Source organism: Equus caballus, chromosome 15, assembly GCF_041296265.1.
Source record: "Equus caballus isolate H_3958 breed thoroughbred chromosome 15, TB-T2T, whole genome shotgun sequence".
NCBI lineage: Eukaryota > Metazoa > Chordata > Mammalia > Perissodactyla > Equidae > Equus > Equus caballus.
Window position 1 is genome coordinate 81,616,510 of NC_091698.1, and position 120,988 is coordinate 81,737,497.

The 120,988-nt window shown below is 46.5% G+C and overlaps 1 protein-coding gene across 1 annotated transcript; it reads left to right on the forward strand.

Annotated features, from left to right (window-relative positions):
- Positions 1-5,970: 5,970 nt before the first annotated feature.
- CAPN13 (calpain 13) lies at positions 5,971-89,369 on the forward strand. Its single transcript, XM_014731228.3, has 23 exons — positions 5,971-6,142; positions 22,949-23,181; positions 30,760-30,838; positions 32,400-32,515; positions 43,786-43,919; positions 49,105-49,279; positions 50,197-50,271; positions 54,964-55,049; positions 58,832-58,909; positions 59,950-60,095; positions 61,857-61,999; positions 65,809-65,820; positions 68,629-68,831; positions 69,845-69,881; positions 70,233-70,289; positions 73,239-73,296; positions 73,391-73,449; positions 75,060-75,128; positions 76,025-76,100; positions 78,277-78,405; positions 79,440-79,495; positions 80,059-80,115; positions 88,928-89,369. The coding sequence occupies exons 2-22, from the start codon at positions 22,984-22,986 to the stop codon at positions 80,083-80,085; spliced, it is 2,013 nt and encodes a 670-aa protein (XP_014586714.1). The 5' UTR covers positions 5,971-6,142; positions 22,949-22,983; the 3' UTR covers positions 80,086-80,115; positions 88,928-89,369.
- The last annotated feature ends 31,619 nt before the right edge of the window (positions 89,370-120,988 follow it).

The following is a 120,988-nucleotide window of genomic DNA, read 5'->3' on the forward strand; positions in this document are numbered from 1 at the left end:
CTGCCTTTCTAAGTAGTGGACCAGCTGCAAACCAGGGTGGTAAACAGGAATTCATTCTCAAAGCACTATCTCCTGGGATGCTTGCTAACCTGTGGATTCTCGAGCCCCACCCCAAACCTAGTACATCCGAATCTCTGGGATGAAGCCCGGGAATCCACAATTTTTACAACCCCTCACCCCCACTCAATTAATCTGCTGCACCTAAGTTTGAGAACTGCTACTGAGAGCTCATTTCCAGGGAGCTTTCTCTTATGCACAGTTCGCTGAATGAAAGCTTTGCTCCCTGTGCATCAAAGGAGCCCTCGCCTGCTCCTAGTTTTCTGATGCACACTAGAGTAGGAGTCTCTTCAAGTTTCTAGATGACCGGATCAGCTTGCCAGTGAGGAGCTGAGCAGAGCATGAGAATCCTCTCCAGCAAATTCTTTCTAGTTCATTTTTCCTTTTAGCAGCAATGGTAAATACTGCTTGTGAATTGTCCCAAATATTATTTTTTGCAGTGTGCAACTGAATTGATAGTTTTACATAATAAAAGGTTAACGTGATGAGCAAACAGGAAATGAATAAAGCTTGATTGTTCAGACACAGAATTTGCAACTGAGAACACTGTACTTATCTTCACGCTCAGTCCATTGTCTAATGATTGTTCTCTCAAGATGAAAGTATGCTTATAAAATGGATAAAAATAGATATTAATAGACTTGCATGCACCTCCCCAGTAGAATCTTCTTATCCAAGGAAGCACACCATTTCTTTGACCACCCATCTTGGTTTTTGTAATCATAACTGGCATCTCTGAGCTTGACTGAAGTCTGGTCTTTATGAGGCATCTTGGTGTATTCCTCATACACAGCAGTACTTGGCGGTTTTAACTTCCTCAGTAACTTTGTAATGGTGCCAGCATCCATATTAATGAAATTATTTTGATTATTCTTTGTAGATAGTGTGTCAGTGGCAGTTAGCAACCCGGTAAAGAGCCCCACACGGATCCTCTGCTAGTCCAGGCCCCAAGGCTTCCCCTTTCTTCCTTCTCTAAGGCCACCACCTACTCTTTTCTTTTCTTCTGGGGAATCATTTATCTGCTCTGTTGTAGTTACTTTTGTCACCCCAAAGACTGGCTTAGATGGAGACAGTCTTTTCAGGACATTCCTTTCTTTCTGTCCCCTCAAATAAACAAAGGCATCCTTTTTAATTAGTTTTCTTTTTTATTACATTGGGGGACAGATGGAGAAGCCCAGAAATCCACAGGGAGAAGCAGCACTGGCTTAACCAGGCTCTCCAAGATCATTTTCTTAGGGGGTCCCTGGAGGTCTCTCCCATTGGGACTGAGAGCCTCTTTTCAGGTGTCTGATTCACAACTAAACCATCTCACCAGAGCCCCGTGTGAACTTGGGTTGGTGCTGCCACCAGGTCCAGAGGATTCCCAGTCCCTGCAAGAACCTGCGTGCCAAGCCTTTGTCCTGGGCACACTGCCTTTTCCTCCCTGAGGTCTGCTCACCCCCAAGGTTGGTCACTGAGTTTTCTGAGCAAGTGAAACATTTCCCCACCCGTTTACCAAACACCCTTGCTCTGTCTTCAAGCCATTCTGCACCAACTTTGAGCATTTCTTATCTGTACTTCTCCCTACCCCACCCTATTTGTCACCTTTCAGGAAGAAGGAAGAGTTTCCCACAAGAACTGCGGGTCAGCTGAAGAATGAAAGCAGAGAGTACGGCTTACACCAACCCTCCCCAACCCACACACTTGCATTGGCTGACCTAAGTTTTCTTGCCTCAAATTCCTAAGAACTTGTTTATCGGAGATACACCAAAGAAGGAAATAGCAATGCAGTCCCATATCCTGTTTTGTCATCCATTAGTAGTCCCAGGATAAACTATGGTCCTAGTCCATGGGTCTAGGCTGCAATGACAGTGATCACCCTTGACTGTGCTTTCATGGACCTGGGTGTCCACCAAAGAAGCTTACCCTGAGGGATGCTGGAACATGGAATGGGGCAGAGCAAGTACCTGGTAACCTTGCCCTGACACAGACACATCTCTTGGAGGGTTGCCTTCCTGCTCCCTTGGCGCATGCCAGACTTGAGTTTCTCTAGTCCCCTCCCACCACAGCCACCACGTCAGAAGGCAGGGAAGGGGTTCATTTCCTTCCACCCACCCATTACTAAGTTTTCCGCATTAGTAGCAGAGCTCATTTCTCCTTGGCCAAATGCTTCTGTCTTTCTCAGTTCAGCACATGTGGCAACACCAGCAACAAATATATCAAGCCAGTCTCTGGTGGTTTCTTCAGGCAATTTTTACAGTATGTAAACTTACTTATTGAAACAGAACTTTAAGAAACAAATGAAAATGAGTTCCTTTTCCTCCTCCAGGCTTTCTCTTGGTCAGTGTCAGGCTCTACTTCCCTCCCCTGGGTTATCACCTTTATCCTTCCCATAAGAGTCCACAGCTTCCACCTTAGAAGTCCCAGCCTCTCTCCTGACCTGGTTCTCCTAAACTTCCACTGGCCAGGCACTATGTCTGGTTGTACTAAATAATAGCCACCATTTATTAAATAGTTACTATCTACCAGACTTAGTATCAAGAAACTAACCTGCCTTTGCTTTTTTCATTCTCTTGACACCTGATGAGTCAGATTCTATTATTATCACCATTTTGAAGTTGAGGAAACAGGCTTAGAGTTAAGTAGCTGGTCCAAAATTCCACAATAAGGAAGTGGTAGGGCCAGGACACTTTGATTTGGAAACTTGAGTGTTTACGTGGCTTCTCTTGAAGGTAGTGTTGATTCGTCACCTCTTGCTGTAAGTCTAAGGACATGACTCAGGTGGTTCATAATCCATCCAGAACACAATCCACATCACAGAAAACTCAAGCTGGGCAAGCTTCCAGTCTCTTCTTACTTTTTGGCAGTCATGAAAATCACAGAACTTTGTTGACTTTGCTTTTCTACCCACTGGAGAATGTAAAAATACATAAAATCTGTTAGATGATCCATTTATTACATGGCAAACACTCTGAATACTGGTTTGCCCCACCACAATAGTCCCCTTTGTCATATTTTGCAGGGACATTTGGTTTAATCCCCTAAATCAACACTGGATTTGCTTTCTTATAAAGGAAGAAGAAGATGGAGCTTATCAAAATGAACAGGATGGGGGATAGTTTGCCTTGGGGGGCACCTTGAGGGGAAGGGGTTGAAAGGGAGCTTTGGGGTACCTATAATGTTCTGTGTCTTACTTGGGGTGCTGGGAACTTGGGTTTCACTTGTTGAAAATTCGTCAAGCCGTCCACTTGGGATTTGTGCTTTCTCAGCACTCTCACCTCTGCCTGGCCCACCTCCACTACCCTCTTCTCTTTCTGGGCTCCCCCTATCTGTCACTCCTCATTGGTGCCTCCCATGACTCCTCAGTCCAGCTGAAGTTTCCCTGTTTTAGGCTCTCATAGACCTGTAAATCACCTCCCCAGCACTGACTACAAGTGAAATGATCCAGCTGTTTTTTTGGTCGTTGGCTTCGTGTGTGTCTTTCTCACAAACCTCTAAGCAACCAGGGCTTGCTGTGTCTACTGGGTCTGTGGCTGAGTCTCCCAGGCCCAGCACAGTGCCTGGAATAGGTGGCCACCGTGAAACAATTTGTAAAGGAATGATGGAAGGGAGAGAGAGGGAAGCAGGCAGAGAGAAAGGATAGAGGAGTAGAAGGAAGAAAGTGAGAAAAAGAAGGGAGGGAGGGAGCGAGGAAGAGTTGTGTCTCCAGGATCTGGTGTTTTGAGGCATTGCTAGAGGTTGGCACGGGAGGAGCACTCAGGAATATATTAAGTGAGTGAGTAGAGTCTCCTGAGAAAGAAATCATCCCAAGGGAAGCTAGACTCACTGTGGCCAAGACTGGTTCAAGGACTGTAGCCTAGGTTCATAAGGGAGGGCGGGGACCCTGAGCCCAGTCTGTCTCCGATTTTCTTCTGGTTCAGAGGAGGTTGCAAAAGAGTGATTTCTCTGTCGTTTCTGTAGGACCCTGAGAGAATGAAGTGTCAACCTCTGGGTGCAGGTGGCAGCCTCAGGGGATGGCCATGACACTGGCACAAGAAGGGCGGGGTGACGCAGCACTGTGGTGATGACTGCATTTTCTACATCCAGTGGGCACTTGAGGCACAGCCCTGGTGGCCCAGGCTTGAGTGACCACAGCAGGGTCTATGCACGTGACAGTGATAGTGGAGGCCTTGGTGGCCTTGTGACAGAGTGGCTATTGTAGGCATGAAGGCAATCAAGCCTCAGTGAAACAGAGACTGGATCCCATGTGGGGACCAACAGGCTGCATTTCAGAGCAGATGCGAACTGCCCAGCGTGGGAAGGATTTGAGGGGCACACCTCACTCCCTTCAGACCTGGAGGAAGTCCAGCCAGAAAATTATGGCTAGAGGTTACTCAGTTTATAGTCTCAGGCTAGAATTCTCTGGAAAACACAAAGCAGCAAGAGTTGGCATCTAAAGAGCACATATGAATGAGGAGGGAGAACATCAAAGAGCCAATGAAGCCCAGAAAGAAAATAGCCCGTTGGGTTTGTGAACAGCTCTTCGTCCCAGGGTCCCTCACGTAAGCCGATCTTACGGCACAACTGTCACCCAAAGCCTCTTGTCTCTTGGCACTAGGAACACATTCCGGGGAGCAACTTCCCTTCTTAACTCAACACTCCCCAAATCTGCTCTGGGGCAACACTCCTGCTCTGAGGGAAAAAAGTATTTTATGAAATGGGAGGAGTCAAAATCAGCATCAGTAAATAGGAAAACTCCCAATTATTTTTCTTTAGGCACTATCTCAAGATAGACTTACGTGGGTAGGGCTTTCTAAAGTATTTTCACACCATTATTTTCTGAAACTATGGCTTTCAAACATTTTTGATTGTGTATCCTATCAGTAAAATCATTTTGGGCACACACCACAAATATACGTATATTTTTAATAAATTACATTTATACAATAGTATGCTTATTGTTTACTGTATTTATTCTCTCAGATCATGTTCCTTAGGGTTCAGGCATTCCAGTAAATACATATGAGGGAGATGAAGCAAGCGTCACAATCCTTACTTTACAGATTAGTCATTTAAGACCCAGAAGGGAAGAGATTTGTCCAAGTCAGAGAGCCAAAAACTGTACGGCTGGGATTAAAACCCACTTCCAGTCACTGAGCGATCCATCCTCACCACCATCCTACCTCCCAGGAGTGTGGTCTGAGCCACACTTAGCAAGGGCTCTTATTTCTTCCTTCCATGTTCCAAACCCCATCTTTTGCCAACCATTACAATTTGGGGATGGATCCAGTCACACGACTTCCTTGTGATTTCCACATTTTTTCTTGCTTTACCTACTTTATCATTCTCTCATAACATAGGGTGAGCCACACCATCAGGGTTCTGGAGTCAGGAAGCATCTGCTTTACAGGCCTCATCTCTTTCTCCCCGATCCATTAAGCAAGGATGATGCGGAGACTCTCCCCAGGTCTCATCATGCCCAGGGATTAATATGTTCTGCAATATATTTGTGGAAAGAAGATGCTCTCTCCAGCAGAAAGACCATGTGATGTGATTTACTTTGAGTGGCCGCTCTTGGTGTGCAACACATGGCAATTGCACTGCCCGGCTTGAGAACGAGGTTGGAGGAAGGTTGCTTTTCTCAGCACTTCCTCTGCGCTCTGAGAGGGGTTTTGTAGAAACACCAATTCCCCGAAGTAGACTAAAGAAACTGAAGTACCTGGAAACAATGAAAAAAAGCCACAACCCAGGCAGCCAAGAAATAGGCAACTCGGACTCCAGGAAGTGAAGTGGGATCAGGTGGAGATAGGCTTGGGGGGCGGGGGGTAATGGGAAGATCTTGCAGTTAAATCCAGTATTCTCTCTCCAGGAGGCACCAAGGCACATGCTGGAGTTATTGTTTAACTAAGGCGGGGCAATACCTGGGGTGCCCGTATAAGGAAGAGCCTAAGGAGAGAAAGCAAGCAGATGCCAGCGCTGCCAGCACGCCAGCCTGCCGCTTCTCCAAAGAGACTGCCACCCTCCTCCACCAGGCTCCATCCCACGAAGCTGCTGCTGCCGAGCCTGTGGGACCTGCCCAGTCCTAACTCGGGGAACGCGCCATTCCATGTACCTGACTAGGAAACAGGTAGGGTGTGAGTGGTGACCTCCCAGGACTTGGGGCCAAGATAGTGCCCCAAACTTTAGCCAGCATAGGAATTTCCCCAGAGTGTCATCATTGTGTAGATTCTGAGTCTCCACTCCCAGAGATATGTATTCAGTAGCTCTGAAAACTGGGTATTTCTGATATGAGTTGTCTGAGGGTAGACTTTAAGAAAGGCGAGGGTAAAGTTTGTTCCATGGGAGGTTAACTCTCCAGAACCGTCTGGCCCCTTTGGCAGCACTGGGAAATCCAGTTCCTATTCCTTGAGGCTAGGCACCTCATCTGAGTCCAGAAGTAGTCAAAAAAGCTACTTCTTTGTCTGTGGCCACAAAGGGCTAAGAGTTACAGAGACAGGCAACACCAAGAGAACCTGAGACAGTACATAAGATTTGTCTGATACAAATCAAATTATCGTTATTAATATTTGCTGGACACTATGCAAGGCACTAATGTTCCCTGATCTTAAGGAGTCACCTCTTTCTCCCAAAAGACAACCATGATGAGGTCCTCAGGGAGACGGCTCCAGCCCCTCTCTCCTCAATGTTTATAAAAGGTCAGACTGAGTGCATCCTTCCTCTCTCAAACCTTTTACGGCAGAGTATGCCATTGACAGATGGTAAGAAAGCCCGAAGCCATGCAAAAGACTAGAGCAGAATCGAGAGAAGAAGGCTGATTTTCTACCACCCTTGGGACTCTGTCTCTTGAACAAGTGTTTCCTAAAGCACGGTGCATAGAACACTAGTGCTGGGAGGGGTGGGAGCTCCTTGATGTAAAATGTCTATGATCAAACACTTGGGTAAATGTTTCCTCCTCCCTACCCTCCTTAGAGAGTCATGATTCAGATTTGCATATAAAGGGTCCGAGAAGGCCAAGACAAAGAAACTAATGCAACTAACTGTGCCAGCACTTCTCATACTGAATACTCGTTGGGGCCAGTGCTCTGGACTCTGGCGAGCCTGGGTTCCATCTCTCTTTCTGTCTTGGTCCCTGAATTCTCAGGGGACTCTTTTCTACCATGCACTACTTTTTGCTTTGTATAACCTTTTTAAATAAAAAATTCTGCAATATAGGGTGCCGGCCTGGTGGTGCAGCAGTTAAGTGTGCATGTTCCGCTTCTTGGCGGCCCGGGGTACCCCAGTCCGGATCCCAGGCGCAGACGTGGCACCGCTTACCAAAAGCCATGCTGTGGTAGGTGTCCCACGTATAAAGTAGAGGTAGATGGGCATGCATGTTAGCTCAGGGCCAGTCTTCCTCAGCAAAAAGAGGAGGATTAGCAGTAGTTAGCTCAGGGCTAATCTTCCTCCAAAAAAAAAAAGAAGGACATAAGCAGAAAAACTGATGAAATTTCAATAAAGTTTACAGTTTAAGTTAATAGTATTAAAAAAAAAATTCTATAATATAATGTGAAGCCAGGCGTGCTTCCCCATCTGCAAAGCCGGTTCTTTCAATAGACAACCAGGAAAGCTCAGCCAAATGTTTCCTCATCTTAATAATTAAGATATTTGAACAAGGTGATCCCTAAGAGGTCTTCCAGCCCTTTGTAATCTATGATGCTCATGTTGAAAGTCAGCTGACGGTCTTCTCTTCCAGCTCCTGCATAACCTCAGAGATGATCTGGTTAGCTAATAAACACATATAAATTTTTAAGAGATGGCATAGGGTTGTGGAAGTGAAGGCTTGCCCCATGGCCGCTGCCTCTGGTAGAATTGTACGAAAGTTGAGACATATCGTGTCCTAATGTAAAGCCCCAGCAATGGGCTACCTCTGAGTCCCTGGTCTGGAAGACAGCCAGGGCTCCCGGGTTAACACTCTTATTCTGCCAAATCAGCCACAAGGGACCTTTAAAACTGAGAGTGGCCAGAACCTCTGATTTCTCTCTGAAAGGATGGTCCCTCAGGCAGTACTCTGCCTCTGATCACCTGCAGGGTCAGCCCAGCCAGGCCCATCTCTCAGGCCTGTGGATCAGGCATGACCAGGACCTCCCATGCAGCTCAGAGACCTGAGCCAGACCCCACCGCAGCCTGTGCACCAGAGACCCTGAGGTGCTTGTGTCCATCAGAACTGACCACACTCCTTCCTTCAGGAGATGCAGCCAGTGACCACCATCTGGATCCAACTGGTTTTCAAGCAGCTGAGGTAGGAGAGGTCCTTTCCCTGGTTCTCTTAGCCCAACATTCTGTCCTCTCCCCAGTCTAATCCTTAACCAGAAGTGGCTGCCAACCAGCTGAGCGACAGCATTTAGCTCCCTCTCCAAAATCTCCAGCTTCCTTTCAGGAACTAAAGAAACTGTCAGATGACGTTGCCTGGGGGAGAAGTTCAGGGCAGAGGCATTCAAGATGGGCTGGTGCCTACTTCTCTGGCCTGCGGGCCACCTCAGGCACATTCCATCAACTCAGAGGCTGTCCTGATCCAGCGCCCGTGTCTTCCTCTGACACTGTTCGCGAACCCTGTCTTCTCCCTTCAACCGGGTCACTGTCTCAAGAGAGGCACAGGACTCCCCCATGGCCCCTGCCGGCCTCACCTGTCCTGGCATGTGGCCCAGGCAGCAGGTGGGAGCTAGAGGTCTCCACCACATCTCAGGCTAAGGCTCTGCAGGCACGGTCGTTCTCCCCACTGGCCTGTCCCTCCCACCGCTTGCCTCATGCCCCCTCACAAGCAGGTTCTAGGCCATTTCTGTTCCTCTCTCGACTGTCTCTCCTTCTTACCCCAGCCTCCACCTTCAAATGCTCTGGTCTTCTTGGATTTTTTAGAAGTGGGGATGGGAAACAATGAAGGAAGGATAGCGGGAGCCCTCAGAGACTTAAAGCCCCCCTCGGCTGCTTTTCTCTGCATCACCCACCCACTCAAACACACATTTACACACACACACACACACACACACACACACTTGTGTTCTAAGTTCGTTCTCTTTCATGATGCTTTTTGACATTTAATATAGAAAGCTCTTGTTTTCAAAAGACTTTTCCCCTCTGCTGGCCCACCCTACAAGCGGGACCCCATCCCCCTGGATTAAGATTACTTTCAGAAAAGTCTCAGAGCGAGTAGCTTGGCCTGGGCTTTCTGTACCACTGTCATGGGGACCCGAGCTAGTGGGAGAAGGAGTCTTCTTGAGCCAGAGTGCTTGGCTGGTGGTGCTACTGGACCTCTCTCCCCACCCCTGTCACCTCCACACCAGGGTGGGGAGGTTCCAAGTCCAGGGCTCTGCCCACTCACCTCTGTGGCTGCCACAGGCCTGAGATGCCTGGAAATAGCTGTGCGCAGACTGGGACACCCAAGGTAACAGGGCTAGAGGTCCAAATGCTGCCTTCCCTCTCCTTTTCTCTCCACTGTGTGTGGCCAGAGGCAGAGCCCTGGATCTCACCATATGATCTGGCTTAGAAGGAGGGACCTCATCAGGGAGTGGCAGCCACTGCACGTCTGTGTTCCAGGTGGACCGTGAGTGCTCACATCTGAGGGAGAGGAAAGCACGGTGACATTTGGACACTAGTTCTGCATTGTGGGATGCTGGAACGGTGTGAGGATGCTTTCTTTAGTGGATTTTTCCCTCCCCTCCATCTTGGGCCTCTCATTCCTCCCACTGACTTCCTCCAGATCTCCATCTCCACTAACCAGCTGTCTCTGTCTCTCTGCTTCACTCTGTCTGAGTCTCTCTGTCACTCTGTCATTGTCTCATTCACTTTCTCTTTGTCTCACTTCATTGAAAGCCTAAGATAGGCCAAGTGGAAATCCTTTAACAATGAATCAATTATCTAAATGTGGTATCCACTTCCAAAGAACACAAGGCTCTAAACCCAATACAAAATACGCTCAGGGTTTGGCTGAGCCCCTCTGGTTCAGGCCTCTGGGCAGTGAGCAGTCTGGAGCCTGGGCCTGCTGAGGAGCGTGGGTCTGAAATGGGAGCTCTTAGACCCAGATTGTAATTTGGCACTTGACAGCCCAACTTCCTAAATCCTCCTAATTTGCCTAAGAGGGGCCTTGAGCTAGCTAAGTAGGAAGTACATTCTCTCTTCAAGGATGAAAAAAGAAATCCATGCCCAGAAATCCGAGATCATATCAAATATTACACAGCATTTCCGGGACATGTACAGTTACAGAATCCAGAAAGAATGTCCCACCTTGTCCTCAGAATACACTGACAGTCGACTCAGGAACTTTCTAGCCCTCTTTCATAATTGAATGATATATATCAAAGAATTTTTGGAATGGGAAGGAGGATCCTTTCATGCAAAGACATGTTTCTTTTTTCTGTTTGCATATGACAAACCTAAACTTAACTGAAACGAATGATATATTCGGTGGGTCCCTGTTTCATTGTCTGCCCAACAGTGTCATTTAGGGTACCTAAGAACCTGCATTCTCAGTTCCAGAAACACAGAATGGTACAGTTGGAAATCACTTGAAAGAGTAAGTCCAACCTTCTTGGGGTTCCAAATGGGGAAACTGAGGCAAGAGGAGTGGACCGGCTTGCCCACAGCTCACAGTCTTAGTGGAGCTGCACAGACTCCTGTCCATCGGGCACTTGTTCTGTCTGTTACCCTGCAGGGCCTCCTGAGAAGGACTGACCCATCAGCTGAGGCCTCTGAGCTCCCTTAGGCTGTGAGTTCCCGAAAAGGCTGGGTCCACATGGCAAGGTGACTGGGGAGAGAGGAGGATGGGGTTGTCCTGTCTATGGGCCACGGAAAGTAGCTTCTGCCTCCTGCCTCTCTCCTGCCAGGCTGTTCATCTCCTTGGCAGTCAGCCTCGATCCTGAACCCAGAGTCACTGGCAGGCAACAGATAGTTCTATTCTCAGCACTTCCCTCTCTGGCACCTGTTCCAGATCTGGGGAGCTTTGTAGCTTTCTAAATCTGAAGCCATGGCGAGAGGCTTCTTTCGTTTCTCCCTCTCCCATGGTCCTTGATGGATATGAGATTTTCTCCGACCCCTCTCAGCCCTAATTAAACAAACAGTAAGGTGCCCCCTTCCAGGGGCAGTGAGATGCTTTCCTTGCAGGTCGGATCTTCAGCCTTGAAGCTGGGCACTGGAGAGGAGTCTACTCCAAGCACTGTCCAATTTCTCCTATTTGATCTTAAGCCTCAGTTTCCCCTTCTGCAAAGTAAGCCCTGCATAGGCTTCCTCCAAGGCCTGCCTTTCTAGGGATCCCAAACCCCACTCATGGTTTTCAGGCCACAAAGACATGGAAACACGCTGGAATGACCCTGAAGTGGGGGAGTAGCTCAGGGAAAGCACTGGCCCAGGGGTTAAGTTTCATTTAAAAATCCAAAATTTGGGGCCCAGCCTGGTGGCGTTGTGGTTAAGTTCACGTACTCCACTTTGGTGGCCCAGGGTTCACCAGTTTGTATCCAGCATATGGACATATGTACTGCTTGTCAAGCCATGCTGTGGTAGGCATCCCACATATAAAGTAGAGAAAGATGGGCATGGATGTTAGCTCAGGGCCAGTCTTCCTCAGCAAAAAGAGGAAGATTGGTGGTGGGTGTTAGCTCAGGGCTAATCTTCCTGGAAAAAAAAAATCTAAAATTTGGGGTTGGCCCCATGGTATAGTGGTTAAGTTCCCTGCACTCTGCTTTGGTGACCTAGATTCACAGGTTCAGATCCCAGGCTCACACCTACTCCACTCATCAGCCATGCTGTGGTGGCAACCCACATACAAAATACAGGAAGATTGGCACAGATGTTAGCTCAGTGATAATCTTCCTCAGCAAAAAAAATAAAAATAGAAATCCAAAATTTATCTTCATTCTCACCCTTCCACCACCTCATACAAGCCCTCCTTGAGAAATAGTCACTGACTGTTTCTATGAGTCAGGGGAGACAGTTCTCCTGACTCACAGTAGATTTGTATGTGCACAAAATACCGTTTTTCTTTCTTTCTCCCTCCCTCCCTATCCCTTCTCTCTTTTTTTCTCTCTCCCTCCTTTCTCCTCTCTGTGCTTGCCTGCATCTCTCCCTCGCTCTCCTTCCCTCTCTCTCTCTCTCCTTCCCCTGCTCTTGCTCTGTCTCTCTCTCCTTCCTCCCCCCTCTCTCTCTATTCTCTCATTCTCTGTCTCCATCCCACCCTGTCTCTCCCTTGCGCTGTCTCTCCTTTCTCTCTCCCCACCCTTCTCCTTCTCTTTTCCCTCCTCTCTTCAAAGCCCTGAGGTGTGCTGATGTGGCATATAGCTGAAAGCAGGTTTGCATGGGGCTTTTTTCCACCCGAGAGCAGTTAAGTGCCTTATTTTCTCCACTTGGGTGGCTAAATTATTCTTGATGTGTTAAACAGTGTAATTAAACACATACACATGCGAGTGCGAGGGCCCCTTCCCCCACCTTTCCCTGCTCCTTGTCAGCAGAGAGTGCCTCAGCCCCAGCCTTCAAGCTCTGTTAGTTTTAATTTGAGTTGTGGAATTAGTAATGGGTTTTGCTGGAACACTGTTGTGGGAAATGGATCGCTCCTCGTACAGGGTTTGGGCACCATTTCAAATGAGTATTTGTTAAAGGGAAAACCGTCCCTTGTCGTGTTCTGCTACATTACATCAGATTTATTTCCATTGTTCTGAAAAACACCAGCCAGGAGAGAGCTGTGCGCATCATTCCTGGGCAGGGAACAATTGAATGGTGCTTCCTGTTTCTTAGCTGATTGAAAACAAATGCAAACAGAATCATCCTCTGTTGCTAAGCTCATCTTGGAGGCCTGGACACCAGGGCAAGCCCTGCACCCGTCGCTGTGAGGCCCAAGGGGAGAAGCCATCCCTGGTTGGGTTGTATGATATCACCGGCAGAAAGGGATTGGGTGGTTTAGTGAAGAAAAAATACAATGTAGAAGAAAAGCAATCGAGTGGTGAGAACCCCAGCAGGTCAAAGTTGAAAGGATCTGCCCAATTCAAGAATTCTTCTGCATCCCCCTTTTATAATCATCCAACCTCAGCTTGACTATCTCCGTTGAAGAGAACGCCTGCCCTCCTGGGTTTGGTCGTCCATGCCATCAGCGGCTCTTTTCTTTGGTGCTGTCCAAGAAGGCAGCCATTGGATATTTGTGGTAGTCATGTAGATATTTAAATTTAAATGTAAATTAATTAAAATTAAATAAAATTTAAAATTCACTTCCTTAGTCACACTTGGCACATTTCAAGTGCTCAATAGCCACATGTGGCTAGTGGCTACGATATTGGACACAGCTCTGGGGTCTAGAGAGACCTGCTCTTGGAAGTCTGGGAGGTGACTGGCCAATGCCTAGGGTGCCCACCACCTGTTACAGGGCCCTGGCCCCTGGGCTCAAGTTCAGGGCCAGGGCAGTGGCACCTGGGGAGATCCTGACAGGGTGATGTTCACAAGACCTACCACATGATTTTTACTATGCCCTATGCCAAGCCATTCACAAGAATCTTCTCATTTAATACCCACCTAGTGCTATGAGGCTGGTTTTATTATCATCGCCTCCAACCCATTTTATGTGTAAGGAAGGAGGCTCCGAGATATTAAGGGCCTTACTCAAGGCCGTTCAGTCACCAAGCAACGTCTGGATTCACACCAAGCAACCAACTTCCACATGTTCTTGACCACCATTCCATGACGTTTTTTTTATTTTTAAGGGACAAGGCCAAGCCCAGTTTTCCAAATGAGAGCATAACCTTGGGGATCAGAGAGTAGCAAGGGGGAGCCCAGTTGTGGGACCAGTGGTGGTTACATCTCTGCTCTCACGGACAGGGTTTTTCTGGAGGGCTGGGGACCAGGACTGCAGGGCTGGGTCTGACGGTCGCTGTAAGTTCTTCAGTCTTTCTCCCAGTAAGCATTTCTAGATCTCCAGCTTCCCAGGAAGTGATTCTAGGTTCCTGTGTGTTTAGCTGATGGGATGTTTGTGGCAATGTCACCACCTTTTCCAGGTGGGTGTAACTCCATGCCAGGAAACCCTGCTTGCAAGCAGACAGCTTCCTCCCTGGCCAGGTTCTCTACGTTACTCTCACACCTTCCTTTGGATACCACTGAGAGTGTTGATGTTCCTCCTGAAATGCAGCCCCCAGAACTGAACATAGCGGACTACATGTCCATGTGGGGTCAAGAGCAGCTTTACAGGGGCCTAGAGCTGTCCCTTCGGGAGCAATGCCTTACTTCTGTCACAGCAGTTCAGATTGCGTCAAATCTTTTACCGCATTGCCTCATTTAAAACAGGAATTCGAGTAAGCCATACAAAATATTTTCGAACTGAAATTGAGCCAAGGCAGGTCCCACTCACTATTTACTTGCACAGTTAACTTTTAAATGTGAAGACATATTTGCAGTTTCCTTCGTTAAATTCCATCATCTTGGTTTTGAGGTCTCTTAGAATTTCGATTCTGCCATCTGCTTGGTTGGTTGTTCTTTCTTTCTTTCCATCATTAAAAAGGATGAAAGAGTTGAAAAGTGTCTTCATTTTCATTTCAACATCTTCATCCAGGACCAAGATAAACACGCTAAACGGGACACGACGAGGAACAGAGTTCTGTGACTGTTACAGTGCAATGATTCCAAGATTATACAGAATCATTCATCCACAATCTCTGGTTCAAAGGGAATTCTATTTACAATCCTCCACTGTGTGATGCTGCACTATTCCTCTGTGCTGTGCATACTGTAGGATACAACTTACCTCGTCTAGCAGCCTGGTCTGGTTTCACCATCTTGTAGAAGGCGACTAAAGGGAGATTTTACCAAATACTTTTAAAAATCAAGATAGCGTGTATATTTATATATATATATAGTGCAACACATATGACCATATATATATATATATATATATATATATATATGTATATATATATATACATGGCAGTCTCCTGTTCCTTCAACGTAGGAACTCTATTTTTGGAAAACAAAAAAAAAAAGAGAGAGAGAAAAAGTTAGGTAATTCGTTTTGGTAAGGCTCTATTTGCTTCCAGAAACACGAGCATTATTTCCTAAGTACTCAAAGTGTTTCTTTGCAAGTTTATTTCTGAATTTTGCTATGAATATCATGCATCTTAAAAATATTATTGTGAAGCTATAAAAAATTTTAAAAATCAGTGCTTTGGGGAAATGAATGTGTTAATTGCAAATAAAGTTCCAGTTTTAAAAAGAGAATCTCTCACAAAGTTTCTTACATTAAGTTCCCATAAGAATTAATAACATTTGGCTCAATTTATAAAAAATAAACTTGTAAGCAAATATTCATAACACATTTGTATTTGTATAAAGTAAAGAATATCTGTGTTCTTCAAAAGACACTGTAAAGGAAGAAAAAGATAAGCCACCAACTGGGAGAAGATGTTTGCAACAACAGATTTGACCAACAAAAGATGAATATCCAGCGTAAGTAAAGAATTCCTACAAATCAATAAGACAAAGACGACGCAATAGACAAATGGACATATGAATATTCATTTCACACCAGAGGGAATATAAATGAAGACTAAACATGCTGAAAGATGCTCAGTCTTACCAGTCAGTGATCAGGGCAACATAAATTAAGACTTCAAAGTGTTACCATCTTACTCCCACCAGATGGGCACAAATAAGAAGCCTGCAAATATGAAGCATTAGTGAGGAGATAGAGCAATGGGAGCTCTTTCACATTGCTGATGGGATTACAAATTGGTACACCCTAGGAAAATAATTTGGCATATTTAATGAAGCTGAATATATTCATATTCTAAACCCAGAAATTCCACTAAGTAGTCATACCATTTCACATGTTCGTCAATAGTCTATGAAAGTTCCAGGTCTTCCATCTCCTCACCAGCACTTAGTTTGCTCAGTTTTTTTTTTAATTTTAGCCTTTTTAATGGGTGTGTGGTGGTATCTCATTGTGGTATTAATTTGCATTTCACTGACAACAAGATGGGGAAAATTTTTTCATGTTGGTTATTGCCTTTTGTTTTTTTTTGGTAAAGTAGCCATTCAAATCTTTTGACCATTTTTTAATGCGTTATCTTTCTCTTATTGATTTATAAGAGTTCTTTATATACTTTGGATACAAGTCTTTTGCCTGATATGTATGTTACTAATATTTTCTCCCGGTCTGTGGTTTGCATTTTTGTTTTCTTAATGATGTCGTTCAAGCTTTTAATGTTTAATTTATCCTTTTGTTTTTTCTTGTAAGGCTCCTATTTTTTGTGTTCTATCAAAGACACATTTACTTACCCCAAGTTTACAAATATTTCCTCCAATGTTTTCTTCTGTAAGTGTTATAATTTTAAGTTTTACCTTTAGGTTTGTGATCTTTTTAACTTGATTTTTAAGTATGGTATGAAGTAAGGTTCATGTTTGTTTGTTTGTTTCCATATGGATATCCTGTTGATCCAGCATCATTTTTTGAAAGACGCTTCTATCCCCATTGAATTGCCTTGGAACCTTTGTCAAAAATTGACCATATATGTTTTGATCTATTTCTGGGTTCTCTACTCTTCTCCATTGATCTATTTGTCTATCTTTTTTGCTAATACTATAACTTTACAAGAAGTATTGAAGTCAGGTTAAGTCATCCAACTTTATCTTTTTAAAAAAATTCTTTGGTTATTCTAGATCCTTTGCATTTAGATGTAAATTTTAGAATCAGCTTATCAATTTCTAAAAAAAAAAAAGCATGCTAGAATTTTGGTTGGGATTGTATTGACTCTATATATAAATTTGGGGAGAATTGCCATCTTGGCAATACTGAACTTTCTAATCAATGAACCTGATATATCTGTCTATTTATTTGGGTCTTCTTTAATTTCTTTCATCAGTGTTTTCTAGTTTTTGATGTAGAGATCTTGGATGTCTTTAACAAGATTTTTTTCCCAAGTATTCTTTTTTTTTTTTGGTGCTATAATTTTCCTATTTTTTTTGCTGCTAATATATAATAATACAATTTATTATTTATACTAATCTTGTGATCTTGCTAAACTCAATTATTAGTTCTAGGAGTTCTTTTGTAGATTTCCTAGCATTTTCTATAATTAAAATATCAGATAAGGACCATTTTTCTTATTCTTTATGATCTTTTGGTCTTTTATTTTCTTACTGAACTGGCTAAGACCTCCAGTACAATGTTAAATAAAAGTATTGACAGTGGGCATCCTTGCTTTAATTTTGATCATAAAGGGAAAAAATACACTCTTCCATTGTTAAGTACAATGTTAGCTGTAGATTTTTCATAGATACCTTTCATCAGTTTGGGGAGATTACCTACTTTTTCTGGTTCCCTGAGAATTTTTATCATAAATATATGTTGAATTTTATCAAATAATTTTAACTCAATTATTGGTTTCCTTTTTTTGTTTGTTTTTGATGAAGATTAGCCCTGAGCTAACATCCATTGCCAATCCTCCTCTTTTTGCTGAGGAAGATCAGCCCTGAGCTAACATCTGTGCCCATCTTCCTCTACTTTATATGTGGGACGCCTGTCACAGTATTGCTTGATAAGTCGTGCATAGGTCCATGCCCGGGATCCGAATTGGTAAACCCAAAGCAGCTGAAGTGGAGCACATGAACTGGCCCCTATTGGTTTTATTTTTAGCCTTTTAATATGGTTAACTACACTATTTGATTTTTCAGTTTTAAACCAACCCTACATTCCTGAAATAAACCCAACTTGATCTTGATGTGTTATCCTTTTTCTTTTCTTTTTTATGTTGTTGGAGTTGATTTGTAAAATTTTGTTAAGGATCTCTGCTCATGAGGGATACTGATCTGAAGTTTTATTTTCCAGGGGACGGATTTCTTTATGAGGCTTTGTTGTTAGTGTTATGCTGACCTGATAAAATAAGTTCAGCAGTGTTTCCCTTTTCCTCTATTTTCTAAAGAAGTTTGTGTAAGATTAGAATTAGTTTGTCCTTGAAGGTATAGTAGAATTCACCAGTGAAACTATCTGGGTCTGTGGGTTTCTTTCTGGGAAAGGTTTTTACAGTAAATTCAATTTATTTATTAGATATAGGGTTACTCCGATTTTCTGTTTCTTCTTGTGTCAACTTTGGTAAGGTGTATTTTTCAATAAATTTATCCATTTCATATAACATCGAAGTTTTGGGTCTTGGTTTGCTCGTAGTAGTCTCTTATTAGCCCTCTAATGTCTATAGGATGTGTGATGATGATTCCTTTATCGATGATGGTATTGGTGATTTGCGTTCTCACTCTTTTGTCCTTGACTAGACTCCAAGGTTGTCAATTTTGTTGATCCTTTGAAAGAAGCAGTTTTTGCTTTGTTAATTTCCTTTACTGTTTTCTTCTTTATTAATTTCTGCTCTTGTCTAGATTATTTACTTCCTTCTACATATTTTGGGTTTTCTTATTTCCCTTATGATGTCATCTTTGACTCATGAATTATCTATAAGTTTTAAATTCCAGATATTTGGGGTTTTCCTAAACATCTTATTGTTATTGATTCTAAATATAATTCTGTTGTTGTTAGAGAATACTGTGTGTGATTCAATCCATGGAAATATATTGTTTTATGACTCAGCATTTATCTATTTTGGTGAATGTATCTCATACACTTGAAAAGAATGTACATTCTGCAGTTAGATGGAATGCAGTATATTTGTCAATTATATCAAGGTGATAGTGTTATTCAGATCTATGTTTTCACTGATTTTTTTTTTTTGTCTGGTTGGTCTATAATTACTGAAATACGGGTGCTAAAACCTCCTACTATGATTGTGGAATTGTTTCTTTCTCCGTTTAATTCTGTTAAGTTTTGCTTCGTGCATTTTTAGATTCTGTTATTAGGTGCCTATGCATTTATGATTTTTATTTCTTCCTAATGAATTTTTACCAATCTTAAATACCCCACTTTATCCCTGGTAATACTCTTTATTATGAAGTCTATTTGATCAATCTATTAATATTCATCCCAGCTTTCTTATGTTCATATGCTATATCTCTTTTCATCCATTTATTTTCAGCTTTTTTATACCTTTGTGTTTAAAGAGTGTTTCTTATAGGCAGTATATAGTTGAGTCTTGCTTTTTTATCTACTTTCTCAGTTGCTACCTTCTAACTGGAGTTAAATTAACATTTAATTATTGATATAGCTGAATTTAGGTCTATTTCTTTGTTTGTTTATCCACTATTTCCCCTTTATTGACTTCTTTTGATTATTAATATGTCTTAGTATTCCATTTTGACTTAGCTATTGACTTTTTGGCTATATCTCTTTTTATTATTTTGTTAGTGGTTGTCTAGGGATTATAATACACTTATCTAACATTTCACATTCTATTGCACCACTTCATGTATGATACAGAAAACTTGCTGCCATGTAGCTCCCTTTAACTCCCTACAGTTATCATATGAATACATGTTCATATGTTACAGTTGTCATATGAATTATTCTGTACACATTGAAGCCTCTCCAGACAATGTTATAATTTTTGCTTTAAACACATATATGTATTTTTAAAAATTTAAGAGGAAAAAATAGTCTTATGTATTTTCTCAGATATTTACTATATACCATTCCTGAAAATTCAATTTTGTGTGTCATGATTGCCCTGCAAATTGAAGAACTTCCTTTATCATTTCTTCTGAAGCACGTCTTTGGACGATGAATCCTATTAGTTTCCCTTTATATGAAATGTCTTTATTTCACTTTTATTCCTGAAATATATTTTCACTGGATATGGAATATCTGATAATTTCTACATCTAGGTCATTGCCAAGTTGGCACCTGTTGATTGTTTTCTCTTGAGAATGGGTCACATTCTCCTAGTTCTTTTTATTTTGAGTAGTTTGGGATTATATCCTGGACAAAGCGAATGTTATGTTGTATAGACTTTGTGTTCTGTGAGAATCCTCTGGAAATTTTTTTTTTTTTTAAGCAGGCAATCAACCCGATTAAGTCCAGTCTATGCGTTCTGGCTCACCTCCTCTGGGAAGTGATTCAAGTCTCAGCTCATTTCTTTAAGCCTTTGCTCTGCTGGTTTAGAACTGTCCCCCACATCCAGAGTACAGATGGTGTAGGCTAAGACTTGTGCAAGTTTATGCACAGAATTAGAGGATCCCATTCTCGGGCTCCTCCCCCTAGAACCTCCCCACAAGTCTGTAGGAACTCCTTTGTGGGAAGATGGGAGAGTTTCCATCAGAGCTTCAGTCATCTGCACCAGGCCACTTCACGACTGGGGCCCAACCTCATGGCAGAGATGGGAGACAGAAAAAACAAAAATCTGGAAATTCACCCTCATGCTTGATCTTCTCAAGTTTTGACTCCCCATGCAATTTTCCTGCTTTTGTTTTTATTTCAGGGACCTCAAGGAATTGTTTTATTTTTTTCCCCCAGAGGTTATAGTTATAGTCAGCAGGAGAGACGCCTATATAGGGGGCTCCTTACATTGCCATAAAGGAACTAGAACTCCTACATAATTTTTAAAACCTGTAAAGCGGGCAAGATTAAAACAATGCAATGTGGAGATACATAAATATGTGATAAAGCTACTTTTCAGTAAAAGCAAGAGAATGATAAGCATGACATTCAGGTGGTGGCCTCCTCTGGCGGGGGGCAGGTGAGGGAGTGGCAGAGAGGAGGGCACAGGTAGCTTCAGCAGTGTTGGTAAATTCATAAGCTGGGGGGTGGGTTCGTGGGAGTTCGTGTGATTATGATGCTTCATAACCTAAATAGTTTACATATTCTCTTCTATGTATCAAAGTGAACTAATTTAAAAATAAAGAATTTTAATAGTTTGTATAGTTTAAAGTCTTTGGCTACCTATTGTTCAACCGTCCTCGGGAAGGTTTCTACCAACTGTGAGGCTCATTGGGGAAAAAAATCTTTCTTTCTTAAATATGTTTAAAGCTCACTTATCTCGAAAGAATAATAACAACTCTTCAACAACAACAACAAAAAGACAAGAAAATTTCTTAGTATATATTAAAGTTATTCCTAAGAGCATCTGTACACACACCTACACATATTGATTTTCTCCATTTCCAAAGATAATCCAGACAGGGAATTTCCATGTGGAAGACCAACACATGTGGGTGGTCTTATCTGTGGGATGAATGCCCTTACCCTGTGTCCAGGCAGAAGGAGGTTAGGTAATCCACCCATGTATTCTTATAACTATCCTTTTCTGAGTGGGAGAAATGCAAGAAACATTAGGACAAGATTTTTAGAGTCAGAGAAATAAACAATTCAGATCTTTCTATAAGGTTTTATGATGTAAATCTCTTCCCACATATTTTCTCATTTTATTTTTCAACAAAGTATCATTGTGCCCATTTCACAGAAGAGAAAGCTGAGATGCCGAGTGCTTAGAAAACTTCCTCGGGATCGTATAGCTAATGAAGGCCTGAATGACGACTTGACTCAGGATATTCTGAAGTCATTTAACTTTTATGCATCTTTTCCATATAGTAATAAGAGTTTTCCAATAAAAAGACTTGCTGGTTATATATGTGTAAACTTAAATAACTTTCCTTATTGAAGGACTTCTTGGAGTCTTTTGCGAATCTCCATAAGGACCGTTGATATGAAATATTTCCAAAAAAATTTGACCTCATAATCTGTTATTTATGGAGCATTTCATGAGGCTTCTGTTCCACAGAAATACTTGAGAAGAGCTGATATGTGACGTTCATTCCACCAACACTCACAAGAATTCTATGGAATACCTACTGTCTGCCAGGTCTGGTATGAGGTGCTGGCAGACCAAAGATGCTACTGTCTAAGTATCTCAGATCTTTCAGCCATGAAGGGGCCCTCCTCGTCTTTCGATTCATTTGAATAATGTTTACATGCTTGGGACCGTTAGGTGCTGCCTGTCATTTTCCCTCTTGTTCACTAAAATGCTCCACCATTCTCTGAGGTCCTTGTTGATATGCCCCCAATTCCGCTTTGATCTGTGCTCCTTAAACTCATTTATAGAAACCCTAGCCCGCGATGTGACTGTGTCTGGAAAAAGGGCCTTTAAAGAAGTAATTAAGGTTAAATGAGGTCATAAGGGTGGGACTCTAATCCAATAGGACTGTGGCCTTCTAAGAAAGAGATCTCTATCTTTCTTTCTCTCTCTGCCATGTGAGGACACAGTGAGAAGATGGCCATCTGTAAGCCAGGAAAAGAGTCCTCACCAGAACCCGACCATGCTGGCCTCCAACTTACTCCACAGTCCTTTACACAGATCTGATCACGACCCACCTTTTCAATGGCCCTGCAGGGCTTGCAAGGTGTAAAACACTTCACAGTCTAGCTTTCCAGCCGAACTTCCTGGCCATTTCTGCAATACTCCCTGTGCCCAGCCCCCACCAGTTCTCCACCTGGCAAATTCTTCTTCCTTCAAGGCCCAGTTCAAATGTCACCTCCTGTAGGAGAATCATCCCAGACTCTCCTCAGCAGTTCTCATAGCTCCTCTTCTTTATATCCAATGGACTTTGTACGTACACGTTTTTAATTAGATAGTTTCTGTTGAATGATAGCTGGTCGTTAGAATAGCTAATCTATCTTTCACACTTGATAACGAGCTCCTAGGGGGTAAAGATCATGTCGTACTTGTCTTTGGATTGCCGGCATTCAGAAAAGTGCCTGGCACAAGGTCAGTCCTCAATAAATGTTCATTAATGTACAAATACCCCCACGGCCTCTCGTGCACATAAGAGCATACTAAGGAGCTGTTCAGTGCAAGGATGGAAAACTGAGCTGGGAGGAGGGATGCTTGAATTCTAGTCTGGCTTGCCCACCCATTGGCTGTGTCACCAGGGGTGGCACTGATCTGCATCTCAATCCCCTCATTTGCAAAGGGGGGACATCTAAACGCCCTTCCAGGGCTCACATCCAATGATGCAAAGGACTTGATAGCTTGTCTCTAAAAATCTCTATTTTTCTTCCCAGAAAGAAAAGACCTTAGACGTTTTCCAGGGAGAGTCATGGCACACAGCCAGGAGCCTCTAGCCAGGACCCCCGTTGTCAAGTTCAAGGGCCAGGACTTTAACTCCTTGCGGGATCATTGCCTCAGCAGAGGCCTGCTGTTTGAGGATGAGACCTTCCCTGCCAAGACTTCTTCCATAGGTCTGCAGCTGCTCCAGGGACGAAACCTCTTCAGCCTGAAGTGGAAGCGGCCAAAGGTGAGTGAGCCCCCTAGGAGCACACCCCGCTCCTGGGCCCTCTGAGCTGCCTGCCGTGGTGCCTCCCACTGAAAGAAGGATGGGCCTGAGACCTGGTTTTCAGAGATAGCCCAAACCAAACTGGAAGGAGAATGAAATTCATCTGGTCCCTCACAGCTACCATCTTGTATCCTCAATGGGATTGAAAGACCCTGTACCAGGAAACAGGACCCCTGGGTTCTAACCCAGTTCTAACAGTACATCACTAGATTACATGACTCAGTATTCTCATCTGAAAAACGGGAAACCTTGGGCATGAAGATTGTAGCAGATGGTCTCTAGGGTCTCCTCCATCTCCATAATTGAACCCTTCTATCAGTCTTTGTCACTCTTTATTCTCCTCAGGTATCAGTCTTTATCTTCTTTTCTCTTTCCCTGTTAGAATTTACTCAAACAGAAGATATCATTTCAGTCACTTATACAATAGGATGAATTTAAATAATTGCTTCATTTCTCTCATGTTTGGATTTTCAATCTTGTAAAGGCTTGATTCCTAGAGAAGAATTTCAGACATCAGCTGTAAAATTAAGGCAATATCACAGGGCAACATTCACACCCCCCTGACACCCCCACCCCAGGAGATCGCCACTCACTCCACCTGCAGCAAGGTGAGCCCTGTTGGTTTCTCCAGAACTACCTCAGTGTCAGAACATGAAGCTCCAAGGGAGATTTCTCAGCACACTCAGCATCCTATAATCTCGTCAGGGCTTCTGTTGACGCAAAGGACCCCGATAAGCACCGCTTTGAGGGCCCTGATGCCCAAATCTCCTGTTCCTGCTTCCAAAAGCAGCCAGCAGAACCCAGAACAGGAAAAAATTATATAATGTCTAGTAAGTTCATGATGACAGTATTGTCAAGTGTCGCTGAGCACAGACTAAATGCCAAGCATCTACTGAGCACTTTCAATAAAGCCAGGTCAGGTTACGCAGAAAAGGTATTTTCTGATGACATAGGACAATACATAGAACTCTGGAGGGGCCAACTCTTGCCCTGGCTTGTGACAGATTTGTAGCCTTGGGGAAAGGGAGGGTTATTGGAGATCAGATGGGGCTTGGGGTGCTATTTGAAGAAAGATGAGCATGCCTCAGCCTTCTAGGGTCCATCTCACCAGCCAGAGACAAGTCCCCAACGATGACCCTCTTCTTCTGGCCTCCACCTCCTAAGGGCGGCTGAACAAGAGAACTCTATTTAAAGTTTGGAAAAGAGTTATATTTTTTTTGCCTTTGTTATTTTGAGAAGCTGAGATCCTTTTAGAAAGTGTTTTTTTTTCTCCCCACAAGGTGGTAAGCAATAGATGTGAGACCGTATTTATAGTGTTGAAGAATTTATAACATTTCTACTTAGAAAGAGTTGAGAGTTTCTTATCTTAATTCCAGCAACATCTCAACTTGTGATGTCTTTTGGGGTCAAGGAGAAACTAAGGCAAACAGAAGTGAACTGACTTACATAGAATCATGCCAGGAACCTGAAGTGGAAACAGCCAGAGGCCAAATAAGTTTTACTCTCATTCCTCTTCTCATCCAGAAGCTTCTCATCCCACACTCTACCAGGGGTCACTTTTCATTCCAGCACTTCTTTTAAAATGAATATGTAGATATGTCATGTTTCTTTGTGTCCCTTATCACTATTGGTAGCACTTACATTTGCTTCTCTCTCTTCTCTCTCTCTCTCTCCCTCTCCCCCACCCCTTCTTTTCCCTACCCCATTCTTCTTCTCCTCCTTTCTTCTAACAGTTCACCTAGTCCATTTGCTGCTGAAACTTTGTTTTCAGTAGAAGCTCCTTCTACTATTTCATTCAGCTTTTCTTGGTTTAAAGAATTTCCACCCGACCCCACACACCCCAGACTCCGCCCATCAGCAGGCAATCAGGCTCTGCAACAGCCTGTGACTGTGCAGTGGAGCAAATGGCCCTAATGCGACCCAACTCCTCATCAGCCTCAATGCTTCCTACACCCCCAGTCTCAGCAAGAGGCAAGGCTGAGAATTACACTGATACATGGAGTATCTATGTGACATTTCCCTGAACTAAATTTGGTACTTAGAGTGACTTTCCTTTAGAATTTTTATTTCATGGTTAATAATAATAAATTGTATCTATCAAGTGTATACACGTGCTAGGTATTAATCTAAGCACTTTACATGCAGCATTTCATTTACTTACCATAACGCTCCTGTGAGGTAGATAATAGGATTATCCTCATTCAATAGATCAGCACTGTCCAATAGAACTTTCTGTGATGATGGAAAGGTTCTTCCTGCACTGTTCAGTACAGCAGCCACTAGTCACATGTGGCTACTGAGCACTTGGAATGTGGCAAGTGTGACTGAGGGATTGAAATTTTAATTTTATTTAACTTAAATTTAAGTAGCCAGCATGGCTTGTGGCTACCATATTGGAGAGCACAGAATTGTAGATGTATGTCTTCATAGCACAGTCACCAATGTGTCACATTGAAGGACTGAAATTTCATCTTTGTCCCCATTCTTTAGTGAGAAACATTTCACTGCTCAACTGAAGAATGGCCTGTGGGCCTAAAATATGTTGTCTGATGGGTGTTTAATGCTCGGCCCCCAGCCCCACTGTGGATTCTGGCCTGTGGCCATCCCAGAATGAAGCATTGCCTATTCAGACAACAACTTTATCTTCCAAGTAGCCAGAACAGAGTTTCTGGAAGGATGATTCACTAGACATGATTTGCCTTGGGACCAAAAGGAGTTCTTCAGAAAAGGGAAGGCTTAACTAAGTGGAGATATGAGTGTAGGTGGTGAAGGCAAGAGATGAGAAGATAACAGAGAGTAAACATGCCACAACCAATTGCCATTGAGCTAAAGAACTTTGATGCCAATAAAGCAAACTTCTCTAGCAAAAATAGAAAAAGGAAGTGACACTGCCTCCTCGCCCAGCCTGAACTCTGGCCACCCTCTGAAAGCGCCTGTGTCTGAATACTAAGATGCTAAAGCTGGTGCTCCTCATCCAAGAACAGCACGCCATCTGGGGAAGTGCATGAGCAGCCTTTGAAAAGAATGCAGGAATCGCTGCTGAAAATATACAAAGTGATGTCACATTGGAAGAGACACCTCCAGATACAATTACAAGAGAGTCCCGGGTTTGCTACCACTTCAGAAAGAGTAGTTTCTAAGATTCCAGGAGCTTTTGCATTACATGAGCTTCTGGCATACCTAATATGACAGAGATTGCTCCAAACTCCATTGAGGAAGGGCTCCACAATCCCAAACTAATTTACTAAGATTACTTAGTTTGACTATGGCTGATGGCTTCTGTGTTAGTCAGGGTTCTCTAGAGAAACAGAGCCAGTAGGATATATATCTATATCCTAAGGATATGTTTATGATAAGGAATTGGCTCACATGATTATGGAGGCTGAGAAGTCCTCAGTCTCAGGTGTGCAAGCTGGAGACCCAGGAAAGCTAGTGGTTTAGTTCAGTCAAAGTGGGAAGGCCTGAGAACCACGCGTGGAGTGCTGGTGGTATAATTCCCAGTGCAAAGGCAGGAGACTGATGTCCCAGCTCAGCAGTCAGGCAGAGAAGGGGGAATTCTCCCTTTCTCTATTATTTTTTCTATCTGGGCCCTCAATGGATTGATAATGCTGATCCACATTGGGGAGGGCACTCCACTTTACTGAGCCTACCAATTCAAATGCTGATCTCATCTGGAGACACTCTTACGAACACACCTAGAAAGAATGTTCAGCCAAATACCTGGACTCCCCATGATCTGGTCAAGTTGACACATAAAATTAACCATCACAACGTCCTTCTGTACAAATGGATGATTCAGAGCCCTCCAAGGGCCAGTCCGTCTCACAGAATCAGAAAACATTGAGGTCGAGAAGACCCTGCCTGCTGGTATGGTCCATGGAGAAGAGCTAAGCACCACGGAGCCTGACTGTCTGATTCATAGTCTGCTTCCTGTGGGACCTGGAACAAATCACTCAACTGCTCTGAACCTGTACCCCTGCCCTTGCTGGGCCTCAGCATCATCTGAGGAGCTCTGAAAATCCTGAGCTCTATGCCTGGCTGACATACTAAAACCAAGTTGTGGGAGGTAGGACCCAGCAGTCTCCATGTCTGGGGAGCTCCCGGGTGGTTCTGAGTCACACTCAGGGCGGTGACTGCTCGCTGCCAGTCTTATCACACTTACTTCATTGCTCCTGGTGTGCCTGGCCCACCTGGTGTCAGGACCTGCCCAGATCTAGAGTGTTTCCATCTTCCCAGCCATCTTTACCTATTTCTTCTCTGTGCCTTGTCTCAGGAAGTCAGCCTAGCCGACTAAAATGCTTCTGGCTATAATCTCTGTCTCTTCCTACCTTTGCTTTTTTTAGATCATCCAACACCCCTCTAAAGCCCAGGGTGGGGAGATAACAGGCAGCGTAGAGAACAGAGACATAGATGCTGGTTTTGTGCCCAATTTTGAAGCAAACAATAGCAGTGTTTGCCCACAAAATTATTGTTATTGATTTTTTATTTGAAATGATTGCCATTTAATTTGCGTAACAATCAAATATCTTTTTGTTCCTGAATTAGCTAAAATTTTTGTTTTTTAATTTTATTTTAGTAAACCAGAGAAAGTTGTATATTTGTCAAATGCTTTCATAGCATTTATTGGAAGGATATAAATTGTTTCTCCTTTAGAACATGTAAATGTTATTTTATGTTATTAAACGTCCTGACGTGAAACCGTTCTGGCATCCTGCTTGTTGATGGCAAACCTTACTTGATAGCGGGTTAGTCTAATAATTTATTATTGATTCATTTGCTGAGTGGATATAAAAATATTTAGGTGTATTTCCATAAGTGAAATCAGTGTGTAGTGTGTGTAAGTGTATTTGTGTGTTTTTTCTCTCAGGTTGGGCATCCACGCTATGCTAGGTTCTCAAAATAAATGGTAGCAGGATTCTTCTTTTTTTTTTTTCTTTTTTTTAAACTCCAAAACTGTAAGTTACACCAGAATTGTCTATGCCCTGAAAGTTTGAGGAAACACAGGGGGAAAATCATGTGTACTTAGAAGCCTTTACAGAAATATTAGAGAGATATTCTTTGATCACTTTAAAATAGTGTTCCAAGGTTATTGATCTTTTGGGGTTATTTACTAATTTGAATCATTTTGGGCCATGTTAATTTTTATCAGAAAATCATCAGTGTTTTTTTAAGTGATTAGTATGGAATTTTACATCATGTTTTTATATTGCTAAAACCTCATTTCTATTTCTAATTTTATTTGGGTTTCTCTACCGTACTTGCCAAAGCTTGGGTCTATCTATAACTTCTCCCCTAAATAGAATTTTATTGATTTTGCTGTTTTTTCTATTTTATGATTCACTAATTGTTCTCTCTATTGCTTCCTTCCACGTATGTTTGCAAGGCTCTTTTTGTCTTTTTCTTTCTAACGTCTGTGAGTTGATTGCCCAATTCATGTTTTTATTCTATCTTGTTTAAATAATGAATGCATTGAGGCTCTGGGTTTGTCTATGATATGGCCTTTTTAATTTTGCAATTACTATAGAAGAAAGGAATCAATATTTATTGAACATGTACCCTGCCCAATGCTGCACTAAGTATTTCATATCCTTCCTCATTTGTAAAATGGAGAGACTCCTGCTTTGCGAGGCTGTTGGGAGACGCCCGTGGAGAAGGCGCCTGGCCCTCAGCGAGGGCTTGGTAAGGGCAGCCAGCGCTTCCAAGGCTTTTACATCTGATTCTCCCAACTGCCCTCCAATTTGTATTAATGCTCCCATTTTACACAGGAGGAAACCGAGGCTCAGCAAAGGACAGGAAGTTGCTCCAGGTCACCCAGGGGGAAATGTGGGGCAGGACTCCACAGCATGTCTGTCTGAACCACCCTGGAGCACACCCACCCCTCCTCTGTGGATCACTGGAGCGAAGCCAGGAGAAAACAGCAAGGAAGAGCTGAGGCTGTGGGCAGGTCAGAAAGCTGAGCGCAGTCGTCTTCCTTCCAGTCCAAAGGCCAGGCAGACTCCAGCCTCTTTAATTCCTGCTAGAGGAGGATGGTAGGCATCCGTCCACTGACAGTAGGCCTCCTTTGAGACGTTTACTTCCTTTTGCCATTGGAAGGAAAGGGACAGTTAGAGCCATTGAAATGCCCCACGTTGTTTTGAAATGGAGAGAGTTGCTCCCTCCAGGGCCCTGCTCTCCACAGCGTGCCCCTCAGAGGGTGCTGCCCTGCTTGCTTGTGTCGAGAGACCTCCAAGTTCTGCCCAGCCATGGGTATGGCAGAGAGTCAGGTTGGGGCCGCCCCAGGGTCCCCCTCACCCCGGGAGGACCTGGGCCTGAGGGCACTTCTCCTGGCCATCTGAGAGGGCCAACTGTTTGCAGAGCAGGCGGTAGGAGGAGGCTCAGGGGGTGAGGAATATAGCACACATGCAAGCTGGGCCCTCAGTGTGATGGGGACCCTCACATGAATGCACGTGAGCTGGGCCCACACCTTTGTTTGCTTCTTAGTGGCTCCATCAGGAAACTGGCTGTCTACGAAGGGCCGGCAGGTCGCACAAGGCACAGGGCTCTGTATATTCACGGCTGCTGAGCAAATGAATGCATTCTCACTTTGCAGCCCTGCTCTCTGGGAACTTAATTATCAATGTGAAAAGAAACAAAATAGGAACAATGACCAAATTATGCAAACACATACAACGGAAAGCCAGGAAGAGCTGCACAGAGAGGATGCTGGGGATAATCCTGTGGGCTCTGAGGAGGGGGCAAACCTAGAGGACTGGTGCGGCTGGGGCAGGAGCCAGGCCCTTGGCCCAATGTTCCCCTAAAGAGCCTGGGGAGCCCCCCCAGGAACTCTCACAATCCCCAGGTCTGCTGAGAGTTTCCACCATTCTCCCCAGACATTGCCGCCCTGCCGTATCCTCTAGCGAGCCCCTCTCTGTGGCTAGCAGGCATTACGCGTTTTAGAGGCTGGGGAAGGACTAGGTACAGAGTTACAGCATCTGAGACAAGGGGCCTGGGGTCTTCCAGAGTCAGTGTGTAAGTTAGCCAGGGTGTGGGCAAAGATCTGAGTCATACTCATCCTGTATCGTGTACAGCATGTGGCTGGACTTGAACCCAGAGCCCGGAATGTCTACGCTGACTTCTGAGAGATGACAATTCACAGAGAAAGCTCTATTATGTTTATAAAAGCTTCCTCCTAATAAATCTATCCTATTCATTTTTTTTTTTTTTTGGTTGTTCATAACCTCTTGAAACACTGCTCATTGGGACCAGGAGGGCTGACTCTGTGATGTAAGGATCCTGAGCCTTTATTTATATTCTCTCTGCATGCAGTTTGCTTATGCCTTTATTGCCTCTCTTGTCAGTTACATATACACCCAAGTGACATCTGCCTTCCTGATAGCAATAAAACCTGAGGAATGAGGAGAACTTTCCTAACTCAGATTTTAAGCACCTGTTTAAGAATTAACCTTTACCCCTCAAAGATAAAGTTAGTGATGTCTTGGGTACCACAGTGGGACATAGAGGAATGAAAGATGCTCATAGCTTTTCTCCATCTTTCTTAAGGATTTATCAAAGGGGATATCAGAGCCTCACTTCATCCTGGAAGGTGCAAGCAGATTTGACATCCAACAAGGACAGGCAGGTAAGAATTCACCCCTCCTGGCCCTGGATCAGGGCAGCCTCCAAGCAGGGAATGTGGAAGGTGGTGTCCACCCAGACCCACAGAGTTCTGTCCCAGCTGAGGAGGCAAGGCCAGCACCCTCAGTGCTGCTGTGGACGGACTGCCCACGCCCTGTCCCACAGCCTGCAAGTCGGCTCAGAAATGGATGTGCAGAGCCATTTGGCATAAGGAATTATTGAAGAAAGGGAGAAAATGGACACAGGGTTTAGTCTGAGCTCTGAGCAGAGAGACGCATCAGCTGCTGGAAGATGGGAAGGAAAGAGAGACCGAGAAAAGGGAAGCAAACATTTATTGAGCTTCTGCAATGGCTGTGCCAGATACTTTGCGTGTGCTGTTATTTCACGTATGTCTTGAAACATCCCCATTCTGTGAAAATGAAGGGAAATGAAGGGTCCAAGAGATGAAATAATTTCCTTAACTTCACATAAGCAGTAAGTGACAGAGTTGGGTTTGAATCCAGGGCTGTTAGACTCCTTCCCACCTGCCAGCCAGCCACGGGACAGAGTTGTTGCTAAGAGCTGAGCAGTGTGGGCAGGGAAGTGGACACCTGCCTTGAAGGAGGCCCCTGGGCAGTATCAGGTATGGCCAAGTGAAACCCCTGAACAAGAGATGGGTGGGACTGGCTGGGAGGGGAAAGTGGACAGGCAGTTGAGAGACACAGCCAAGTAAGACAGCAACTCTTCTGAGAACAGAAAAGCCCCCACCAGCCAATAATCCTCCTATTAGGGTTCCAGCTAACTGGAGGAAGAAACTCTCTGTGAGTGTCTTTGTGGCTTCTGCACCCAGCACAGCGTCTGACACGAGGTGGCATTCAAATAATTGATAGTGTTGAAGGTGAAGCAGGGAAGACTCAAGAGAAGGGGGTGAGAATGCTCAAAAGGGCTCACAACGATGTCCAAGGAGAAACCTAAGGCCACATGTCCCTCAAAGGGGAAGAGGAGAGAACCCCTGTGTGGGCTGGAGAGGCCCTGACTTGGGTAGGGGCTGAGCAAATATTAGCAAAGAGAAACATAGTCAGTTTTCCCCAGTTGTAGAGAGTGCCAGTGCCCCTGATGCTGGCAGCAAAATTCACTGTAACTTTAGCTCTGGGACCCCCCCCCCCCCCCCCCCGGCAAAATGAGAATCAGAAGGCAAGTTGGCTCACCAGCTCTGCCCAGGCCCAGCTGGGGCTCTCTGACCTCCCTCACCACCATCACCTCTCTCGTTACCACCCTCATCACCCCATCTTCACCACCAGCCCCACCCTCACCCCTATCGTCACCACTACCCCTCATCAACCCCCCACTTTCATCACCACCCCCACCATCCACACCACCCCCGTCACTATCACCCTCACCATGACCACCAGCTCCTTCTCTGTCTTGCCTGGAACTGATCTCAGTGAATCCTGTGCCCAAACAGAAAAATAAGGTGTTATTCAGAAGAAGGTGTGCAGACTTTGGTGAGAAAGACCTGTGAAAAGCATGGAATGGGGCTTCCAAGTGTGTCCAATAGACCTCTCATGGCTTATGTCCTCTCACAGGAGATTGCTGGTTCCTGGCAGCACTGGGCTCCTTGACACAGAACCCACAGCATCTACAGAGGATCCTGATGGACCAAAGCTTTTCACACCCGTATGCAGGAATTTTCCGTTTTCGGGTACGTGTACCACTAGGCCGCTCCTTACCTGGGGTTCTCTGTGAGCACAGGGACGCAAGTGTCTTGAATATTCTTGTGCCCTGGCAGCCTGAGATGGAAGAGTCAGTTATCTGCTAGTTACTCTGCATACCTCCAAAAACGGATTTGAGCTCACGATCCGACAACGTATAGGAAAGATGAGAGTTAAAATGTTTTTGTGTAAATAAAAAGAAGTGGCAGAAACAATTGGCAAAAAAAAAGTCATTGATCAAGAACCCTACACATCACTGAGCTTTTGTCGATGTCTGTTGCTGTGCCATATCTTGCTATTTTGATTACAGTAACTTTAGAGTAAGTTGCAACAGCTGGTAGGATAAGTTCTCCTTCATTATTCATTATTCTTTCCTCAAAAATATCTCGGTAATTCTCGCACATTTATTCTTCAATGAGAATTTTAAAATCATTGTGTCAATTAAAAAGAAAAGCCACTGTGATGAGGAGCGGAGCAGCATTAAATTTATGTATTAATTTGGAAAAAATACATTTTTATTATTTAAATTATTGCTTTTCAGAAACAGTATATCTTTCCACTTATTCAGAACTAATTTTATTCAGAACAATAAAATGCTGCAGTTATGCTTTCAGATTGGTGTTATGCCCTCAAATATTTTACAGTTTTGTAGCTGGTGTGAGTGAGATTTTTCCCTCATTTCTAAGTAGGTGTGGTTAACCTGCCTCCTTAGCACAGTAGGTCGAAAGTCAGTCTCCAAATCTCAGTAGATGTTGCTGAAAAGAGGAAAACTACTCCTTACTATATATTAAATTGTATCTAGCCACCTGACCAAATTCCTTTACTAGTTCTAATTTTTTTCATTAGGAGAGTTTGGATTTTTTTTAGTTATCTAATATTATCTACAAATAAAGATAGTTTTATCTCTTCTTTGTTTTCTGGTGAGCAAGATTGGCCCTGAGCTAACATCTGTTGTCAGTCTTCCTCTTTTCACTTGAAGAAGATTTGCCTTGAGCTAACAACTGCGCGAATCTTCCTCTGTTTTTTGTATATGGGATGCTGCCACAGCATGGCTTGATCAGTGGTGTGTAGGTCTGTGCCCAGGATCCAAACCCACAAACCCTGGTCCACCAAAGCGGGCTGCAGAGCCGTCGCCTATGGATTTTTTAACTGGGTTGTTAGTTTCTTTGTTGTTGAGACATATGTGTTCTTTGTATATTTTGGATATTAACCCCTTATCTGATACATGGTTTGCAAATATCTTCTCCCACTTGTTAGGTTGTCTTTTCGTTTTGTTGATGGTTTCCTTTGTTGTTCAGGAGCTTTTTAGTTTGAATGTAGTCCCATTTGTTTATTTTTTCTATTGGTTCCCTTGCCTGGTCAGACATAGTACTTGAAAATACGCTGCTAAGACCAATGTCAAAGAGCAGACTGCCTGTTTTCTTCTAGAGGTTTCATGGTTTCAGGTCTTATGCTCAAGTCTTTAACCCATTTTGAGTTAATTTTTGTGTATGGTGTCAGATAATGGTCTACTTTCATTCTTGTGCAGGTGGCTGTCTAGTTTTCCCAGCACCATTTATTGAAGAGACTCTCCTTTCTCCATTGTATGGTCTTGGCATGAAAATTAGCTGTCCATGAATGTGTGGGTTTACTTCTGAGCTCTTGATTCTGTTCCATTGATCTGTGTGTCTGTTTTTGTGCCAGTACCATGCTGTTTGGTTACTATAGCTTTGTAGTATATTTTGAAATCAGAGGTGTGATACCTCCAGCTTTGTTCTTTTTTCTCAGAATTCCTTTGGCTATTCGGAGTCTTTAGTTATTCCACTTAAATTTTAGGGTTCTTTGTTCTATTTCTGTGAAAAATGTTGTTGGAATGTTCTAAAGGATTGCACTGAATCTGGAGGTTGCTTTAGGAAGTATGGACATTTTGACTATGTTAATTCTTCCAATCCAAGAGCAGAGTATCTTTCCATTGCTTTGTGTCTTCAATTTCTTTCAACAATGTTTTATAGTTTTCAGTGTACAGATCTTTCACCACTTTGGTTAAGTTTATTCCTAGATATTTTATTCTTTTTTGTTGCAATTGTAAATGGGATTGTATTCTCAGTTTCTCTTTCTGCTGCTTGGTTCTTAGTGTACAGAAACACAAATGACTTGTGTATGTTGATTTTGTATCCTGCAACTTGACCATATTCATTTATTATTTCTAAAAGTTTTTTATTTTTTTATTATTTTTTATTGTTTATTACTTCTAAAAGTTTTTTGGTGGATTCTTTAGGGTTTTCTATCTATGAAATCATGTCATCTGCAAATAGTGACAGTTTCACTTCTTCCTTTCCAAATTGGATCCCTTTTATTTCTTTTCCTTGCCTGATTGCTCTGGCTAGGACTTCCAATACTATGTTAAATGAGTGGTGACAGTGGGTATCCTTGTCTGGTTCTTGTTCTTAGAGGGATAGCTTTCAGTTTTTCTCCACTGAGAATGATATTAGCTGTGGGTTTGCCATATATGGCCTTTGTTATGTTGAGGTACTTTCCTTATATACCCATTTTATTCAGAGTTTTTATATTAAATGGATGCTGTATCTTGTCAAATGCTTTCTCTGCATCTATTGAGATGATCATGTGATTTTTATTCTTCATTTTGTTAATGTGTTGTATCATGTTGATTGATTTGTGGATGTTAAACCATTCCTACATCCCTGGAATAAATCCTGCTTCATCATGTTGTATGATCTTTTTAATATATTGCTGTATTCAATTTGCTGGTATTTTGTTGAGGATTTTTGGATCCACGTTCATCAGTGATATGGGCCTTCAATTTTCTTTTTTTGTGTTGTCTTTGTCTGGTTTTCATATCAGGGTAATGTTGGCTTCATAGAATGAGTTCAGAAGCTTCTCCTCCTCTTCAATTTTTTGTAATAGTTTGAGGAGGATAGGTATTAAATCTTCTTTGAATGTTTGGTAGAATTCACCAAGGAAACAGTCTGGTCCTGGACTTTTATTTTTGGGGAGGTCTTTGATTACTGTTTCAATCTCCTTACTGGTGATTGATCTATTCAAATTCTTTATTTTTTCTTGATTCAGTTTTAGAAGGTTGTATGATTCTAAGTATTTATTCATTTCCTCTAGATTATCCAATATGTTGGCATATAGCTTTTTGTAGTATTCTCTTATAATCTTTTGTATTTCTGAGGTGTCCATTGTAATTTGTCCTCTTTCACTTCTGGTTTTATTTATTTGACCCTCTCTCTTTTTTTCATGGTCAGTCCAGCTAAGGGTTTGCCAATTTTGTTTATCTTTTCAAAGAACTAGCTCTTGGTTTCATTGATTTTTTTTCTATTGTTCTTTTAGTTTCTATTTCATTTATTTCTGCTCTGATTTTTATTATTTCCTTCCTTCTACTAATTTTGGGCTTTTTTTGTTCTTCTTTTTCCATTTCCTTTAGGTGCACTGTTAGATTTTTTATTTGAGATTTTTCTTGCTTGTCAAGGTAGGCCTGTATTGCTATAAACTTCCCTCTTAGAACCACTTTTGCTGTATCCCATAAATTTCAGCATGTTGTATTTTCATTTTCATTTGTCTCCAGGTATATTTTTATTTCTCCTTTCATTTCTTTATTGCCCCAATCGTTGTTCAGTAGCATTTTGTTTAATCTACAAGTATTTGTGGCTTTTCTGATTTTCTTCTATAGTTGATTTCTAGTTTGATACCATTGTGGTCAGAAAAGATGCTTGGTATTATTTCAGTCTTATTAAATTTATTGAGACTTGTTTTGTGCCCTAATATGTGTCAATCCTGGAGAATGTTCCATGTGAATTTGAAAAAAATGTATATTCTGCAGTTTTTGGATGGAATGTTCTGTGTATTTCTACTAAGTCCATCTGGTCTATTGCATCATTTAAGGCCAATGTTTCCTTATTGATCTTCTGTTTGGATGAGCTATCCATATGTGTAAGTGGAGTGTTAAAGTCCCCTACTATTATTGTGTTACTGTCTATTTCTCCTTTTATGTCTGTTAATAATGCTTTCTTTATTTAGGTGCTCCTATGTGGGGTGCATAGATATTTACAAGTGTTATATCATCTTGTCAAATTGTTCCCTTTATCATTATGTGAGCTTGTCTTTGTCTCTTGTTACAAACTTTGTTTTAAAGTCTATTTTGTCTGAGATAAGTATTGCTACCCCAGCTTTCTTTTCTTTGCCATTTGCATGGAGTATCTTTTTCCATCCCTTCACTTTCAGTTTGTGAGTGTCTTTAGGTCTGAAGTGTCTCTTCTATGCAGCGTATATATGGGTCTTGTTTTTTTAATCCAATCAGCTGCCCTATGCCTTTTGATTGGAGCATTTAGTCCATTGACATTTAAAGTAGCTATTGATAAGTATGTACTTATTGCCATTTTGTTATTTTTTTCTGGGTGTTTTAGTAGTTCTTCTCTGTTCCTTTCTTCTTCTCTTGCTCCCTGCCCTTGTGGTTTAATGGCTTTCTTTAGTATTATGTGTAAGTTCCTTTCTCTTAATTTTTTCTGTATTATTATAGGTTTCTGGTTTGTGAGTACCATGAGGTTCATATATAATAAGCTACATATATAGCAATCTATATTAAGTTGATGGTCTCTTTAGTTTGACCTCTCTCTAAAAGCTCTACTGCTTTGCTCCCTTCCTCCCATATTTTATATTTTTGATATCATATCTAAACTCTTTGTGTGTGTGTGTGTGTGTGTGTATCCATTACCCTCTTATCACAGAAATAAGTAATTTTTAGTACTTTTGTCTTTGACCTTCATATTATCTTCAGAGGTGGTTGATCTGCTACCTTTACTGTATTTTTGCCTTACCAGTGATTTTTATTACATTTTTTGGTAGTTTTCTTATTACTATTTGTGGTCTTCTCTTTCCAACTTAAATAAATCCCTTTAGCATTTCTTGTAAGACTGGTTCTTGTTAATAAACTCCTTTAATTTTTGCTTGTTTGGGAAACTCTGTATCTCTCCTTCCATTCTGAAGGATAACCTAGCTGGGTAGAGTATTCTTGGCTATAGACTTTTTCTTTTCAGCACTTTAAATATATCATGCCACTCCCTTCTAGCCTTAAGGTTTCTACTGAGAAGTCAGCTGATAGCCTTATGGAATTTCCTTTGTATGTAACTTGTTCCCTTTCTCTTGCAGCTTTTAATATTCTCTCTTTATCTTTAATTCTTGACATTTTAATTATAACGTGTCTTGGTGTGGGTCTCTTTGGGTTTATCTTGTTTGGTGCTCTCTGTGCTTCCCGTACATAGATGTCTCTTTCTTTTCTTAGGTTAGGGAAGTTTTCAGCTATTATTTCTTCAAATAGGATTCTCTGCCCCTTTGTCTCTCTTTTCTCCTTCTGGAACAGCTATAAAACAAATGTTAGTGTGCTTGAGGTTGTCCCAGAGGTCCCTTAGACTGTCCTCATTCTTTCTAATTCTTTTTTCTTTTATCTGTTCAGCTTGGGTGATTTCCTCTAGTCTTTCGTCCAGCTCAGTGATCCATTCTTCTATATCATCTACTCTGCTATTGAGTCCCTCTAGTGAATCTTTCATTTCCAGTATGAATTCTTCATTTCTGATTGGTTCTTTTTTTATATTTTCCAGTTCTTTGTTGATGTTCTCACTGAGTTCATCCATTCTTCTCCCAAAATCAGTGAGGATCTATATGGCTTTTTGTTTGAACTCTTTGTCAGGTAGATTATTTCTGTTTCATGTAGTTCGTTTTCTGGGGTTTTGTCCTGTTCCCTTCTTGGAATGTATTCCTTTGTCTCCTCATTTTGCCTTTTTCTCTGTGCTCATGTCTGTGTATTAGGTGGGTATCTATGTCTCCTGATCTTGGAGAGGTGGCCTTATTTACGTGATGCCTTATGAGGCCCAGCAGTGTATTTCCCTCTTGTCACCAGTTCCAAACACTCCACAAGTGTTGCCTGTGTGGGCTACATGTGTCCTACTGTTGTGGCAGGGTTTCTCTTACTGCAGTGGCACATGAAGACTAGACTGTCTCCCTGGCTGGCTGGTTGTAATGTTCAGCTGTGTGTGGTTGCTATGGGCCTTTCAGTCACTTTATCAGGTATGGAGAGCCCCAGAACAGTTGGCTAGAGGGTCTAATATCACATTCCTATTGCAGTTTTTCTGTTAAGTGAGTAGGCCCCCAGCATGGCTGGTTGTTAGGTTCACAGGCTTATAATTGCTGTAGGCCTCTGGCCTGCAAGGGTCTTGTCCGCTCTCTCAGGATTGCAGCTGAGTGGGACTGGCCCCAGGCACAGGAGCACCCAATTGTTTCAGGCTTTGGAAAGTGAGGCCAATCCCCTATGTGGCTGTTTGAGAAGCACAAATCTTCTGAAGCTGACAAGCCCCACTGCCCACAGGGCCACACACACTGTCAACACAGTCCTGCAACATGCATGCACTCCAACCCCTTGAGAGGACCCAGTCACCCCTCTGGAGAGGCCCCACACACTCCACCAACTCCTCATGCATGCCCTGCCCCTCAGAGGCAGACCCACAAGGCCAAATGCAGAGGCTACAGGCACCCAGCCTATACATGCCCACAAGTTGCCCAAGGGCTTGCTGTTGGGTGGAGCCAGTCCCTAGGGCAGACTGCCTGCCCTAGCTGAGCTGGATTAAATTGGTGCTATAATGGGTGGGACAGACTCTGGGCTAACAGGCCAGGAGAAGAACTCCAACAGTGTTCACCAGTGTCTGTGTCAGCCTGTACTAGGCCACAATAATGGCTGCCACCAATGTCTCAGTACCCACAGAGGTCTTACCTCTCACTGAGATGCTCCCAGAGCCTATCAGGTGAGTCTCTTTTCACCAAAGGATGGTGCACCTTTTTTTCTGATGATTTTAGGTTGTTTTCTGACACAGATGAATTTGTGCTTGGGCCCTTTAAGAGCTGGGTTTTTCCCCTTATGTCCAATAGCTTTTCTGGAGGTATTCCCCATTGTAGTTAGTAGCCAGCAAAGCCAGATATTATGACACTCATCTCAGTTGTGCTGAGTCCAAAAGATGTTTATAGCACTAATGCTCCTCTGCTTAGATCCTCTTCTCCTCCAGGGAATGCTGTGTGCCTTAGGATCACTCCCAGCCAGCCACAAAGCACCGTGGCTTGCAAAGGTAGCTTTTTTTCTCTCCAGAAAGGGCATTCTGCCACTTCCACCTCAGTCAGGTCTGTCCTTTGTTGCAGAGGTTCTTTTTATCCAGTTTTCAGTTCTCTCTCAGTGGTAATTGCTCCAAGAGTAGTTGTGAATTTGTTGTGTCCATGGGAGGAAGTGAGTTCAGAGTCCACCTGTGCCACCATCTTGACCTCAAGTCTGGAATTAATTCTTGAAATTCATATTTTTTCTAGGAAAACCAATTGTTTCTTCTATAGTTCCAAATTTATTGCCCAAAAGTTGCTTATATGGTTTTCTGAAAATTCATTTAATTTCTTCTAATCTGTGGTTAAATCTCCTTTATCAATTCCTGTGCCACGTATTCATTTTTCCTTTTTTTCCCCTTATTCCAGCCAATATGTTGTATTGGTTGTTGAACAAATAAACTTTTAATTTTCATTGTTCTTTCTCTTCTTATTCTTTTGGGGCTTTGTTTTCTGCATAATCTATTTCAGTTTATTTTTATTAATTTCCATTTACTTTCTCTTGGTTAATTTGTTTTGTTTTCTGAACATGTACATTTAATATTCTTAGTCTTTTTTTAATGATTAAAGCTTTTTAAGACTAAATTTTCCTCTGAGATCTTATCTGTATCTATAGATTTTGATATAAAATGTCTTACTTTTATTAATTTTACAATAATATTCTTTTAGTTTTGATTAAGTTTTATATGGGGTAATCTTTTGTTTGTAGAGGTTTAGATTTATTAAATTAGGGTCAGAGACTATAATTCATAAAATCTCTACATTTGGGGAAATTATTAAAGTTTTACTTATGGCCAACACAATAGTTTTTGTAGATGCTTCATGGACATATGAGAAAAATATATATTATCCAATGGTCATGAGTTTTATATATGGAATCATGCATCTGATTTATAGATTGTATTATCTGCCGTTATCTCTTTCATCTTGGCTTATTTTTTGTCTGCTTGATTTGTCAAATTCTAAAAAAGATAAATTGAAGTTCTTCCCCAAAGTTATAGTCTAGAGGTTCCTCTTATGTTTTCAGATGTTCTCACTTTACATTTTTCCTGCTATAGTCTTTGGTGCCCAAATTTTTATGTTCTTGCTGTCTGATTGTTGGAATAAAGCTTGTATAACAGCTCTCTTTGTTATATTTAACACTTTGGCCTTAACTTCCTCTTTATCTGATATTTCTATTGCCACTCCAGCCTCCTATGATTTATGTTTCCCTGTTACATCTTTGCTCATCCCTTCATTATCAATTTCTTTTTCACTATGTTATAAGTATGTTTCTTGTACAAAGCATATTTAAAACTCATTTCTTACCATTGTTTCTCTCACCCATCATTTCCACTTAAGATTTTTGTTCTAATTTCATCCTCATTAGGTAAGAGTAGTTCCTTAAATAATTTTCTCAGATTACATGAGTGTTTTTCATTTGCTCTTATTTAAGAACAGTATTTTGGTTGGATTTAGGACTCTTGGATCACATTCTCTTTCCTCAAGAACCTGTAAACATTACCCCATTGTCTTAAAGTTTCTGATGTTGCAGAAGAAAAACCCAATACTAATTTGTGCTCTTGACTTTGTATGCAACATATTCTTTCAAACTGCAAGTTTATAAAGAGCTCACTCTCTCCTCAGTGTTCAGGAATTTCTCTGGAATATGTTTCGAAGTGTGCCTTTTAAAAATTAATCTTGCCTGGAATTCAGGGAGCAGTTTCAGTCTGAAGACCTGCCTCCTCTTTCTGCTCAGCTAACTGTCCCTCCATTGTTTCTGAATGTTCTCCTTTATCCTGTTCTCTCTTCCTGAAGTCCAATTATTTGCATATGAGGTCTTCTAACAAGCACTCAGGTGATGCTGACGTTGCTGGCCCAAGGATCACACTGAGGAGTAAGCTAGAGGGTGCAGGGTTCAGCTGTATCTGGGCTCGTGTCAGGGCTGCAAGTGTTTTTAGAGTGACAGAATGTTAGAACAACCCAAGGCTGAGGCAGGACATGCTCTGCCCTTCTGGGTGGTAAAGGAAGTCCCATAGTTCCCCCAGAAACAGCTGCACTGCTGACCTCTGTACATCTCTTCTCATCACTCTGAGCTTCGTCCCTGCTCTCTGGAAGGGGCCCAGTACCAGGGCAACTCGGATGCTTTGCCCAAAACGCTTCTTGTTTCCCTCATACTCATGGGTGTTGGCAAAATGGCACCAGCATGCTTCTTGGAGGGTGCAGATATTATCCAGATGCCAGACCTCCTCACCCTGTTACATCTTTGCTCCTGGGGAGAACCAGGAAATGCAGGTTAGTGGCCTCATTCTTGACCACCAGTCAGGCCATTTGTATCCTCTCTGGGAACGATGATGTTATCTAATGTTCCCTTTGCATAGGGAGAGCAAGTTTGATCAGCATTACTGGTGTAGAAAGATGGGAGTGAGGGTGACTTCTAAGGGGAAACCAACCAGAGGAGCTCATTCAAGCCAGGACTCATTCATGATGGCTGCTGTGCGCCAGGCACTATCCTAGGTGCTGAACAAAAAGTCTACTGAAAAACAGTTTCTCCTTACCAAACTATGATCTCACGTTCACAATCTCATCTGATCCCTATCGTAGCCCCATGAGGCAGTTCTTACTCTTACCACCACTTGACAGATGAGGAAACTGAGTCACAGAGAATTAAGCGTCTTACCCAGTGTCTGTTGCTCAGGTAACTAAAGGCAAAACCAGGAATCAAGCACAGTTCCACTGACTGGACACTGTCTACTACACTTTGCTATCCAATTAAACCCAAAATCCAGAGAGAGCTGTCCCGCCAGTACCCCTCTTCTGGGAGCTGGGATTAGCTTTCCTTGGTGCTTCAGACACATTTCATTATCTCTCTCTAATAACATCCCTGTTAGCTCTCGACTTAACCACCTATACATCTTACTGCAATAGGAACACACATCCACATCTCTTCTCATCACTCTGAGCTTGGTCCCTGCTCTCTGGAAGGGGCCCAGTATAGGGGAAACTTGGATGCTTTGCCCAAAACACTTCTGTGACTAACCAGCTGCAGTGCACTGGTTTGTTAATGACCATGGAAACATCTTCTTTGCTTTGTCTCCACTGACATCTCTGTCTTAGTCTCCATCCCAGCTTTGAAAGTGCCTCCTCAGCTGAATGCAACAGCCCAACATCTGGAATATCCAGCTGTGGAAAAGGCTATGTGGATAGCTTCCTGTCACTGCTGAGAAGATGATAGATCGCATCCACTCAGCTTTACTCTGAGCCCACCTGTCAGAGACTTGCCTTCATCAAGGCTCAGGCCTGAAGCCTGAAGCCCTGCTGCTTATCCATCACAGGGGAGACCAGGGAAGAAACTCCAAAAGCCTGGCTTTGTTATGAATTTTCCTCATTTGGCGATGTCCCTGGGTGAACCATTAAGAGTTGAATGTGGAAGATTAAAGCAGTCTGTTTTAGAGAGGAACATCTGGTTCATTTGTGCTCTTAGCAGTAGCAGCGCCAGCCAGTTTCACTTCTGCTGCTTGGATGGCAGGGCCAGCTTGATGTGAGGAGAGGAGGGCCAGAGGGAGGCCATAACTGCTCAGCCCTCCTGAGCAATCCTTATCATTTGGCCTCCAGGCCTTTGCCCAGGCTGTCCCTGCCATCTGGGATGCCTTCCCCCATCTCTTCTCCACCTGCTTAAACCCTGCCTCCTCCCTCATGCCTTCGGCTCCCAGTAGGCTCTCCTTCCCCAATTGGTAGATACAACACTCTGTATCTACCATTCTCCTTAGTTTTTCAGCATCTACTACCCCTACTGCCATTTTGTGCACAAGATGTACCTTGAGAGTCTCATATTTGGAGCTCACAAAGGACTTACCAAAGTGAGGACAGAGTTGGGAGCAAAGCTGAACTAAAATCCAAGTCTCCTTCCTCTCTGCTTTTATTTTCCTTGTCTAACAAAGTCTGTGACTCATTTTCTCCATCTCAGTGGAGATGACATGCTCGTCCCCTGTTCATCAACATGGGCTGAGATTTTGGTCTGGATAGAGTTCATTTTTGCACTGTGGAGGTCATATGGTGATGGCGGCTGGTTTTTGGTATCAGTCGGGGTTCCAAGAGCTCCTTCCTGCCTCAACTCTGCTAAGGCGTATATTTACCTCTCTTCCAGTTCTGGCAATGTGGCCAATGGGTGGAAGTAGTGATTGATGATCGCCTGCCAGTCCTGAATAAGGATTACCTCTTTGTGCATCCTCGCAAAAACCAAGAGTTTTGGCCCTGCCTGCTGGAGAAAGCCTACGCCAAGTAAGGATGGGCCCACCACTCAGCCCAGGGCTTCAGTGCTGGCCCTGCCCACCTGGCTACTTGCCCTGACAGATGCTCCCCACCAGCCAACCCTGGGACTTTCAGAAGCTCTGCTGAACACAAGCAATGCCTCTGGGAGCATCAGAGCCTTTGCCACCCAGCTGGGCATCCTCCCTAAACAATCACTGTTTTCAAGGCTGTGTTGGGGCCATGGGGAGAGCCCCAGAGGCACATAGTGAGGGGTGGGCAGGACAGAGCTGGACAGAGATATACACTGACAAGGATATTATTGCAAGGGCTGATATAAGGGCCCAAATGAGATATGATATCATGGTCAAAATCTGATGAGAAGGCAGAGAATAGAGGAAACAATCTCGACTTTCTGACTCACAGAGAGTCAGGCTGAGGCTGTCCAGGGGAGTTGGCACTGAGCAAGGCCTTGAAGGATGGGTAGAATTTCAACAATGTGAATGATTCAAGCAAAGACGTAGGGATGGGATGATGCAAAGTGAGGTAGGAGCAGTTGGGGACCTGGTGTGGCTGCTGTGAGATTGCACTAATGTGTAGGGGCAGGGCAGGAGTTACTTGATATTATGTGGTCCAAATGCCATGATTCAGGGCCTACCTTCTGGTGTTGACAAGCTCAAGGACTTATAAACACCCCAACTCATATGTGTTGCTTAGATTCTTGAGTTGCTTTCATTCAACAGATGTTTATTGAGCATTTAACCAGAGGCCAGGCACTATGCTTGGCACTGGGATAGAGACTCTCAGACTGGCTCAGGTGGGTGTGTACAAGAGGATGTGTGTGTGAGAGAGGTCACTGTCATAAAGAGCCACATAGGCGGGGGGATGCATCAGAGCCAAAAGTCAATTCTAGGTGATAAAAGGATGGAGGACCACATTTTCAGGAGAAAACGTGTAGCAGAGAGTATCACCAAATCAGATTCTTCAAAGATCGTCCTAACCAACCATCATTTTATAAATAGGGAAGCCAAGGCCCCAAATAGTGATGTGGCAGGTGGAAGCAGGCAGCGTGAATCTGCTAAAGTCTTCAGTCATTTGACCAGGGGACATCTTTAGCAAGGCTGAAGACTGTGCCCAGTCCAGTCCCAGGCTGTTAGGAGCGGTAACAACCCTCAATCTACCCCTGTCCCTGTCCTTCTTGAGGTCACAATCTGAACAGTGAGACATTTCAAGACCTCTTTTTTGCATTCTATCTTTTGAGCCAACTTGTGAAAAACTAAAGCTATTGCTCATTTCCAGTGTCAGGAAGAACTGCTCATTAGCATTTGAGAATGAAGCTCAGATAACAGCCAAGGTTGTTGAGCCAATCCATATGTTTGGGGAGGTTAATTCACTTCTAAGCTACTTACACAAACACTGTCATTATCTTTCCAGTATGGATTCTGCCCTCAACACTTCAGGGCGTCGTTTTTTTCCTTACGAAAAGGGAGTAAAGGGGGGAACATGGCAGTTCACTTGGAGAATTAGAAAGCTTGTGGGCTGAAATGATGACTTTGACCCCATTTTGTTAACAACTGACCTAAGGCAATCATTCAGCTTGAAAAGAAATAGGAAAGTGGACCCGGAATCCACATTCCACCGCCTAAAGAAATCTAGCAGAGGATAAAATGTTTCAAACTATTAAGCTATTTAAAAGCTTTTGCCGCCATCCAAAGAAGGAAGTTAGAGAATGCAGGAAGGAATCAAATAGAATTATAGCATATCAGAGCTGGAAGGGACCTCTGTCAGCATCAAACTCTACCTTCTTCTTTGAAAAATAAGGAAACTTAGGCTCAGAGAGGTGAAATGACGTGCCCAGGGTCACACAATGTTTGGGGCCAAGGTGGGATGAGAACTAGTCTCCCTAGTCGTGTGTATTTCCATCATTCTTGAAACTGTCAGCCCTACACAGAAGGATTTGTCTTTTTACTTCTTTGGAACTCAGTGTCAGGTACACAGGGACCACAGCAGAAACATGGAGAACCCATCCGTCCAGGTGGAGATGGCTCTCTTTCCCTCCAAAAGTGTAGGCAATACCGAGTGAGCATGTGGACTCCAAACTTTCAACTCTCCTTGTGGCTGGAGAGTCTGGAAATGAATTGGTCAAGGCAGTCAGAAGTGGGGAGAAATCTCTGTCTGCAGATGTTTTCCCCCAGAGGTCATATGACAGAGAGGAGACTGGGGGACAAGTTCTGGTAGGCTGCATATCACCCTCTATAGAATCTCTACAGTTAGAAATCGCAGCATTTCAGCATTCTTTCTGGCTCTCATTTAGACATCTGAATTATCCCTTCTTTCATATCATTGCCAGGAGATAGACATTTCCCCAAAATAAGGCTGAAGCAGAGAGACGCAAACAAGGCTCTCTCAGAATTCCTGGGTTCAGGTGACAAGGCGTAGTGACAGGTGTGGGGAACAGTTCTCTCTATCTTTCCTTCCCTTTCTATCTCCTGTCAGCAAAGGGGGCTAAGAATAGTTGCCATGTTCCTGAAGCATCAGTGGGATTCATGAGCTCATGTTTGTAAAGCAGAGAGATAGCTCTTGTCAAAACACCCAGCTGCTGCTGGGACGAGCTTTGTGGGCATTGTGGAGAGACAGTGAGAGAAGATGCAGAGAGAGAGGGCTGCTGGCCGCCAGTCCTTTCCCTTCTATTGGGTGTATCTGTGGTGACTGCAGATGGTGTGGGTGTAAGACATCAGACAAGGCCCATAGATCCTGAGGCTGTGGGCCTGAAGTGATGGGACAGGGCCCCATGGCTGCTTTTTCGCGGTGGCTCTGGCGCAGCCCTATTGAAGCCAGGGAGGGCCCCTGAGTGAATCACCTGGAAGGGGCTGACACAGTGCAGATGTGGGCTCTGGAAAGGGTTCTAGGACCCCAGTCTTTGTGAACTTCCCGTACTCTTAGCAAAGCTCTCTTAATTTAGGACTAGGAGCCAGAATAATACACGTGGGTAATCAAGAGAGTCAGGCACTCGACCCAAGCAGGCATAATCCTGATAAAAGGCAGCCTTTGCAGTTGACTAAGCAAACACGCCAGAGATAAGAGTCTAGTACCAGGCCTCACCCTGGGTCAGAGAGAGGCAGAGATAGATAAGATTCAGAACCAGTTTTAGATCCAGTTGAGATCAATCTGTCATGTGATAGTTTCTGCAGAATTTCCCTTTTGTCTGTGTATCCTTAGCTTCCTTCAATAAAAGACTTTCTACGCCATTCAAGGCATTCATACCTGGGACAGTGTCCTGCTTAGAGTGGCTGCTCGATATGTATTTGCTAAAGTGAATTTACATGAATTCTGGGTGATCCCTAGAAGGAGAGAATGACAGGGGTGGGAATATGGTGAGAAAGGAGAGTCTGAGGGGGCCCAGAGCTGACCCAGTCAGCCTCACTGTTTCCAGGTCTCAGGCTGAGGACCAGAAGGAGAAGGGTTTTGTCCAAGGTCTCAGGTCCCATTAGAGGCAGCAGTACAGACGCAGTCAGGCCCCTGACCCTTGCATGGTTTTGCATTACCAGAAAGAAAGCCATGGAGGAGCTTCCCCGATGCCACCAGCCTCTGAAGGGCTTGGCCTCCACTTGCCCATCAGGGACAGGGGTGCTCAAGTCCCTGGTGAGAAACCTGAAGGACAGGCGTAGTCCCATGGGCAACTTTGACCCAGGAAGCAGCCCCAGGGTCTCCTGCCTGGCCTGGCCTCAGCTCCATAGCCTTTGCCCTGCCTGTATTTTGGGATTCCACGGGAACCTTTCCAGCTCACCCCACTGACTGGAACTTGAGTTCTCAAAACAGATCTGACCTCCCCTGGTCCCTGCTTCAGTGGTTCTCCTTGTGACTGATCAATCCACCCACTCTCCCAGGAGCACCAGTCAGCCCACGATGGGCACCCCTCCACCATGCTCTTCCAGCTCCAGAAGCCTCCCCGATTTGATTCTTTCTCCCTAGAATGCTCGTCCCACTTGTCCTGACCTGGGTAAAACTGAACTCAGAGGTGTACCCCTCCCAGAAGCCTTCTCTAGACCCCCAGGCTGGGCTCAGGCACTTCTTCTCTGTTCCGAGGTGACCCATTTGCTCTCAGAGCAAATAGACACACAAGGAAGGCAAAGAAACTTGACGTGTCATTCTAAGGAGAGAGTGTCCTGGTGGCCAAGGGGGACCAGGACACTTGGTGTGGCAGAGGGGGAGACAAGTTTGAAGGTGGAAGCAGGAGAGCTCAGATTTGCTGTGCCTGATGATGATGGCAGCAAGCACACCCTCTGTGAGCCAGACACTTTTCCATGTGCTCTACACGCATTAACTGGCAGAACCCTCACCACACCCACTGAGGCAGGTACTGTCACATGCCCATCCCCCAGACGAACAAAAGGAGCCTTAGAAAAGCTCAGCCTCCTGCTGAGAGCTCATGAGACGGGGAGCCAGGAGTTGGACCTGGGAGGGAGGGCAGAGGCGCTCTGAAGAACAGCTGGGAGAGTTTCAAGTGGTTTGCTTTGGAATGTTAGGTAAGACTTGTCCTCCTCTACATTACCTTCAGTAAAGTCAACTTATCGCCCTCATGATTCTGGGGCGAGTGGGTTAGTGCTGAGAATAGGAATGGGAATTCTGGACCAAGGATTGCACGGAGAGAGAACAGAGGCTGCTTGTGGCCACAGTGGGTGTCAGGGTCGTTGACTGTGAACTCTCTGAGGGCAGGAATGGGGTCTCACCCATCTTTAAACATTCAGTGCCCTGAATGGTACCCCAAACACAGTAAATACTTAACACTATTGTTAAACTGAACGGGAAACAGTGGATTCTCATCATAAGAATATCCAGTATTCATTAAGGGCTTGCCGTATGCCAGGCACTATGTAAGCCTAGCCCCATGAGGTTTAAGTAACTTGTCCAAGGCCAAACAGCTAAATATGTAGTGAGCTTGGGATTCAACCCCTGGCATGTGGCTCCAGCACCTGCACTCCAGACCTCTACACAATACTGCTGCTCGTGGGGCTGCCCAGGCCCCAGAGACCAGGGGAAGGAAGGTGGTGAGGGTGGCACATCTCTAGAATCTCCATCCAGGCGAATACAGGTGGGTGGCCATGGTCTAGGGGTGGATCAGGCAGTCCTTCACCTGGGAAATATGCAGGGGTCAGGTGTGCAAACTCCATCCCCAGAGTTCTCACCCCAGGCATTGAGCTGACTGTCTCCCTCCCAGGTTTCGAGGGTCCTATCTCCACCTGCACTATGGCCACCTCCCTGATGCCATGGTGGACCTCACAGGAGGGGTGATCACCACTGTCAACCTGCACTCCTCCCCTTCCGACCTGGTGATGATGGTAAAGATGGCAGCCAAGGCGGGCTCCCTGATGACCTGCGCCACCCCAGCAGGAGTGAGTAGACCAGGAATCCCTTTGCACTGGTGCCAGCCTTTCCTCCCCCGGGAGTGTTCATCCACTGGCCCATTCAGCTGGTGAGAGGAATGGCCAAGCAGCCGTCACAGAGCACTGACGCTGTGCTTTACCAGGGTCGCCTCATTTAATCCTCACAGCAGCCCTCCTCCGAGATATGGATTGCAGAGTTAAATGATCTCAGAGAAGCTAAGTAAAATGCTCATCACCACACAGCCAGTAAGTGGCTGAGCAGGGGTTCAAATGTTGCTGTCTAACTTCAAAGCCTTTACCTAGTGCTTGCCGGTGACCAGGAGCAATGGGTCCAGAGTGACCAGGGAGCCCTCTGATTCTCACTGAATCTAGAGGCAGCACCCCAAGGGCAGTGTGTCCCATTTTAAAAAGCTTGGATAACTCTCCAAATGTATTTGAGTCTGTTCTGAGACAGCTAGTGCCCCATCCACGAGGACGCTTCCTTCACTCTTAAAACATGTGGACTTTGAGTTACACATCCCTAATCTGAAATGCCACCCAAAAACTAAGATGCACTTTGAACTCCAATTACTCCCAGCACAGGGGTGGTGGGTATTCCCAACTCCTACAAAATGCTCAGCAGACACGTTTTGTGCTGTGTCTCACTGGTGATGAGTGATTGGAGGAGCAAGCAGCCCATGTCCTCAGGACTCTGTGGGGTCCTATCAGTATGGGGTGTTCTCCCGATGTCTCGAATACCTGGACCCTCAACCATCCAGCAGCCTTTAGACCCTGCCTCTCTAGAAAAGAGTTCCAGGAACATATGCCATTCCAACGTGAGTCAGTAGGACGCTTTCATCAAGCCACATCTCAGCTGCTGATTGAATTGTGCTTTTCTACTTTGAAGAGGCTGTGAATGTTTAATGCTTCTGCTTTTCTCCTTTAAGCCAACAGGTGAGGCCACGAGAATGCCAAATGGCCTGGTGAGTCAGCATGCCTATACAGTGACAAGCGCTGAGCGGGTAAGTCACCCATGGGCCATGCCCCAGTGTTCTGGTTCCTGGGAAGAGGACTCAGAATCACATGCCTTCAGCAAGCCCAGCAATGCCGAAATGAGTATCTATCATTCTCACCCCCATGGTGGCGCCCATCATGGACAGCCTCAGTTTCTTCTATTCATACAGAAATTTTGGTGTCCCATGTCCTCATCCCCCAGGGACCCACCAGAGATCTTGCTATCCTTGAACTTATCTCAGATAGGCTGAGTGTCTAGACTAGGGGATTTGCCCAAAAAGAAAGCAGAATGAACTACACAATTGACTCTGGGGGAAGTTTTGCCCTGAAATGGTTTTATTTGTTAGGTACCAACTAAACTGCTATGACAAAGACACTCCAAAATACAGGGGTCCAACAAGATAAAATTCCTTTCTCCCCCAAGTGAGCAGGTGATCCCAGAGCTGGTAGGTGGCTCTGCCGTCCACAGCATGGGGCTTCTACCTGGGAGCCCAGGGCAGCTGCTCCAGCTCTCCTCATCTCCCAGCCAAAGGAAGAGCAAGAGGCCAGGGGACTCTTTGGTACATCCAGACAGAAGGCGTACATCGGAAAAAACACACAGCATTTTCCTTCAGATCCCATTAGTCTGAAGCTAATCAAGTGCCATACTGAGGCCCAAGGGAGTCTGGGAATCATACCACCTACCTGGGCTGCCATATGCCCAGCTAAAATGTTATTCCCATGGGAGAGGGGAGGATGGCTATTGGAAGGCAGTCTTTCCCCTTGATGTAAGAACTGACTTTGTGTGGACAAAAATGTATGTAATTACTGTGTGCAGTACCATTTGGTCTGGAAAACACTGCCAAAGTCCAGCCTCCAGCATTCATAAATGAGGAAGCTGAGACCTCAGAGGCAAAGGTCTTTCACAAGGTCACACAGCTACTTGAAATGGCTGGGCTTAGATACCACGCCACCTCGGTTCCTATCTAGCATATGCCTAGCACTTCCTGGCCTTGTGATGACTTAATACAAATGTTCCCCCATGTCTGTATTTCTTATAACTCTTGAGGTGTAATAATGTCTTTCTAGGCCCTAAGAGACAGTGTTCCAAACTCCAAGATACATTTTTCACTGGTATTTATGGGCCAAGGAATGCAGAATGTCAGGTTCTATTTCTGGCATGCTTTCTCATATTTGCCTTCCCTCTCTCTGTATCAACATCTCTCCTGTCCATTGACCTAAGGCCACCTGCTCCATTGTTTCGTGTGTTGGTGGACGTTCCAATCCACAAAACAGGGGCAATATCTTCTGTCTCCCTCAGGAAATCAGTAACAAATGCTTCCGCTGCACAGTGTCTGGGAGACAGCGGGCACCTAATAAATGCTTCTTGGATCAATGGATGAGTGTGTTTGCATCACTGAATGAATACATTTGTTCTTGGCCTATGAAGCTGGCATCACTGACCCTCCATCATAGAACATACATGAAGAGCTCAAAAGACATTTGCCACAAGCAGGGAAGAGGTCGTCCTGATAGACCCAGGCCAGAAGAGATCCCAGTCGCAGCGGCTCCAGACTCCCTTCTTCTGGATTCTCCCACGCCCTTCTCTGAGTTCTCAATGGGAACAGCCAGTGCCATCATCACACCTGGCCACATGCGGACACTCTGCTCCCCGCAGCTCCCCTGTCCCAGATGTGGACAAGTCCAGGCTAGGGATAACAAATCAGTTTTCTTGTGTGTCAACATTGATCAGTTAGCAAAGCTACCTGGATTACTATGTTGACGAGACTCTGGCACCGCTTCCAGATTTGAGGAAAGAGAGCTGTGATCAATTAATGACATCTGTGCCGGGCATGGAATGAAGAAGCAGTGGTACTTGCGTGATGTACCTGCCATTCCTGGACAAGGCCCTTTTTATGCATTGAGATAGCCTTTGTATCTCCTCAGGTCACAGGGAGGAGGGGCTTGTGTATCCACAGGTCCAGATGGCCATGGAATATGAGTCTCCACAAAGACATGGCCAGGGGATGGCAGTGACTGCCATGTTATCAAGCAGTCATGTCAACATCTAGGGTCGAGGTGATAGAGATGAACTTGGGAGTTGGGCTGTGGGCTCAGCTTGGGTTTGGGTTCCTCATGATTCTGCTCACAGCCTGAATGTCTGCTCCCCCAGAGCACACTTTCAATTGTTCTTATAATACACTGAGCAGTCTGAACAAAGGACACCTCCCCTGTAACAGTAGGTGATCAAGACTACGTGTCCTCTATGGTCAATTCCTGCCATTCTGTGGCTGCTGACACTTTCCAGCATATGCCCTAAGAAGCACCAGCCTGGAGAGATCGTCTGTGAAAGCAGTTTTCCAAATGTTTGGAAAATGTTGCTTGCCATGTCCTCTGCTTGGAAATTCACAGTGGACATTAGCATTTTAAAGGCTCTGAGAAGGCCTGTGTTAATGCTACAAGTATAGCTTGGTTTTAATTTAAGAAACCATTTTTTCTAGGAATAGTTATCAACAGCCTGTGGAACTAGCTAGAATTCAAGAGAATACATTTGAGGAAATACTATCCTAAGATAGATAACCTGGATTATCTCTTGCTCAGTGGCACCTTTTCTGAGAGAGTTGACCAGGGTCAGGGGTACAGTCAGTAGCCAGGAGAATGAGGCAAGGAAGCCAGCCCATTCTCAGATGTAGCTGTGACCTTGGCCTTGAATGGACTCAAGCCACCTGGCCAAGGCCCATGTGATCACCACTAGGGTACTGTCAAAAAGGAGTGACATCATTGGACAAGGGCCCAAGAACTGGACTTGGTTAAATGTTCCTCCTCCAGAAAGAGGAGGTTATAACTCTAACCATGAGTGCTAAGATTAAACAAGCCCATAAGTGCAGTGTGCTCTTTAATCTGCTCATCCTCCCTCTGGGCGGGACACAGACAGGAAGATAAATGAAATTGGCATTTTTTATTATGTACCTAGCGCAGTCGGTGACTCCCCTGGGCAAGGGGGTAGTGTTTATCTGCATGCCTCATTTAGCCCTCTTTCAGCCCCTTCCCGTCACCGGCCACTCTTCTCCCCCCTGCCTAGCTGAGCCCCGGACTGTCTGTTAGGCACTGAGTGTGGATCATTAAGCTCTTTGGGCCACCAGGCAACCATTTTTCATGTCCCTACTCCACGGGCTCCATCAGGGGCTGGTGGTTAATAATACACCGTGTGCAAGGCGGGGAGTGCCTGGAGGTGGGGCAAGGAGGGTCAGGATGCTGGGTTTATGCCAAGAGCCCCCCATCTCAGGTAGGATTAAAAGCCAGAGCACCTTTCATGGCAGTGCAGTGATAGAAGCAGATGGAGAGGAGCCTTACCCAAGCCGAACTCCTGGGCCCTTGACTGACGGCACTGCTCCTTCATGGCAATCACCTACTTGTGATCACATGGACCTTGGCCAGGTGGCTCAGGGGTCATACTGAGGCCAAGGTCACGGCCACATCCAAGAATGGCCTGGGCCCCAGAGCAGCTATATCTTTTATCTACTCCCAATTCCAAGACTAGGAGCCTGGGCTTTGGACACTGACAGTGGCTGGGATCAGAACTCTGCCTCTGCCACTTACTCTGAGGCCTTAGGAAAGTTGCTTAACATCTCCGATGCTCGGTTTCCTCCTCTGCAAGAACAGGATTTTGTGAACATCTACGTCAGAGGACTGAAGGATGTAACACACAGCAAGCACCAGCCAGCCCCGGCTCCGAGCCCTGCCTCCACACGCGAGTTTCTCTTCCATCTGGGGATATTCCACTCAGGGCTTTCTCAGCCTCCTCTGACCTGGAATCGCTGAACCAGTTCGCCCCTTCCCTCACCCCTCCAGGCCTCTGTCTCCTCAGACAACATCAGCACAGATCAGTATCACAGCTACAACTCAGTCATCCTTTAATTCCTCTCACAGGCTGAGGGCTACTGGATCCGGGAATGTAAGTTCCAAGGACTATGGTTGTTTTGCTGTAACTTTTCTGGCTACAGTGGTCTGAAGGAGCAAGTGTGCCAACCTCCGTATCTGGGAATGAGTGAGGATGGGGTCCCAGAGGAAGGAAAGTTCAGGCCATCAAGGTGCCCTGCTCACCAACAGAAGCAGGATGATGGGGACCTGGTGCAGGGCCAGGACTGCAGGCTAAGGAGGGCTAGCCTTGGATATCTCCACTCCCAGGCCATCCTGGTCTTGCTCAAATCAGCCTTCTCTACTGTCCTTGCTCAGGACAGCACTGTGTAGCCCTTGGTACAACTCCCAATGGGCCACTGGCATGGAAGCAGCTTTGTCCATGGAATAGAGACACCAGCTCTATTGGAGGATGCCAGAGACCCATAAAAATCTCTCCTCTGCAGCCCGTGGCAACATCTCATGCTATTTATCTGCTATTAAATCTCAGCTCGCCCAAGTTCTAGGATGCAGTCATATGGAATGATGAAGTTGCACCTGCCCTGCAAGATGCTGAGCAGGAAGCGGGGCTGTTTTCTCCTCTATCTCATTCCAACTCCACGCAGGCAGCAGAGAGACATTGATTTTTTTTCCTTGCAATTTTTTTTTTTTTCCTGGCTGCAGCCAAATGAGGTCAGAAGTTAAATTAGTCCTTGGAGGTGAAAAACAGCTGCATTCATATCCCTTCTCTCTGCTGACTTTTGCTGGATTTTTGCTGGACTTTTGCTGGACTTTTGCTGGACTTTTTCTGTTCTTCTTTACAGATTTGGTACAGGAATGGCTGGGAAGATCTTATCCACCTGTGGAACCCCTGGGGCAACACCGAATGGAGAGGGCGCTGGAGCGATGGGTATGGCATCTGAAAACCTCTCTCTGTCCTTCAGGAGACCCAGCTTTCAGAAAGTATCTTGCCCCCCAAGGGCGGCATCTATCTGTCCTGCTGTGGATCTCACTGCAGGCCTGTCCAGTTCACCCCTGTGTGTGGCTGTCAGTCCATCTCACACTCCCATGATGCCATTTGCCAAGCATCTATGAGACACCTACTGCATACTGTCTATACTAAGTACATTGTGTTAGGTGGGTACTGGAATATATACAGATGACAAGACCCAGTGTCTGATCTCCAGAAGGTTACAGTCCAGAGCCGTGAACCCACATACCCAGAATTAGTTTTTAAAGGGACTGGGGGAGGCAGGGCAGAGCCAAGTTGGCAGAGAAAGATGGAGAGAAGGAGCTTTAGCCCATGGATTCTAATCCTGATGATGCTATGTCATCAAGATGGACAAGGCTTCATTTTGGGTGATTGGGGGAGCTGAGGCAAAGATCTAGATGATCTTTTTATTGAATCCACCTGGGTCGCCCATCCTGCCCTGCGGATCTGGACTTTCGCATGTAACCCACGCCTTGCTCACAACAGGAGTGAATGGAGCTCTGTGGGTCTCAGAGGCCCCTGTTAGCCATGTCCCAGCAGCTGCTCTCTGACCTGTGGGACCCAGCTGTGTGGTCAGTGGTTCCCAGGGAGCTGGGCTGGCATTTCCCAGCTTCCAGGAGGACTGACCCCTGGTCCCTTTCCGTTTGCTGACTGAGAATGAGAGCAGTCCTGAGAAGGATCGAGGGCCAGCCACGGGTTACTTGCTCCTCTGGGCAGCCTCCGAGGGCCTGTGCGTGCCCATGAAAAGCGTGAGGCAGCGGCAGCCACAGCACATCGCTGGGGTTGAGGGGGAGGAGGGGGAGGAGGTAAGGAGAACATGACCTGAAAGGAAATGCGAAGCCTTCAGACAAACAGAACAGGACCCAACAAGCAGTGAAAATCAATACAGTGAGAGGTGAGCTCTGGAAGGCAAATGCAGAGCTGGCCAGCGTCCCAGCCCCAGATCTGGGCCACCAGAGCCCCGCCCGCCACCTAGGCTAGGCCATGGTGGGGATGGCTCTGATGCTCCGTGAGCGCCCACCGCTGATGTGCGCCTGCGCAAGCCGGTGCTGGGCAAATGTGAGCAAACGTCCTTGCGCTGGGGCGGAGGGTAGGGAAGCGAGGGAGTGAGGGAGGAAACAAGCCACATGTATTCATAGAATAAACCTGGATGTGCCTCAGATGTCCCCTGGAGAACAGGGCAGCCGATCCCTTCCGCAGAAGGGGAGTGACCGTGTGAAACCATGAACTGCTGGGCGGTGTTCGTATTTGCTGTCGCCCTTCTTCCCTTATCTCACCTCTAGTCTCCCTTCCCTCCCAAGATTATCTCTTGCCCTTTCCAATGTAAATCTTAATAACCTCTGGCCTTTTCCAGATCTTCCCAGTCATTACCCCGAGCTACCAGATATGGCCCAGGGAATGATACAATCGGCCAGGATCCCGGATCTGGGGTTGGCTGTTGGGGTGGGACTGGAGGAAGTGCCATGTCAGTGACACCTTCCCCTTGGGTAGGAGAACAGCCAATCAATTCACATGCGTTGATAGTTTGCCCATGTCTCCCAAATATCAAATGACCGGTGACCACAACCGAGGACATCAGAGATCAGGGAAAAGAAACTTCCCTCCAGCTGCTGTGTTCAGGGAAAGCTTCATGGATGGGACTGAACTTGAGTTCAACCTCAAAAAAAAAAGGTCTGACTCACTTCAAAAGAAATCGCTGGGTAGGCGGGGATGGGTAGGTCACTGTGCTGAGCCCAGAACATTTGTAGTGTGTTCAGGGCCAACAAGCTGGCCTGAGGCAGGGGAACCTGAGACAGAAGTGTTGGGAACTGGGCTGGAGCCCAAATGCCAGCTTAGAAGTTTGGGTTTACACCCTCCAGGCCTGGGATTCATGAAGGCCCTTGACCAGGAAGAGAGGTGTGCAGAGCAGGAATTAGCGGAGGGACCGTGCACGCTCTCCATGGGGTCATGTACTTCCAGCGCTAAGGTTCACCGTTTCCCACCAGAAACCAGGCTGGAAGGAAGCGGCAGGGGCTGCATAATCACTGTCTCCACACAGGTGGTCGATCTCCTCCCTGCTTTTTAAGGAGTGGAGATGGATGGAGAGAGCCACATGGTCTAATCTCAGCCGTAATTGAAATTTCAGTCGCACACACTTAAAGGCAAACTTGCATGAATCGATAGTGTATTGATTTACACTACATTTATTTTCCCTTACACACTGCAGAAAATGTAATTATTGCTTAATTATAAAATTGCCATTTTACAATAACACATCTGACTGGCTCAGCCTGCAGCCAGAAGCCTGGGTGGTGGTCCCTGCCTCACTCTCCCAGCACAGAGGTGACCCAGGCCCTCCATGCAAGCCACTTCCAGAGAAAGATCTCATGACACTTCTGTGCCCTTGGGGCCTGTTGCCCATGAGCCTGCTTCCACTTTGAGGAGTGGACTGAATAAGGGACAACAGCTCCCTTCTGCCTGTAAGGGTGTCGTCCTTCACCACAGACCCTAGGACTAGCTTCTGGAACACGTTATCTCAATGAAGTGGACAGCTTTAATTATTAATTAAGCAAGCAAAAGATTATTGCATGCCTACTATGTGCCAAGCATTGTGTTAAACCCCTGTGACGATATAATGGTGAGCAAGCCTCACAATATCATGGTGCCTGGAGTGTAGTGAGGGATAGCAAGAAATCAGTGAGCACTAGTGACACAGGGAACTAAGTGCTGAGACAGGAGTGGTACAGGGTGCCATGGGGCCTCAAAGATGGGGTACCAATCCCAGAGGTGGGGCAGGGGCACCATAGGGAGACATGCAAGGTTTCTCAGCAGAAGTGCCTTTTAGGAGGAGAGAAGAGTACAAGTTCTTGGTTACAGGACTGAAAGCAGGAGGGGGGTTCCAGGAGAGGGAACAGCATGGTGAAGGCCAAGAGGTTGTTGGGGGTGGGGTGGCATGGACAGATGGACACGGGACAACACAGGTATTTCTAAGGAAATGAAGACAGTCATTGCTTCTGGAGCATAGAATTCAAGCAAGGGCAGAGAGAGAGCTGCTCAGGTAAAGCTGGAGAGGGAGGCAGAAGCCAAGGTTCTGTTTCAGGAGTGTGAACTTCATCCTGAGAGTAAAAGGGAACTACCGATATGTCTTCAACAGGGAGAGGCCATAATCAGACTCTGCTTTAGAAAGATTTGATGTCCGAGTGGAGAGCGGATAGGAAAGCAAGCAGGACTGAGTTGGGGAACTCTGAGATGGAGATGGTTCCTAAAGCAGGGAAGCAGCAGTAGGGATGGCAATCAGTGGATGGCTTTGAGAGGGGTTAGGAGATAGAATCAATAAATCATTAATTTTTGGTGATTGTTTGGATGTGGGAGTGCGAGAGGGAATGACTCCTTATGTTTTCATTCAGGCAACAGGAGGAGGCAGAGGATAAAGTATCGTGTGGGACGCGTTGATTCCAAGGTCACTGTGGGGCTCAGGTGGAGACGTGGGATGGACCATAGCCTGTATCCATATAGAGCTCAGGAAAGAGGCTCAGGCTGTTACAGTTTGGAAGCCCTCAGCATACAGAGAATGCTGAGTCTGTCACTAGGTAGAATGCCAGTCTCCACGTGCACCCCAGGAACTAATGGAGGCCTGTGCAAGGGGCCTCTGTTGGGCCATGTGTGGTTGAGATGAAACGCTCTGGGAGATCTCACCCTATGGTCTGTCTGTCGATCCTCAGGTCTCTGGAGTGGCAGGAAATCCATAACCAACAGAAAAGCCAGCTGTTTGAGGAGGATAAAAACGATGGCGAGTTTTGGTATTTACTCTTCTTTTAAAATTATATTTTAAATCTTTAACTATTGCTCAAACCCTCCATCCCTACCCCTTTCCCTAAACTTTTGAAGAATAGAGATGAGCTTTGCAGAGACCTATGTAGAAAGAGCCTGTTTTTTCCACCAAGACAGAAAAGCTTTGGATGGGAAATTATTTGGGTGCTCCCTCTGTGTGAAAGGCATTTCAGCTCTGAAATATTGGAACTTCCATGAAATTTTCATGGTGAAAGGAAATATTGACACCAAAGCTTTGAAATCAACAGTTTCCTGGAAACTTGGAAACACTGTTATTATGCCTGTATCTTCTCTGCCATCTTTTGGGGTCCCTGGAGCTCCACAGTCTCCTCTGGCATGAACTGTGACCTCCCAGGCCTGAAGCTAGGGTTCTGAGTGAGACATCAGTGTCATCACCCTGCAGCTACTTAGGACTAGATGTTTTAAAAAAACATTCTCAGCCATATGCTCGCATCTTAAAGGATAAGATGGACATTTCTCTGAGAGGTTATCTGGTTTGCTTAGTGACATCTTTAAATGAAATCTAGCATGTGTGAAAAGGAGCCTGGGTCTAAGTAATTAAGAATCAGAGGGACAAATGTAAATTAGAAGGAAAACTATTTGTAGTATCTCTACTTTAATCAAAGTACCAGGTGGGATTTTAGGTGTTGAATCCATTGTATTCTGATCCAGTCCTCAACAATAAATTTGGCAAAGTGTCCCAGCAGAAGGTGATTTTCCTAGCAGTGTGTAGGACCCATGGCAGAGAGAGACTGGCAGTCATCCTGCTGGCCATGAGAGGGACATGCAGAACCAGAATTTGACTCTGTCCTTGCCCTCCCAACTACTGGTGGGAGTAAAAGTGTCCTTGACAGTGGATGGGCCAGAATGAGGCTCTGATCTTTGGCTAGGACAGTGGTAAGTCAATGGGTACTTTAGCTGACAGGCAAAGGTAGAGCAAAGTAATAGGAACCCCCATCCTAAGGACAAAACTAGTGGTCATTGAGTGATGTGTATCTATTTTTAACAGGATGTCATGTCGAGATTTCCAAGAGAACTTCTCCTGCTTGTTTATATGTAACCAATTTCCAATCCTCCTGGACCATGGAAACATGCCCCATGAAAGATGGTCCCAAAACACGTTTAACGACCGTGCAATTCCAGGCAACACTACAGGTAGTTATGACATTGGTAATTATTCTGCCAGACGGGAAGCTGCCAGCCCTAACCCTGTCCTGGCTTCAGGTCTCAATGGCCCTTGATTCTGGACCATCAGCCTGAAGTTGAAAGGAGAGGAACTTGTCAGCGTAAAGGGATAGCCATATTTTCCCAAGGGAAATGACTGCTTGTGGGGGTGGGCAGGAGAATCTCAAATGTGCCTCCCCTGCACTTTCGTGTTCTCCCACTGTCCTTCTACTAACCTCCACCCACCTACCAGAGTAGGACAGGCTCACTGCTCTTCGGTAATTGTCCAGGACAGTGCAAGGGGCTTTGGAAAAAACACACTAGACAGAAGTCAGGGCCTGAGTTAAACCATTGCCTTGCCATATACTGGCTTTGTGACCCTGAGAATATAGCTGGTCTCTCTGTCCTCAGCTTCCCCAACTGTAAGCAGTGGAATTAGTAACCCATGTTTGCCCCTTGAAACCAGAGTACCATCCAGACACAAGGGAGAATGTTCCTGCCTGTTTGGGTTGATGTATCCTGCAGCAGGATGCTGAGATCCCAGAGGTAGGCACCTCAGAACCTGCCTTTGGGCTCCCCTGGGATAAATCTTGTTGATTGTGACCTTGGGAGAGTCATATATTCTCACTGCACTTCCTGCTCCCCATTTGTGACACCAATGCATAAAATAGCTCCCTGCGAAGACGAACTTGAGTATGCTTACACATCCTTGATTGAAGAGGCTGTACAAACAACATATTTGTATGTGTGTGTGCCTCTAGACATGTGCGTTCCCTTTCCAATGCCTGTGGAGAATCTTTTTCTTGAATGACCCGCTACCCCAGGGTTTCCCTCTTTTCAACCTCCAGCTCTTCACTCTGCTGGTCAGAGAACCTAGTCACCTGAAGGCCATGGTCACTCTAAGGAACTGCTGAGTCACTCTTGGGCAGAAAATTTACTGATTCATCTTCCTGACCTGCACCTGTCTGACTGTGGGGTCAAAGTCCTCTTCCCTGGTTACAGTGCATATTAATGAACTAATCAATATTATACATTGAGGCCATTTTAAGCAATTCCTTACAAGGGAGAGAGGGAAGGGAGCCAGCCAGCACCTGCTATGTGCTGCTAAGTGCACTGTAATGTATCATCTTGTTCAGCTCTCACAAAAAGCCTATGACTGTGATGGCCCTCGATGTCTCCCCATTCCTGTTTCAGAGCTTCCCAGTTGTGACCCAAACCTTCTGATGTGTATTAATTCATCTCCATCTTGACTTGTCTTCATTCTTTCATGCGTTTGAACCATGGTTTTCACATTAGTTCTCTCCCTTGCTCTGGCTTTGAAGAGCACGCTCGGGTAGTAGAGTACTATAAATTGCCATCTCTCTGCCTATTTTCCTCTGTCTCCGTTGGTGCTTGGGAGATTGACATCATTTCAAGGCCCTGATGGGTATCACCAATGCATAAGTTCATGCATACCTGAGGACTCTGGAATTCCACTTATTATTACCAAAAGAGCCCTCAACTTTGCAGTTTAAGAAACATTCTCACCAAGTGGGGAATATTCTTCCCCTCCTTGTTTTTGAGAGGAGAAGACTGAGGCTCAAAAAATAAAGGTTGTGCCACAATAGTAACTGTCGGGGCTGAGACCCAGGCCTTGGGTCTCCAAACCCAGAGTTTCTTGTCCAACCCGCAATGGCTGTCTAAATGGACATGGCCCCACCTGGGAGTACCAGGAGCCGAGTTAAGCTCCTATAACAGCTCTTTCTGCTGCAGAAGGACTTCAGAGGGAGACACAATCCATCTTCTCTGTGCTCGAGAGCATGGAAGGATACAATGTCGTCATGTCCTTCAACGTCAAGCCACAAAATTTAAAGGCAGAAGACGAGAAATTTCCACTCAGCTTCCATGTGTTCAAGGTAAGGCAGCCAACTTCAGGGCTTCCCCTTTCAGGACATTTGAGAGAGCAGCTGGCCAGGCTGGGAGAGTTCACTGAACCACAGCCTTGGAGATAAAACCCAAAGGGCTATGGAGTTCATCTGGTCCAACTCTAAATTTGCAGGAAAACCTGAGACAGAGAGGAAATTAGACTTGATGAAGTTTTCGGTGAGACACATCTCTTGCCCATGTCACTTGTCAGCATTTCCTGGCATGCTGCAGGCTCTAATGCTTGTTTCTCAAAGAGTAGTCTGACCCAAGATCAATTGTTATAATAAGGCAGATTCCTGGGACCATCCCAAACCTTCTGAATCCGAATCACCACGGACAGAACCTGAAAATCTGCATTGTCACGAGCTCCCCAGATGCTGTTTATGCACATGAAAGTTGGAGAATCATTGGTTAAACTTTGGAGGAGTTTAAGGAAAAACACAATCCTGGTATAAAGCCAGGAGGTATGTTTTTCTCTTATATTTAGACCAAAGTCCAGTCAGCTCGGCGGTTGGTTTGCAAGCATCTGCTTGGCCACTAATCCAGCACCAGGTTTCCCTCTCCACCCAGCCTCCCCTCTCCTCTCATGGCACTCTCAACCAGCTTTTCAGCTCCTGAGGGGCCATCCCCTACCACCACACCTGTACCTACCCCAATTGAGAGTAGGTAATCCGGGGATTCATTTTTTTTTTAAACTACCACTTAAAAGAGTTATGAAAGAAAATCTGATACCTCTGCTCCTTCCTCCTCCCAAATAATTTGACACATCCCAAAGATAAAGCGAATGGTTCTCAAATCATATACCCCACAGCCTCTCTGCACCGATGTGGTGAACTAAGATCATGCAACCATCACATGCTGGGGTCCCCTCTCCTCATGTTAGAGTTGAGGAAACTGAGGCCCAGCAAGGTGAAGTGACACGGTTAGAGTTAATGGCAGAGCTGGGGACTGGGCACCAGGTGTCCCCTAAGCCTTCAGTTAAATATACCCTCTCTGGTGGAGCTCTGATCATAGCATCTCCAGGAATGATCTCAGTTTCTGTTCACTGAGACTAAGGCAACATTCGCAACCATGATTCTTAGCCCATATGGACAGGTGGGGCTCCTAGGTACACCAGTCGTGGCAGGGCAGTCCTGGACGCTGGCTGTGGTTCACTCTAATAAGAAGGCCTCACTGATATAGTCTTTCAGAGTTCCAAGCACCTTCACATTCATTGTCTCAAAAACCCTAGTATCCCCATTTTTATAGATGTGGAAGCCAAAGCTCAGAGATCAAGAATGGCCTGTCCAAGTTGCAGCTAGGAGGTGACAGGGCATTGCTTGATACCAGAACTCATGGCCCCAGGTCCAGGGCTTTCAGCTGGGCTCACACACTTGCGTTTCTGGTGATGCTCACAGCTCAAGGAAAAACAGTGACTATGGCTCTAGAAGGAGAAGAATCTTCTGGGTTCTGCTCTCTGAGCACATTTCCACTTCCTAGTTACATGAACTCAATGGAAGAGAAATTTTTGGGATTTAGCACAATACTTTTGAGGTACCTCGAACCTGCTTAGATTATCAAAGAACATCTAAGGATGCAGTAGTGGACAATCGTCATTTTTATCACCACCAGGCACCTGAACACTCTTCCACTTGGTGGAAGGCAGGGCCTAGTCTCCCACTGCAGCAGCCAAAGAGGCCAAATATTCCCTCTCCCCAGCCCTTGGAGGCAAAGGGGTAGATTGGTGTCCCAGTCTTGTCCAATTAGATGCTCCCCTCAGCCCACCCCACCACACACAGTCTCGGTCACTCTGGGCTTTGACTCTTGAGGAAGTAACTATAAGGTAGGACCAGCCAAGGGATTATTTGCAGCAAATCTTTGGGCCCAGCAGCAGTAATACAGGCAGAGCCCGTGGTGGTGTCCAGCTGTGTTGCCACATCTTCTGGTTCCTACACATTTTCCAAGCTGCATTCTCTAGACTTCTCATTGACCCTGTAAGCTATCCTTCCCATAAATTATGTTCTGCTCACCCCACCCTTGGTTGGTTTCCATTGCTCTCAGCCAAGAATCCCAACTGATTCAAGTGCCTTCTAAGAAGCCCCTCATCCTCAGAGTCCCCCAACTCTCACCTCTGAAAAGAATTGGAGGAAAGGAGTTAGGAAGGGCTGGAAAAGAATTGAGGCATCTGGTCTACCGAGCCAGATTTACACAGTTCAGGGCACCAGAGAGGACAAGACCAGACAATGTCTCAGCCAACTCTTCCCTTTCCTAATGAGAGACAGAAGCACAGAGAAGGTATGAGGGCTGCTCCAGTACGCAACTCCTGGGGGTGCTGTTCACATTGTCATCTATGAGCCTGGTGCCCCAGAGCTGGGCAACGAAGCAGCTTTGTGTTAAATAATTTGCCCAAAGTCTTTATAGTTCAGAAGCCCTGGAAAGATTGTAATCACATGTTTTTTAAGTGCTGCAAGGCCCATTTCTCTACTTTTCAGTCAAAGATGCATTATTTCTCAGCTGCCCACTTTTCTTAGGGGCACTCAGATCCGAGATCTCCTCAGGGTCCTTGGAGATCCCACTGGGTCTTGCAGGATCCTGATCAAGTAAAATGCCAAAGAAGAGTGCAGATCTTGAAAACTGAAGAGATGCTTCCGTTCATTTCACAGTTCAGCTGAGAAACAGGCTATGGTGTGAGGCCAGCCCGCAGACTCTCGGAAGTCTCCAGGGCTCTGGTGGTGTTAGTGGGTGCAGTGCTGTCCAGATGACAGCTGCGTTTAGTGCTCTGGGCCTCTGTGGGCCTGTGACTCCCCAACTGCTATGGGAACACTGCTTTGCCTTGCAACAAACCAAACATAGGTGGTGTACAAATAGGCAGGGAGAAGACAGGACAGAGAAAAAGGGCAAGGGTGGACGAGCCATTTCATCCTCACCCCAAAGCTCCTCCCCAAGGCTGGGACTTTCCACCTCCCTCCTAGTTCACCCCTGGTCTGCAGAGAAGTCTACCTAGGCAAATCGAGTGGTCCTGGTGGGGACCAGGATCAGCAATGAAAAGAACTAAAAGCCACCCCAATGGTGGAAGACAGTGCCTGTAATTACAAAGGAAGCAACACAGCTTGCTGTGTTCTCACCTCTGCTGCTTGGACTGCTGAGCCTCAGTTTCCACATCCATAAAATATAGAGCCTAGCGTCTGCTTGCAGGATTACCGTGACAATCCAACGCATTTCACAGAAGCACTTTGCAAACTGTGGAATGGCTTAAAAATGGGACTGCATCCTCGGTGCTTCCTTCTGCCACGCGGAAAGACTGGGACATAGGTATTTCCCCATTCAGACACGCACATACAGTCCTTTCAAACCCTGGGGGGCCTAGAACAAATTCCTATCGTATTTTGCAGTGGTCTAATGGACTAAGGAAGTTTTCTTCTTATCAGAGCTCCTGATATTGGGGAATTTCCATTGGTCCAGGTTTTGCTTTACATCCAGGCCCCATCAGTATCTGACTTCTCCCAATTTTATCATCATTGCTGTAAAGAGTACCCACAGCTGGCTGAGCTGATGAAGGGACAGTCTCCTTCTCCCAGACACCCTCTTCCCCTCCCTGATTTCCTTCCCCTCCGTGCTCCCTACCATGGGTTAGGTTTCCTTTTTCAGAGCTCCACACAGGGAATGAGTAACCATCCCCGTTCACCCCAGGGGGTGCAAGGGAACAGGCTGAATGTTCAAGAAGAAGGAAGGCAGGGCCCTGAGCCAGGCTGCCCGGATCCGCTCACTTTCGTGTTTTGGTTTGGGTTCCTGAACGTGTTTTTTTTCTTCTTCTCCACAGATTGACCCTCAGGTATGGCTCACGGCAGCCCTCACTGGGCTTCTCACACCTCTCTTGTCATCCGTCCTCTTCCAGCACCCGTGGCCTTGATGCATCTCTCGCTGTTTGGTGGCTGCAAATTCGGTCTGCTATGTGCTGTAACAGATACCAGCTTAGACTATCCAAATAGGTCAATGGTGCGGGACACATTTTAGCCGTCCTGGTCTAAAGACTGACCCCCAAGGGCTGCTCCCTAGTTTGACATTCCAAGAGGGGCTGCAGCCGTGAAACCATCTTCAAGCATTTGGCCTCTAATAGATAACACTATGCAGCCAGTTCCTTTTTTAAAAAAGTTATGTTATTGAAGTCATATTGGTTATGACATTGTGTAAATTTCAGGTGTACATTATTTTATATCAGTTTCTGTTTAGACTGCATCATGCTCACCACCAATAATCTAGTTTTTATCTGTCACCTCATGTGCCTCTTTAGCTCTTTTGCCCTTCCCCACCCCCTTCCCATCTGACAACCATTAACCTGTTCTCCTTATCCATGTGTTTGTTTATCTTCCACATATGAGTGAAATCATACATGATTCTTATTTCTCTTAACATAATACCCTCAAGGTCCATCCATGTTGTTGCAAATGGCATAATTTTGTCTTTTTATTGCTAAGTAGTATTCCAGTGTGCCTGTGTGTGTGTATGTGTGTATATGTATACCACATCTTCTTTATCCATTCATCTGTCGATGGACCCTTGGGTTACTTCTACATCTTGGTTGTTGTAAATGATGCTGCCATAAACATAGGGATACATAAATCTTTTTGAATTATCGATTTCATGTTCTTTAGATAAATACCCAGTAGTGAAATAGCTGGATCTTATGGTATTTCTATTTTTAATTTTTTGAGGAATTTCTATACTGTTTTCCATAGTGGTTGAAAGAGATTCAGGGCTAATCAAGGTCCCTTGGTAGGATCTTTAACCTCTCATATTCTTTGTCAGCTCCCAAATACCCCACAGCCTGGATGCACACTGTGCAAATGCAATTTCAAGGCACATCCTTTAGCTTCTTTTACAACCAAACTGCCACCCATCATAAGTAGATATTCTGGCTTGGCACTGGTGATATGTGAGTAAGGATGGAGAAGGACAGGTAGAGTTTGAGAAGCTTGACCTCACAGGCACTCAGACTCCTTTAGTGGAGGTGGGCTCTGTTGGGCTGTCGTTGCCAAGTGGAGGCATGTGTGTGGGGACCAAGGATGGAACAGAGGGAGCGGGATGTAGCCACAGCCAACAGGTGGTGACTGTAGCATGCTAGTGGGTCCGGGGAAGCTCCTCCAGGCCTTCCAGGGTGCCCTAGCAGGTAGACAGAGGCCAGACGGGTATCTCTGAGCAGGAGATACTCAGAAGCCTGGGCAAGAAGCAGACAGCAAGGAGGCCTCTCTGTCACAGCAGAGGCCCAACCACAGAGCTGGGTTTATGATCTGACTCTTGTGCCTGGCACCCCAGTCATGGAAGTGGAACTTCCAGAAGGGTTTCAAGGGAAGCACTCAGGTGCAAGGAACAAGTTGGTGTTGTAGTTCCCAGAGCTGGAGAATGAGGTAGAGACTTGATCCAGAAGAGGCACAAGCCCCATCCCTAGACCTACAGGGTCGGGTCTGTGGACGACTAGCTTTATGTCAGTTTGTCACTGGGTCTTCTGAGCCCTGAACCAAGAAGCTCTTGTCATGCCCCTATACTCACACTTCTTGATGCCAGTGAGTAAGTCTGTTCTGAAGGATCAGGAGCGTGGACAGGGCCACGAGGGTCCAATGGAGGGCAGGAGAGCAGGGAAATCCTTATCTTCTAGATTGTAGGAGGCACGATGCCCACACACCTTGTCACACGCACTGTCTACCCATGTGCAGGTGTGCATGCACACACACATGCACCCAGAGCCACGGGACAGTGCTGACTCTCTGGAGAAGGACCAATCTCATCATTGCTTTTGCCAGAAGTGCCCAAGCAAGCCAGGCTCCAGACAGACCAGTGCTGCAGAATCACCTCAAAGGTTGCCCATGGCCCCCTGCTACATATCTGGGACAGTGGCCTCTCTCCTGTCTCCCCTTGTACCCAGCCCTGTCCCCAACCCCTGAAAAGAAACTCTTCCCTTCTCCCTATTTTTCCCCAAGGCAGAGCTCACAAAGAATCATTTCACACTGCGTAATCATTCTAAATGGAACCACCATCTCGATGATATTGGGGAAAATTTATTTAGTAAGGGGGTTTTATTATGTAATATATATGTGACATTCGGTAATAGGAACTGCATTATATTTATTGTTTTATCTCTAAGAAAATATTGAAATAAAAGGAAAGTGATCAGGGCCTATTATTCTCCGATGAGAAGGAATTTCAGGGCTCTGCTGGAAAGATGGAATGGAGGAAGTGGAGAGTGCAACTCCGCAGCGCTGCAGCATCCAGAGAGTGCTTTTGCAAAAGGGTCAGGAGAGAAGGGGCTTTAGAGGCTCCCAAAGTAATTCCGTGTTGCAACAATCTCACTAGTTTTCATGGAAGTCTTCTTTATATACAAGCGGAGAGATAAACCCAAAAACCCAGGATGCTGTTAGATTTAATGAGGTAAAACCGTGTCATATTTCTTTGCATTCATTGTAGTGTTAGCATCTAGAGTAAATAACAGTCTAAACTCTGTTGCATCTTGAGAGTTCAGGTAAGCACTGTCTCCCTTTCTAGGGCCTGTAATGCTGTTTTGGTGAACGGGGAGGGGTCTGGAAGGTGGTGGGTGGCTGGGGCACATGCACACCGGGGCTTTCTCACCATCCTCTGTTTCTTTTAGTTCCAGCACTTCAAGAAGTTGCCGCCCACATTTTTTTCCCGGTTCAGAAATGCTGACATTTCTGTCAAAGTTTCTGAAACTATGTGCAACCTCACGAAGTGCTTCAGTCTGAACCCTGGGACCTATGTAGTGGCTGCCACTGCACACACAGAAGCAGTTGATTTCCTGCTCCGAATCTTCCTGAAAATGCCAGATAGTGACAGGTATAGAACCTCTGGGATTGTAAATGTTTTTACTGAATTTTATAAAAGCACATTGCATCATTCTGGGCAGCACATACTGTCTGAGGGGTATGCAGCACCGGCCCCTCTTTCGGGAAGCTCACCACAAAGGGAGGTGAGAAAGTTCGTGCGCCAGTAACTAGACCACAAACAGGATGCAGCCATTGCTATATGGAAATGCAGAGTCGCATGGGAGGACAGAGTAGAGGGACACACCTATGGCAAGAGGGACCGAGGGAGGCTTCTTGGAGGAAAAGACCTTTGAGCTAATCCTTGATGGAAAACATAATTTATCATCTCAAAGAGGAAGGCAATGCAGCTGGAAGAAAAAAGCTTGAACAGAAGCAGGGAAGTGGGTGAGCACAGGGCTTGTTGAAGAATAAGTGATATCGGCTATATGCACAGGAAGGTGGTACACGCCATGCACAGCAACTGTCTGAAATGTGGCCAGAACTTAGAGTGCATCAGGGAGACAGTGAAAGATGGGCCTGAGTGATACAGTCTGATCATGGAGGGTCTTTGGTGCCAAGACAATGGTCAAGACTGAGATCAGCAAGTATATACCCTGCTGGGTACTTCATCCCCTTTTGGAATTGAGGCAGACATCACCATAATCATGGCAGTCTTTACAGTTGAGCATGGATGAGAGCTTATTAGTCCAGCATGCCAGACAGCCACTGTGCCACCAATCAGAGTTGGAACATAGGACAGAGCTTATCTGCCATCCTGGCAATGGGAGTCACTGGTTGTGAAAGGAACAATTTACTAAATGGTTTGAAGACTAGATGATGTCTACCCAAAAAGACTGGACTTGTGGTCGTGATGCTTGTATGCTGACTACTGTGGCTGCCCACTTCACATCCTGCTGTGCTGAGGGCTCTCTGCTCAGGTCCTTGGCATAAATGTCCAATGCCACCTAGGTTGCCTTCCATATGTAAGCCTCCTTTGAATAGTAAGCTGGTCATCTTTGTCACACTGTCTTCCTGATTTTCTAGGCACTTGGGCAGCAATTTCCATCTCAGACCATTGAAGGTAGGTGTTTGGCAAGGTTTGGTTGGCACGCTTCATTGGCCACATCCCATCCCTAAGAGCTTCTGTCCTTCCCTCTTGCCTCCCCACTGACCAATGAAAGCAGAGACACAACCAGTCGATGATGGCTCAAAGATACAGGGTGGAGGGGAGACCAGGCCTCCAAGACCAGGCTGGATCCAACCATCTTCCTTCCACGAACTTCCATTTTCCCATTCCCCTAAAAGTTTTATCTGATTACTGGATGAACCTTTTGTCTCAGATCCAGGTGGGGGGTTCTTGTGCCCTCATTATACCTTACAGGTGGCCTCCTTCCCCAGAAATTTGATGTTGGCTATTTTCTCTTTGATCCAGCCAAGTCTTCCAGAAAATGGCTTCCAACAAAGAATTTTCTACAAATATGCTCATCAGGTACAGTACTTAGCAGGGGACAGGTGAGGAGGGACCAGAGGGAAGGAAACCTCTCCCAAGCCCTTATCAGGATACAGAGAGGAAAGGTGACTTGATGGGTCATTTTATCAGCCTCTCTCCCTGGATGTCTCCAGAACTGATCTGGCTACAAAACTCTGGAGAGAAGTGGTGCCCCACTTGGGTGACATCTGGGATGGAATGTAGAGCTTGGAAAGGGAGGAGCTAATTATGGGGTGTGAGAGAGAGACAGACAGACAGAGAGCTTTTTAAATCTTTAAACAGGCAATTGGCAATACCCCTTGAAATTTTTCCTTCTCCCACTCTGCTGCCTTGCACCAACCTTGGCATCATCCCTCCCGGGAGCTGGCCAGCTTCAGAAAGCACCAACAGTCTTCTTCCTGCCAAGCCACCTATGTGCACAGGGGATTTTCTTAATGGTTTAATAAACCATTATAAAGAAATCCTTGACTTGTCAGTATAAAAACAGCTGCCAAGGGCTCTGCACAATGGACCTTTTACCATTGATACAGACAGTTGTGTGTACCATGCCAGCCTTGGGCCAGCAGAGGCCAAGGACAGGAAGGACACCAGGGCTTCAGAGGACTAATGGGGCAGTCATAACCAGGAGGCAGCCCAAAGGGAAATTATTCAGGCAGCCTTGGCCCAGAGGACAAAATAGAGAAAAATGAAGAATGTGGCTGGCATGAGGGGTACATATTGCGAGGAGCAGCTCAGTATGGACCTCCTTGAAATCATTATTGGCCCAAGATTCAGGTCCACATCTGGGCTGATACAGAAGGCCCTTTACTTGATGCAGGACAAGGTCTGCCAAGATGATTGTCCCCAAGATGATGTTGTATGCATCCCTTGTCCCCAGTACCTATCACTACCCTTGGCACAGAAAAGGTACTCAATCAATTTGCATTGAATTAAGACAGGTTAGCTTCCCCGGAGCAAATGCCCAAGCTAAGGTTACTGAGCTGAGGTGATCAGCAGGACCTGATTAGGATACCTGAGACCCAGCTTCCTTCAGGGGCAGGTAGTAAAGTGCTCAACAAGGTCCATGCCCCTGCACATCTGAAATAAAAAATATAATTTTTATATCCTCCTAGACGGCAACTGTAAGCCCATATGGGGCTTTTGTAGGAATTAGGATGAGACACAGATGCAGCTTTGTGCCAGGGTGCATGGCTGGGAAGTGGAACATGGACTGAACTCAACACCCTTTTTAGCCCTCGGCCAGGAACCCTTGAGCAGGGCCAACCTAGCATCATTTTGCACAACCTGAAAACTGTTGTCAGAGGTTGTGTCCTTGAAGGAAATGTGAAAGCAGAATATTCGTGCATGCGCTCCCTGTGTCCCCTCTCCTCATCTCTTGTGCCATTTAACTAGCCTTAAGTGAACACAAAGACTGCTTCCCGCTGCTACCAGGATCATGAGCTACCTTCATGTTTGTAGTGGTGGTGATGGTTCCATAACCCAGGGTCTGCCTGTGGGGAAGGAAGGACTCATTCAACCTCCAGGACAGGCCAAGTCTATCCTGCATCATTTCTTCAATTGGCAAACACGTACCAGATACCTAGGTCATTGCAAGTACCATGCTGAGCTTTGGGAATGCAAACATCAATCCTTGGGGATCTTACATTGAGCTGGTAGAGGCAAACGTGAAATTCTTTGGGAATTTGTTTATCTTCATTCCTATCCTCTTCTCCTCAAATATTTTCTTGGTTACCAGGTTCAGGGTCCAGGTCAGGGGCTGTCCTAGGGTGGGGGACGCGCAGAAGGAAGGAGACATGGTCCATGCCCAAAGATGCGTATATTCTAGTTGCTGACTCCATGTAAGTTAGTTCCTCACCAACATGTCAACTGCTCTTCAAATTGAGGTGCTGTGATTCTTTCAAGAAAAAAAATCAGTGAGGTGGGCACACAGCACCAACTTCCCTGACATAACCAACCAGTGAGACCTGAGGGCCAGTTTTAGACACTGGCGGGATGTGGTTCTCAAAGGGCATCCTGAGGGGTCGTCCTAGTTGAAGGACTCATCTAAAGACAGGCCGTAAGGCCACTTTTGCTTTCAGTTCTATGTGGGGAGGCCAACCCTGTGGACAGAGTGGCTGCTGGGAGACCTCACGCCAGCTCCTTCCACCATATAAAAGCTTTCCCAGGGTGATGATGTCGCGTCATCCCCTCAGCTTTTACCAGGCTCGATGTAAGAACAAGCAGCATATAGAAACAGCTCTCTTCTCTGTCAAGTTGTCATAGAAGATGCTGTCCATGAAGCTGCTCAGTGTCCCCAGGAGAAAATTGGATGCAGTTAACACCTCCAGAAGCTCAGACTAGCAAGAGTTTTTCTCCTCTCAACTTCAATTGCTTCTTTTTTGTAATCCCAGGAAGACCATGATGTCTCCCTTTTTGTTTCAGTGGCTGAGAAGACTAATGCTAAGTATGTGCTCAATTAGAGCAGCTTCTCTTAGCCTAGGTTCCTGGCATTTTTATCACCTGTCACCACACACACACACACACACACACACACACACACACATACACATACATATACACACACATTCTCAGTAGGCATATTTTCTCTTAGTCTCTTTCTGGAAGCAGATGGGGAAACATACCTTCAGGGCTGAATTGATTCATTCAACAATATTTCTCTGAAGTGCCAGGTACGAGGCCAGTGAGGGGGAACAAACGCTACTTTCAGTCCAATAACAAATGAAGAGATAATGCCACGTGGCCACACAGGATCTCCAGTGTCAGGAGTGATCAGCACTACAGACGTCCAGGGGAGGGAGTTGTCACCCTGGCCTGGAGCAATCAGGAAGGGCTTCTTGGCAGTGGTGAGGGGCCACAGTGGGCACAAGTGCTCTTACAAAGGCAGGCAGGTGCGCCCCTCAGCTCCTGGGGGCTGATGCGATCCCTGCATTCCTCCTTCGTTTGGATCAGGGACTGGACATTGATGCCACCCAGCTTCAGGGCCTTCTCAACCAGGAATTCCTGAAAGGTAAGGACCTGCTGGCCCCAGCCTCATCTTCACTGCCAAGCCAGTCCAATGTCGCCCTCCTGACATTTCTGTCCTTCCTATTCTCCCCCCTCAGGACCTCCAGGGGACACTTTCTCCTTGGATGAGTGCCGGAGCATCGTAGCCCTGATGGATGTATCCTTTGCCATCATCCCCCCTGCCCCTTCCCCAGCCCTGAGGGCCCATCTGCTCAGTGGGCTTCCCCAGGGGTCTAATTAGGACGTTAGAGAATCCTGTTCTCACTCTCAAGGTTTCTCTTTTGCCTTGGTTCCAAGGCCTCACCATAGAGCCTGGGTTTCTGTGGGTTCTATACTGACTCACTAACTCTCCAGGACAACCACAGCAAAAACGACAGTAGTGACCATCTATCAAGCGTCTACTGTGTGCCAAGAACTGTACTGGTATATATATTTTTTTTCTTTGTAATTTTCACAACAACCCCTGTGATAAGTATTATCCAATCATACAATTAAACAATCAGGGTTCAAAGAGGTTAGGTAATTTGCCCAGATCATGCAGCTAGTCAGAATTTGCTCCTGGATTTGAAGTTGGAATTTTCAGCCTTCAAAGTCTATGTTCAACATTATCCTACACTGCCTCCTAGTAGCACCACTGGGAATTATTCTCCTTCCACCCGTCCCCTTGCCCCTGGTGGAGTCTTCGCTATTTAAATTCCTTGTTCAACAAGCCCCCAATTCAATAAAGACAACAACCACCGAAACTTGTAGAAAACTCCTCGGTCTACACAGTAGTTGCACCTCATTATTACTAGTTTGCTGCATTTGCAGGTGAGCAGACTGGGGTTGGAACAGTCCAGTGACTTGTCCAAGTTCCATGGCCACAAGTGGCAGGGCTCCTAACTGCCATCCTGACTTCCTCTCTCCCATGAGCCACTTCTTCCCCCACCTGCCACGTCTCCTGATGGGCAGGCAGGAGAGACTAGCCCCATGTGTGCATAACCCCAGCTGCCACCTTCTAGCTCTTCACTCGGGTGTGTGCTGTCTCCTGGGAGCAAGACAGATCCCCCGGCTCTTCACACTTAACAAGACTCCATTGGAAATGTGAAGCCAGCCATTGTAGAACAAGAGGGCTTCTTGAGGAAATCATGAATCAGGTGCTGTCTCTGCTGGCAGTGGTTTGGGATCACTCAGAGACACTGCCCTTCCTTGCCAGATGAAACAAAATAGCCTGTGGCAGGTGACCCTCGGGGAGGTCAGGCCTGCCAGACCCCTGCAGAGCGGACAGGCCTTTTCTACCTCTAGTTCCTTAGAGACTGATTCTTTTCCTTTCATTAGTTCTCATTAAACCCATGACACAGAGTGACCAAGGCTGGCTTCATACACAGAACACATTCCATCCACTCGCCTGCATTCACTTCTCGTGCTGCCTCCAGAGGTGCAATGACCCCCTCAAGCTTCTCCCCACTCTCCCTGCCAGCAGCCCCACTCCAACTGGTGAAGGCTGAGTTTTGGTCTCTCTCTCTTCCTCTGGATGCAAGTGATGTTGGCCCTCCTTTCTCAGGGCTTCTGTCTCCTTCCAATTGTTCATTTTTCCTTGTAAAATAAATCTAAGGCAGGTCCTTTCAGACACAGTGGGAGCCAGCTGGCTTGGGGCCACATCCAGGTGACGTTGGACCAACTGTTACTAGTTGATGGATGGAGCTGCTCCTGCTTGCTGGGCTGGCAGGACCTGCAGCCCCTCTACTCACTGCACACTGGACTGGTTAACTCTTAACTCCCCAGCAGCTGAAAGTGAATGGGAGGCTTGACCAAGATGAGTTTTCAAGGCTGTGGAGGCGTCTTGTCCACTACCAGGTACTGGCATGTTCTCTTTTGACTAGCACCCTCATCTGTCCAATTTAGCAAATAGTCACTGGGTGCGCAACACTGCACTAGGGTTGAGGGGTAGGAAAGAAGAGAAAACTCACCCCTACCCTCAAGGAGAGCTCCCATTTTGTTTGCGGAAACGTATATGCCCAACTAGGAGCACCAGGCAATGCCCGATCAAGTGGCGGGATGAGGAGCACTCCAGGAGGCTGAAGCAGAGAGGGGTCACCGTGACCTATAGCTAAAACTGCCAGCAAGCACTGCCCTTCTCCTTCCTACCCCTCTCCTTCCTCGCCCCACCACCGCAACATCCCCCTAACCACTGGTTCATCTCATTCCCTTCCCATCCATCTGCCAGAACATGCTGCAAAACCACAGATGTGGTCTGTGGCCTCCCCGTTGTTCTCAGGACAAAGTCCAAACTCACCAGAGCTGTGCACAAGATCCTCTGAGCTGGGACCCTACTGTGGGGTCCAGGAGAAACCCCTTCACTCATCCCACTCATTCCTTCAGACCCCAACTATGAGACTCCTCACTGTCCCCTCCCTGTACTCCGAGCCTGGCCAGGGCCCACCCACCCTGAGAGTCTGGCCTCAGATGCACCTTCCCTGTGGGGCCTCCCTTCAGCCCTTGCCTACCCCCAAGGCCCAGTTAGTTCGTCCTTCAGCTCCTAACAACAACCCACAATAAAAAAATAAAGTGTTCCTGTGTGGCTCTACCAGCGTGTGTCACCTAATCCCTGACTTGGGATCATTTGGCTTCTGACACGGTACTGCAATGGCTGACATGTCCCCCCCCCATTAGATTGCAGGGTCCTCCAGGACATCCTCTTCAAGGTGGGCACTGGGACTCACATGGGCTTCTTGCTTCTTTTCCTATTTCAGAGTGTTTTCCAGAACACCCAGGAGAACTCTGGAGTTTTCCTGAGCCAGGATTTGTGGAAGACCATAAAAGCTACAGGTAAAGCAGGGGACCTTTTGAGCCATGCTGATTGGAGGCTGCGGGTTGTGTGTGTATGTGATGCCCACTCCCCTGGCATGCTGTAGGCAAGGCTGGTGCAGTGATGCTGGGCAGTCTGGAGAAAGCAGAGCTGCAGCTTCTGCATCCTCTGGTTACAGGGGCCTTTGCGGGCCTCCAGGCTCCGGACTCAGACTCCATCCTCCTCCGCCTGAGTTCTCATGTGTCAGTCAATTTTCCCAATTTCCTTTTCTCCCCAGCACAGCTCTAATTGTGAGAAAATAACCCTGCCTGATTGATAGCCTAACAGAAATCGCACTTGCCTTCGAGACACTTCCATCTCAGCATCTGGGCCATCAGGGTTAAATACCCTTGGGCGGGCTGATGTGCTCTCTTCACAGAGGGTTTTGGGCTAAATGAAATCAAATGGCATCTGTCGGCTTCGAGTAGGCAAAAGCTTTCAGTCCTGGAATAATGATCATAATACCATAGGGTGCAAAAGTGCTTCCTAGTTGAGCAAGAACTTGTTCCCACATCATCTCACTTGAATGTCTCGGCTCCTCTGCAAACCTGGAAGGGCAGGAATCATTATCTCACTGTACCATGGGGAGAAATGGATTACAAAAAGTTAAGTGAGGAAATTGCCACCTTCCTTAATAAAATCTAAAATCAGGGGCCAGCCTGGTGGCATAGTGGTTAGGTGTGCACGCTCTGCTTTGGCCTCCGCAGGTTCGCAGGTTCACAGGTTCCGATCCTGGGCATGGACTTAGTGCTGCTCATCAAGCCACACTGTGGCAGCATTCCCCATAAAATAGAGGAAGATTGTCACAGATGTTAGCTCAGCAACAATCTTCCTCAAGCAAAAAGAAGAAGATTGGCAACAGCTGTTAGCTCGGGGCCAATCTTCCTCACACACACAAAAAAAATCTAAAATCAGATTCCCCCAGGTTACCACAAGAATAATTCTCCCTCTTGTGGCTCCAGCGGGTGGAAACATGGCCTGCTGCTCCCCACTTTAGCATATTTCCTGCCCTTAATTCTTCATAGCAGAGGGCTGGGGTTCTCAAACTCGAGCGTGCATCAGAACTCCCTGGAGGCTTGTTAAAGCACAGACTGATGAGCCTCACCATCCACCCAAAGTCTCCGATCCAGGAGGGTTGGGGGAGGGCTGGGGTGGGGTTCAAGAATTTGCATTTCTAAGTTCCCATGCTCCTGGTCTGAGGACCACACTGAGAACCACTGAATAGCCAGTGAATGATGAAATCTTTAAAGGAGATCTCACTAATGACTCCAGCATAATGAAAGGCAGAAAGATAGAGAATAGTTGGAGTTCAACTCAAAAGCCTTCAGGCACCAGGCAGGTAACCGAAAGGGGTAATGGAGCTAACCCAAGAAAAGAGGGTTATTTGGGAATGTGGCAAGCTGGGGAGTCGTGCCCTGTCGAAAGGCATTCAATTCACATGTTATTAACTCTGCTGGAGAAACCAAGCATTCCCCTGGCTGCATCCCCTGGATGGGTGGTTTGACCTGGAAGGTTCCGCTGGCCTCCCAGAGCTTACAGGCCCGACTGTGCCAGCCTGCTGTTGTCTACTAGGTGGTGGATGCCTCCCTAAAGCTTATGACTAGACGTGCAAGACGACAGGGTCCAAAGAGGGAAAGCCACCTCTGGCCTGCCCCCTGGAGGCCATCTGCTGAGTTGTGGTCTCCCCTCGGAGGACTGACCTCTTCACTGGATGACTGACTTAGGACTGAATCCCCCTTTTCCAGGAACCACACTTGCCCACACAGGCAGCATCCACACCTAAGACCCACAGACAGTCATGGGGTTGGGGAAGAAGGTTGTTTTACAAGGTCACCAGTAGAGGGAGGCCTGAGAGAAGCGGGGCTGGGACAAGCCCCAGGTGTCCTGGCAGCTCCCACCCACAGGGAAATTATCAGATGATGATGAAGGCTGATGTGTCCCCAGAACAGTGTTGTTGGGGCCCAGCAGCCAACAAGAAAGAGGCAGCTGGAGAATCAACATCACTGCAGAGGAGCGGATTGGCCCCCGCACCAGGCTGAGGAGGAAATGGTGGTGGGAGGCCCCTAGGCCCTCTGAACCGGTTTCTCAGACCTTGGAAGGCAGAGGCGCACACCACCCCGGCCTCCTCCCTGCTCACTGGCTCACTCTGTGGTCCAGACTTTCTTGCAGAGGTCTCCATCAGCGATGAGCTGCTGGACCTCATGGCTCTCCGGTACAGTGACGGTGCTGGCAGGATCAGCTTCCCCAGCCTGGTCTGCTTCCTGATGCGGCTTGAAGTCATGGCAAGTAAGTGTCACCTGCAAGACATCCTGAGACCTTCACAGTCACCAAAGAAAGCTCCAGGAAAGGACCAGGAATGCACTCCTGCCCCAGGCCTGGGCAAGGGTAGTAGGCTGGACTGGAGTCCTGTGCGAGGAGCCCCTGCCCCAAGAGACAGGGCCAACGTGAGCCCACGTAATGGTGTAGTTGACGTGTGTCCCCGGCATCCCTTATGCACCCTTCTCTCCCCAGGACGTTCCCCTGTCCAGCCTCCCATCTGCTCCTCCATCTTCAATGCCTCTTTCAGGAACAGGGTTAAATCACTGTGTCCCCTGTCCAGATGGTGTTCAGGGTTTACACCTGCTCTTCAGTCACAGTGAATGGTTTGGGTCTCTGCTGAAGGGATTGCATGCCAGAGCGAAGAGGTGGGGGCTGGAGGTCTTTCCCAAGGCTTCAGAAATCCAACTCTGTAGGCCAGAAGTTTTGACATGTTTTAGCATCATACTCCTTTGTTTTAAATGAAAGTTTATGTAATGGAGCTGCTGTGGTTGAGGTAGAAGTGGGATCTGGCCTCCACTCTAATCCTCGCCCCGTCCCTGGCATGAGGCACCTCTGTAAACCCGGCAGCTCTGGGCTGGCAATCAACAAAGATTGAAAGAACGGAGCCCTAGGAAGGTAAAAGAGGAGCCTGAGGCATCAACCTTGTTCCAGAGAGTTCTCAGCTGGACAAAGGACGTTCCTCAAACTGTTCCCCTGAGATACTTCCTAAGACAAGCCCACACATCCCCACATCAAGTGTAGAGGGATGCACAGTGCAAGGAAAGGGAAGAGAGAGAGGGATGTGAGGGCCAGAGCCGTCAACAGGAGCTCTTTGGAAGAGGCGAGCCCTGAGATGTCCCTGTAGGGTTTGGCTGCAAGGAGACAAGGAGGGGAGGCAGGTACGCTCTGTGGAGAGTGAGAAAGTGGTTTACACAACATCCCCACCTTTGCTTGGATCTTCACATCGGCCCAGGCCTGCCTCCCATGGCTTGGCCTGATTCTTTTCTTCCTCTCTACCCTAGAGGCTTTCCAGAAGCTATCCACAGATGGAGAAGGACTCTACCTGACAAAAAGGGAGGTGAGCTACCTTCCCTTCCTAGAGATAGGGCACAGCCCCAGGCTACCTCTCCTCATCTGATTCCAGGGGGCATTTTTCTCCCTGAGGATATTGAACAGGCTGTCAAAGGCCAGCCAAGCTGCTGGCCCCCCTGCCTCCAATTATTGCCTTTATATATTGCTCTCTGCCAAGGCTGCTTTAGGATCTTGGCAGACAGATTTTATTTTTTTCCAATAGCTTAATAAAGCAGAGGATTATGTGGGAGTAATAAATCCAAGCGGGAACTGAAGAACACCCGCTTAGCTCGCTGTACGTTAAACTTACTCCTATTGAGTTTTAGAAAGAGCTTCCTGGCCCAGCCAGCTGGTCGACCTCAGCTACCCCTCTCACTGCCTGGCTATTCAGGGGGTAGCAGAAGATAGGCTGTGACGGCGGCTGAGACCTTTTGCTTGTGTTGGAATTATCTGGAAAGGGTTGATGAGAATAGAGTGAGATCTTTCAAGGGAGGAAGGTACCATTTGCCCTGCTGTGTATTAAGCTAACAAATTTAAAAATGGGTTGTAATGACGATGCTTATTTCTCAGTGGATGAACCTGGTCATGTACAACTGAGCAAGGGGAAGAGCAGACTCCAGAGTCCAGGTAAGATATGGCGGCTTTAGAATCATTTTCTTATGGGGGTAAAATTTCCTTTCTCCTCCAGGAACTGCCCATAAGACTGTCTCTGGGAACAGCCTCCCCAGAGATTACAGAGCCCCTATCTGTGTGAGCCAAGGTTCAGCTGCTCTGGGCCCCTGAGTTTCAAGGCCAATGCTGCAGATTTCAGCCAGACCATGCAGACCAGCGGGCATTCATAAGAGTGTGGCCTGAAAGTCATGAGTGAGGGATTTAGAATTCATTTTTTTAATTAATTAATTTTTAATTGAGATATAATTGACATTTAAGATTGTGTTAGTTTTAGCTATACAATATAATGATTTAATATATGCATATATTGTGAAATAATTACCACAATAAGTTTAGTTAACATTCATCACCATACAGAAATTTTTTTCTTGTGATGAGAACTTTTACGATTTACCATCTTAACAACTTTCAAATATACCATATAATATTACTGATTCCAGTCACCATGCTGTACATTACATCTGAGGGACTTATTTATCTTATAACTAGAAGTTTGTACCTTTTGACCACCTTCACCCCCAGCCTCTGGCAACCACAATGTATTCTCTGTATTTATGAGTTCAGTTTTGTTTTGTTTTTTAGATTGCACATATAAGTGAGAGCATACAGTATTTATCTCTCTGACTTATTTCACTTAGCATAGTGCCCTCAAAGTCCATCCACATTGTCATAAATAGCATGATTTCCTTCTTTTTTATGGATGAATAATATTCCATTGCATTATGTATACCACATCTTCTTTATCCATTCATCCACTGATGGACACTTGGGTTGTTTCCATGTCGTGGCTATTCTCAATAATGCTGCAGTGAACCTGGAGGTGCATATATATTTTCAAGTTAGTGGGTTTTTTCCTTTGGATAAATACCCAGAAGTAGAATTGCTGGATCATATGGTAGTTCTATTTTTAGTTTTTTAAGGAACTTCCATGCTGTTTTCCATAGTGGCTGCACCAACTTACATTCCCACCAACAATGCACAAGGGTTCCCTTTTCTACATCCTCACCAACCCTTGTTATTATTTGTCTTTTTTTGATGATGGCCATCCTAAAAGATATGAGATGATATCTCATTGTGTTTTTAATTTGCATTTCCCTGGTGTTTAGTGATATTGAGCTCCTTTTCATGTACCCATTGGCCATCTGATATCTTCTTTGGAAAAATGTCTGTTTGGATCCTCTGCCCATTTTTAATAGGATTGTTTTTTTTTTTCATTGAGTTGTATGAGTTTTTTATGTATTTTGGATGTTAACCCCTCATCAGATATATGATTTGCAAATATTTTCTCCCATTTGCTAGATTACCTTTTCATTTTATTAATGATTTTTTTTGCCTGTGCAGAAGCTTTTTAGTTTGATGTAGTCCCACTTGTTTATTTTTGTTTTTGTTTTGGATGTCTTTGCTTTTGATGTCAAATCCAAAAAATCATTGCTAACACCAGTGTCAAGGAGATTACCCCCCTATGTTTTTTTCTAGGAGTTTTGTGGTTTCAGGTATTACATTCCATTCTTTAATACATTTTGAGTTGAATTTTTGTGTATGGTGGTCCGGTTTCATTCTAGAATTCTTAATCAAAGTTCCAAAGAGGAAAGCCAGTCACTCATCACAGGAAAGGCTAATGAGCAGAGCAATAGAAATGAGCAGACCTTGGGGAGAGGAGAGTTGGGTCCAGCCCCAGATCTACCATTGCCTCATTATGCAGCTGTGGACAGATCACAGTCGTCTGTAGGCACCAACGTCTATACCTCCATCATGAATGTGCTGAAGAATTAATGCCCATGTCACTTGTCTTCTACATGTTTGTTTTCAGGGAACAGACCCTAGAGTTACATAGTCCATACTCCATGCTACTGTAGCAGAAGCCCTGACAGAGTCAGCTATAATCTTCCAGGCCTGGGGAGCTCAATATTTTGTACTCCCCATTGTTGGAAATCTCCAGGTGTTAGGTATTCTTTATCTAGAGACAACAATCTACTTCCCTGGAACTTTCTACCCATGCTTCTAGCTCTATTCTCTGGACCACTGTAGAAACAAGTCTGGACATGCCAGAGCTTCCAGTACTTGAGGATAGCTTTGCTGCCTAGCCCAAAGCCTCTCTTCTTTAGTCATCCCTTTGGTTCTCATCCAGGACCTATTGGTGACCATTCTCTATATGCCAGTGTCCCTTTGAGATATCCGGTTCCCCTATGCAGCGGTCCCAGGATCAACACATTCTGGAACCCTATTATTTTTGTAAACAGCATTTATTTAATCTGCCAATCATGTACCTTGAGCCAAGAGACAGACACTCTCTCCATAAAGAAATAATATTGTAGCATAAATATTTCCTGATAAACACTTGGTGCTTCTTAATGGATACAAGTTAACAAATGTTCCAGAGATCAAACTTAATTAGATTCAACTATATTTTCTTGAATTCCCCTTTCACTCCTTTTTAAAAATAGAACAGTTGATCATTTGCAATTTCCAATCTGGCTGATTCCTATTCCAATCTTCATGATTTCTAATATCAGGAATGGTTTTTCAATTGTATCTTGAAGCTAATTCAGTACACAGGACCTAAAGCTTGAACTTTTGAAATAACTGGATTCTCTCTCATTATCCTTTCTCCTATATAGGGTCCCAATTCCCTCTTAACTAATTTTTCCACACTTCCTTTTCTGAAGACTATGTAAGAAGGAAGTAAAATATAAAATGAGTGGTTATGTGTGGTTTAGTCTCTTTCATTAATGCCTATCATCATCCCTAAGAATGCTCCCTTGCCTTCCTCATCAACCAGCGCCCTCTGACATCACATTATTAAAGCATATCCACTCATTCTTGGCTTGTGGGTTGCTTTGCAAAATTGGAGGCAGGAGGTTGAAGAACTTCGGCCTTCAAATCTACAAACCCACTTTCCTTTGTAATCATCTCCCACCTTCATCTTGTTATGCTAGAGATCGGATTCATATCCCTCTGAGGATGTCCTGGATCTCGTTACCTTCCATCTTTGCAAGGGCCTGATTGAATGAATTCTCGCCTCCATCTTCTGAATGCTAAACTTCTCTCCATCTCTCTTCTGGAGTCTTCCAATTCCCACTGAAACATGCTTAACTTTTAAATTTCTTCCATCTCATATTCTCTTCTAGCTACAACTCCCTCTTTCCCTTTACAGCCAAACTGATACAAGAGCTAATTGTGTCCATGTTTTCACCTCCCACTTTCCCCTCAGACTACTTCAGTTCAGATTTCTCAGGTGTCATCTCTCTCCCAGACTTTTGCATTGGCTACCTGTCTGATTTTACTGTATCTACCCCTAGCCCTCAAATCAATTTCCTGCAGTCTAAGTACACTTTCAAAAACTCAAATCCAGTCATTGCACTCCCGAGGGGAAAACTTTTCAGTGTGTTCCTACTGATATTCAGGAAAAGTCTAGTCATGAACATGGCCTGCATCATCTGGCCCCCCATCCCCACCTAGCTGACCATACTTTCCTGCACCCTACTCCCACCACACCAGCGTTACCTTTATTTCCTTCAACAGTCCATGCTTCTCCTGACCTCTGGTCCTTTGCCCTCACTGTCTGCTCAGCTCTGGGGTTAGTTACCTAACTCCTGATCCTTCACGTCTTAGCCCCATTGGATTCCCATATTATTTACTCACATATCACTCTTCCCCGACCACAACATTCAAAATGCTTTTTTATTGTTTTTGCTCACTCCTTCCTTATTTTTTTAGAGCCTCATCAAAATTTAATTCATCACCATACAGTTTACCCATTTAAGATATGGGGTTCAATGGTTTTCAGCATAGTCACAGAGCTGTGCAACCATCACCACAATATAATTTTAGCACATTTTTCATCAACACAGAAAGAAACCCCATGCCCATTATCAGTCACTCCCCATGTGTGCCCCACCCCTCTAGTCCTAGGCAACCACTAACCTACTTTCTGAATCCATAGAGTTGCCTATTCTGGACATTTTACATATTTGGAATCATGTAATATGTGGCCTTTTGTGACTGACTTTTTTCACTTAGCATCATATTTTCAAGGTTAATCCATCTGGTAGCATGTATCAAGACTTTATGCTTTCTTAGCCACAAATATTATTTCATTTTGTAGATATACCATGTTTTATTGATCCATTCATCAGTTGATGGGCCATTTAGGTTGTTTCTACTTTTTGGCTATTGTGGATAATCCTGCCATGAATGTTTGTCTACAGATTTTTGCATGGATGTATGTTTTCATTTTCCTTGGGTGCGTACCTAAGAGTGAAGTTGCTGGGTCAGATGATAACTCTGTGTAACATTTTGAGGAACTGCCAAACTGTTTTCCAAAGCAGCTCTACCATTTTACATTTCCACTAGGAGTGAATGAGAGTTCCAGTTTCTCCACATCCTCGTCAACTTTTGCTATTTTCTGTCTTTTTTAGTTAGCCATCCTAGAGGGTGTGAAGTGATATCTCATTGTGGTGTTGATTTGCATTTTCCTGATGGCTTGTGATGTTGAGTAACTTTTCAGTATATAATTGACCATTTGTATATCGTCTTTGGAGAAATGTCTGTTCAAACCATTTGTCCATTTTTAAATTGGGTTATTTGTCTTTTTGTTACTGAGTTGTGAGGGTTCCATATATATATTCTATATATATATGTATGTATTCTAGTTACATGCCCTTTATCATACATGTGATTTGCAAAAATTTTCTCCCATTCTGCAGGCTGTCTTTTAAGTTTCCTGTTGCTATCATTTACAGAACATGAGTTTCTAATTTTAATGAAGTCTAACTTACCTATTGTTTCTCTTGTCACTTATACTTTTGGTGTTGTATCTAAGAAATCAGTGTCTAATCCAAGATTATGAATATTTACTCTTATATTTTTCTCCTAAAAGTTTTATAGTTTATATCTTACATTTAGGTCTTTGATCCATTTTGGGGTAGGTTTTGTATAGGATGTGATGTAGGGGTCCATCTTCATTCTTTTGCATGTGTATATCCCGTTGTCCCAGCACCACTTGTCGAAGAGACTCTTCTTTGCTCCATTTTATTGTCTTGGCACTCTTTCCAAAAATCAATTTCTCATAAAGTAAAGATTTATTTCTGAACTTTCAATTCTATTCCATTGATCTATATATCTATCCTTATGCCAGAACCACACCGTGCTGATTACTATAGTTTTATAGTAAGTTTTGAAATCAGGACGTGTGAGTTCTCCAACTTGATTTTTTTTTTCAAGATTGTTTTGGTGATCCTGGGTTCCTTACATTTACACATGAGTTTTAGCATCAGCTTGGCAGATTCTGTAGAAGAAAAAAAAAAGGCAGCTGGATTTGGATAGCAATCACATAAATCTGTAAGTCAATTTGGGGAATATTGCCATCTTCACAATAGAAAATTTTCTGATCTGTGAACATGAGATGTCTCTCCATTCTTTTAGGTCTTTAATTTCTTTCGACATTGTGTTGTTGTTTTCAATGTAGAAGTCCTATACTTCCTTTGTTAAATTTATTCCTAAGTATTGTATTCTTTTTGATGCTTTTATAAATAATTTCATTTTCAGATTGTTCATTGCTAATGTATAGAAATAAAATTGATTTTTGTATATTGATCTTATACTCTGCCACCTTGTTGAACTCATTTCTTAGTTCTAATAGATTTTTAGAGGATTCCTTACAATTTTATATATATATAATCATGTCATCTGCAAGTGGAAGTTGTTTTATTTCTTCTGTTCTAATCTGGATGCCTTCTATTTATTTTTCTTGTCTAATTGCCCTGGCTAGAACTTCTAGTACAATGCTGACTAGAGGTGGAGAAAGGAGATATCCTTATATTCTTGATCTTGGGAGAAAACACCCAGTCTTTCACCAATAAGTAGGATATTAGCCGTGGGGTTTTGTAGATACCATTTGCCAGCTTGAGGAAGTTCCCCTCTGTTTGTAGTTTAATGAGTCAACAGACTTTTAATTACTTGCTTGATGTCTGTATTCTCTGCTACACTGTAGCTGAGGTGTCTCTTGTTTATTGCTATCTCCTTAGCATGTAGCACAGTGCCTGGCATAGAGAAACCACTCAGTAATGATTTCCCAAATGGCTAAAATAAATTATCCTTTCAAGTTCGTGTCTTCCTTCATTTTGTTCTCATCCCAACCTCTGTAAATTTTGTCTTAAACCCAAGTCTTCCTGCTATTTCCGCCATTTCTCTATTTTCTTTCCCATTGGGATTACTAGGGAGCTGATAGTTAACAATATCTTGTCATAATCTCCAATACATCATGATGTATAGTCTTTTATAAAGGCTGTTGTCTGACCTATTGATCCTCTCACCCTTTTGAAATCTGCTTTCCTGTGTCCAGGGCACATTTCAAGTCTGCCCAACTTTCCCTTACTTTGCCACTCCAAGGTCAAAGTTACTTTCTTCCAGGATTTCCATAACTTACAGGTTCAATCCAGAGGAGAATTCCCTCTCCTCATCCATTTAGTCCTCTGTGCAGTGAAGCAGTCACTGGAACAAGTGAAACCTTGTCACATGAGCTAACCCCAGAGATTGTGGTTGCTGAAACCCCTTACCAGTCTAATTTCCTTCCAGAACACTCCCTACCAACTGTGTACAAGAAGTGTCAACCTTCCCTTGGCAGGCTGGGCTGTACTCCCATTGTGAGCCCGCTCTGTTCCTCTCTCTCTCATTTTCAACCCAACTGCTCTCCTCTGACTTCATACATTAGAAAATAGAAATGTGCAACCCGACAACAACTCTTCCTCCCCTCCATCATATCTGTTGTTTTTTTTTTTTTTTTTTTTGAACAAAACATATTCCTCCATTGCCTCATCACAGGGAATGTTTATGTTCAAATTGTTAAAAGATAGTAAGTTCATACTTTAAAAAAATGCTAATACTCAGTGCATTGGTATATGGTCCTTGGACATTTAAGGCTATGTTAATTGATTTTGGAGTGTAGAGGAATAATACACTGCAAGTGACACCCTGCTGAGAGTTTGTCCAGCTAATGTCATCTACATTCATGTTGGTCTACTGTCAATATGGCTGTAAAGTGCCTTATTCTAACAAAGTTAGTCTTTATAACAATTTCCCACTACACAAGAAGACAGTGTCTTGAGGAATGGGTCACCTTCTCCTGGTCTGCATGAAGGTGAAATATGGGCAGCAGTGGCCCTGATCCTGCTGATTTACCTACAACAGTTTTCACCAGAGTGGGTCTGCTTCTAGTCTAATGAATCCAGCTCTCCATCATTCAGACCAAAGCAGTTCTTTCTGCAAGTTGGGAGTCTGGATTTGCCTGGGGGTGTGCAAACTCTCCACCTGCTTCGACAAACAGACACCTGGTGATTACCAGGCACCCTTTGAACCTGGGTGCCCAGCCTTCCAGAGCCAGCTTTTAAAGAGGAATGCATCCAACTGGGAAAATGACAGACACCCTGATGGCATAAACCAAGATGGAGAAAGAGTTGGGACCCAGGACACAGGAGATCCAGCCTAGATCCTTCACTGGCTAGGGAAGCCCAGGGACCAGAGCTGTGCAGCTGAATGAGGAGGGGAACAGGAGGAACGACCTTTGGGGAAAAAAGTAGCCAGTAGTTTTATCTGATCGCTTAACCATGGGGAAAATAGTGTTAAGAAAGATTTTGAGATTCTGCTGGAGAGTTTTGGAAGAATTATTGGATAATGACATATAGACTAAGCAGATTTTTTAAATGAGGTAATTATTAACTCCTGGAAGAAAAAAGAATTATAGAAGAAAGGAAATGTGATCCTAGAGTATTTCTTCACTCAGCAGTGAACAGTACGTACATAATTGTAATAAAATAAAAATTGAATATTGATTTAACGAAAAATGTGACATAACTATAGTAGAGAATGGAGGGAGAGAAGATGCACGTATGAAAGTAGGTTAGGAGTGCCCAGCCCCATCATCCATCATGAGAAGTCAATAGGCATTTAAAATTGATGAGTCAAGGGGTAACCATGTATGCGTGTTATTTAGAAATATGGAGGTAAGCATCAGAAGAAAGAGTTTAGAGAGAGAAATTCGAGATAGGAATGGAACAGGGACTGCTGTTTTTCCTTCATGCCTTATAATACTTTTTGAGTTTTTAAATTATGTATATCGGGATGGATTTTTATCAAAAACAAGCGAACTAGCAAATAGTCTAAGAAACAAGAGTTTAAGATTCAAGGAAGGGCAGGGAGACAGAGAAGAAGAGTGAAGGCTTCTTCCATACCACATGGGCAGGAAAGTTGGTTGATTATAGTTGGAGAAAAAATGTCTGTGCAAGAATGTTACTTTAAGCCAAGAGACGTACACTAGAAAAGCCATTCTTCATCAGGAGTCCACAGCCCAGCTGGAACAGAGGAAAGAGCTGTTGTTATTGTAGCTGCCCCTGGTCTCAGCCCTTCCAACCTGCCCAGGGGGTTGGAGAGACATCTGCTCCCCAACTTTCCCTCCCGGCTGCTGCAGGCACTCAGGAGCTAAATGCACTGCAATTTGAACTCAGACAGGGCAGAGCGAGTGGGTAGGGTGCCTCTGAGGAATTTTGAAGAGTGAATTGGGCACCTTCCCATCCACTGGGGAGCCATGGGAGTGATGGAGCTGGTCCAGCCGTGCCAGCAGGTGGTACATGTGCTCCCTCTGCTGTCTGGCAGTCCCAAACAGCATCCGTAGGAATGGGGCCAGGACTCTGTGGTCGGTCCCTCAAAGGAAGGAAAGGTCTCTTTACCCTTCCTGAGCCTTCTGTGTTTGAACGTCTTTGTCTTTCTCTAGGACAAGCTCCCAGGGATTACTCAAGAATCCAGCTCTCATTCCAGGAGGCTGTGCTGCCCCTGTGGTTGTGATACACTGAATCCTGCCTCATCTGAAATGTAGTCAAAGCCGCCTTTGAGGAGCCTCAGCCAGGTCCTCAGATGGTCAGGATCTGGTAAGCCTGAGGTTACAGAGCAGGTCATCTGAGCCCTTTGGGACACCAGCCCGGAATCCCCTGGAAAATGAAACAAGAGATGTTCCACTGTGGGAAAAAAAGGGGAGAAGCTATATCTTGCTTCACTGCCACCAGTCCAATCCATTTCTTGGAAGAGAAATGACCACAGGGTGCTGTGTGTCACACAGGAGTGGTCTACTGGGCATTTGCGGAATAATCTTACTCTCCAGTGTCTGAATTCTGAGTGTTTCACAGCCAAAGGGCAAAATAAAATATGGTTCCCATAAAGGTCTTGGACTCCATGACAAGTAGGATCTTAATTCTGGTTGAAAACTAAATTTGGGGAAGGGAAATTCCAGCCAGCAAGGCAGGCACCTCCCTCCCTCCTTCTCCATAAAGTGGTCATCAGGTGTCTCAAAAAGATCATGATCCACTAGAGCATAGAATGCATTCCAGAGGATGACCAGGTCAGACCCCACTCAGGAGAACTTGCAGTTTGAGAACTCATTCCTGGAAGCATATTCCCAGTGGCAGAATCTTGGCAAACGTGTATGTCCAGAGGACAGGTGGGTGGGGACCTTCCTAATTATGACCTTTCCGAGCAGACACCAACAGAAGTGGATGGTGTGGGCAGGAGTGCGCCATCACACAAACACACACTCTCAGGAACAAGGTCAGTGTTTGGAAGTGGACACATCCTAGTACAAGGAACAAACACACAGCCAACTAATCTGCATCCCACAGGGACTGTTACAAAGCATTCATGATTATTTCAGTGACATAGCAGGGTCAGTCGCACAGCACAGCTTGGGCCAGGTCGTTTTTGCCTCCTGGCCCTGTGCTTAGTTAACCAGGATGGATGGCCATGCTTATCAGCATGGACTCTGGAGGCAGACAGAGCTAATGCCTGAAGACCCTGAGTCCTGGGCTGTCACACTGCCTCATTACATAAGGTTTTCTGCACACAAAACACTGGTACCAACAGGTCAACGTAGACTCTACTGAAAAAGGGAAAGTCCAAAATCATAAATGAGCCATTTCCTGCAGGACTCAGAGATGATCTTCACCTTAACGTCCAGGTAGAAAGTCCAACACACCTGCCCACTTTGCTGCCCCAATGACATGTCACCCCAGACTCCTGCTGGGCCTGCTTGGGCCCTGCAAGACAAGAGGGATGGAATTTTACAGGCTTAGGGTCAGTGGTGAGCAGCCTGGGCTGGCCGTGCCCCCTCTAGGTCAGCTGGATTGGTTCTCAGGATGCAGAGTGGTTTCCTCCCTCACGAGGCATTGCTCAAGAACCAGTCTTTAAGAGAGAGTGCATCAGACAGCATCAGGCAGGAAAACAGGAACTACTCAAGGTATTTCGAGAAGGAGGGATTTAACACAGGGAATGAGGTGCTTACAAAGCTGTTGGATTGGCTGGAGGAGCAAAGACCAGAGGAGGTCACCACTAACTCCCAGGTTCACCACCAGCTTTCAGAGAACCAAGAAGCTGCCGCTACCACCCAACCAGACACTACGGGGAACTGCCAGAAATGATCACTGCTGCCTGCAGCCCTAAGGCAGGTGGTTTGCAGGACAAAACCTCACATCTGCTGAAGCCTCTATGTCTGCCCACCCTGCTGGAGGCAGAATAATAAGGCTGCTGCCTCTCTTCTGCCTTCCAAATGACACATAAATACATCTCACTAGTGGGACTTACAATGTATCTGGAACTCTCCTGGCAAGGTGGTTCTCAGGCTTCCAGGCCCTGCCAGACAGGAGAGAATACAGATGGGGGTGGAAAGGGTGTCAAGTGCCAACAGACAATAGTCAGCACAGGGAAAAGAGAAAAATGGGGGTAGAGAAGGAAAGACAAAGCAGATGGAGATGGAGAGCTGGAGGGAGAAGGAAATTCAGACCGAGGGGCAGACAGAGGAGGCCTTGCAGGGAGCAATATGGACGAAATAAGATGGGAGATACAGAGGACAGGAGAGAGATCAGGACATCAAAACGGAAGCAAGAAGGCTGGGGTCTACGGATGTCAATGGGAGTGTTGGCAATCGAGCCCAATCATCTGAAATCCATCCCAGTGGAAATGTTGACAACAGTGATCAGGGTTGTGGCTATGATTCTCAAGCTTTATTGTACATAAAAACCACCTGGAACAATAACTTTTTAAAAAAAAGCTTCTGAAATTCTGATCCAGAAAGTCCAGGGCTAGTCCTAGGAATCTGGATTTTTTTTTTAAAGCTCCCCAGTGATGCCTGTGGTCCTTGGGTCACATTCCAAAATCCCTGCTTTTGCAACTCCACTGAACAGTGGAAATGCTCTGAGCTACAGCAAGCAGGGTAGCTACCACAAGCCTACTGAGTTCAAGCGCAAAGTCTGCTCCATCAGAGACTCCCCCAGCCCCACCCCCAGCGACACTCTGCTACCTGGGCCGTCTCTAAGACCTCTTCCCACCACCTCCTCACTCATGCTCACATCTTCCCTTCCTTCCAGCTCCCAGAGAACTGATGTCCTAGTTGATTTTTACCTCTAAAAAAGCTAATTAAGCAATAATCCTAGAAGAATCCATCACTGTGACAAGGCTGTTGATTAACCATCCCCCCAGCCAAGCCAAAAGTGCTTAATATCCCAGCAGAATGGTCCATACTGAGAGCAGCAGCAGCACTGGGCAGCAGCGAAGCACGCGATGGCTGTGTCTGAGAAGACACAAGCAGAATGGGTAATTGGGCCCAACTCTGCAGCCAAGTGGAGGACGGTGGAGAGGAAGGTGGACTCGCCTGAGGCTGCACAGGCTGGGGCATCAGTAACCAGACTCTAGACCATTCTTTCTGAGACCACCAAACGTCCCCAGAGAGTTTCTAAGGTTACAAACCACTCTCTGGACCATGGGAGACGTGTGAAAGGGAGCCAGACGTGGAGGCATTTTTAATTCTCCAACTTTACAGCTGTGTCCACTATAGAGCTGCTGGAGTAAAAGCAGAAACAGGCAAAACGATAAAATGGCTGCCTTTAGAGATCAATTTCAAGTATAGACTGAAATATAACTTTCTCTTTTCCACATTTAGAGTCTTAATCTAAACACCCCCCTGTTCCCTTAAAAGATTTGCTTTCTTCAGTGCTAGTAAAATAGTCTCTTTGACCGAGCAGGATTTGATAAAATACTGTCTCCTGATGGTCACAATGTCGCAGCTTTGAAGCATCCACCTCCAAAGGCTCCTTAGCCCTCAAGGAGCCAGGGGGGCCTCAGCGTGAAACCTCCAGCCAGCCCGGCCGAGCGTGCACCATCTGAGCTGCCATATCTGTGAAATTGTCCCATCGTCTGTCTGACTCCATCTTTGTTTGAATTCTGGTCTCATTTCTGCCACTTTTTGCATAGAGAGTGGATGAGGTTGGCAAAACCTCTGGACCTTGGGGAAGGAAACTGACCCCCAGCTGTGCCACTCAGATTTGGTCACTGACGTGCCATGTCATCTTAAGTCTTTGAGTTTCCAATTCTGTTCAGCCACAAAGAAAAGAAAATAGCATATAGTAAGCAATGAAAGTTAAGAGAATGAGTGACTGGACATCCGTAGGGGAGCATGGTGGAGGGGGCAGAACATGGGCGTGGCCTCTGCGGACCACGGTGTAAGCCCCGGCTCAGCCTCCGTATAGCTGTGGGTGCTTTGGAGAACGGACTTCTCTTTCTGGGCTTCCTTCTGCTCTAAATGAAGGGGCTGAACTTGAAGATCTCTAAGGTCCCTTCCATGTCACAAACTTGGAGAGCCAGGTCGTAAGTTCTAAACCTCAATCATCAAGGGGAAGCAATTAGCCAGCAAAAACGAGCTCCTAGCAACGCAGCAGCGACAGCTCTTACTGGGACCCACTGTCTAGGGAAATAAATCGAACAGGGCTCTTCTCCCTCAGCCTGGGAGCTGCTGCTCCTTTCAGGACATTTGTGACAATGGACATTCAAAGGCCCCTGCACTCACAGGGGGTTGGCTATTAGCATTGATGTGGCCCTGGGAAGGCAAAATCAGGATGATGGTGGTGAGACAGTGACACCTAGTGGCCATCTCCACTAATCACAGCCCAGCCCTGCTTCTCAACTCTTGCCAAACCCATCCTCCGCATGGTTACATGGCATCAGGAACCCACAGTGCAAGGCATGCAGGGCCCTGGCTTGTAATCTCAGTCTTGCAAATGCCTGTCTGTCTGGCCTTAGTCAGTTTCTTCAATAGAAGTTTGGCTTTTAAGTCCTTCCCTTCCAGCTGCCTTGTTCTCTGAGACTCTGCCATGGCTTAATGATGTATAGTTAAGGACCCTGGGCCCATGTGGTGGGCAGGATATCCCTACTGGGAAGGTGCAGCCCAGAGTTCACCGCTGGGACCTGGTGCTCCATCCACATGATCAAGCACAGTCCCGCCACTCCACACAGCCACGAGCCAGGCCACATGGCCAGGCCACCGACAGCAGACATTCCATGCCAAGGCCTGCCTCCATCCCAGCCACCAGCTGCTCAGGTGGGGGACGGTAACAGAACCAGCCAGAAGGAAGCCTTGTTGAGCTAGCTTTCCAGCGGGGGAGGGCAGTTCGTCTGGTGTGGCCCACTTTGGGGACCACAATCTTACCCTACTGGTAGGGTCCGTGGGGTTCGTGTATCCCTAAAGAACAATGCAGATTGGTTCTTTTTAACCACTGTACCCCTATGCTGATGCCCCACAAACCGAAGGACTGGAAAGGGGGTTCAGAACCTCCCCCCAGGGCCCAGGGACTTACCCTATCTCTTGGCACAGCTGAGGACACACAGGCTGAGCTTGTTGGGTCTTTCCTGAGACCCATTTTATTCTCATCCTGGAAAAACTGGGCTCCTGCCTCTTGAACTATGTTCCTATCGCTAATTTTTGGTCTGTGTTTATTAGTCTTTCTCAGGGTAGAATCTTTGAGTGCTTGCATGACTTCCGCAGAAGGCCTCGGTGCTTCCCAATACACAAACTGCAAAAACGCTGGATGAGGCTGTCTTTATGTCACCTTTACTCCTCATGGCCTCCCGTAGACCATTGCCAAGAAGTATACAGGGGTAACGCTTCCTTGAAGAAGGAAGCCATTCATTCAGGTTGGGGATGCAAATTCTAGAGCTGCCACAGCTTCTGGTGGTATGTGGTAACTTTCCCTTGTCATTAAATGGCGTGTGTAAAAATGCTTTCTTGGAGATGGAGAGCAGCTGAACTATCCTTCAAAACACCTATCCTATGTTAGTCAGGTTCCACTTTGGAGTCAAAAATACACCAGCTGTTTGAGTAGGGAAAATTTAATATGAAGAATTATTAACTACTGAAAGGGGCAATAGAGCACTCGACGGAATACAGGGCTAGGAAGTGCAGGAAGCGGCTGCTGCCTCTAGGGCTGAGGGGGTTACCCAAAGAAGGAGTAAAGAACTTGCATGAGATTCAGACCACACTGGAGAGAGTGTGGCTGCAGCCCCTCGAAGGGTAGAGAAGTTAACCGGGGCAGCAGCAGACTGGAGCTGCAGCACAGGAGGTGCTGGGTGCCAGAAAAACTCACTGGAGAGAGCACCCTTGAGCAGGAGAGCCCAGAGGCTGCCGCCTGTGGGAAGAGGAAAGGCCCATTGGAGCAGAAGAGGTGCTGGTCCTCTGTATGCCTTGCAGTGTCCCTCTAGCACCCTCTACTGACAAAGCCTAACATTACACCTGCTGGCAAAGGAGAAATGTTTACAGGGTCCAGCTCCGGTAGTATCAAGCAGGGCAAAGAAGGATGGGTCTAGAGTTGCGAGGCAACAAATTGATACCATGCACACCTACTCTGTGCCAGGCCCTGTGTTATGAATTTCCCTCATGACTCATAACCTCAAGCATAATTCCTTGAAGGAGATATTATCATTCCCATTTTAATGTTGAAAGTCACCAAAAGCTGGAAGTCACCTAAGAAGGATGCGCAGCTAATACGTGCCTGACCTGGGGTTTAAGCTGGTGTGTGTGTGACTCTAGAGGCTGTGTTTCCACACCAAGCTAACGGTGCCTCTCTCCATAAAGGACAAAGGACGGTAAGATCCTGTTCGCTCTGCCCGCCCTCCTCTGTGAGCTCATGTAAACCTTCCCAGCATTGCTTCCTGGGCTCTCGCCCTCGGAGAGACTGACAGTGAGGCAGATGCCCTGGTGCTCTGAGGCAGCAATTCCCAAACCAGACTCCCTGGGAGGGCTTGGTGAAAATGGAGGCTCCTGGGCCGACCTCTGCAGATTCCAATTTAGCAGATGGGGTAGGAACATGGAATCTGCATTTAACAAGCTCCCTGGAAGTCTCGATGTGCTCCAAGAGAGAGGCACCAACCTCCACTGGGCTGGAAGTGGAAAGTGAGGAGCTGCCTGGCCGTTGACAGGGGGAGAGGAGCTAACAAGCTCCCCTCAGCCCCAACACCCTGCAGAAAGGTCAATATTGATATTTGGTTTCTGAAATGAAAATTCAATCGGGCACATGGATCTGCGTTATGGGTGATGAAGTTGTAATGACTGTAACAGAGGCAGAATTGATTCCTACTTGTCATCCTGGGAAATTTGAGGATGGGCTCCGGGACCCCCATGGACAGGAGGTATTACAGAGCTAGAGCAGGCCAGAGGTAATCCCATCTGGCTCAGGAATAAGAGCCACTAGCTTATGAGTGCCTACCATGTGCCAGGAATCATGCTCCATTATCTCCAATCCTTAAACCCTCTTGCAAGGATTAACGCCACAACTACCAGATGAGGAAACTGAGGGTCTTGTCCAAGGCCACACGGAGTTGAAATTCAGGCACAGGTGGCTCTTGTTCCAAAGCCATGCTCTTTCCATGGACCCACATGGTCTGGGAGAGGAGCCAGCTCCTGACTCGGGGCCCTGCCGGGGGAGAGCCAGGCTGGTCCTTAGTGGGCTGAGGGTTTGCTGCCCTGGGAGGGCTGATCCAGCACAGCCTGCAGGAGGGCCAGAACGCAGGCCAGGAGGCCTGGAAGTGCCCCAGAGGGGAGAAGGGGATGCTGAGCCCATACTTTGGGCCCACCCAGACAGCCAGATACGAGGTGAGAGAGGCTGAGGGGAAGCCACGGATGGGGCCTTTTTAAGGAACAGGGATCCAGTTCACCACTAACTGGGGCCCCATTGATGTTACAATATCTGATCAACCCCCTGAGTCACTGTGGAAAAGGCCCCCAGTAAAATCACATGCAGGAAGGGGGAAAATTCAGAAATGTCTCGAGCGCCAGCCTGTTTAGTCCTAAAAAGGGTGAGAAGAGCTGAAACTCTTCCCTGTCACACAGCCCAACCAACGCAAGAGAGAGAAAACTCAGCGTGGGCTCACTTACACCTTGTGAAGACAAAGCAAAAACCAGCTGGGATGCGTCTGCAGCCGCCCAGCTCTGCCTGCTCCGGTTTATCTCCAGTGGCCAGCTCATATCTGTCATGAGGTGGGCCCTCCGGAACCGTGTGGACCAGTACAGAGTCGGACAGATCCAGGCTCAGATCCCTGACGCCTCTCAGTTGTGTGGCCTTGACCCTAACCCCTCTGGGCCTAGCTGCCCTCCTCTGTAAACAGCCATTTGGAAATACCACCTCCACCTCTTGCCCAGCCCATTGAATGTACAGCAGCAAGAGTGAACCCTACTGTAAACCATGGACTTTGGTGATCGTGATGGGTCAATGTAGGTTCAACGATTGTAACAATGGACCACTGATGGCGGTGTTGATGGTGGCAGGGGGATATGCTTGTGCGGGGGCAGCAGGTATTGGGAAACTCTCTAGGCTCTTTTCTGTGAACCTAAAACTACTCTAAAAACTAAAGTCTATCTAGAAGAGGGAAAAAATTACTGCATCCCAAGGTTGTCATGAGAATTAAATAAGGTAATGTTGTGTAAGGGCCCAGCCCAGTCTCTGGCACTAAGTGGGCTCCATGGTAGCAGAATGAGGGGGATATCACCCTCGTTAGCATGATGCAGACCCCGGAGAACCCTGACAGTGGGAGAAGCTCAGCTCTATCACAGCCTCATCTCCCTCGGAGCCCTCTAGGGTGTAGGGCATATGTAAGACCAGACTGACCAAGTGACCTTGTTAACAATCAGGAGACAGGACGGCAAGTATGGCCCAGGGCTGGATATAATAACAGACCCAGGGCTAGGATTGGTAAGATCCAGTCCTCCCTGCCTCCCTCTCTCCAGAGAAACCTTCTCATTGCCAAATGAAGGGAAGGGAAAGGGCTTGGCAAAAGCTCAAATCTGGCTGGCCACTCCCTTGCTCAAAAGTCCTCGCTTGCTGCCCAGTGCCTCTACCTGGCACAGAAGGCCTTCCCTCCAGCTACTCAACCCCACAGCCACGCTGGCAGCCATTCAATGGAGTAGAAAGAGAACAGGTGGGTGTCTGTAGACCCAAGTTTTAGACCCAATGCTGTAGTGGCTGTGTGACCTTGGGAACATCTCTCCCCCACTCTGTGCCTCAGTTTCCCCAGACGGGATTCCTTCCTTCCTTCTTTCACTGAATGTGTCACTGAGTGTCGACTATGAGCCAGACAATCTCTCAGGTCCTTCCTATTGCAATATTATCTTTTATTCAACATAGTTCAAATGTACTGGCAGAAATATAAAACCACACACACAAAGCATGAAGATGAAACTTTGAAAGGTTTCCTTAATCATGGTTCCCAGAGATGGTGCATTTCCTCCCAGACTCCACCTCTTGAACCCACATTTCTGTGCCCACCTTTGTGGGAATGGGGTGCTTGCTTGAAACGTGCTCGGATAACTTTGAAGATGGCAGGGCTGTGACCTTGTCCTCAGTATCTGTCCAGGGCTGATCCGGGACGAAAGTGGATGCTTCTTGATTCCCCTTCAGCCTCCCTCCACAGCCACCTCTCTCCTCCCTGCCAGACCCGCTCCCCGGCTCAGAGCCTTTTGAGAGGGTTCCGGAGTTTCTTTGGAAGAAGCATATGATGCCCAAACAGGCATGAGCTTGGCCCTAAACATATATGGTTCTAATCCTAGCCCTGCCTTTTCCTTGCTGTGTGACTTTGGGAAGTTACTTAAAAACATCTCTGAACCTTGCTGTCCTCTATCTATTTGGTGGAAAGAATAAATCTCTACCCGACAGTGTTGTTGTAAGGATTAAGTAAAATGACACATGTAATGTTTCTGACCACATAAATGGCAGTATCACTTTATTTAATATGAGATGTTAAGTATCTTGTCCTCAAATAAGATAATCCATGTAAAGCGTGAGGATGGGGCCTCGGTAAGAACTCGGCATCTAATAGCTATCACCATCATCCTTATTTTCATCACCCGCTTCAGTCATTTCATTTCCTTCTCTGTGACCGCCAGGTGGCAGCATGGGGCTGTGGAACCAGAACCCTCTTTCTTAGGCTGTCACCTCACAGATGTGAGTGATTCAGGGACCCCTGGGTGACAATAACCACATGGCTGTTTATTGAGCTCCCGCCACGCTGGGTGCATGGGAGCACTTAGCAGACGCCTTCTTTCCCTCCTCCTCAGGACTAAACGAGGGAGGTACGGCTGTGTGCCTTGTCCTGGGGAGGACAGGTGGGCTCAGAGGGGAGGGTCCTCTGTGTGGGCAGAGCTGGGAATCACACCCCCTCTCCCCCGCCAGCAGCTGGGGCACTTGCCCATTGTGCTAGGCTGCCTCCTGGTGGGTTCCAGGAGCCCCATTGCAGATGAGGACAGTGAGGCCCAAGGAAGGAAGGCACTAGTAGCCAGGGCCCCGACCCCAGGAATGTGCCCTTTCCCATAGAGCCAGGTCTCCAGGGCGTGTCCCATCGGTCAAGACCCCCACTGCCCTGAGGCTCAGCCTAGGCTCTCTGGGGGGCAGGGACGCCAGGACAGCAAGCACCCCTGTCTCCTTCTGCCTCATCCAACAGGACCTCTTCTGATTCCCAAGGAGTCTTCGCAGCCGGGAGCCCCAGTGATTCGTGGAAAATGTCATCCAAATCCGCCTTTGATTGAACCCCTCTAGCGATCACCTTTGCTGCTCTCTGGCCTCTAATCCTCTCACTCCCAAATGCTCCTGGGGGGCACCCATGCAGACATGTATCCTGCTGGGGCCCGTCAGCCAGCAGGTCTGGGCCAGAGCAGACCTGGGACCACCAGCTTGTCCCACTCAGCATCTCCCTTCTTTTCTCCCTCCTCCAAGTCTCACCTGACAGCCACCAAGACGCCCAGGCTCCTCGGACGCTGAGTGACTCTCAGAGGAGGCTCTTGTTTGAAATTAAGGCCTCAGTTTCCTCCTCTCTTAAATGGAGATAAAAATAGTCCTGCCTTGTAGGGGTGCTTATGAGGATTTACTAAGGTAATATATTCAATGAGCTCAAAGCAGAGTTTGGAGCCTGACAAGCAACCAGAGCAGTTAGCTACGGTTAACCACAGTGTCTACCTGCCACCTCCCCACTCAGGGACGGCCAGAGCCCTCCTCTCTCTCCTGCCTGTGGAAGTGTGGACCCCAAGGGACAGCAGTTCCTCACAGAGGCTGAGAGGTGAGATGGTAGGAGGGCCCACTGAGGGCTGTGCAGGGTCTGGGGGCTCCCAGCACATCAGCAGTTCTGGCTGGAGAGAGAGCAAGGACCTGCAGCCCAGAGAAGATGCACCGAGTGGAGGGGCGATGCACAAGGCAGCCATGATCAGGTGTGGGGCTCAAGCTCTTCAGAGATATGGGAGTACAGGGCCGAGGAGGCAGGAGGGCTGGGGAGGGGCAGCCGCTGCATCCTAGGCAGGAACGGGCCGGCCCCTGCTGGACAGAGAGTGTGGTCCCAGGCGGAGCCCAGGCAGGGGGCCGCTGAAGCAGCTCCATGAACCTGGGTAAATGATTTCATCTTTGAGGCACAGTTACAGGTGTTTTTTGGTAACCCACAAGTCAGCAGGTCACCCTGCCTGTAAGAAGGAGGCCAGATGGGCTCACACTCCCTGAGCGAGTTCAGCTGCCCCGTGGAGGTTTACACTCGCGCCCAGACCTCCCACCTCTGAGCTCCAGCTCTGCTCTGGGCTCGCCGCCGTTCCCTCCTCCCCTCCCAGGTGTTGGCCTCCTCTCCTCACGGAAGCCTGTGTCCTTTCCCCATGTCCACGCCACACTGAAAATCAAAACTCTTTCCTACTCTTCAGGATAGAGTGTTCCAGGCCTTTCCTGGGCATCCTGCCCTGCTTAGCCCAAAGCTCAGGAGCACACCCTTGGCCAGCAAGGAACCACCTCCTCTTTGGGAGACTCCTTCACTCCCTGGTCCGGCTACACTTGGAAGTTGGCTTCTGCCATGGCCCGGAGGCTAGAACCTGAACTGGCCTGTCCTGGCAGCTTGTGTGTCAGATACAGAAGGCCATGGCTTCACGTTCCTCGGAAGTGTGTTTTACCAACAGCTACAGAAGTTTGACTCCTCTCTCAGCCTGGGAGTCCTCATCACTCTATCGGCTGGGTTTCCTCCCCGGACTCTGGCATACAAGGAGGCAAGGAACGAAACAGGAGCTCTTGATGCCTGTTTCAAAACTACATGGCAGTCAATCAATAATTTGCTACCTTTGTTAATGTGACAGAAACACTTTGCTCACAAGAAAACTTCATGCAGGAGCCCCAATCCATATAAAATAGTAAAAACAGAACTGCTTGCCTGGGTCTGGAGGAGGCAGAGGGAATAGAGCTCCTAATCCTGGTCTCAGATCCCCGCCCCCCCCCCCCCCCCCCGCCCCCCCGACCTCACAGGGACCTACCGCCCCCTGGGCCCTGGAGAACAGAAGGGGAAATAAAGATGTCTCCTTAACCAACATAAGGACATTAGGTTTAACTCTTAGGAAGATGAATGCAAATTAAAACTGCCCTGGGAGTCTATCTTGGCTCTATCAGATTGGCAAAGATCCAAAAGGTTGGGAACACTCTATTTTTGGCAAAGGTGTAGGAAACAGACACTCATGCATTGTAGGCAAGAATCTAAACTGATGCAACACCCTTGGAGGGCAATTTGGAGACATCTATAAGACAAATACACACAGACTTAGACCAGAAACTCCACGAGCAGGAACTTATGCTACAGCTGACCTCTCTCTGCACATAGGAAAATGATCTTACGACAGTGTTTGTAAACAATGTAAAAGGCAGTAAACAAACTAAGTGTCCGTCAACGGGGAGAGGTTAAATAAACAGTAAGCACACGCAATGGGTTACTCCATAGCCACTAAAATGAGAAGATGCTTTATGTCAGTCAAGAAAGATATCCAAAACACATATTGCTAGGTGAAAAAATGAGGCAATAGAACAGTGGGCAATGGATGCTACCATTTGTGTAAAAGTAATTGGGGAAAGAATAGAGAGTTTTTTTGCAATTGCATAAAATGTTTCTGAAAGGATAACAAGAAACTTGTAACTGGCTTCCTGGAGAAAGAACTGGGTGGTGGGGAAAAGGAATGGGAGGGAGACTTCTTACTGTAAATCCTTTTGAATAGTGGCCCATGTCACAGAGTATCCTCTTCAAAACTTAAATTAACAAAGAGAAAGCAGTTGCATGAGACAAAAGCAAAGATTTGCATTGGTCTCTTGCTTTAGCTGTGTCCAGAGTGATTTGTACTCTCAAAGAATCCAAAAAGTCAGGACCCAAATTCCATTTTGAAAGATTTCCTAACGTTGCTCAATAAAGTAAGCTTCTAGACTTTTAAACTCAAAAGGCTAGAGGATTTCTGGCTCCTGCTTGGGGTGTAGAATTCTGCAATGGGCACAGTTCTCACCTTTACCAAAAATAATGCCACATTACCTACAAATGATGCCTTTCCTTGAGCTCACCAGAGAACTGAGATGAAAAGCAACAAATTGAGCTGAAATCGAAGGAAAAACGGGTACCTCCAAGGAGAGATGGGCCACAGTCCTTGCTTACGTGTTACAGATGTTGGACACCATACAAGCTGGAAAGAAGAATCCAACCAAACTTTTAAATGAATTGCTAAAGGCCAGGTGCAGGGACCGCATGAACGTATAGACCCCTTGGGAGCTGCAGACATCAGGGAAGCCCCCATCCATGCAGAGTTTCCATGGACCACTCTGATGCTCTCAGAAGAGACTGCGGGGAGGCAGAGAGACTGAGGAAACCTCTCTGTTGGGTCAGGTCTTGGGAAGGGGAATGGTGCTTCAGGGAAAGCACAAAGTTCCACACAGATCCTTCTCCCTGTGTCCCTTATGGCAAAAAATATAAACCTTTGGAAAATGGCAGCGAACGCTATTGACTGTTGGGCAGAGGAGAAGACCCATTGTTGCTGGGAAAAGGGACGAGTAAACGGTCTACCCTGGGTGAGGGGCAGGGTCACTGAAGTATCCCCCCTCAAGACACAGGGACACAGCACCCACCCAAGGCTGAGGCTGAAGCAGAACAGCAGAGAACGCCCCCAACCCCGACCCCAATCCCCAACCCCAGGCTAACAAGCATTCAAGGGCACAAAGAGAAGTGTTCTCTGAGAAATGGGGGCGAAGGGAAACCCTGAAGGGAGGACTTGTTAAGATGTCAGGTCACCCCAAATGGATCTTTACAGTCAGTGCAATTCCAAGGAAACTCCTGCAACACTTTTAATAGAAAATGTCAAGCTAAGACTAAAATGTATATGGAAAGGCAAAGGAACTTGAAAAGCCAAACCAATTTTGAAAAAGAAGAACAAAGGTGGAGGAACTGAATTATCTGACTGCAAAACTTACTAGCCTTACTATAAAGCTACAATGATGAGGTCGGTGCAGTTTCGGAAAAAAAAAAAAAAATATATATATATATATATATATATATATATAAAATATAATATATATCTCTCTCGAAGGTACAGAATAAAGATCCCAGAAGTGGATCCACACATATATATCAACACATTTTTCACAAAAGTACAAAGGCAATTCAATGGAGAAAAGATGTGCTTTTTTAATAAATGATGCTGAAACAATTGAATAATCATATGCCAAAAAAAAAAGAAAGAGAGAGCAAAGCTGAAGCCAGACCTCCCACCCTATACAAAAATTACCTCAAAATGGATCAGAGACCTAAATGTAAAACCTGATATTATAAAACTCCCAGAAGAAACGTAGAACATCTTTGTGACCTCGCTGTCTGGAGATGACACCCCGAATCTGTCCGCAGTGGCTGCAGAGGCCCGGAGTCAGGTTGCCCAATCCCCTACCTCCTTGATTGACTTCCTGGAGACATTTGCAGGCTGTGGTTATTTTAGTTTAAATGCAGAACTGAAACTGTTCATCCTTGCAGCACTTGCTCTTATTGGTTTCTCATGCTTGCTCTGCCCCCCTGAATCTTGCTTCGGATTTCTCTCCCCATAGCACTCAGGTTGGGGTCAGCTGCAAGCTCGGTGTGTCTGCTCAGCAACTTCATCGAAGCCAGAAAGCAAACTGCTCCTTCTGTCCTGAAGTCCTCAGCCCCAAGCCCCTGACAGGTGCTTCTCGGGTCTTCTCTCCTGCCCTCATCCGATTTCCCTCATACAAAGCGAGTGTTCAGTGAAGTTAGAAGGAAAAAGCAAATGACCAAACCCACAATCTCCTCAATGTTTCTCTCTCTATTCCCTCTGTCTAGCCACCTTTCTGTCTGTCTATCCATCATGCTACATAGGCCTGAGTCAACCCCAGAGAGTCTTGGAATAGTAGTTGCTGAACCACGTGTCTGCCTTTGTGCATGTGTGTATGTGTGTGTTTGTGTGTCTGCATCTGTGTGTATGCGTATGTGTATGTGTTTATACAGAAGAAGTGTGTGAGAGGCAGAAGCAGAGACAGAAAGAAATGAATAGGAATGAGAATTTTTTTTTCTTGGAGAGAAAGAGCCAGAAATTACATCCGTTCAAAAATATCCTGCCTCTCCCACAGATAAATATAGCGACGTGAGTAGATGTGTCACCGAACGAACATTTCAAAACAAGTCGGGGAAGAGGCTGCCGCGGCTGGCCCTCTCCCCGTGCTGTTCTGTCCCTGTGCCCCCAGGTTCCCAGAGCTCCCAGACAGCGGCCGGGAGGAAGAGCGAGGAGGGAGACCAGTGCCCGACCTCCCCCAGTTCAGGCAAAGGGAAACAGTCACAGGAGCAATGGTTCTTCTTAGAGGGCTGAGAGGGTCCAGGCCGCAGATGTCCCCCCACAGAGAAGAGCTCCAGAGGCCACTTCCCTCTGTTATGAGAGAATGAAAGCTCAGAACTGGAGGGAAGCCCCACAGAGGCATATTTACCAGGTGTGGTGGCTGGAGCACATAACTGGAGCTAAGAACACGTGACTTGGACCCAAGGGTGGCTTTAAAGTCATTTGGCCACCAGTACAGGAGAGGCACCTCCCGGCCAGGATGGGCTCCAGCCCTGACGAAGGGGAGGTCTGGTGGGCACGGCACTGCGTACCAGCTGAGACAGCTCCCCTCAGACCCACATGCTTTCGATCCTTCCAAGCAGCCCAGTGAGGGAGGTATTGTCATCCTATCCTTCAGATGGGGAAAGTGAGGACAGGAATGATCAGTGACTTATCCGGGGTCCCATGGGTGGTCATGGCAGAGCTGAGCTTTGTCTATTCTGACAGTGTCACTCTGCCTCACGGCTACACCACTTGAAGGAGGGGAGAAGCTCTGCTGGCACCCCGGTCCAGCCCGCTTGTCAGCAAAAGCCTTGGCCAGCTGTGCTCTCTGAAGGGGCAGCGCCTAGGTCCTAGTTCCTGCGGGAGCAGAGAGTTGTCAGATCATCGCAGGTCCTCTGTGGGGAGGCAGTTGGGGCTGTTCTGCAATTGTGAGCTTCTCTGTGTCTCTCGCCTCCCTCGCCTCCGACTCAGCCTGGAGCCGCCCTCCAGCGCCTCCAGCATCTGTCCCTCGAAACTGCTGCAGGCCTGGGACACCCCTGTTACCTGACCGAGCAATAGCACCTTTGGCTTCTGGGCTCTGAGCTCTGATGAATGTACCGTATATACAATAGCCTTGTATATTAGTTTCTCACTGCTGCTGAAGCCAGTTACCACAAACTTAGTGCCTTAAACAACATCAATTTATCGTCTCACAGTTTTGTAGGAAAGGCACCAAAATCAGTTTCGCTAGACTGAAATCAAGGTGTCTGCAGGGCTGCGCTCCTTCTGGCTCTGGGGGAGAATCCATTTCCTTGCATTTTCCAGCTTCTAGAGGTGCCCGCGTTCCTTGGCTGGTGGCGCCACGTCTCTTGGACCTCTGCTTCTGTCATTGCCTCTCTTTCTCTGACTGTGGTTCTTCTGCTTCGCTCTTATAAAGATCCTAATGATGATCTTGGGTCCATCTGGATAATCCAGGATAATCTCCCCATCCCAAAATCCTTGAGCACACAGGCAAAGCCCCTTTTGTGATGTACAGGAATCCATTCAGGGGCTCTGTGGGTTAGCACGTGGACATCTTTGAGTGGGCAGCATTATTCAGCTTACCACACCTCAATGTCCTCACTTGGAAGATGGGGGTGATTATCTGTACGTGTGCTGGGAGGACGAATTATGTTACGAAGTGCTCAACCCCGTACCAGGCACAAAGTTGAAAGTGAGTCTGAGAAGTGGCCTCTGCCCTCCTCCCCTTCCACGTCAGCTTTCTCTGGAACCGATGGCGCCTGTCCCCAGGCCTGGCTCTCAGTGGAGACTGAAAGAATCCCTGTTGAAATAAAAGGCCTGGTGGTGATGGATGGCTCTGACCTCCCAAATGCCGAGGCAGGGCTGTTTGTAAAGTTAAAGGCTTTTAGGCAGCAGGGGGAGGAATCTGAGCAGAAACGTGGAACGGTATGTTCAGGGACATAAATTCCAAGTGGTTATTGTTGGGAAAGCTGAACGGAGACATATTCCATCCGCATTCCCCACGTCAGAACTGCTCCCCCAGGTTGGCTCGGATGAGGCCCGTTCCAGCAACCGAGCACCTCTCTTTGGAGGCAGAGGTGAGGCCCTTTGTGAGGGAGCAGGGCAGCCTGATTGCTATTTCCCCAGAGAGACTGTCCCCGCTCGCTGCCCAGGCCTGGGAGGGTGACGGCTCTGGGTGGCAGGCTGGAGCAGCAGGTGGCTAGTTGAGGAGTGCAGACTGGAAGACCTCGTCTTCTGAGGAGGAAGTCAGAGCACTGAGGGGGCTGTGTGCTTCACTGGGGGAGCATGGGTCAGGGAGGGGGCTGGACCCCCAGGAAGACCTCCTTCGACCAGAGCTCTCACTCAGTGCAGTTTAAACCAGTTTTAATCCAATACTCCTCTTAGTAAAACCTCTTTCAGCATGCTCCAATAAATGCATATTTATTTCTAACTTATATGGCATAAATTACTGTACAAATATATTATGTACCTTAAAACTTTCAAAAATATAAACATAGTAAAGTAAAAGGCTATGAATTAACATAAACAGATGATCAACATTTTGGTCCTGCGGTGGAGGAAACCCATCAGTGGGCATGCCCCACTAGGGAGGCCACCGGTCATGTCAACCACACTTGCATTAACTGCACTCTTGTTGTCTGAATCTTGACTATTCATGTGTTCAATTCAGTGAGCACCTCTCCTGCCAGGCAGGGTTGATATCTTGTGTCTTCACCTGGCTTATAAAGTTGCCTAAGACTAAGAGCATTATGCTTTCGACAGTGCAAAGTGCATGGTACACAGCTGGTGCCTAATAAAGTCATTCAGTAAATAGTTTCTGAACATATGCTTTGAGCCCAGCTTTGTGGCAGGCACTGGGAGTTCAAAGAGCAAAGCACTGTCTTGCCCTCATGGAAGGAGCTCTGCAGAGCAGTTCTCTGCAGAGAACTGGGTGTGGGAACAGTTAGGCCAATTGAGGCAGAGGAGCAAAGGACAGGCATCAAACAGAGGAGGAGCATGTGGAAAGATCCAAAGGCCTGCGGGAGCCTGATGCATTTGGGGTGTGATCACTGGGTGCTTACAGCTGGAACTCATGAGGGAATGGAAGGGAATAGTGAGAGAGAAGGCAGGAGGTGGGCCACAAACTTTCTAGGCAGGCTGAGCTGGTCACGTCTGCTTTAGGCAAAGGAGCTTTAAATGCTTTCATGGGAGCTATCTCACAGGCCAGGGGAGGAGATGTGTGAAGACACTGGCCCCTGAAGTTAGGGGTGGGAGCTGCCTAAAGGGAAAAGATCCTTAAAGAGAGAGAGAAGGGACCCAAAACAATCTTTCCTGGTGCACCACGTGGCCTTGAGCCTGGAGAACTTGAGTGCCTGACCATCTGCCTTGGGCCCCAGGCCTCAGTGGCTTTAGGCCTCGCTGGGGAGGGCGTGGGCGGGAGCTGGACCTGGGACATCAGATTTAGCCTCACCCCAGAGGCTGAGAGGAGTTAAGAGAAAAGTCTCACATCATTTACTCCCAGATCAGTGAGAACGTGCACAGTCTGAGGAGCTTGGAGAGGGCAGGAGAGAACCCCCTCCAGGAGGGACCTGCTCTAAGGTACCTGGAGGCCAGAATGAGCAGTTCCCTCTGTGTCTTCAAGGAGTGGCAGAGAGCAGACTTCCAGACATTTGCATGTGGCCCACAGCTGAGGGTTGAAGGGAGAGCATCTTGTGTAAGAGAAATTTGGAGCAAGGGTCAGTGTGATGAGTGCAAGCTTGAAAAACATGGGAAGGAGAAACCCATGCTGGTTCGCTTCAGGATGCCCCAAGCCCATAAAGCCCCAGGGCAAAGTCACCCTTGGGAGTGACCCATTTTGGTGCACCAGCTCTGAGTGCTGCTGGGACAGGGATGGGAAGCACCTCCAGCACCTTTGTAGGAAGATCCATCACTCCAACATGGGCAGGGGTGGGTGAAGCGGGGAGAGCCTGAAGATGGGAGATCCGTGGTCCCCGGGTTTAGAGACACAGTGGCAGGAGATGCTACACAGCTCAGAGGGTTCACTCAGCCCTCAGGGGTGGGATACGCCCTAGGATCAGACTGGGTCAGGCCAGCAGAGAGGGGATAAAGGCTGCCAGCGTTGGCTCTGCCCTGACCCACTGGGACCCGGCTTTGGGACGCTTATGTGGACAATGAGAAGGGTGGGCTGCATGCCCTGTGGGGTTCCTTCTAGCTCTGACATTCTTGGCTCTGTCTGGATTCACACACGCCCTGTCCTGTTTTCCATTTTCCAGCCTGAGCCAAGAGCCCACCAAATGGCAGGCCGCCTGAGAGGGGATTGGGCAGCCCTGTGGGTTTCTGAGGAATTGCAAACAACTGGCAGTTTCCTTCCTGAGAAGTAGGGGAGATATGCAGAGCCCTCTTCCCCGACTCCCACCCCTCTGTAAGCTCAGGGAGAAAGCGCCACCCTCCCCTGGGCTCTCGTGGCCTCCGTGGCATTCTGTGAATGAGTCTGAAAACAAACTGTTGGGGGGAAGGAAAATAAACCACTGGTCCCAAAATAGCTCCCTGAAGCTCTGCTGGCAGCCTAATCCCATGCTTTGATACAGAGACATTCTGTTATTTTCACAGAGCAGAGCAGGCCACCTGATGGATCCTTCTGGATCTCTCTGGGGTAGGGGCAGGGGGAGTGAGCTTGCAGCATGCGCATGAGGACAGACTGGGTCAGGAGTGAGCGTTCTGGCCTTGGGGCGATGGATAAAGTTCCACAGACCCAGGAGGGAGCACTGCAGACTTCCTTTTGCAGCTGTCCCTGGTGAGGGATGGAGTAAGGGACAGCCTCCGGGCCAGAGGCACTTAGGTCATGATCCAGTGAGAAAAGATGTGGAACAACGTTTCCCCTCTCTGGTCACCAGGACTTAGAGCAGAGAATGAGCATGAAGGAGCTCGGCCCAGCCATGCCGTTGTGCCAGCTGCCTCAGAAGAAAATGCCACCAAGAACCATAATTAGGGATGAGGAGTCAAACAGCTAACGCATACAGCACAGATGGATTTACAGTAGGGCCCGCGGGGCCCATGGACAGAGTTCAAGGGGTCTGTGAACTTGGATGGGAAAACATTTTACATCTTTATTTTCACTAACCTTCAGGCGAAATTTAGCATTTCCTGCTATTATGAACGGGGGCACAGAGCTCGGAGGTTTTGGCAGCGTCTGTGATTTGTCACCAGTGGAAATCGCAGATACTTCATATCACAGCGCTCTTGTAGCAGATATCTTAAATTACTGCGTAGACTCATCGCAGCTACGGGATGATGGCGGTGGTTAGACCTGTCACCAGATCTTGCTCAGTGTGTTATCGAAGAAGCACGTACAATATGCTATCACAAATTTGAGAGTTTAAAAATATTTTGATAACCATATTCCCATGTAATTGGTTTCCTTTGTATTCTGATATATTCTGTTTCATGCATTGAATAATTCTGCTCTGAGGAGGGGTCATGAACTTCATCAGATTGCCTTGACAAAGAGGTCCAGGACCCGTTTTCCCTGCAGACCCTGGAGTCGTCCTCCCACCCAAACAGCCAGTGTGGCGGGTGCAGGGCTGAGAGGACCCATGTGGTCCTGCAAACATTTTGTGGGTACAGATCCCTTTGTTTAAGCAAAATGTTTCAGGAAGCCCAGCCCATCATATGAAGGTGGAGGTGCTCTGATTGAATTTGGGAGTGGGGGGTTCTTGGGGCTGCCTTACCCCTCCAGCCACCTCTCCCAATCACATGCCCTCCCCCTCCTCCCCGCTTCCCAGAAAGCTCCACGGACGTCTTAGGTTTCCACAGAGCACATCTCAGATCATCAACCCAGGACAGCCCCTCTCTGGGGACCAGAGGAGCAGTACTAAGGTCTCACCTTGTTGGTGGCCTACCTTCCAGACTACCCTGCCTGTGGGAAGTCCTGCCTGTAGGCTTGTCTGGGGCTGGGTCTGGGGAAGTCAGTTATAAACCCAAGGTGAGGCCACCCATGTGTGTGTGGAAAAAAACAGGAAAGGGGTGAGAGTGTGGATCCCAGGACACTCTTCACAGTGAGCTCTGGGCTCAAGTAATGGTTCCACCACTTACTAATTATGTGGCCTTAGGTTTCATATGTTAATTAGTAATAATAACAGCCTTCACTTTGTTTATTTTTTTATTCGGCTTTGTGAGGAAGATTGTTGCTGAGCTAACATCTGTGCCAATCTTCCTCCATTTTGTATGTGGGACACCACCACAGCATGGCTTGAAGAGTGATGTGTGTGTCTGCACCCGGGGTCTGAACCTGTGAACCCTGGGCTGCCAAAGCAGAAAAGGCGAAAGTAACCACTATGCCACCAGGCAGGCCCCTAGCCCCGACTTTAAAAGGTTGTTTGGGGGATTACAGGAAATAGCACATGTGAAGAGCTTGGCTGTCTCAGTAAATTCCTTCTGCAACCTGATCCCTTTCTCTGGGGAAGAGGTTTGTACTTGCCATGGCCTCCTCCTGCCACACACTCCCTCCCTGTCCTTGGCCTCTGAGGTGACCTGACAGAGATGACCTGGGAGCTTGTTGTCACGCTCAGTCCTTCCCATCTTTCCAAACCTGTCACTTGGCTTTCCTGAGGTGTTTTGGTAGCAGCCGCAGCAGCTCACCCAGATGGCACACACTGCAGCTATTATCTAATCATCTAATAATTAGCTTGACATTTAGAAAGGGCCTCGAAGGCCTTGGGATGACAGTGCTGTTTTCAAATGCAAGGATACTGTAGTTTTGCACCTGTGCCAGACAAGATGCGAGCAGAAGGGAAAAGTGACGGAGGTTCTGCATGGCTTGGCAGTCCTTGGCATGTTTAAGCGCGGGCAGATCATCGGGGAGCTAAGGAAGCATAAACCCAGGGCCCCCCAGTTGCGCAGTCCCATGTTTTCTGTGAAACTTGCAAAAGTAGTATATGTTTGCATTTTTTTCCTAAAGACACTCTCCAAAATTGTTTAAACTTCAGGCTCCAGAAAACCTAATCCACACCTGGATTTAAACCAAAGTTTTCTCTTGTGTCTGGAAGCTGGCCTAGCCTATTGTCGCTGTTAAGGACTGGCAAATGGATTTGGGGGTGCAGCCGAAGAGGGGGTTAAAGAATCTGGTGATTTGTAGGAGCAGAAGATTCTGGCACTTGCGGTTCTCAGGGAGTCAGAGTTTCCTGCTCTGCCACCTGCTGGCCGGCAGACTTGGGTGCAGCCACATACTCTCTGAGCCTGAGTCCTCCTCCATCAAAAGCAGTGAGAAGGCTGATCTGCCCACAGCATGAGGTTGACACGAGGAGAAAGTGGATTATCTGTCAATGCACTGAGATGGAGGTGTCCGGGGTGACTGCAAACACACACAAAACATTGATTTCGGGATTAAAAGACCAGAGATAAACTCCCTACCTCAACCCCTGGCAAGTCATAGAACAAGGTGCATAGCCTGTGTCTGCCTTACTCGACTAAGAAGTAAAATGTGGGACACAAAAGTCTCCCCTCACCATCATCAGCAGGAGCACAGAGGCTGGAGAGGGCGGAGAGCCATCTGCGCTGATACCTGGAGCATCACAGTCCTCCGGCTTCTGCAGCCTCAGACCTTTTGGAGTAGGCCCTGGAACAGACGACCAGGGAAAAGCATGTGGTTTCAGCCAGGACATGGAGGAGAGAGGTGGGGAGTAAATGAACAGCTCCTGAAGCAACAAGGCCGGGCTCTGTCGTCGTTTCTCTTTGTGGCCCCACCTCCCAGCTGGGATCAGACCCCACACCCCTCTGAGGGCTTCTCTTCTATTTTCCCGATGTCTAATCAGTTGTTGTCTAAAATTCCCACCCTCCACATCTGCTGCTTCATTCCCTCCTCTCTCCTCCTGCAGGCCATCACCCATTTCTTATCTGGCTGAGAGCAACAGACATCTAATGCAGGACTTCCAAACCCATGGGCTACAGGTGTGCTCAGAGTTCCACCCCCCCACCCCCCCCACCCTGCCCGCCCCTAGCCCTCAGTGCGGCCAGACCAGGCTTGGGGAGGCTGGAGCCTCTAGACCAGAATTTTCCAGCCTCGGGAAGCCTCCTTTGTTAACCTCAGTGTGTAATTCGAATGTCATCATTTTTTCTGTTGCTTTTACGTGGGAAATTGGGGGAAGCACCGGTCTCCCCAGTGCTCCTTCTGCCCACACAGACCCATCCGAGGCACTGTGTCCAGAGTCATCTCTGTGGGGTCCAATGATGACAGTGCAGCTTGCCTTCAGAATGGCCATCAAGCTTCTGCACCGTATGAAATTTCCTGAAAGCTACAAGTGCTGGCAAGCGGACCCAAGCCAGGCTCCTTGTCACAACGTGGGCTGAGGAGACATGCAGGGGAGGCAGCCTTAGGAGACATCTGGGAAGGTCGCTCTTCCTGCTCCTTCAGCCGGGATGCTGGTCCTCAAACTCTACAGGGCATAAGTGTCACCTGCTGCACTTGTAAAAAATGCAGATTGCAGGGCCTCCCTCTGTGACACCAAAATTTTCAATCAGAGTGTTTGCAATGAGGCCCAGCAGCCTGCATTTTTGGGAGGCATGCTGATGGCGGACACAGGTGTTACACAGACCTTACTTTGAGAAACTGCCTTGATGACATCAGCTAACTGGCAGATTTCACCCAGTCGGTTCAAAAGATGAAACAATGGCGCATGGGCAGGAATTTGTAGTAAAAAGCTGTGCATCAGCCTAAAACCTCAAATCAAACATATCACTTTGAAAAAATACATAGAATAAAGGATCATTAAAATATGGAAAATGGCTGAAAGGAAGACCATCTGAGCAAACCAAAGTTACTCATCCGTAAGAACATTCTCCCAGAAGGGCAAACTGCATGGAAAACATAAAATGTAATCCTAAGGCAAGAAGAAAGTCTTGAAATTCTGGAAAGAAATTATCTGTAATCTATAACCTGGGCAGACAAATCCAGCAAAGTGCTCTCTAAAATGTGCCAAGATGGAAATTAGACTGAAGACATGGATACGCGTGTGGCCAATGCCAGATAGCCAGGGGGTAAATGGTCGAGCTCCTTTAGGAGGTTCCCAGAGTGGAGACAGCATCATCAATGGCGTTGTTACCTGCAGTGTGAGCCTCAGCAACAACTCCAGCCAGTGCAGGGACCTGTCCCCCGACTCTGCTGGATGCCTCTACGGGCTGTCACAACATTTTCTGCTTCCCAGATGGATGCGTGGTCTGGCTCACAAGAGCGCCATGAACTCTACAGACAAGTGGCACCGAACGTTTGACATCCAGACTAACTTGGAAATGCAGCTTGCCCGTTCACCATGATTTTGGGGGGATGTTGGGATCTTCCAGTTTCAGATGTTGCCATCCCTGCAGGTTGTTGCGGCTGCTTGCTCATCTGCCTCCTTTTGCAACCACATGAACCATTTCATCACAGTGTAAAACTCCACCTCCCCCTTCACGCCGGAACATGGAGTGGAGCGGAGGGCTCAGGATCTGTTCAGGGCGTTAAAGGGCTGTGGCTAAATAGAGACCCAGGAGCGACTGCAGGCTTCCTTCAATTAGGACAAAAGCTGTGGTCCTTCTTCTTTGCTGGAGGAAGACCAGGAGGTGGGTCTGGAAGGGGCCACTCCATCTGGCTTAACAGCACCTGATCTGGGCTAGTTCAACACCAATGGGACGAGCGCCTGCTGACACTGTTTCTCCAGAGGAAAGGTGGGATTGCTTGGCTTGTGTTGCTGTGGGATCTCAGTGAACTGGCTCAGCGATGATGACTCAGGAGGAGGCTGAGAACCAGCATGAGGAAATGTAGAGAAGAATCCTATTTTCAGCTTTTGTGTGACGCACTATTTTTAACTGTGATAAAATATCTGTCAAGAAAAGGAAAATAAAAGGCTCAATGGGATCCTTTCTGAGATGCACTGGAAACTCATCTCGGCCAAATGTAGAAGAGCCAAGTGGTAAATATTGAGCTGAAGCCAAATATTGCCATTATAGATACCCTTGGGGATACAGTAATAAATATAAAATTTTATTTTAAGTATGTAATTAGTGCTACACTTTATTATTAAAATGTTTAACGTTCCGATTTCTAGTTCGAACTTACAGGGTAGGAACAGCAATGTCTTAGCACCGTCTGCTGTGAGATGGCTCCAACTGTCACGCTGGGATACACACTTACAATACTCCCTAGACCCTCACCCTTCTGAGGTCGCTCTGCCGATGTTGGCTGCTCATGATGGTGATGTGGTCCACGTTCCCAACTTTCCTTTTTCTTGAACTATAACCGACTAAAGACAATTCCTATTCAAGTCCTTGATGTAAAGAAGTCTTAACCAGGGCTTCTTGAAAGACTCATGGCACATATTAAATTAAATAACTAAAAATGAAATGTAGCTCTCATGGGTTAATTTGTTTATTATTTCAGGAGCTTATTATACCAAAGGATTCTATCAAGATTAGAAATGTAATATAATCTAAGCTCTATTATTCTGCTTTGTGTTAGTAATTTAATTGTTATAACCAGCACTGCAGGTGGCCACCATCAAACCCTACTTCAAGGTCGTTCCACCATGTGGAGCCTCAGGGACCAGAGTCCAGTGTGTGCTTGGAGCACAGAACCCAACCTCCAGCAGGCTGCCTGGCACTGAGTCGGCCGTCAGCACGTATTGCTGAATGAATGAGTGGCTAAGTAGATGAATAAACGAATGAATGAATAAAGATGTAAGGCACAGCCCAGCTCCAAGGAGTCTGCACCTGAAGGCTGCACATACACTAGGCAAGGTGAGGTTAGAGGGGACAGACCCAGAGCAGCAGGAGGATAAAGTCAACCCTCTGGGGACGTCACAGTATATACAGAGAGGACAGCACAGGCAAGAGGTTGTGACAGGGCTGCCGGCCAGAGGTGGGGAGTGGGTGTCCTGGCAGGAAGGTCAATGGGTGTCCTGAGAGCAGGAGACATGTGAAGGTCACACAAGGGACACAGGGCTTCAGGAGCAAGACTCAGACCCCAGGCAGGGTGAGTCGTAGAGGACCAGATGTCAAGGCCCAGAGGACCCAGATGGCAACTGGAACAGGAGCTGGAGGCGGGGCTTGGGCACTGGAATACAGCCTGTTAGTAGACCTGAGATCAAGGCCAGGAAAGGACCCCAGCCATGAGCATGGGCCGCAGAGGTCAGGGAGGGCTTCTTGGAGGTGGTGGGGTGTGCCCTGGACCTGCAGGACATAGGACGATGGAACAGAAAGAGAAGAATGTTTACCACCGAATCCTTTGCAATTCCCCACAGCTCAGAACACACCCCTCAGAGTTAGGCGAGACAATTTACTAAACTGCAAGAAAGATTAGGGAAGGAAAAGAGAGTTCACCCTTGCCTAATGTGCTTCCTGAATCTCACAGGTGCAATGCGTGAGGCACAACAAGGTTGGGGCCAGTAGTGGTCGAGTCAGAGACAAAAGGACACTCCAGCACAGTGGGACCTAGGACCCCACCATCTTCTCTAGCACAAAAGATGCCCTGCATCTTCCAGCTAATTGGAGAGCTGATCATGGCTTTATGGTGAAGGTTTGGGCTTGTTTGGTATCTTTGGGTTTTTTCTTTGTTTTGCTTTGTTTTGAAAGGGCTACAAACGAGGGAGACAAGAGGAAATGACTCTTTTTTTCTCCAGTGGTAGGACAAGTTCTGCCCTCAGACACAGGAAAGACGACCCCTCTCTGGGCCACGCCAGTCGGCGGGACCTGCTGTGGCCCTCCCCACAGGCCATCACGGCATGATCATTGTTTTAGTTTCCTATTGCTGTTGTAGCAAGTTACCACGACCTCAGTGGCTTCAGTCGACACAAATGTATTATCTTAAAGCGAGTGGGTCAGAAGTCTCACCGAGTATCAACAGGGCTGCGTTCCTGTCTGAAGCCTCCTGGGGAGAATCCATTTTCTTGCCTTTTCCAGTTTCTAGAGGCCGCCAGCATTCCTTGGTGTGTGGCCTCTTCCATCTTCAGAGCCAATAATGGCCAGTCAACTATGTCTCACCTTGCGTCACTCTGACCTTCTCTTCTGCCTCCCTCTTCCACTTTTAAGGGCCCTGGTGATTACATTGGGCCCACACAGATAATCTATGTTATAATCTCCCTATCATAAAGTCAGTTGATTAGCAATCTTAATTCTGTCTGCAACCTTAAGGTAAGGTAACATATTTGCAGGTTTTGGGGACTAGGACGTGGACACCTTTGAGGGGCCATTAGTCTGCCTATCACAATTGCCAAAGTCAGAGGCTAGAATAAGTTTTATCTAACACTCTCTTAACTTGGTTTATAATGTTAAGTATTTTGTGAGATGGTGTGTGCTCTTGCCCTGGGCCCTGCAAATGTGAGGGCTGCTCTGTTGGGAGCCGGGGCTGTCCGAGCTGACAGGAGCTGCAGCAGCTCTTAGTGGGGTGAGGAAGCACCGAGGACTCCCAATCTTTGGCCAGCAGCTTTCCCTTCTGGACACAGGTTCCAAGGCTCCTGCAGCCTGAGGGCCTCCAGAGGAACATGTCACCTTCATCGTCTTATCTCTGACTCCCAACACTTTGCTCTCTTTACAATAGCATTCCTCCCAAAGAAGGGAAATTTCTAGTTCTTTTTGCTTTTTACTTTTACATAAAAAGGGTAGAAGCAAGGGAAGAAACCTCCTACTCATCCAGCCCCAGTGGTACAGACACATCAAAGGACGCCAAGCCCCTCAGGCAACCAGAGCACAGCTTACATCATCCTGCAGTGCATTGCTAAGCAACTGCAGGATCAACATCTGTTTCCATGGAGATGTCACTTCATCGCCATTCTCCAGGCAGAGCAGAGAGGTGAGTCTGGGAGGAATGAATCTGCTGGGCTGTGCCACAGAATAACAAAATCCGGTGGCCATGAGTGAAAAACCTATAATCCAGGTGGCAGATTGATGAGAGAGAGCACTAGGATGAGAAAGAGAGGGAGAGTGAGCCCTGGGTGGGTCCAGTGCGGAGTCACCGGCAGCACTCAGGTCCAGGGGCACATCACCTGGCCCACCCCCTCAACCCACAGAGTAGCCAGGAGAGGCCTCAGACTCCTGCCCAATCTTGTACAATGGTTCACAGGCCACACTGAAGCCAGAACTTGAGCCTCGTGCTTCCCTGCCCAGGATTCATCCCGCATGAAACGAAGGAACTAAGGATCCATAATACTCTTTGTCCTGTTGATTCTAGGAAAGCAAAGAGGGACTTGCTCCATTCGCTCCATCCTTTAATTTGGCCTGCCCAGTACAGTACCTTCTGGGGGTGACGGTTCTACTCACCTAAGACAAACCATGGTGCTGCAAGGCGTGGCCTCTGAAACTATGGTGGTGGAGGGTAATGGGAGGGAACTGGTGTTTACGAGCCCTCGCTATGTGCCAGGAAGTACACTCCGTGCTTTTACAAGCTGTCTCAACTAGCCCTAGAATTCCACCCTGTGGAGCGCCAGAGCCTCTTCTTACAGGCAAGGAACTGCAGCTCAGAAAGGTGAGGTGGCTTATTCAATGTGATGATAATAACAGCCAACTTTTAGACATCACTTACTGTGTGCAGGCATTGTTTTAAGCTCTTTACAAACATGAATTCATTTTGTCCTCACACCAAATCTGTGAGGGGGGTATTATTATGTATCAGTTAATAAGAGGCAGAGCCCGGCTTTGAAGCCCGGGCTGCCCTTTCCGCTGCACACGCTGCCCCCAGTATCAACGCTCAGGCTCACAGCTGAGGAAGTGCGGGGTCAGGCACACAGCATGAGCTGAGGATGGATTGGATGTTAGAACAGGATGTGGAGTGCGTTTTCTCCTCGTGCCCCAGAATTGCAGCCAGGGACCAAAGCTGAGGGGAAAAGGCACTGAGGACCCCGTGTTCTGAGTTCAGAGGCCTACCTGTGGGGGTGCCAGCCCCTGTCTGCAGACTCAGGAAGAGAGCCGCCTCCCACGAAACACCAGTGCTCTGCCCACCTTCCCACTGGCAGGGCCAGCAGGTGCCAGAAGAGGCCTGGGGGAGCGTGGGGGAGGCAGCGCTTCTAGGGTGGACGGAGCTTGTGGTGAGAGGCTCCTCCTCTGTAGCTGGCGAGGGGATTGTCAGAGACCCCCTGGTTACTGGAGTGTCTGCAGCAACGGAGGCTGGTGGCCTGCCTGAGGCTGGGCCCGTGTTCACTGAGCTGCAGACCAGAAACCAGCCCTGGGGCTTGTGGCAAGAGAAGCCTTGGAGTACTTCTGGGAACACTGTCTGATGTAGGTCCTCCCCGACTGTGGGGAAGAAGAGAGTGCAGGCAGGTTCCTCTGACCCCGGAAATCAGTGCCTACCTCTGGTCTAGAGATTTCCGAAGGCAGAGCCCTGGTGGCGTGCCAGAAGGGCTCCGAGTGACAGAGGCGGAGTGTGTCTGCAAGGAAGATGAGGCAGCCCACCCCATGCCAGTTCTCCTAGCCCTCAGAGAGCCCGGATGAATAGCTAGAGGGTCCCGGGGTCTGCATAAGGGAGCGCTGAGGTCAGCAGGAAGCGGGAGCAGTGGAGGCAGCCCGGACAAGTCATGCGGCCCAGACCCAGAGTGGGTTTGTAGGCACGTTGCTGGCAGGGCTGAAGATAGACACAGCTGCCCTCAGGAGGGGTTTGGGACTCAGCTGCACAAGGGACTGTGGGGAGCCGACCACAAGCCCCAGAAAGCCTTGTGCACCATCTCCGCAGAGGCCACCACATCACCAGCACCTCCAGTACTGGCCAGAACCAAGCAGAACCAGAATGAAGCCAGGGACACCCCCTCCCCACCACTAAGGAAGGGCCAGTCATGTGTCCAGAACCTCCTTGGCCTCTCCTGGGGGCCCTGGCCAGGGGGGCCAGAGAGTAAGTCCTGGGGGCAGTTAGAGTCCGAAGAGGGAAGCAGACAGGAAAATAAAAAGAGAGAAAAAAGGCAGAAGTGGGTAAAGAGCAGATCCTTCCCCACTTTTTTCAAGCAGCAAAGCAGCAGGCACAGACCCCCTGCGGAGCGGCCTGGAGCTGAGCTCTGACAAAGCCTGAGTGCGAAGTTTTAAGATAAACAGAATTGAGTCTAAAATACTGGAATGAGACTGCTCGAGAAATCAAGTGCCAGAAAGAAATGACATCTGGCCAAGATATCCTTGAGAGACACACAGGCTACCGGGAGAGAAAGAGAAAGGGGGCTGATGTAGCCCAGAGGCTGGCAAAGAGCAGCCCTCAGGCTGAGGATGGTTTTTCTATTTTAAATGGCTGGGGGATGGGGAGGGAGGGGGCTGGGCAGAGAGAGGGTGCTCATCTGCACCACTCACATCATTTACTCTCTGGGCTTCACAGAAAAAGTTGGCCAACCCTCTTTGTAGCCTAAATGGGGAGGGGATGCAGTTATTTAAAAAAAAGTAAAACTTTCATATTTTAAATTCTATATAAATCTTCTGTTGCTTGCTTCTTTCACGCGACGTTGTGTTTGGAAGACTCACCCATGTTAGAGAGTGGTACAGTTGATTCATTTCCCCTGCTGTAAACAAATGATTACAGTTAATTTATCCACTCTCCTGGTGATGAACATTTAGATTCGTTCCAATTTTTTCCTATACCACTGCTGGGAACATTCTGGTTCATGTCTCCTTGTGTCCGTGTGCAAAGATTCTTTGGGATCTATACTTAGAATTGCTGGCTCAGGGAACTCGTGCAGCTTCAACTGCATAAAATAATGCCAAACTGTTCTCCAAAAATTTTGTGTCAATTTACACTTCCACCATTAGTGTTTTGAGTTGTCTTTCCTTCACATCCTCACCCACACCTTGAATTGGCAGAACTTAAATTTTTGCTAATCTGATGATACAAAAGAGTATCTCATGGTCTTTATATTTGTCTGAACACAAAGAGGCTGTGTATTTTTTATATGCATATGGCAATTGGTTTCCTCTTTTGCTTATTCGGTGGGTTATATTTTTCTTACTGATCTGTGGCAGTTCTTAATATATTCTGGATATTAATTCTTTTTTTTTTTTTTTTGAGGAAGATTAGCCCTGAGCTAACTGCTGCCAATCCTCCTCTTCTTGCTGAGGAAGACTGGCCCCGAGCTAACATCCATGCCCATCTTCCCCTGCTTTATATGTGGGACGCCTACCACAGCATGGCTTGCCAAGTGGTGCCATGCCCGGACCCGGGATCTGAGCCCTCGAACCCCAGGCCACAGAAGCTGAACGTGCGCACTTAACTCCTGCGCCACTGGGCCGGCCCTAATTCTTTCTTAGTTTTATAGGTTGTAAATATCCTCTCCCAATGTATTACTTGTGCTTTGCTTTAATTTTGGCGGTATTTTTGAGTGACAAAATTGTTCGATTTTAATATAGTCAAAATCCCCCATCTTTCTCTAAAGTTTGTGCTCTCTGTGCCTTGTTTAAAAAATCCTTTCCCGGGCCAATTCGATATAAAATTGTAACACTTTTTTAAGTTCTACTTTTCACATTTGTATCTTTGATCCATCTGGAAATTAGTTTTTGGTGTAGCAGGAAGTAAATGTTAATTTTTTCCATTCAGATAACCAAATGTTTTCATCCTTTTGCCACTGCTTTATAAGGACACTTCTGAAATATCACGTTTCCGCCGCACTATCGATCTACCTACGTGTCAATGTCACGCCGCTGCAATTACTGTAACTTTATGAGTCTACCAAGTCCCTTTGCAATTTCGGGTCCTTTGTTTCTTCAGTTGGATTCTACAGTGAGTTATCAGGTTCCATGAAAAAAAAAGGGAGCGAGTATTTTATGAGGATTGTATTGAAAACATAGATTAATTAGGAGATAATTAACATTGTTAGGACACTGTCTTCTCCCGTCTGTGAGTGTGGTGTATCTCTCCACTTGTGTCTTCCTTGGTGCCCTTCAATAACATTTGTTTTTTATAAAAGTCTTGCACAACTTTGGTTAGGTTTATTTCTAGGTACCTTCTTTTTTCATTCCATTTGTAACAGACAGTGGATAGCTGTCTGCAACCCACCTCCTTCACATGACGTTCTTGGGGCGGCAGCTGCACAGCCAGAAGCTGAATATCTCAGGCCTCCTGGTATCCAGGTGTGGCCCTGGGACTAGTGCTCCCAGAAGGACGTGATCAGAAAAGCAAAGTGTCCTGTCGCTGTCCCCTCCCCTGTT

Coding starts and splice junctions, on each gene's coding strand:
- CAPN13 (XM_014731228.3), top strand. CDS start 22,984: ATGGCACACAGCCAGGAGCCTCTAGCCAGGACCCCCGTTGTCAAGTTC. Junction 69,882..70,232: donor TCCATCTCAGACCATTGAAG/GTAGGTGTTTGG, acceptor TCTTTGATCCAG/CCAAGTCTTCCAGAAAATGG. Junction 73,450..75,059: donor GCATCGTAGCCCTGATGGAT/GTATCCTTTGCC, acceptor ACTCCCCAGCAG/CTGAAAGTGAATGGGAGGCT.